At 38.2% G+C, this 144,179-nt stretch overlaps 1 protein-coding gene across 1 annotated transcript; it reads left to right on the top strand.

Moving 5' to 3' along the window:
• The first annotated feature begins 24,248 nt into the window (after nucleotides 1–24,248).
• Nucleotides 24,249–142,959, top strand: rars1 (arginyl-tRNA synthetase 1). Its single transcript, XM_042756205.1, is given in 23 exon segments — nucleotides 24,249–24,289; nucleotides 26,567–26,674; nucleotides 52,608–52,719; nucleotides 52,721–52,801; nucleotides 52,880–52,940; nucleotides 52,943–52,989; nucleotides 53,288–53,341; nucleotides 53,343–53,374; nucleotides 54,149–54,163; nucleotides 54,487–54,498; nucleotides 60,084–60,106; nucleotides 61,250–61,287; nucleotides 61,290–61,349; nucleotides 78,904–78,912; nucleotides 79,069–79,198; nucleotides 99,802–99,906; nucleotides 110,634–110,812; nucleotides 111,230–111,339; nucleotides 112,035–112,140; nucleotides 122,783–122,955; nucleotides 126,987–127,234; nucleotides 130,701–130,840; nucleotides 142,477–142,959. Coding segments are annotated over 23 exon segments (2,367 nt in total).
• The last annotated feature ends 1,220 nt before the right edge of the window (nucleotides 142,960–144,179 follow it).

The following is a 144,179-nucleotide window of genomic DNA, read 5'->3' as shown; positions in this document are numbered from 1 at the left end:
TTCCCGGTACGGTATACCTAATTAACTGCCGCCTAAAAATCCTTTAACGGGAATTTGGATATTAGAAAGTGTCTTAGTAGGTTATGTGTAAGCCATGGTTAAGAGATGGGTCTTTTAATCTAGATTTAAAACTGCACGACTGTGTCGGACTCCAGAAACAATGTTAGGTAGGTTATTCCCGAGTTTTGTTTGGGTGCTAAATAGGAGGAGAAGGAATCTGCCACCCCGCAGTTTTGCTTTGATATTCTAGGTATTATCACATGCAAGAGTTTTGAAGAACCGGAGTGGGAGTTTGGGAAGGAATATAATGTAACAAGAGCTCGTTCAAATTCTGAGGTGCTCTAAACCATTCCGGGCTTTATAACGAATAAGCAAGATTTTAAATCTATACGATTTTTGATAGGGAGCCAGCCCCCCTTGCGACAGTAACGGGCTAATGAGATCACACTTCCTGGTTATAATGAGAACTCTAGCTGCTGTGTAAATTGGATTGACTCGAGTTTGGGGGTTAAGTTTGCAGAAGAACCATGCCAATAGAGCTTAGAAGAGTCTAACCTTGGGGCTTTCAAGGAAAGGTATGATCATCTTTCTGCATTTGACCATCGAGTTCCTAACGTGAGTGACCGAGATTAGTTTTTGCATGGAATATGCAGCCCATCAAAGGTTATTAAGTCAACTTGCGTGCGGAAAGTGTCGCTATTAAATAGCACACCTGCTGTCCTAACTGCCGAGCGAAGAATTGACATTCTCAAACATCAAGGCTAAACTGCGTTCTAGGTCCCTTACAGCAGAGCTTGTGGCCCGAGTAACGCAACATTCTAATCGGTCATACACGTTTATTTTTATCGACCTATTCGTCTCAGTTTTTTTTGGTCGACTACCGGTTCCGTTTGTGTGGGCAACAGTGGTATGTTTCAGCCAGGGCCCACGATCGGAAATATAGAGATGTAGTATCATCCAGCATAACAAGCTAGTGTAAAGCACCTAACAGCGGTGTTTTCATGCTGAGCATATCAAAGGGTAAACCATGTTAATGCGATCGTGTTGCAAGAGTAAGACGGCCCTAGTTACATAGAGCTTGCCCCCCCCCGCGTTATCATACATGTAACGAACCACTGCTGACAATCGATTATGATAAACTCTTCCTTTGGCACGTGCTGACGCGAATTGACTGGGCTGCGTCGAGTAAAGATACGATTTAAACCATGCTAAATTGCACAATTCCATTAATGACAACACACGATTATGTTATGGATAGGAAAAGGAACGAAGCTAGTGATGGTCAATAGTAGTGGCGCCACGCAAGCATCTAAGATCCAATAGCACTAATAGAGAGAATACAAACCACAATCAGATGATTAAGGCGAAGGTAATTTGTCAACTACTACGGAGCCGCCCAGTCTTCAGTAAGTATGATACGTGTCTAAATCCTGACTGGAAATCCTCACAGATACCATTTTTCTCTAAGAAGGGAATATAATTTTAGAAGGGACACTACTTTATCGAGTATCTTGAAAGAAAAAGGGAGCATCGGAGATCGGATATACTTAACTAGTTCTTTGGGGTTGGGGGTAAGTTGTGGTTTTTTGATGAGAGTCTTCAATAAAAGACCAGTTTGAAGGATTTTTGGGACATACCCATAATAACAATGAGGAATGTAATGAATAGTCAGAAGAGGACTCTGATCTTCTGGAAGCACCTCTTTTAGGAGCATTCGATGGAATAGCGGTCTAACAGACATGTTAGTTGGTTTAGATGATTTAAAAAGTTTATACAATACTTCCAATGCCTATAGTACGAAGACATGAGTGGTTGGAAACGGTTAATCAGGGGATTCTATAGTGCACTGTCTGATGTGATAATTGTATATGAGGTCTGACTATGGTTACCAGTTGTATCTTCAATGTATATAGACTTTATGAAAGTAAAAGTAGTTCATTAACAAGTCATTACTGCTGTGATAGTTGAGGAAATGTCAACACTTGTTTGATGCTTTATTTTTCGCTTAATCTTAGGCCACTGGAGTGATTAAATTATGGGGCGTTTTTATGTTTGTTTTCTTCTTAAAAGGAGACGAAAAAAGTAAGGTTCAGAGTTAGCAGTTTTTAATGGCTTTTCGGTAAGATAGGTTTACGTTTCACTCCAAGCAAATACGAAATGGAATCATGAAATTTGAACATGAAATTGGAGTCACGATTGACAACACAAGCTAGGACTAAAATCCAAACCTAAATCCTGCTCAATCTAGAAGAACAAGGGAAAAGGACCAAACTACGGATTTTAAACCTTTGACCAGGCCCTGGCTGCTGGATTCTGGATTTTTGGGGCCGGTTGGATGCGTGACCCCTTTCAGGACATCATCCAGACAAGTTGCAGATGGTGACTGGCGGACCCACGGCTATCCCACCGCAACTAGATAGCGGCCTGAGGGAGGAGCCTGAGGGGCGGGACAGGGAAGCAACTGGTGGCGGGAGATGAAGCAGGGATTGATCTGAATGAGGTGATGTGGGGAGTTTGTGAACATTACGGTTTTATGGGAATGTGTGTGCTGCCCACACAAAACCAGTATCGCAATTCCCAGCACTGGAGAGGATCAAGTTACAGGGTAATGAACTCCGTGGTGGGTTCAGGTACGATAGACGGTTCTGGGCAGGCTGAGTAAGTCCAGGACAGACAGAGAGTTAAACTATTACTAGATAGTTCACTCTTGACACTCTGTGGTCATAAGGGGACAGACAGAAGATGATGGTATGGGAGAAGACAAGGGCATTATCCTTCATTACAAATCAAAAGTCCTCTGCTGGTCGCAACCTCAGCTCAACCCTAGCAGGCTGCCGGGGGAGGAGCTTTCTCACAGTGCCCTTGCTCACTACGGACACAATCCAACTGTGGCATGTCTAGCAGCTGTCTCACCCACCTAGGTCAACCGATTGGGGTCTGGTCCAGGGTGATGCCTCCACCCTTGTCGCTCTCCTCGACGATAGCTCGTTGATCAAGGCAAGCACGGGCGTCTCCATCTGGCGGTGGACTCAAACTATAGCTTCTAGTGAAGCTGGGTGGTAGTAGGATGGCTCTGGGTAAAAACAGCACAAAAAACACAAAAGGGAAAAACTCTCCCCCCTCTCCCCAAAAACAGGGAAAACACGCTGCAAACTTTCACATTTAAGGTCCAGTAGTTCTGTCCACTAGTACGTGTGATATAAAATCACAAAGAAGGAGACGAAAAACAGAGTAAAAACATCTTAATTAATTCACATAATGGCAATCCACAAAAGGAAGGCAGGAAACACAGGCACAAAGCAGCAACATTAATACTGGACCAAAGGGACTAAACCCTGAACAAACTAGGACTTAAGTACATTGCAAAATGACGATATACAAACAGGACCCACTTCTGAACATAAGGACATTAATCAACCACGCAGGGTTCACGGAAGCACCACGAGTGAGGAAGAAAACATAACAAAAAAGTTCCAATGGTGTTACAATAATATTTGGTGGCAAGATTCAAAAGATCATTGTGCTGATGGTATACGAACATGCTTATGTTGTGGCCCACGAGCAAATGTGAAGGCAGGGGACTTGAAACTGCTATGTTGAGGGAACAAACATCCCTTTCTCAGTTGCAAAGGCCTGATTATGTTGGAGGGAACGACATACTTTTCTTGTGGCCAATTGCATGACCAAAACTGCGTGACCCTAGACACCCGCGATTATCACCGACTGGCTAAATAATTGTTATTACATCCCCACAGTCTTGTAAATCTGTTAAACTGATCATGTCTGTTTATTTCACTATTTGTTTATTATTATTGTTATTATATAAACTGCAGGACAAAATGAAAGTGTAAGGTGCAAGTGACGGTGACAGATCCTTTTTCCTATTGTAGAGCCTGAATACTCTGGAATAATCTAACATAACATTTGTTGGGAGGCAGGGACACACTATGTCAGTTGAAATCTGGATTGAAAAAACCAACAGTTTTAACCTGACTCACACATAAAACACTAAACACATTTCTACTATTCATTATCCATTAACAGGATTGGTTAGGCTGCATTTAGTTAGGTCAACTGGAACCGGGAACACTTCCAATAACACCCAAAAGTATACTTCGTTACATTCGTTAGAAGAATGGGCATCTACGCTAATATTAGTCTGGTTCTTTTTTTATCCGATGGTTCACGTAGCCACCAGATCCAGGTCTGTATCAATATCAGATGGTCACGTGCAGTCACCCGAATCCAGTCCGTTCTATCAGCACAGATTGGTGGATCAGGACTAGAGCATGACCTCTACAGCCCATGAATGACAGCAGAGATCAAGGGAAACTAGATGAGCCCAGAACGAGAACAGATGAAGGCCACTACGTGAAAAGTTGCCCCAGTGACCTTGTCTCCTAGATGGCCATCGAGACAAGACCACAGGAACCAGATGAGTCCTCTGCACAATCTGAATTTGACTGCTAAATTCTGAAAACAGAGGTATTAACTATTGAACCTAAAAACTCTGCATGTAATAATCTAGACACACCTGCCCTAGGCTTGATGGCATGCTCTGTGAATTACTGTGTCATCAGTTAGGAACTCCTAAGTGTCATATTTGATAGCAATCTTTCACTTAGAAAGCCACATTTCTAGCCACTTTCGTAAAAACTGCCATTTTCCATCGTCAAAAATATATCTAAATTACAATCTACTGTATGCGTCTCAATGTCAAATGCAGAAAGTTTTAATCCATGCGTTAGGACCTCAAGGGTAGGATTATTGTAATGCTTTTATTGGGTGGTTGTTCTTCATGCTTAATAAACAAACTCCACCTCGGTCCAAAATGCAACAGCTAGCGTTCTTACTAGATATAGAACAGAAAGTCTGAAAATATTTAGCCCGCGTTCTGTTCAACCACTGCACTGGGTCTAACCTATTAAAACATTGTGTAGATTTTAAAATCTTGCTTATTTACTAATATGTGCCCTGGAAATGGTTTAGCCAATCAGTAATTTGAACACAGCTCTTACAGATAGTCCTATACGTTCCATTATAGTCCTCAACGTCCACTGAGTTCTCACAAACCCTGGCAGTTTACCTTGAATATCAAAATATCAACTGTGGGGTGGCAGATTATCTTTCCTATTTAGTGCCCAAAAATTGACATTAACTAGCTAACATTGTTCAGGCCGGGCAGACACACTCTGTCAGTTTAAATCTAGATTAAAGATCACGTCTCTTTAACCTGGCGTCCCCCAGAAATAATACTAACACATTCGTAATAATCAATTGGTTAAATAGGATTTTTAGGCTGCATTGAGTAGGTTCAACCGCGAACCGGGAAACATTTCCCATAACACCCGATGTCTTGCTGCATCGTTAGAAGAATGGCAATCTATGGCTAATTATTAGTCTATTTCTCTCTTATTCCGGGTCACTGTTAGACACCAGATCCAGTCTGCATTCAATCAGGATTTGGGTCACTGCCAGTCAACCTCAGAATCAAGTACGTATTCAGATCAGGATGGTGGAATCGGCACATAGAGCGGACCTCTACAGACCCAAAAGTCAGCCGAAGAACAGGACAACAAAGATGAGCCTCAGATACAATCCCCAGTAAAGACCTTGTCTCAGAAGGGCCACTGGGACAAGACCACAGGAAAACCAGTTGAGTCCTCTGCACAATGTGAAATTTGCTGTAGCCTGGGAAATTGAATTGCTGGTTTTATGCCTTAGTATCCTGTTCAAATGGTGTAAAGTCTGCCGCAGGTCATTGCATGCTTTTATTTCATTAAACAGCCCCATAGGAATCCTGGGAAGATTGCTTTTTAAACATAATTTCTCCCTACACACACATGTGTACAGTAGGTGGCCAACCAGAGTGTGCTTTCTGCACGACTGCGGTCTGCAAAGTGCATTTGCAGCTTTTGACAACTGAGTGAGCGCTTTAACCCCAAGCTATCAAAGAAAGGCTATCAAAGCACATTTTCACGAATAACCATCAGCTTTGCCCGCGCTGATGTGTTACATTTTGACGTCTTGCAGTCGGGGAAAATGAAAGAAAAATACTGTTAATGAAAACTAGTGTAAGATTCACAGATGCAAAATTTAGTACGGCTACTTACAGGCAGTTATGTGCGATTTCTTAGAATGAAATTCACGCATGGATAAATGTCAAGCCAAATGAGCTGTGCCTAGAATTTCTCTAAGCTTACCAATATTACACCATATTTTGGAGATTTGAAACATTTAATCTTTTAACATTGTTATATTATTCCTCAAAGAAATGGTGGTTTCCTTTTCATTGGAGCATTAAAAGTGGGTAGCTACTTTTAGTGAGTGCTAGGCGTACATACCATTATTTTAGTAAAACGTGAGGGCCCTGTTATAATTTCTAGTGGTGGCATAGATTAACATTTTTAATATAGATTAATTCTCACTGTAATCTTGGAATTAATGCTAGATTGAATTTAGGACAACAATGATATAGGCCTATGCACTTTTCATGGGAAGCAGAAAGGAAAACACAAGTTCATTATAGAAACCGTCTGATTGCTCTGTAATAAAGATTTAAATGCAAAAAGGCAGGAGCGTCGACGGTTTCTGTCAGTGGTGCTGTAATTTTTAAATATTTGCGATATACTCCAACAAGAACAAGTAGGCTAATTGTTGTTTTAATGGGTTTGTTGCTTGCTTGAGCAGTTTATTATACAAACCCTTAGAAGTCAGGATAGCATGGGGGAATGAATATGTTGTTTTTATTTATTAAGTTTAAAATAATGTCTATGATTATGAAAGAGAGTTACAGTTCTGTGATAAGAGACTTTTTATTAACATGGTTTGAAAATATAGAATGATGAACAAATGTTGTGTTGGTGGACTAAAACAGCCGCACAGATCAGTAGAGGGACTGCAAAACGCCGTCCTGTCGTGAAACGCACAATGAGCCAGTGCTGCTTCGTGCACCACATACGTAATGCACACGGACTGCATACGCACTGCAGAACGGAGGAAGGTAAACGAGGTGTGGAGTCTTGTCGAGTTTTTTTTGGGAAGCTTGTAAATTTCACAGTAGGCATACACACAGGTTCGTGGAAGGACTCGTTCTCGCCTACAGTGCAAAGTACGTTTTCTTGGTATACATCCGCGCTAACCGGTCACGGTGGAAAGTCATCGATAGCTTGCGTACGTATAGACCCCATAGTCCCAACACCCAACTTTGAGAACTCGGATCGTAACGGCGATATTTTTTTTTCGCACGATAAGAGTCTCACGTTAACGCAGCACGGTTAAACACCGCATAACGGCACCACCACTTAATAATTTCCCTCCTTATTATTTAAATAATTGAAAAAATGAAAAAGAATGGATGGATTGATAAAAACGGTCCTACGTGTTAAACATCAAAGGTCTCTCATTATAAATAAACAAAATGCCAACCCCAAAGGGGGAATGTAAAAACAAAAAAAAAAGAGGTTCATTTATTAATTGGACAACTTCAGTGATTTTAAAGGTGAGGCCACCTTTACTTGCTTTTGTACATTTTATATATTTAATATAAAACTCAAAAAAAAAAAAGATTGCAGCCGCACTTACATGCATGGGGTGTGTACTACTGTCAGAGTGGCAAGAATTACGCGCGGTGCGAAACACAACATATTCTTATTTCCATGCATATTTTATTTTCATTGACAAATCTTGTTTGGTTTTATTTTGTATAATTGTATCGTAAAAAAGCATGGACATGCTCTATCTAAAATAAAATAATTAATTGAAAAAAAATAACTGTGAACTGCAGAGATACACACATACTGTATTAACCATTTATTTAAAAAAAACCCACACCACAATCGGGATTGTATCTGAAATTCACGTCTCTGACCACTGGACCATGGATTAACTTAAGATAAACCCAAACTTCCACTTTTGCCTTGTGTGTGTTTCATATAGCATGATAATGATTGTGTGTTTATTATAGTGTTCTAATGTCGATCTTATTGGCCTAATACTATATGAAAATGGACTGGCAGTGGAGCATAGCTCCTTTTTGATGCTGCTTTTAATGAATAGCTCTATAAAACAATGACTTGTCACACTATGCTGGCCAGAAGGAACATGGAGCCGAGGGATATAATCGGTGAAAGGCGGCTCTTTATTAATCCAACACAGGGGTAAATCCAACACCGGAGAAACAGGAGGAAGACACACATACTTGAGTGGTAGACCCGACAAAACTGAACTGAAAGGACATGGGTTTTTAAAGGCAGGATAATAGGGGAAACAACGAACTGTGCGTATGGAATGACTAAATTACATGGGGGACATGGAACACCCTGGGCAAGAAAACTAGACACACACTGGAATCAAAATTAACAAACCACGGGAGACAGAAACTGGGTCACAGGCGGCAAAACATACACAGACAGTGTCATAATTCGACATTTCCACCCCCTCCTGGAAGGTTGCATCCCTGCACAGTAGGCACACAAACAGGAGGCATAGGTGCGAAGCTTGGGAGGAAGGCTCCGGTGGAGAACGGAACCCTGGCGAGGGGGCGGCAGACAGAGGACCAGGACAGGGAGGCGATGACGGAGGGAAGGAGCCAGGGAGCGAGGACAGGGGAGACTTGGAGCTGAGCTCTAGTAGGACCCCGGACACCTAACAGTGGCCCAAGGTGGAGCCGACAGTGGGAGGAGCCATGGAGGAGGAAGGCGCTGGACTCCAGGGGGCGGAGCAGGTTGGAGAAAGGTAGCCCGAGGCGGCGAGATGAGAGAAGCCGACGAGTCCATGGGGGGATGCCAAGGATCAGGGGTGGCCAGGGTTGAGCTGAGGGTCTGGGCGACCAAGGTAGAGGCGGAGATCCAGAGATCCAACAGCAGAGCCAGCAGCGGGACTGAGGACCAAGGTGGTGGAGCTGGTGGGAGGAAAGGAGACAAGCGGAGCTGGTGGGAACAAAGAGGACCTAGGCAACAGCCTAGTCCAGAGCGGAGTCCAGAGGACGATGGCCGGTCGATGCACGACAAGGTGTAGCAGGAGGGATGAGGGAGCCTGGTGGGAGCTGATGGATGCGATGGTTGATGTGGAGGCTGAGGGAGCTAGGAGCCGAGGTGGAGTCAGTGGGACTATGGGCCGAGTGTAAGTCCGGGCCTCAGAGGCTGGGAGGCGGCAGGGTGAGGGAGACTCAGACCACGGAGAGTGCTGGAGGATGGGCAGTCACGCGGGGCTCGAACCTTTTTGAAAACATAGATGGTGGGCTTGAGGGCGAGCAGAGGGGGCTTCCAGACAACAGCGAGTGGAGGAGGCCGGGAGCTGGTGGGTATTCTGGCGCGAAGGAGGGGGATCAAAAACACACAACGTGGGAAAGAAAAAAAAATTAGGAAAAAAACAGACAACAAAACAGAGGAGAGGACACACCAATTTACTGTATATCAGGTGTGTCTTCTGTTCACACTGCGCTGCCGGAAGGAAAACACGGAAGCCGAGGATAATCAAAAGAGTCTTTATTAATCCCAATACGGGGTAAAATCCATCATGGAAAACAGAGCGGAAGACCACACATACTTGACTGGTAGAACCAACAAAAACTGAACTGAAAGGGACATGGGTTTTTAAAGGCAGGATAATAAGGAAACCACAGGTGTTATGGAATGACCTAAATTAACGGGGCCATGGAACACCATGGGAAAGAAACTAGACACACCTGGAATCAAAATTAACAAAACACGGAGAAGACAGCAAACTGGGTTCACAGGGGCAAAACATACACATGACAGGTCCATAATCCTGACACTTTTATAGCACCGATTGGGTAATAGCCACCGTTTATTTTTCAAACTCACATAAAAATTATTAATGGAAACGCAAACAACATATTTTTGCTGTTATAATAAATTAAATTATTTCTCTCTGGTTCTCTCTGCAATATCTGATGTAATCAGCCTGGTTTTCAGTCTGTTTAAAGTGCGATAATATTAACGTTTTATGTTATATTAGCCCTTCATGGGATTCAGTCGTATATGTATTCTATTTACGCTTACTGTGAATATAAACCATCAGTGTTCAGAGCTTGCAATTTCAGCCCACGCTCAACATGTTCATGCAGACAGAGACAGGCAGAAAGATCTTGCATCTGGTTTATTTTCTCTATTTTACCAGAAGCACAACATTTTGTTGATATTCACGAGTTTACACAAAAAATAAGGGTACACCATTTACAGGTTTTTTTTTGGGGGTTCAAAGGAAAAAAGTCTTCTGATCTGTATGAGCAAAAATGATGGCATACTTCAAGTTGTTTCCAATGTTATGAAAGAACAACGAATGACAGGATCGCAACTGGGCCTCTTTGTATTAACTCCACTCTCTCTGCACAAACGCTTAGATATACGCCTAACAGTTGGCACTTTTAAAATGTTTAAAATTGGGCCACCTTACTGTAGTCTTTGGAAACAATGAAAATATATTGTCTGGTCAACAAATCACTTTTTTGTTCATTGAATGGGTGAATCAAAATCTTATTTGTTTCTGATTCTGTTCAATGCTGGACGGGTACCTTTTCCTGATTTTGTGTCTGCTTGGAAAGGTGTGTAACAATCTCACTATGAAATTTTAATAAGGTTGACCTAAGAGTATCCTGTCAGTTAAAAACCTTTGTTTTTAAGTGCATTTGATGTTATGGTCTGTTGTAAACAAACCATTTCCCTACACTTTTCATGGTGTATTAGATTAAAAATGCAAAAACGTTTTTTATTTTTTAAAAAGTGCTCTTTCTTCAACTCCAGGTATGCCCTCATAAAGCACAATCTAAATGGAAGATTTGTTCTCAAAACTCTGAAGTAAAACCTTATGGGACCTTTCCTTAGACTATTTATCCCAAGTAAAATTAAAGCAAACCATTTCCAAACATTGCTCAGAGATACTACCCTTGAACTGTACTTTTAACATTCTTGAGTCTATTGTAACGCTTATCTTTTAAAAGACTTTCTATTCTTCTTTTTCTGTTTTCCTTCTCATTGATATATCTTGTTAATTGTGTAGCTTGTCTAATCTTCATTTGTGGATGTCCATTTCCACCTGTTACTTCATAATTGTGTTATTCTTTTAATTGCAATAATAATAATAAAAAAAAAGAGTTGGAGCTCCCATAGACATAATAAAACCTATAATCTATGGGAGCTCCAATCCACTAGCAGAACAACATCCGCCATGTTGGCAGGGGCAAGTCTGCCTTGTGGTAATACGTCACCTCCACTAGCCGATGTGCGTCTTTACCATGTTGGTCAGGCCAACACTGCCTTAAAAACAAAATGGAGGTCAACTGAGGCAGTGCTGCGGGGTTTTTTTCTGTATAAAAAACATGATAATGTTTACATTTATCAAACCGATTCAGGGTTTGTGATCTACATGGAATTAAAAAATAACTCTGTTCTCCAGTTATTTAGTTAGGCTTGGATATTTAATTTTTCGTTAGAAATTGTAAAAGCTTACACTTGTCATGCTTGTTGATTTGGATTTTTTTTTTCTGGTAACAATTCTAATATAAATTTAGTATAACTGTATATATATATATAATCTAATGTACATTAAAGGGGTCATATGTGATGCGATTTTAAATTTTCCTTTCTCTTTGGAGTGTTACAAGCTCTTGATGAATATAAACTGTGAACTGTGAAGTTTGTCAAAAGACTAAAGTCTCAAAATCCAAAAGAGAGTTTTCTTTATAAAAAGTTAACACTCGTCCACGGGCCCCCTGAAATGGCTCGTTCAACATGACCCCCACCTCTCTAACATCAGTATGTGGGAAGATGTGCATAACACCGCCCAAATGGTCATGCAAAGAAAGAAGGCGTAACTTTTACTGCCTTGTAGTATTGTTGTTGCCGCGGCTGCAATGTCGTATAGGTGCTGCGTGTTTCATGGAAAGCAAAAACTACGTTGTTTGGCACACCAATATGTTAAGAGGCGTTTCCATCAACAGGCTTGAGGCATTCGGCCCAATCACAACGCGTGGAAACTGGCCAATCACCGCACCACCTGTTTTCCGGCCTGGTAAAAATTGACACATTTCAGAAGGGTGGGCATAGAGAGAAACAATAATGTACAGTATGTGGAGAGAATGTGTTTTTTTTTTAACCTTAAACAACATAAAAACATTCATTACACCAAATTACACAAACAATAAGTTCTTTTTAGCAGATCATGTGACCCCTTTAAATGAAATAAGTTTTTTCTTTGTGGAAACGGCTTCTCTGTCTTCAAACCCAACATTTTTAGCTTTTCTGTGTTGTAGGTTCAGAACACAAAATATATATCTTTATACTAATAAATTGACCATCATTATTAAAATTTAATAAAACAGTAGTAACTAACAAATCTAAAAAATTGACACCACTGATATGGTAGTACAAAAACTGTACTACAGTGATAATAAAATAAAAAGAATTAAAAGACAACAGTACACTAGAATATAAGTTATATAATAATAGCATTTAGAATAGGTTTTAGGAACAGGTTTCCCTTCGTGCTTTTCCTAAGAATAGAGTGTTCTTTTTAGTTGTGATGTCTAAAAAGTGCTATCTTGTGTCTTTGAACTGTATACTTACCTCCCCCTGGCCCATCCTATTTGGTTTAAAATTAATTTTTTCTATTCCTTTTTCCTTGTTCCTTTTTATTTTCCGTTTTCTGTTTTATGTTATTTTTTGATGATATCTATTGTATTTTCTTGTTCTTTTGAAGAAAAAAGAAAAGCCCAAAACCAGCCCAGTGGCGTTTGGAGGGGTGTCCCCCGGTAAAAATCGCGTTCGGGGGTAAAATATAAGTTTTTTGGCAAAGTTCCCTCGGTAAAATCGCATGGGTTAAATATCACGTTATTGGGTTGCTTCAATCCGTGGACAAGGAAAACAAACCCGAGGCACGGAAAAAACCGCCGGGACTGGGCAACACTGAGATGGATGTTGACGTACTGTTCCTTTTCGAGAGTGGAGCTTACCTGGGTTGTGTCCGATGAAATCTAAATGGTTTGTGGCCAAGAAGGGACACAGCTCCAAACCTGAAGCTAACAATACATTTAATTTACTACTTCATTAGTGTGTGTTATGTAACGTTCTGCCTGCACCTACCCCAACGCTGTCTAAAACCTACCCCTTACAATAATGAAAAAATGTTAACTGTTGGGTGTTACACTTTTACAAAAATTACCGCTGTAATTGCTGCTCACGACTGCCCAATAGAGCCATAACGTAATTCTCTAGTACCTGTAGCTCATATGGTCTTTTTGTGCAGCCTGACCAATCTCAGGTCATCAAACCAGAAGGAAACTCCCTGAAGTTAACAATTACAGCTCGTTATTGAGCAAAACTTTAGATCAAGTATTCTATTATTAGATATCGTGGGCGTATGGATGTACTCCCAAGTTAAACAATTTGGAAAACCTATTCAAAAGTAATTGATAAATGTTAAGAAAGGAGGTTAGTGTATTGTAGCAGAGGTTTTGTCAGGACTGGGACTGCTGGGGGGCCAACAAGACACTCCATTACAGAGAGTATGATTTTGTGCTTAATTAGATCATCATTGATTAAAGGTAGGCCAATTTTATGTTTCAGCTCAACGCTTGTGCTAACAAACAAAATGATGACCATTCAAAAAAAAGTCAAGAAGCCCTAAGTGTTTGCTGTGGAAGGCTGTTAGATCCTCGCCTGTCACCTGGCAGATAGAGATTGGAGTATAAATCTGCAAAAATAATCACTAAATGATATATCTGTATATACTGCAGAGAGGGTGGCTATTTTTGATAGCATTACAGCTGGGTTGAAGAAGGTTAAACCATCTGCTGTATAAATTTTGCTCAGATTCGTGTTCTTCTGTTCTTACTAGTTTAATAAGTGAGAGAAATTAGATTTCAAGACGAAGAGTAATTAATAGAAATTTTAACAAAATATGTATAGACTTTGGCCACTTGAGACTTCTAGCAGTATTGTTAAATGGGTGTCCGGCTCATGTTGGTTGTGGAGGGTAACGAGGATGTATCAAGATAGCCAAACAGGCCCTTCAACGTACTGTGATTGAGTTTAGAACATACCTTTTGGGTAAAGCTCTGAAAATGCAAAAGTAAAATTAACACAGCTATTAAAAAATATGTGGGGGTTTTTTCAGGCGAGGTTGGATAAAGAAAATAAAGGTTGCACCTCTGTATAATATGCACAAAAAAAACAAGGTGGTTTAGGTTGAATTAAGTTATGGCAACAGAAAGGAAGATACAGTAACTTTATCACTGAGAAGATGTTCATTCTGCCCTCAACAAATCACTTCAAATGATAGGGAAAAACAGGTTTCTGGGCAGTTGCATAATGGTGGAACTTCCAGAAAAGTTAGAGCATGTATAGGGGGCATATGAAATGGAAAGAAATTCAATTAAAAAACAAATTAATTTCTGTTGTCACAATAAATTCTCCTTCAAACTTGGCCGAATATACTTAACAGGTCCTTTCAAGGATTACGAAGCTCTGTTTGTTTTTACTATTTTGAAAGCAAAACAAAGTTATCTAAGAAAATTAGAAAGGTAGGATAGGTGGTATTACATTTGTTATTATTATGTTTCTCTTCTTATATCCTTGCCTCATACTCCCATCCCAGTAGGTGGAGAGGAATATGCACCAAGCTAGTTTGCCAACCACCATTAAACGTCGACAAGAACAGAAGAAGAAAGAAGAAGAAGAGAAAGAAGGAAAGAAAGAAGAAGAGGGAACGAAGACGAAGAAGAAAACCCATCTCAGTAAGCGGAAGATGACGGTGCGAAAGCCGGTTAAAACGCAGTTCTTACGTTGCCGGAGTGTAGAGTTTTTTGACGTTGTGGCTGTGTGGTACCTCACGTTTTTTTCTGGAAAAATGGGTGACCCCGTTGCCAACTATACTTCACGACTTCACGCAACAGGTCCAGCTTGTATTAATAAACGTTAAAATGTTTAGACGTTATGTTCTTATATTCATGCGTTTTTCGTGCTCTGATGTAGGAACCCTGAATCACGCAATGCAGTATGCTGCACTTCACGTGCTATCGGAATTCCCTCGTAAATACGAGTGAAATTTAGACGTGAACGCCTCTCAAGTCGTATTTACTACTGGGAAATTCGGGAATAATTGTGATATCAAGGGTTTTCGAGTTGGGCGGGCCATAAACTTAACCATGGTGGAGGGGACAACCATTGATGCTGTCAATGCTATTCTCAAAACTACATCACTTTGTCTTGTATAGCTAAAGTAGTGTATTTATAGGTTATATATGAACGATCATTTGAAGCATATTGTATATTTTATAAGAAGTGAAATAAGCATGTATTTGACCCTCCGAAATTCCAGAATTGTCAGCAAACTGCATATGTAACGCTGTGAATGTTTATATGATTGTCAACCAGTGGGATGTCCGACAACAAATCTTAAGGTTGGTTAATGCATGGTGATTGAAAATCCGCGCAAATGGCCTTTAAGCTATAACCTAAATAAACTACGAAAAGGAAACATTACGGACGGAATGGTCCTGAGAGCGGTGCACGAGCTCGCGGCGCCATCTGCAGGACAGTTAACACGTTCAAATGATTAAAAGTATGGGAAAGCCAAACGGGTCATAATTACCGCCTAGATGTAAACGCTTTTACATACAAAACGCCGGTTTTTTACGGCGTTTAAAACGGTATTAGCGCCGTCAAATACGCCGTCCTGATAGCAGAACGCCGTAAAAAAACCGCGCGTACGTAACCGTTAAAAAACCTTTTTTAATACGGCGTTTTTTGTGTTTGTAAAAAGCGCCGCTTTTTAACGCCGTCTGGCTTGCCACAGGATGAATGCACAAAAGCGCGCGTTATTTACGGAGTTATTCCTTAGGATAATGAGTCACGCTGCCTGCTGATTTCCACAGCCAGTAATATGAAAACTGTTCTCACCCAATCCATGACGAACAGAACCATACCAGGGACTAATTTACCACAGATCGTTTAAAGCGAAGAGTTCCGGTGAAACTGATAGGACATAGTAAGTAAATTTTATTGTATATTTTCATCTCTACACACATTGGAAACCTAGGCCTATTCACCACATCTTTATCCCTACTTTAATGTAAGTTTTAAATTATTTACCAATTATAAAGCCTAGTTTTATTTATCCATTTACTACCAAGACTTTTTATGTCTATACATAAGTGTTGGTTCAAAATATTCAATATAGCTTTGATAATGTAATTGCCAATACAAGAAATCATCCCATGATAACGGAAGTCCGAGAGGTGTGAGAAAGCTGTGCAGCTACAGAAGTTGGAGGCAAATGGTCCTTAGTCTTTTTGACACCCTATACAACCCCGCTAAAAAACCGCTGGTTCGAGCCCCGCTCAAAACTGATGTCTGGGGTAACCATGGAGGTTTATATTGCTGTTTAACAAACCAAATATACGGTGAAGTCATTTCTTCCACACATAATCTTTTTTTATTTTTTTTCAGCTCAAGTTTGATATGAAGGAGTTGTGTAGTTTAAAACGACATATGGTTCTCGGAATCACGATGATGTTACTTCCTGAAAACTACATTATTTCGTTATCAACAACATGTCATGAATTAAACAAATTTGATTTTCCCGGTATCGATTTACCTAATGTGATCAAGGCTAACGCGATTTGTCCGAGCTGCTTCCGCCCTCGCTGTCCTGACATCAAAGAGCAGTCTCCACGCTACTGAAATTATCAAGAATACACTGTTTTAAATGGACTATTTTTAACTGTCAACGTCATGTTTATTAGGATTAATCTCTCAATCTTTACTACAATTCACTCTGTTCTCGTATACAATAAACTGCATTCAGACCAAGAAGTGCTATGGACATTATCAAATCAAAACCTGTTATTCTTTTTGTTTTTTAACAATACCGAGCCTGGGCTAGGAATATATTCTTTATTTGAGTGACTCAGGTTGAATTTAACGACAATCCGAAATAACGAACACCAAAAAAAACACAATGGAGAAATGACAAGTTATGTGCTTTTATCTATTTTGTTACATCCTATGGAGTAATAATTTTCGTTTTTCTGTTCTGATAAAATCGGGGGACGAAAACGGAAAATTAAGCTACTAGTATTTTGCGTGTATTTTTTGTTTTGTGGATAAAAAATGAGCTTAAATGCGATTGTGTGCTTGCATCTGCGCGATCTTCTGATAACGCCACTATTTTCACTTCAGCCTGTCTTTTCGGAAACTTTCTGGCCCCATAAACCGCAAGAGTTCATCTTGACAAGGTACCGCTCTGCAAATTTGTCAGAACTTCCGATGCGTGTGCTTCTCCCTTATCTGTGTTGTGCTCTCGTAGTTGCGTTATCTCACTATTGTTTTGCACACATATACTTAAATCATCATATAAAGATCACCGACCTGCAGGCCACTTCGTGCGTCTGTGGTAGCTCGTGGCTTGCGTCTGAGCTTCTCTTAGGTCTGCCTTGTCCTCCATATCGCCGAACACTCACACATCAGCGCAGCCTATTCCTTACAAAGGCCTGGCATATACCCCAGTCCCAAAGATTCGATGCGACGCACGGCTCGATTCAGGTAAAGATAGCAAGGTATAGTCAATTATAATATAATAATCTAATAATATAATAAAAATGGGCCTAATGCCGACACGCATGTGATAGAAATAGTAAAGAATCGTCGACGCTTATTTGTTGTTATTCACACCCACAAAAAACAAAACCAAAAAAACTTGTGCATATAGTGTGGTTTTGCTTCGGGTGATCCTTGAAAAGGGTCCCAGCTCTCGGTCCTTTCTGATGCACATCCCCTCCTCTCTCTCCCACTGCGCTTGCTGTAGGTTTCTGTACTAAATACTCATAACATATCAACTTTGATATTTTTTACTGAACAACCTGAATGGGCTAAAACAAATCACATACCAAAATGTTTGCTTTACAGTTCAAATAACAGTGTGGTGTGGAAAAACAGAGTGCCCACCCTATTCATTTGAACACTGTTAGTTTAATGTTTTACAGATGAAAAGTTACAATATTATCACATGATTCACAAGGCAGTGTTTTCAGAGGCCCCAGTTTACCTGTTTTTTACAATCAAATTCCTAACTATTACAGTGTATGTGGTTAAAACAAGTCCAAATCAAATTAAGTACATTTTAGATTAAACCCAGTTAAAATCACCAACCTGATCACAAAAGGTCCAATGAGCCCCCAAACAAAAGTGACAGTGTAGTGTAGCAGATGAACAATTCCTTAGCAATGTGCTCAATAATAAGCTGGATCCTTGATGAATATTAAAAGGGGAAAGAAGAAATGTTTACTGAAACGTTCTTAAAACGCAGGGTTTGCATTTAATACCATTACTTAAACCAGTGGTTCTCAAACTTTTTATACCAACCACCTTTCAGAAAATATTTGCTCTCCAAGCAGCACCATAATTGACCAACATTAGAATTTTCAGCAGCGTATGTAGACCTAAACTGATTCAGCTTACAGGTCTGCAACAGTTTTACACCAGGCGGTTTTATTCTAATAAGAATTATTTATTGTTGTCAGCCACTTCAACATGGTAAATACACAAGTTGAACATTAACACTGTACTGGGCTTACATACGGGAAATGAAAAAGAAAAAAAAAATGATTAAATTAAAATGTGTTGTCCCCAAAAGTGAAATACAAATGTACTGTTACTTAAAATGTAAAACAACAACAACACCACCAAAAACCACACTTTACTCAAATAAAGATCAACATGAAAATGTAATTAACAGGTCACTAATGTTGAATTTTAGTGATTCCTCTTCGTCCCACTAGAGGGAGCCTGATTCCCCACTAGTGCTACTACTCGTACCACACTTTGCGAACCACACTGCTTTAAAAAACCATTTTTATTTTCTTGTACAAAGTTACTGACATTGGCCATTGATCTCAGAAACAATTCGAATCAGAGTCTCACGACTCAGATTTGCTGAAAATAAAACTTAAACAGGCAAATATACAATAATTTGGAACCCGGAATATACTAAAGAAACAATTGGCCGATTGGGTTAAAACTGTTCCAAAAACAGTACTGGCTTGTAGAAATCAGTGGGAGGGGTGGCTCATTATCCTATTAAGCAAAACGCCGTAAATGAGCTGCGCTCTGTTGCAAACCAAACGGCGTTTTTTTTACGCAGTCATAGGTGCAACATGAATGCAGTATAAAAAACGGCGTTTTATTACACACTTAACCCGCCGTCAAAGGCCGGTGTCAGTGACTTAGTTTCGCAGAAACGTTTTTTGATGGCGTTTGTTATCAACAACCGACGTATTTTTGCGGCGCAAATACTGTTTACAACTCTGTATTTGGACAGAATATTTATGTCCTTTTTGTTGTTGTTTAGAACGTACTGTATTTAGTTAAGTAATTTAACTTTTGTTGGCGATGGCAGCATCTAATTATTTTTCAGTTTTTTAAGTTTGTGCATCTAATCGAATTGTGTTTATTTTTATTTAAAATTTTAGTTTAATTTCATTTGAGCCTTTAAAAGTTTAGCTAACAATACATAGCAGCACTGACAGATGCACGTGCAATTGTATGAAGTCACCCACATGCACTTCTGCTCTTGCTGTTTAAAAAAAATGTTTTTTGTTTTATTATTATTTATTTGAGTGAAACAAACGGTGTTGATTTTACTAATTATTATTAGTATTATTTTTGTTGTTTCGTTTTGTTTTAGACAACGGAAAAAATGACATTAAGCTAGATGGGTTTTTTTTTTTTTTTTTTTTGTGGGGAAAAACAAATTAAGCGTAGAATAATTCTTTAATATTTCTTTCACTTGCGTGGGCGCGCAATTAGGCCCATTTTTAGTCCGCTTCTTATATATTATTGACTAGACATTGCTATCTTTACCTAGATCGAGCCGTGTGTCCGATAGAATCTTTGGGCCTGGGGTATATTCCATGCTATTTGTAAGGAATACGCGTGCTGGACGTGGGTGGTGGCGGCGAGGACAATGGCAGTATAAGAAGCATTAGGCGCTGCCGAACCCGAGAAGCGGCCGTGTGGTTGCTCTTTATATGAGATTGATAGTTGCCAAAGAAATATAGTCGCACCAGCCCAACAATATGAAGAAACGCATGAGTGGTGACTTAATTTTGCCAGAGCCGTACATCAGATGAACTCTTATTCTGCTTTAATGGACAGAACCGTAGTAAGCTTGGCGATTTACTCCTATCACCATGACGTTACAGTAAAATATTACAATACATTTAAAACCGTTGTTTCTTATCATTTCAGTAGCGTGCAGGATTGCTCCTTTTATGTCAGACCAACCTCGGCGGGACAGCAGCTCGGACAATCGCGTAGCTTGCTCACATCTTGTTAATCTACATAACGGGGAAAATCATATTGTTTTTAATGACATGTGTGTTGAGAACAGGAACATATGCATATTAATGAACTTAACATCTCGTTATTACGAGAACAACAAAAACAAACCAAAAAAATATGTCGTTTTAACTGCCCAACTCCTTTATTATCCCGCTGGGCCGAAAAAAAACACAAACATTTTATGTGTTGGAAAGCAGTGCCTCACCGTATATTTGTTTTGTTAAACAGCAAATAAACTCCCTGTATACCAGACTCAGTTTGGAAGCGGGGCTCGAAACTCGGGGGGTTTATAAATGTGTAAATCATTACGACATTCCATTAACGTAGGATTAAAGATGTGGATCCGGCCTATTGTTTCAATGTTTGTAGAGATTAAACTATACAAAACAAGTGACTTATAAATTCCTATCAGTTCACATGCACGGTCTGCCTCTTAAACCGCTCTGTGGTAACATTAGTCTGGTCTGGTTTCTGTTCGGCAATGATTGGAATGAGAAACAGTTCAATATTACTGGCTGTGGAAATCAGCAGGCGTGACTCAATTATTATACAATGAAAACGCCGTAAAATAACGCGCGCTTTTGTGCATTCCAGAAACGGCGTTTGTTACGGCGTCCTGTTGGCAAGCCCGACGGCGTTTTAAAAAGCGGCCGCTTTTTACAAACACTAAAACACCTTTTTTTTAACGAGTTTTTTATGGTTTACGCACATTTGTTATACTGCGTCTGCTGTCAGGACAGGCGTATTGAAGGTGCTAATTACCGTTTTTAAGAAAAAAACGCCGTAAAAAAACAGCGTTTTTGTATGTAAACGCGTTTTAATTCATAGGCGTAATTTGGACCCCTTTGGGCTTGCCATATCAAAGCGCCAAGAACCCTAGCCATAAATCGAACGCTGAAAACGTTTTAACTACTCACTCGACCTGGTGAACTTTTTATGAATTATATTGCTGTCCATAACAAATCACAAACGGTTGTGCTGTACAATTATATAATAGGCTGTAGTGTGACGCGCTTTGCATTTTGGGAACGCAACGTTTATAAAATCTGTTTGCTGTTTACCAAAGAAGTTTCAGTGTCACATAAATCCTTTAAGAATTCATTGCTAATATGCTGCTCCAGAAACATTTCTCGTCGTCCAAGTTTCAATTTAAAAATATTATAAAATGTAAATGTTATTCCTGCCCAATGCAAAGCATAATTTTTCTTCTTATTATCTCAGGTTTTCAGTGTCAACATGATCTTTTAGAACTCATTACAGTTATTTTGCCTCCTCACTAAACATTTCTTGATTTATCAAAGTTACAAACAGTTTTGCTGCTCAAATATTTTTGGGTGGAAATCTGATCCTACTCAATCATTTCTAATAAAATTTAAAAGACGAGAGAAATTACATTTTATTCATCATGCATACAAGTGACCCAAACAAGTGAGTTAAGACCTTTAAACCAAGATTTCTATTTAATAAATTGCATTAACAAATTTATATATTTGATAAATTAAAATAAATTGCTGTGTCATTAAACTTTATATTTATCAAAAAAATCCTAAAAAATACAAGTGCATCATTTCCACACAAAATTAATTTAAGCCGCAAAATTGTTTTCACCATTGATAATAATCAGAAAATGTTTCTTGAGAGTCAAAATACAATTGTAATGGATTTCTAAAAGAATATGTATGAAACACTGAAAAACTGGAGTGTAAAGGGCGGCGGGGGTCACACTGCACTCTTCTTTCCATTGACTCCCATTGCCAAGTGCTCCAACCACAACAAATCGTAGGTAGGGAGCCAATTGGCTCCTAATAAGAAAAAAACCTTAGGGAGACAAATAATTTTTTTAACGGTTCCACAGAAATAAACTGGGGTTTCATTTATTTTAACAACGTTATTATATTATTTTCATTTCAACATTTCATCATACTGCTCCAGTGTTTATGTATCATCTTTTCCTGGACTTTATCAGCATTTTAATCCATCTTGTAGATGACCTGGGGAATAAGGTTCACTTAAAGTGGGAAACTAACTGTCTTTTCCAGCTTGAAAAATCTACAGTCACAAAGATGTGTTCATTTCACAGAATCTGTACCCAGTATCATGGAGCATAAGCATCACTTGACCACTGAGGTTGCTTGGCTCCTCCTACATGAGACATTTCAGTAAGTTGTACTGTAGGATCTCTTATACTATAGTCCCTAACCTTTTGATGTTAAATTCATGTTCATTATGTCCTATAATAGTAAAGGAGAAAAGATAAAAGGGTTCACTTGCCCTTGAACTGAGGCGCTTAAAGCCGGACCGCGGTCTGCTTCCATTAAGAGCAGACCAAACCCAACTGTATTGTGTGAACTTTTGTTATGAATTCGGAATAATTTTAAAGCTGGGTACTATTTTATTAAAAAGTTACAAGCACACAGAGCTTTTTGCGGATACTGGCTGGCAGTTTGCACTTTCAAATAATGAAGCTCACCTGCATTTAAAATAACACAGGACCAAGATCTTGTTTAGAAGAAGCCATATTAGGAATTAATATAAATGAGAAATTGTTTAACGATATTGCCACTATCCACAAAGCTGACAGGCTTACCTGTTCTAGTTTGTTGTCAAGTTGTGCACGAAATAGACGCTGTATTTTCGGCACTTTCCCTTCTTTACGTCTCCGTAATTTTTCTCTCTCGCTGCCACAGTCGAGCTGCGTTTAATCAAGACTGTTGTGCGTTCAGCACTGATGTGCGGGAGAGATTAGGACTGTTTTGAAAACTATCCACTAAAAACTTTTAATGTGTCACATCGTCTCAGTTTAATATATAACAAAAGATTTGATCGCAAAACACTTCAGGGAAAAAAGTCCATTACATTCAAATTTTGAAGTTAGACGATTTAAATATATATACAGATAGCAATCACACTCGGGCTGATTCGGGCTGAAAATGCGTCTGTTTCAGTCTTCGGCATCGGTGAGAACGATAAGGGGCCAGAGCCGCGCCGACCGACCCTCTCACAAAACACTGCTGGATGGACAGACGGCTGCCTTTTCTATCTATGGGCCGATCTCGGCTGAACACACGCGGCAGTCCACACCTCGGTGTAGTTGTGTGTATTAACCTTCGTCCAGAGTTTTGTTTTATCACAGACCGGGGCCGCTGCTATCAGACAGCAAATCATCTTCTGCCTTAAAACCTTTTTTTACGGTTACTCCTGAGGAGCTTTCGGCGGTAGTCCGCCAATGGCACCTCAGCAAAAACGGCCGTCGCAAATTAATATTTATGATTGAAGATCGCAGTTTGGAGCCCTGCATTCTAATGCATGCGAATGCCTCTGACCGGAAATGCAAGCTCCATGCGACGCAGCATCCGAGTTTATATAATACATCTTTAAAGATTATAACAATCAAATAAAAAAAATTTGCATGTGGTCAGGGATTGCATGTGGTCATGGAAACAGAACAGGGGTGGTAGCATTTGTAAATGCAAACACTTTTATCATGTTTTTTTTTCAGTACGCTTTTATTCCAAAGCGACTTACATGAGGGACAATTGGGAAGCAATTACAAAAACAACAAAAGAGCAATGATATATAAGCTGCTCCTAACAAGTCCTCAGTTAGCCATAATGCATATACGTAGCAAGGGCTTTTACATAAAATATAATAAATAAAAAAAGAAAACTATATATAATAGAAAAAGAATAGAGCCAAGCTAGTGTTAGAGGTCTTTTTTTTTTTTATAATGTATGATAAATTAAAAGAAAATAGTATAGAAAATACAAAATAGATTTAGAAAGGTAGTTAGATTTTTTTTTTTTTTAAATAGAATTAAAATAGTGAGTGCAAAAGGTTAGAGGGTCAAATAAAGATGGAAGAGATGTGTTTTAAAGCCGATTCTTGAAGATGGCTAAGGACCTTCAGCTGCTTCGGATTGAGTTGGGCAGGTCATTCCCACAGGAGGGAACATTTAATTTAAAAAGTCCGTAAAAGTGACTTTGTTTAGTTTTTTTTTTTTTTTTTTTTTTTTCTTTGGGATGGCACAATCAAGCGACGTGTCAACTTGCAGAATGCAAAGCATTCTAGAGAGGGCACATAAGTCTGAAGTAATGAATTTAGGTAAAGGGGTGCAGGAGCCAGTGGTGGTTTTTGTATGCAAACATCAATGGCCTTGAATTTTATGATTATATATATATATATAATATATATATATATTATATATATAATATATATCTATATATATATAATATATATATATATATCTATATAATATATATATATATATATAATATATATATATGCGAGAGTACAATATAATAAACGCTTTCAAAAGACAGTACAAGCACATTTCGGAATCCATGTTTGTGATAACTGAGGGAAACCCTTGGTAGCCTGATGATATATACCAGGGATCCTCAAATCTGGCCCACGAGATCCACTTTCCTGCAGAGGTTAGCTCTAAAACCCCCTAATCAAACACACCTGAGCCCATAGCTAATCAATGCATTCAGGTTACATTAGAAAATCACCAGGGGTGTATTCCAGAAAGCAGGAGGGCGTGTAACTTACTGTGAACTAAACCCTGAACTCTCGGTTGATTAACCCCCCCATAACCTTGCTTACTCCGAAAGTATCTGTGGTTCCAAAAAAAACAGGCGTCTCGGGTTGAGTAAGTTCATTATCAAATGGGCTCATGAGTATGTTCCTGGTTAAGACTCAAGACATTCTCAACAGAGCGATGAATCGCACGAGTCACTATAGAAACGGACGCTAAGAAAAGGCGCCAAGCTGCTTTTTCTTCTTCTTCCTTTTGTTCATTAGTGGGTGTTTACATGCTTAGTGCATATCGCCACCTAAATGATGGCTGTGCAATCATTTTTATTTTTTCCCTTTTTCCTATTTCAATCCTTGAGAATGTGATTATATTGTTTGGTTTTATGCGAATTATATATTTCCTAGATCATATCACGATATGTATTTTGATGATTTAGAATTTAGACATTATAGAAAATGCCAGCCCCTCCTCCTGGTGTGCAGATAATCTAACATGTAAATAAATAAAATGAATAAATCGATATATGTTAAACATTACCTTGTCATAAGTGTTTTATACCTTTCATATTAGATATTAGATAACAGGTCTTTATATATTGCCAATACAAAAAAATAAATATATTAGAATAATATAATTATACTAAACTATTACCTATCTCTGTCTGTCTTCTGCCCCCCGACTGAAGGCTCGCCTGACAGTGAAATTAACCCTGCGAACATATACTTGCTCCGGAGCAGTGAGTTAAGTTCCATAGAGTACGTTTGCTAATGACTACTAACATACCCTGAAAGTTAACCTAACTAACTAAACTCCGTTTTTGGAACCGAAAGTTGAGGTTATGCTCGGTTGCTGTTTAGAGATCTTCTAAACTTTCATACCCACAAGTGAAAGTTATGTCACATAACCCTGCTTTCTGAGAATAATACCCCCAGGTAGGCGAGTTTGATCATGACGTTGGAGCTAAACTCTGCAGGTGCATTGCCCTCCAGGGTTCAAGATTTGAGGAACCCCCTGATGTATATATGTTCCCGCCCATATTCGCAGTGGAATGGCGTCCGAAAAAAATCAGCTTTGCCAATTACAGGGAATAACATTACATTTATATAATCTAAAAAAATTGACAAACTTTTCTTCGTATTGTGCTGATAATATTTCACAATACATGTTTTTTTTTTTTTAAAACTTTCTTTTGATCAACCCTAAATCCACCGCACCTTGACATGAGCAGAGATAGTTATTTCAACAATCAAATATTGTTGTCATGCTTATTAAATGCGCTGCTGATTTTATTTTTTGTACAGTACAGTATGTATTTTTACACTATCAGAAAATTATCTTTTCCTGTGCTAAAATATATTTTGATGTAATGAGTGCTCGCCAAATGGAGTCAGATTTTGTCCTTCTTTTTTGTCTCTAGCTGATCACATGCCTGCTTCTGTATAAATAAAAACCAATCATATAGCTTCATGGTGATGGTGATAATTATAGACAAACCCATTCATGCCATTGTTAGTTTGAACTTCTGAAGTATTTCCTTGTAACTAAGGTATGGCAGTGTCTGTGATGTTAAAAGGATGGTTTGTCCTTGGCCTACTTCAGTTTTTTGGTGGTTTTTAATTTACGGCATCCAGGAAGCGAGAAATTAAGTTGCTTCAAGATTGAAATCGAGAGGCCTGAGAGATCCACAGGAGCTGAACTTCACATCTTTCACAGCTGGGACGTTGCGGGAGGAGAATTCTCGTCTGAAATATCGTCTCAACATTCCTGAAAAGAGTGAGTGTTGATTTTGCTTTTTCTTAATGAGGTGATTGCCATCTTTGTAGTGTGGCCAGAGTTGACCTCTGCCAAAGACAGTCATATGTTAAGTCATAGCATAAACTACTATCCCCGCAAGGGCTCGACATTAAGCCGTTGACGTGTTGTGCTTGTCCCTTTGGACAAGTAAATTAGTCATAATTCATTTGTCAGAGTAAAAGACCGTAATTCTCTCGGGGCGGCAAAAAAAGAGCTTATTTTACTTTTTCTTTTTTTTTCTTTTTTTTTGGTGTAAATGTAATACATTCTGAAGCTATAGTCTCATCAGTGCCCTATCAGGTCTTACTTTAATCAACGCATATTGTGTGGTATTTGCTTCTTAAATTGTGATTTCTAGGACACTTTTTAACTTTATAAAGGGCAATTATTTTCCTAACCTTACTAATCGTATGTGTCATCAATTGACGTCAAATTCTTAAAAGTTTATTGATACATTCATTCATTAATTAATTATGGGACTCTGTATGCCGCATAGTTACCATTCAAATGACAAGTCAGACATCAACAAACTTCATCTTTCCACAAAGAAGACGAAACACCTGAAGCATCTGCACTCGAAAGTGACATTTAATGTATTTACTCTCCGACTTTAAAGCTTTAATGAAGATAAAAGGTTCCTTAACATGCATTTACACAGGAAAATTGCAAATGCATAAATAATATTATTTTATAGATTAGATGTTTTTTTTTTTTCCTTTACATAACATATGAAATGTTGGAAAAATGCAATGATACTTTTTAAATATGAAACCAAACCACCAGTAGGTGGCAGCAAAGTCGTTTAAAACAATACTGTCTTTTATGAATGGCTCACGTGAATCATTGACTCAAAATTCGCTCCAAAAAATGCTAAATCATTCAGTAGTGACATCACTGCTGTGTGTGTTGCTCAGATAATGCGCAACTGTTGTGCTGGTGGGCTTTGCTTAGAACTATTTTCCCGCTTGCAAAAAAGACGGTCGTCAGTAATGTGTCTAAAAAAGTTCGGTTAATCATAATACTATTAGTTTTGAGAACTACTGCTGTATAAAATCAATGTCACATTTGCCAATCGTGCTGGTGCTTGGTCGTGTGAATTTGACTTATCATAATCAAATGTTATAGAGTATTTTTTACAATTTTTTTTCTACTGCTGCAGTATTTTTGTTCATGTTTGTTTCTTTTTCTGTGTACTGGTGCGTCTTAGTTTTGATTTCTCCTGATTCAGATAGGTCCCACAAGCCTCAACTGACGCAGCCTTGATACGTCAATCATTAATCCATTATCAGGTCACCGTTTACACTGAAAGTCATTTAATCAATCATTCTCACCAAATTTTGGTGCTTCCCTAATTAGTGTTTTTGTTGCCAGGTTACCTTGTCCTGTTAGGCAAGTAAAATGTCTCTTTCCTTGCCCCTTCACACATATCCAAAAAAAAGGGCTTCGGGCCAATTTTCATGTTCATACGTCCGATGCGGGGGACTGTCCTCCCTCCTATTTGAAGACTTCTCCTTTCTTTTTAATATTTTAGACATCCTCAATTAGTGATGAAACAAAATTGCAACGCTGGTGGAAACAACACATCGAGGAAGCTGGGCTAACCGTGGTTGCAAGAGCGTTAGCACGACAGGCAACTTCTTGTCCAAGAAGTTGTTCTTGTCCGACCCACCTCGCTTGTCCACGGCTCTTGTTCTCTCCAGACTATTGTAATGCTCTCCCTGGCGGGCCTTCCTGCATGTACTAATCAAGCCCCTGCAACTACTCCAGAATGCAGCAGCAAGGGTTGTCTGCAATGAGTCAAAAACAGCTCACGTTACTTACTCCTCCGCTCCTCATCAGGTTACACTGGCTACCAGTATCCGCTTGCATCAAATTCAAATTCAAGGTACTGATGCTTGCCTACAAGACGGAGAGACCACTGGGCACCTGCACCAACATACCCTAAGCTCATTATTCAATCTTATGCGCCCTCCAGAAGTTTGCGCTCTGCAAGTGAACGATGCCCCTTGTGGTGCCATCCCAAAGAGGTTCAAAATCACTCTCACAGACCTTTTCCTGGACTGTGCCCAGCTGGTGGAATGACCTCCCGATCTCAATTCAAACAGCTGAGTCTTTACCCCCCACTCATTTCAAAAACATCTAAAGACTCCATCTTTTTCGGCCTGCACTTAACCACTAATACTAGTACTTTACCTTTTCTTATCTATCATATTCAAAAAAAAAAAAAAAAAAAAAACGGCTACGTGTTCTGTACTAGACTAACTGAGACTTGTCATAGGCACTTGTCTAACCATTGTTGTCTCTCTTTTTGATCTGATTGCTTCTATTGTTCTCATTTGTAAGTCACTTTGGACATAAAGCGTCTGCTAAATGATTAAAAATGTAAATTTTAATGTAATGCTGGCAGCGCACCTGAACAGTGTCTCACGTTCAAATACACGCAATAGGCTTAAGCTTGCCACAAAGCAGATTGGTGATGATTTGAGAAGGCTTAAATTGATCAAACATAGGTTCACTGTCTGCCACTGGCTGCTTAGTCATTACTTAAAAACACTTAATTTAGATTTTCTTTTTATTTCATTTATTTTGAGATGTTTTAAGTTTAAATTTCAGCTCAGTGAAGCACTACCACTTTTTCAGTAAGTTACCTTTCTTGTAGAATTGTGCTTCAATAAAGAACTTTGTTGACCATAGACTTCTTAGTTAACCTCATTTAGGCTACCGTTCAAATGATTCAAATGACAAGTCAATATTGTCCTATATGGACCGCGATTATATTATTTTTTTTAATTTTATTTTTATTTTTTTTGACAAAAAGGTGAAATGCGGTGTTAAATGCAGTGCGGTCAAAATTTTAGAAAATTTAGGCGCACCAGTGCAAAAACAGTAAGTCTAGAGCCCTGGCAAAGCTTTATTACTTTGTACCAGGATCCAACAATCTGCACTGAAAAATGCATGATAGAATCAGGTATTGACCGAGATTAGAGGATTTTCATTCATTATTAACTGTTGATATTGGATAGTAAATTGTTGTATGCTGATTTTTGTTTTGTGTTACTAACACATTTGTGTTATTTTTTTTGCAATCACTAATGCTCACATTAATAATTTACACACTGTTGAATGCCCATCTTCAGCAAACCTCAAAATAATATCCGTTTTTTGGGTCGTACTTACAAAATCTGTGATGCCTAAATTCACTGTAACATTTTTAAAAAATTATTGATTTTAGTACAATAAAAATTAAGTTAAAATGGGATTTTTTTTTCCTTCAAAACAGTGAATAATTGAAGAGTTTCAAAAAGCTCCGTGTGGTTACTGTAAATGTTTCTTGCTCACTTTTCTTATATATATTTGTAGTTTGAATAACTGTGGAAAATTAAATCATCATTCTGCCTAATGTTTTTTATTAAATTGTGATCACGTTAATTAGCCTACGTTTCCCATTGTGTTAAAAACATTACACGACATACTAACTGGTATCTTGCCAAATACAGGTTTTACGATGTCTTTGTTAACCGATTACACTAACATTAGGTTACTTTAAAGGGTCCCTATTATGGCTTCTTTTACCAGGCTTGAGTTTTGTTTGGGGGAGTACTAGAACATGCCTCTCATGCTTGCTGTTCGTGGATATTCGTGGATACAGTATTATAATATTAGGGCTGCACGATAAAATTGCATGCGATTTTAATGTGCATCTTGTCAGTAAAGCCGGTTCTGTAATCAGCGGTAAATCTCCATCACCTGTGCACTTTCACATGGGCAGCAATTTTAATTAACCACACAGAGCCGTTGTTTACTGACAAGCTGCACAAAACGAACGGCCCCGGTGTAGTTAATGCTGTTCCATGTGAAGTGGTGCAGGTGATTGAGATTTACCGGTGATTACAGAACCAGCTTTACTGACAAGATGCACAATTAAATATCGCATGTGATTTATCGGGGTGCAGCCCTATTATAAATACCTTTCTTTCTCCCCAGCCTGGCACAAACGGCTGGATTAGTTCCAGGTTTGATGAAGGCCCGCCTTCCGAAAAACGGTAATGTGTTGTGATTGGTTGGCTGTCCCCAATGTGTTGTGTGATTGGCGAGACAGCTTAGACAGTGTTTTAGTACTGCCCCGCCCATTTGCCCAAAGCAGTAATTTTAGGCTTCTCTGGTATAGATTAAGGATGTCGTAAATATTGCCATTATCAATTTGAGCCGGATTCAGACCCTGGAATTTTGAGCGACGAGGACTTGCACAGAACCTTTGCTCCATGCAAATCCCGATAATTGTGCAATTTGTTCTGTAATCTCTAACATTATAACATGAATTGCAGTGACACGCATGTTATACAGTTGAATTTATTTATAGCATAGGCCAGTGTAGGGATGCACAGAATATTCGGAAACCAAAATTATTCAGCCAAAAATATAAAAAAAAAATCTCTTTTGGTGTTTCGAATAAGCAAAAAGGCCGAATAATATCTACCGAACGAACAATGCCTAAACTAACGCGATCAAATAGAGGCCACCCACTAAACATGTCGGCAGTGTGAAAGTATTTAAAACTATCAGAGAAAGGGACGCAGAAATTATTACAAGCATGAGCCACCAACCAGCAAGAGACTAAGTGCTGCATCACGTCTCCGATGAGATAGAGAGGTGGCTAGGTTAACTGTACTGCATGATTGAAATCATGACAATTACCTCAACCAATTAGTACATAAACTGCAGATGTTATATTTTCTAATGCAAGCACGAATTGCATGTTATTTCTTAGCAGCGCTGCATGAGCTCGGGCACCAGGGTTCAAAGTCCAAATGCGCAAGGAAAAACTGCCGCTTAACTTGTTACTCGTCAAGTTGCTCAGTCACATTAATTTTTTTTTTTTAAGCATGTGATATGTGCGACAACATCTTCCCCCAAATTCGTAATGACAATCATTTATAAATCTGCTGTTGTCAACAAAAAAAGAAGCCACTGAGATCTTCCTGCGGGTTTCTGCCAAATAAAAGCAGAGAAAAAGCAACCACTCCATCAACATTCATAATGATAGTAGTGTGTTTTTTACTGTCGTTCTGTAAAAAAACTAAAAAAATAAGACACTAATATGATATAATAATAATTACTCTACAACAGCTCTAGTAATACATTTATTATAACATTCACACATAGTGTTAAAATTGGGATCTGTAATATTAGGTTTTAAAAGAATTATCTTCTGCTCAGCAAGGCAGTGACTTTTATTTGTACAGTAAAAAATACATGGCCTATATTACGTCCTCAAAAATGGCCCAAAATATTAGTGTTAACTAACTTGAACTAGTATTTTTTGTTTTATTAATTTTACGATAAATTGTGGCTTTGGTTGTTATAATGTCTGCTTAGAATGTTAATATTATATTATATATTATAATGCAATAAAATATTTTTAACATTGTTTGGTTTGTTAATTTTTTTTATTTGAAAATCAGGAGAAAACCATAAAAAGCACATTTTGTCAATTTAAATTAATGCAGTGGTGAAAAGAAGAAAAAAAAAAAAAGGGGGAAACTTTGACATGGGGGAAAAATTTTGAAAAACTGTGTGTGGGTATACTGTGCCTTTGGCCCAGGCTGTTTCATTTTGTTCGGCTTCAGCTCTTCGCCAAGAATTTTCATTTCAGTGCATCCGTAGGCCCAGTGTTTCCCACAGACTTACACGCTTATTGGTGGTCAGAGTTTGAGGTTTCCCCGGTAACGGCTGGACACAAGCAGCGCTCTGCTCACAAACGCTGTCTTGATTAGACACCCTGGTTATATTTGATTGCGGGTGTTTTTATATCACTATTCTTGAAGGAAACAACTGTACTTCAGGAGGGGTTCCACGCCGACTGGATTTCTGCTAGTCGATTTACTTATTTTAAAAAATACTCGCAGTTAACTCGACTACTCGTGTGTTCATGCTACTGTAAATGAATAGAACATTAAATAGTTTTTATCAATAAACGTTTATTAATCAACTAATTAATACCCTAATGCAACAATTACATAAGAATACGTTAACTGTTCAAAACTTTATAATTATGTGGCATTACATAGTTTAAATTTTCATGTAACCAGTATTTGTATCTGTAACAGTCACAAAATTATTATCTTGTTTTCAGATAAAACCATGTGTCAGTAGTTTACTTGATAAGACCGTTACGACTATCTTTTTTTCCCCATAGTTATCACTGAACAAATATGCTGCTTAAAAGTAAATTATTTTTCATGTCTAAAAAAAAAAATTAATCCTATAAGCAGAGACGTCATGACAAATCGTTTGAGTGATCATTTTAACACGACTGGATGAATTCAAGGCGCACATTTTCATTACCAGAATTCTACTAAGCGAGTCTAATTGTAGACTTACTAAACAAATGTGCGTGTGCCACGCAAACCAGCAAAAGCTAAAGAAGCAAACATAGAAAATGTATCTGCATCTAAGGTTGATTATTAGCCTACTTTTAAGAGAGAGAACGGTTGGGGTTTTTGGAGAGACTGAGGCGCGCAACGCGGCTGTTTGATGTGGTGAGACGCGCTGTTATGTCCATTCATTCATTATTCATGTTCGTAGCCCTAGGGTTTTAAATTATTTGCCTTTTAAATATATACCAAATAGAGACCATGTAGATGTATTTTGTATAGGTGATTTACTCTCTGCCAAGCTCTGATTTCTGGAGAGATGCACCGAGAGCAACAGCAATGCGGTGTTTTGATTTGACAGTTTTCTTCGTCGGGCATAAAGTTTATATTCATGTCACTTCCACACACGTCATTATTGCCTGACTTTAGAGGTCTGTGTATAATATTGCGCTGATTCCCTTGCTCAACTGTTAACTAGCAAAGCACCAGACTGTGTGCCAGCCTCAATCCTAATATTCAGGCGCGACATTATTCCTTGTCTGTTATTCGTGTTTGAAGCATTATCCTTGCCATTCCGAATAAGGTTGCTTCGGTCACCGTCCCCTAATTATCATGTAACCTAGAGAAAGTGCCTAGAAAGTAACATCTACCGCAATATTCCAGGGTTGTTTCCTGGGTCAAAATTGGTCTTCGGTGGTGGCTGACCGATCATGGTCCTCCACCCACAGCAAAAGAGTACCCTAGTACCCCACATGATCCACAAGCCCAATACTGACAATAAATGTTACATTTAAAATAAATACAAAGAAACCCAGTTTTGGTGATTTTTTTTGTTGTTAACTTAAAATCCCCACTGTCAGGCTAGATAGCCAAAAAAAAAACGATTGACAACCTTAATTTAGTACATGTTAACATCATCGAATACCAAAGTCATATTTGAAATGTCAAAGGTATCACAAATTTATCTATTTACAAATTATGAGCAATTAATCAGACACAGATATTACCTGTCACTCAAAAAAGATCAAACTCTCATCCTTTCTTGCCCTCTTTGCAAAAAAAGCTGTGATTTTTCCCATGACTGGCTTTCATAGTTTTGAAAGATAAAATCCTTTTTTGATAGAACCTGATAAATTATTTTTAGTATAATTCATATCAATGTTAAAAAGTAACATTACAAGGTGTAATAGTGTAATTTTTTTCCATCCTAAAATGTAATAAAATAAAGCCTCTAGCTAGCAACAGCTTGCTTTGTGCTTTGATCTAGTTTCATCTCACTCCAGTGTTAACTTTAAACTAAACTGATTTTTATAGGTAATTTACTACACATTGTCATATGGCCTATACACATTACTGTTGATTATTAAGGCTTAATTTTCTACTAAACACTCTTGCTAAATGGGTAAGCACACTTACTTTCTCATTTCAGAGGTGTATGTTCTTCTAAGAAGTAATGATTTTGTTATACACCGATTCAGACACTGACAGGGCAGAACTACTGCTTTAACGCATTCATTATAATGAATCGGCTCAAAAGGAGTCCATTAGGGTCCGCGAATCGGACTTTAGCGGACGTGAATCCTGTGCTGTTAGGACATCGCAAAAGATTTGTCAAGACCCACAACATGGCTTTGTCGAAAGTAGTAAGAGAAGATAAGGTAACTTTTTTTTCACTACAATTCACAACACCCAGCGGTAATTCAGCAAAAATTATTCGTCCGAATGCAGCAACGTGAAACAATGGTTTCGGCTCTTCCCGACCTTTAGGAATAATTTGATGTTTGATGCGAGGGAGAGAGTCAAAGACAGAAACTGAAGACGGAGAGTGCGCGCGCGGGGGAGGGGCGCTGTGCTCGTTCTCTCTGTCACGCCTCTGGCTGTACCTTCTTCCTCCACAAAACCCAACTACACATCAAATAAGGCTGGTGGCGGACAAAAAAAAAACTCGTTTTGGCGGCCGCCAAAAAAATGTTCAATGTAGGAAAAACCCTGAAATTATTGTAATCCCTACAACTTTGCGTTGTTAGGCAACTGTCTGCATGCATTGTGGTTAATGCACGAGCGAGTATCTATTGTTCCTCCGCACAGCGCCGACTACTGGGTTAAAGTAGTCGATCACTCGACTACCCGCCTAGTCCTGTGTAACCCCTAGTCGTCGAAAGGCGCAATGGCATCTGCGATAACATGAAACGCGATATTGGTGTCAGCTTGTCAGTAGATAAACATCACCCTCCTGTCTATTATAGACTGCGCGGGGGGCCATTTGCAAAGCAGTGTGATGGCGATTTAGAGGTAAGCACGGAACCAGATTTTACTGGGGACTAGATGCCATGATCATATCGTTAAATAATCCGCCCAGACCTAAGACATTACATGCATGATGAATGAAAAATTACATCCAATTGTTTCTGAAGACAGTTGGTTTTGTTTTTTTTTTTTCCTTCAGAAATGGTGATATAAAACAACCCGCACACTCAATGTAATGGGAAAACACTGTAGTCTCACAATTTAAATTGTAAATTCTGCAGCTTACATCATTGTCCAGTCTATGGACTGTCAGTAATTTATTATAAAATCGGTTTCATAATGGTAGGCATACCTATCTTACAATAATTACTCAGGTGCATATGAGAATCACTGTAATAAACCTTGAAGAACATTTTCCTCAATCGGCATCTTGTTTGAAATGCCTCATCAGCGTTCTAACACAACCTCGCCCCTCCCGCCCCCCACCATTCAATTTATGTAGGCGTGATTTATTTTATGAATTCGAATGGTCCTCTTTTGTGACATCACAAAACCCAGAAAACACCATGTATTCCTAAACGACCCTGTCGTTGTAGATTCGTTGAACAAGGGCATTTTTTTTGAAAACAAAATCTCTCCTTTGGCTTTGGGATTTATGAGATTTGTAACTTTGTAGCTATTTATTTAAGGCCAAACATACACACTAGAACAAACGGTCGTCTATAATGTGAATCGCAGGGCCACAAACGTACAACCTCCCACAAATAAGTGAAGTGTTGTGATAGAGTGGTGAATGTGGGGTGAATCTTGGAGAGGCACTCCATATCGCAACTAGAGGTAGGTTATAACGTAGAATGCCTCAGGTATGCATGCACTGGGGCTAAGCCTGCACACGTTTGCAGATCACACCTTGGATACAATTTTCCTTAGGCTACGCTAACAATGACTCAATGGCTTATCCAATACTTTGATGCAATCTCTGATATCATTTATTTTCGGCCACCATGACCCTTCTTCCTTGCATAGTTTAAAGTGGTCGACGATAGATGTGTAATCCATACATATACATACAGGGTTTCCCTCACATTGATTTATTTGTGGCGGACCACCACAATATCAAACCTGACCGGCTCCACAAAACTATTGTGTCCCAAAGGCATTTGAATTGCACTTCTTTGAAAAACAACAAAAAATAAAAAAACCGCATGCAGCACTTAGAAACGTTTCAAAATCAAAACTGATGCGGGTGTTATTTACTAGCACTGGGATTTATGAAGGAAACCTGACTGTATTTAGCAAAATTGTCGAGTTAACTTTCATTTCATTCATATGTGTGCAAGTTCTATGCTGACTACAAGGACAGCTGCTTAGGAGCTACAGCGCTTGCTCTGCAACCGGTGGGATCCAGAAAAGTGGATGACCTCCTTACTCTCCGCTCTTAAAGCGCCCCTGCTGGCAGAAAATGACTCTGTATTATATATGTCTATATAAAGGCGGGGGGTGCTGCCACAAATCCATTAACGTATATGTGGGAAACTACCTGTATGTGGCGGTGAAGTAGAGAGGAGAGCAGAGAGAGAGATTTCTCATATATCCCACTCTTTTTGACCACACCGGCTTCTTGTTCATTCTCTGAGAAACCGCTGCCTCATTTCATTTCCTATCGTCCATGTTTAAACGCTTCTCATAACTATATTAAATACGTTATAATTGGAACAGTTCATTGTTGGAGCTGGACTTGGAATGAGAGAGAGAGTGAGAGAGCAGAGCAGGGGATGCTAGGAACAGTATTAAGAAACCTTTGCTTTAGGACATTGATATATTGAACTTGTGAATCCATTACAATCGCATAATAACAGAATCGCGATTCAGATTGATAGATTTTTTTATATGCACCTCTAGTTTTTTCTTCCCCTTCTCTAAAGCCTGTGTTATACTTTTCTGCATGAGCAATCCGGGACGCGTACATGGGGTGAACAGCACGGACACGGACTACTTGTATTTATATGTACCGAAAGCGTATGGCTTTGATGGTCCGCTCCACACAAACATTGTGAACAAACATTTGCCCAGAATTATTGCACAATCTGGCTTTCTTTATAGTTGTTTTATCGATGGATTTGTCGAGTAGCAATGGACTTCTTCACACAGCCTGCGCATGCTGCACTCACTGGGTGCTGTTTGCAAGCCTACTGAAAGTATGCAGTGGTCACAAAAACTGGAAGGTACGCGGATGTCCACTACAGAGCCTTCACCGCACCCTCTCCGATGACAATTTATGTCACGCATACCATAGTTGGACACTAGCGGGACGTGGAAAGCATTAACACGGCTTAAAGCAGTGCAGCATGGTCCTCATGGCCTTGCTGCCAAACAGTAACTTGTGTAGTCCCTACCAGCCATTTTTGTAGTGGCATTGAATTGCGAGAGTTTTAAAAGACAATCTCAGTTTGCATGCGAACAATCTCGGCTTTCATAACTTTGCAAAATATTGTTTACTGCTCAAAAAACATAAAAACACTCACTAATTTTTTAAAAATGGTAAAACTGCAAATAACCAACCACTTTCAGAATGATGCCTGAGATGTGAAAGTCCTGTGCATTATAGGCGGGATGTTTTTCCCTCTAAAGAACATAGCTGCCCTACTCAAACCTTCTCCCTCCCTAACTCTTCAAAACACCATCCTTAAGCATGGGAGGGATTGTTTTATTAATGTGACTGTTTCCTTTTCACTTGTTCTCGCCTTTTGCCAAAAAGTGAGGAGTTAATCATACTTATCTTCTCTGTCGTTGGCATTAACGAATAGATACACAGATCACAGGAAAGCTCACCTTTTTTACATTTTGAGCAGTTTCCTTCTCCATTTCAATGTTTCATTTTGTTGTCGTTTGTGAGTTTTCAGGCCATAGCAGTAATTGGGTTCAAGAAAAAGCCATTTTTCAATGTTTACTCTTTTGACTTAGACTGAGGGGAGTAGGTTGAGATATGACCGTGAGATCCAAGCTCTTGACCTCTTTTAAAATGCTTCCAGGAGGAGAAGATTGGATAAAGTGCGGTGTTAACATTATCCTGTCCTACCTCTATGTGTACAGTAATTGACGTTAACACTTCTATTTAACCTCCGGATTAATCTGGTAACACCCCCCATTTCTCCCCAGGTCAGTAGGGATTACATGCCACTCCTATTCAGGCAACAAGAAGAAACTGGTGGGCCGAAACACCCCAACTTTTTTGCTCTTCAGCAAATGATTCCACTCTCACAACTTCATGGAAAGCTATATCTGCTGGATTGGCTGCAGTGCTTTCGTGTACTTGCCACGGGTGAGGATTTAGATACCTTAAGGATTTCGAAACTCTGGTAGCAATACAAGATCGATACCTGGAAACTTTGTTTCTTGAAAAAATATTTTACTACAGAAGTTACTGTCATCCAAAAAACAGAGTCTTAAAGTCACATACACGTTTCTGGTTCTCTACCTGAATCCATTTGACTTGCAAACGTTTCAGCAGTAAGTCTAGTGCAAGGTAGAGACACTGGCTTCAAAGGGGAGCTACCTCTAGCTGTCCCCATTACAAAAGAGCCTTGTGAGTTAAAGTGGTCATATGATTCTTTTTACAACAAAAAATTGTTTTCTCTTATGTATTTGGTGTACCAGAATATGTGTTGTCCCTGCTGATTAATGTTCAAAAAACACATTATTTTCAAATACTGTATCATTATTGTGGTTTCTCTATGCCCCGCCCCGCCCCTCTTCAAGCGCAGCGTTTTTCTACAAGGAAGTCCCTCCTTCCGACACCTCATAGTCTGCTCTGATGATTGGTCATCTGACCCAGTGCATTGTGATGACCGAACCACAGCAAGCACATCGTCTGAAATGTACGCAAGAGCATCTTTTAAATACATTTTCCTTTCCTTTCCTGTTGTCTTTAAATAAAAATAATATTAAACAAAAATTAATATAAAAATACTATTAAACAAAGTGGTACGCGACATTAAATAAAGGTGTAAATGTCGTGGAAATACTAAAACATCTTGTCACATCCACAATAAGTAAGTGTTAACAGTTAAACATTGCGTATAAATGCTGTAGTGAATTTTGCTTTCCGCCAACTTAGGGAGGCGAATAGTGTAGTGATGGGTACTCGCGGCCCAATGACGTTATGGATATTTTGATCACTTGTCACTTAAGGTGTTGGTTATAGTCATCCCACTAGAAGATTGGTGGGAATCTATAACTTGTAGAACCTCTTCTGTATCATCAACACAAGAAGACACAAGTGTAATAAAATTAGATTTATTAACAAAAGATAGACAAGGAGTACTCAACAACTACGAATGAATACTCAATAAATGAAATGGGAATAAAGGTGCATACGATGTATTAAAATGCAAGTGATTATTTTTGGAATGTCTTGCAAATGTCAGAGCTATGTAGATCCTGGAAAGATATAACTGTTGCTACTTCTGAGAGAAATAAGGTGCAGAACCCTAGGTATGCAACAAACAAATGAAAGATCTTGGGATAAACTGCAATAATCTATATATAATCTAATATAAATTTAGAAAATATCATATAATGATAATATCTAACAAGGTCCAAAGTAGGGGATGGGAATCCATGGGTATCTCACGATTCGATTAGATTAGGCATTCAGAGGCCCCAACTATTTGATTATGATGAACGATTGCAATCACACATGTTTGTCATAAACATCCGGTAGTACCATCTGTTAAGGGTGGGAATCTTCAGGCAGCTTAAAGATCGCATCCCCAATTCCGATGTATGGGAGTCCCGATCCGATTTCCAACACGATTCTTGAATCTACATTTGTTTTTCCCCATTAATTCTTCTGCTGTACTACTGTACAAATACATCTTTTAAACTTAACATCGTAAATAGGGATTGGCTCAATTTTGATTATTTCCATGAGCGATCGGTTGCGTTATAAATTAGACGAATCAATTAATCGATTAATTGGTTAACCATTATGCTTGCAAAATGCTCTTTGCATGCAGGCACGCACGTCACGCGGCATGACAGGATGTGCAAAAAACCCCAAACACCCACACAACGCTTTCTCACTTGAAGTAAAGGGGGGTTTAGTCTAAATAAATTGCCTAGTAGCAGAGGACTGTACCAATGGAACTAGTATGTGATGTTATGATCAGTTTCTTAAAATGAAGAGCGTTGGAGCTCGCCTATAAACGTTGGAGGATAATTTGAGTTTGTTGACGTGTCCCTTGCAGTGAGGAACGCTCTAAACGCGCCTCATTAAATCGGTTTTCGTGGTGCATTAGTAGGTTTTATGTGTGTAACCACCCCATTGCAATGTTTTTCCACTGACATTATGGTATTTAAAAATCAATTAATCCCAAACGTAACTGTGGCGCAAGTGTGGATTGTGCTGCACATTAAGTGAACTACATTGGCGCTGCTTGCAACAAAAACCCACTGTTTGCTCACATTAATTTGATCCTGCGGGATTCTTTACTAGAAAATGTCAGATTAAAAATTTTTGCTCTCCGTATGTCCGATTTGTTTTTAAAAATCATAAAAAAAAACAAAAAAAAAACCTTTTCCGCAAAAAAGTGTTCCCCTTTCATTTGTGCGCACACATAAAAAACATAAGGTTTGTGCCTAGAGCCCTTCGCTAGCGGGAAGGGGGGGGGGGGTGGGGGTTGGGGGGGGGACTGTTTTGTTCTTCTATCCAAGGCTCCATACCGCTGCCCACGACGAACTTCTGACCAGTCCACCATTACCATACCCAGCCCGCTCCCAGCAACGTATGTGTTACACGCCCGGCCCGCTCCCGCACATATGTATGGCCACTCCCGCAGCACACCGGCAAAACTCCTGAGAATTTATATCCCCCGCACCATCAATTAGAGATGCATTGATTTGGTGTTCTCCTCGTCACGTCCCGCGGAAAAAAAAAAACAAAACGTTATTTGTATTGATATATTAAAGAGTTCATGGGGTTGTTTGTTGTCGTTTAACTGGCCTGCCCCTGGTGCCCAATACCGATGAGTCTCTCTTCCAAGATGCGCCCACGAGACCACTAAAGGCCCGCTCTGAAGAGCAATGGATGCGGGGATACTAAAGATGAAACGTGCCAGCTTCTTGATAGCGCGGGGAAGCGCTCTTGTGTTGAACGTGTGGTTGCTTGTTGTAAACTGTAGTCGCACATAATTTAGGCGAGCTGTCAGCTAAGGTGATTTCCATGTGTGAATACCATGGTTGAGGGTTCTTTTCTACATCTATTGACATCTTTCCATCTTCTCCATCATGTAGCTAGGCAACCTCCCTATCCCGCGTTGTTTTTTTTTTTGAGCCTGGTTGATATTCCAAGACGTGCTTTTAGCCCGACAGCACTTGCATAAAATGGTTGTTTGGTCGGCCTGCGCCTCTTTTTGGCAACAACGAGCGTTCTTCTGTGTCGATGTTCTACTAGTTCTGCAGCATCCATTCTTCCTGTAACCGCCTGTTTCATTCACACATACTCCGTCTACGGTGGGGCAGCGTTTGCAGTCCGCAAACTGATCCGCGGACTGTTTAGTCACACAACACAACCATTTGTTCATTGTTTTTGATTTCATATCGTGTAAAAGCAACACACACACCACAAGCAATCCCACAGGTCTTAATGAACTTTGTTTTTCTTCCTCCATAAAAGTGAATATATATATTGTTTTCCTTGTTGTATCTAAAAGTGGCTCTTTTTCTTGTTTTAAACCCTATGAACCAAAAACCCATGTGTTGCGTGTGAAACAGCTTTTAATTAGTATTCATTTATTGTGAAATGACTGCGTTTCCGTGTAAATCCATGTTCACTTTTTTCCGCGAACAATGCCGCTTTCACAATTCAGCGCATGCCAGTCACAGCAAAAAATAGACTCTGTACATAACGTGTTCGCTGCACTGCTGCAGACGCACCGCTCCTTGAAACGCACTGACGGACCGCAACCTCGTGCAGTATGAACGCTTGGAATCCGTTAACATTGGTGCGTAAAAAAATACATAATGCATGCGCACTGCCGACGAGTATGTGTGGAGAGCAGAGCGTTATAACGTAACACCAGAGCACTACTGTGTTTACCGCTGTTGCTGCTTAGAAGTGCAACATTTTAAAGGGGTCTGTCTGAAAACAGTGTGCGGCGTCGCAGCATAACGTTCCGAGGCGTTGAGTGATTAAATACATCGGTATGGCGGTATATTACAAATGAACATCGTAATGAAAATATACACCGGTTTTCGGTTAATAAACCGGTATACGCCCAGCACTAGTAGCCTGAACTAACAGTTACCGTTCTGTCTGTCCGCGTCACGAGCATAAATATTTACGATTAGGGTGGCCATTTCCATAATTAAAAAGGAGGACACTTTGCGGCATTTAGTGAGGCAAGAATAATTGAATTGCATAGGACTCTGGTGTACTCGCCTTATACAATGTACTCGTAATACAGTTTTTGTCCATTATATCGATGGTATCAAAATACAGTGATTCTGAAAAAGCCTACTCTATTCATTGCCGGACAATTTGATGTAGACCTATGTGTAACAGAAGAGGCAAAAAAGTGTTTGTTCACAGTATTTGTATTTATTCAAGACATCGTCTGTTTCAAAAAAGTCTTGGCACACGTGCCTGAAAACATAAATTTCTGGACTTCTGGCAATAAAAAAAATAAAGCAATAAATAATCTGGCAGACTGGCACAGTGCCAGAAAACAACAGCGGACACAGTGTGCAAAATCCATGAAAAGCGTTCTCTACTGCTTTTTGCTTTGAAATTCGTGGCTTTTTTGTCCATTCCAGATTAAACGAGGTCTGAACGTTTCGGCCATGCTGTTAACGTGCGCATGATGAACCGTTTTTTTAGCCAGCATGTGGAGGCTTGTTTATGTTTTTAACCAATTATATATCACACATTTATTTGACACCGCATTTCAGCCAATCGTTTCTTGTGAACCATAGATCTTATGGCAGACGACTATGCTGCTTGCGTCCTAATAAAGATCTTGGAGAGGGGTTTTATAGGGCTGATTCAGCGCAAAATCCAAAAAGGAGGAACAAATGATGTGTGTCGAGCTTGAGTCTTACGGCCGGAGGCCGGACAGGGGCCTTAAAATCCGGACTTGTCCGGCCAAAATCTGGACGTATGCCACCCTATTTACGATTATGACGGTACCAACGAGCAGAAAACTCTTTACGATTATACTGTCACATACGAGCATAACATCTTTAACGATTATACTGTTCACATACGAGCATACATCTTTACGATTATACTGTCACATACGAGCATAAATCTTTACGATTATACTGTCACATACGAGCATAAATCTTTACGATTATTATTTAACTAATGACAATTAGTACATTTTTAAATACATAATTACTTATCAAAATATCTCCTCATGAAGCATAAACATAATTAACCAGAAAAAAAAAAACTTTACTGTGTACGTCCTGTTCGTCACTTGCCATTGGAAGCATCATTGAAAGCAGCCTACGTTTCTGCTTGAATCACTGCAGCTCATCTGGCAAAACCTACGGGGAGGGGGAGGGGATACACCGCTCTACAAGAAGTATTTTTATTGTGATTTGCAGTACCAGTTTAGGCCACAATCCTACATACGGCTCCTTTAAGTCAGATATATTTCGCATATTTAAAAAAAAATAAAAAAAAAAAATGAAAACAAAATTGTTATTTTTTTTATTTTGGGCCTATTACTTAGGCTACATAGGCTATAACATTTTTTCCTTAACGCATTCCATCTTGTCCCATCGACTTGAGAACCTGTGCCCTAGGTACTGTAGGTCGCATGCAGAAACTTGTGGAACGATGCTCGGCGTCACCGTTTAGTGACCATCAACTGAATTGCTCCGGGAAAACGTATTGTCTGTGTCGGTCACACAGCGCCTATTTAAATCCGCTGTTTGAATCCAGCAATTATTTATTTACAAAATATAAGCTCTGGTTATGACAAGTGTGGTATAAAAGTTTGTTTATTAGAGGAATAATAGGTAATGTTAGATCGCGAGCCTGCCTCTGGATGCCGTTCGAGCCCCATAGCCTTTATTTACGCGGCTTTCTTCTGGTTTGCCGGTTAGTCACGAATTTCCTTCCACAAATTCAATAACATTATAGGCATTGTTTATTTTCCTAAAATCTTCACAGTCTACCCTCTAATTTCGCAGGTTTTATTTTATTATTATTTCACTTTTAATAACTGGTTTTCGCATCTCTTGCTAGTCTGTGGTAAACATGGGGAAGCGGAAATGTGTTAAAAGGTTTTATTGTTTTTTTAATTAATTAAGAGAATTAATTCGAATTCGAAGTTTATTAAATTTGTTCCCTTATTTCATCTTAAATCATGGTTATTTAGGGAACAAAATAAATGAATGTGAAACATGGGACAGTTGCCAAAAAATTTAATAAGTCACAGGAATACGACATTAACAAGTTGTAGTAGATAATAAATGAATAGAAAAACTACCTGGCCTGTGTCCCCTCAAAAGTGTGCACGATATGAAACAGTTTTATTCTGATGATGAAATGACTTCTAGTATGTTAGTCTTCATTTCTATTGCTTTTTATGTTGAAGAACTTATGTTGTTTCTATTTTAATGTACTTTAAAGTTTAAATCACCATTAAAAGCTTAATGTGTACATGTGAAGAATGATGATGCTTTTAATAGATACCGTCACCGTCCACTACAGCCGCTTCGCACGTGGGTTACGCATGAGCCGCACGCAGCCCAACATTAAATCGGTTTAGATCCGACAGTCGAGCATGCCCTAATCGATTGCATCTCGTATCGACAATTAATCGATCATCGGATTAATCGTTGACATCCCTAATCGTAACAAAATTGGAGTTATATGCTTTTTTTTTAATAGTTGGAATCTCTGTATGTCTGTACTTTCCATCTTTAAAAAACAGGGCTGTGAATCTTCAACTGGTTCCACAAATTTCAATTCAATTACTTAGTCACCTCATCTCACAATGCGTCACATTCACGTTTTCATATAACTGACATGGCTACATTTCAGAATTTTATATCAAATTTATTTTGTGCAAAATTAACTTTTTTTTTTTTTTTTTTTTTATGATATAAGCACAGCAGCTACTTTTAAAACAATACTTATTTAAACTAAGTGTTCTTAAGTGTCCGAAAGTTTAACAGGAAATATTTGAGATTTTTCTTTTTGTCTCAGCATTATTGCCGTTTGATTATATTGATGAGATCATCGATGGTGGCAGCTTTAACAGGATGCATTCACACTAATGCACAGATCTATTTCGATATCAGATGTTTTATCCCTGCTCTAAAAACATAAATGACTGTGTGTGTACATCAATTTCGTATAAAAGTATTCGAAAATGCAAGTGCATTTAACCGCAGCCACGACTGAGCTTCAGGACAACAAACACAAAGCACACGTGAAAGTCTGTCAGTGCGCGAGCTTCATGCATCTAATAGTACTGTATTCCAAATGGCATAAATGAAAGCATATCTAAAGTAAAACACACAGCGGGTGGAAGCACAGACTGTCAAGCAAAGAGTGCGTGTCTCACAAGCGCAAATTCTGTGCAATGAAGCCCGCAGCTTCTCTAGCACGCACACGTGCCATATGCGGGGAAAAATAAACGAGCTCAGAATCGATTCTGAAATGTTCAGAATCAATTCAGAATCGTTGAAGAAAGAATCTCGATACATTTGGAAAATCTATTTTTTTTTTTTTTGTTTTCTCCCACCTCTAATGCCAAGGTCTCTGGAAGAGGTTTTGATAAGTTTTGATTCGGTTCTCTGTGGTCAAGTGAGCAGTCCGGTAGCGGTGACTTCATCCACTGGTTGTGCTGGTAACAATGCAGTGGGGAGAGGAGCAGGAATCCGTTTCGACAGCTTTGAACACGAAGCACTGGAGGATGCTGATCTCCTGGAGCACCAAAGGGTCCTAAAATCTGTAACATGCAGATGTGGCCCTGGAGTAGGTGCAGAAGGTCCTAAGCCTGGAACACGCAATCAAAGGTACCTTGGAGTGAAGGTTTGCTCGCCGGAGCTTAATCTTGTTGCAGATGTCTGTGTGTCTTCTGCCTCTCTGGGCTAGAGACTCAGAACTTGGTCGATCCGCTTTGTCTCTCTAGGCTGGATACTCAGGACATGCTGCATCTGTTGTTGTCTTGCTGGACGAAGACTCTAAATGAAGTCTGAAAGAAGATTATCAAGCTTTCCTCGCAGGCTGGAGGTTCAGAATGTGGTTGTATCTGTTGGTGCCTCAAAGCTGGAGACTAAGGACTTGGTATCTGTTATTGCCTCTTCCCTCGCGGGCCCAAGGCTCAGAATGTTGGTGATCTGTTGCAGACTTTTCCTTCACAGGACTTAGACACAGAACGGAGGTTGATCTGTTGCTTATGGAGTCAAAGTAATATCATATATATACGCAAAAAAATAAAGTTTTGCAAAAGAAAATAAAGTTTTGCAAACGAAAATTAAAGTATTGAGGAAAATAATTTTGCTTTTTGCAAAAAAAATAAAGAATTGCCAAAACATAAATGATACTGCGTGAAAGAAATGATTTTGCAATACATATTTTCCATGGTCATATCTATTATTTTATTTGCAACACTGATTTTATTTTGCGTGTCGGTCTAGTTTGAGCTTGCGCTGCAGTTTTTCCCGTGCGCTTCATTTTTCTGTGCATCTCGCTTTGTGGGCTGTTTTGGACGTGGGGGTGGAGTCAAGGGGCAGGAGCGTGTACAATATGCCTCCCTGGAAGTGGCGTCATCGGCCCGAGACGCAGCTCACTGACTCCAGGTACTGTCATTGATGAGCAGATGCATGCGAGTGGATAATCGCTTCCTTTTATTCACAAGCATTAAAACATGCATGGTTTTGTTTTATTAACTTTATTAACAAATGTATGTGTGTATTAGCAGCGTTTGCTCAAGTTAAAGAAGTTGTTTACCATGCACATCTGCTGTTTATTTCTCTCGATGTGCACTCTTTTACTGGCATAAAGTTGTGGCTTGACGTTGGACGTTTCGATAATCGCAAATCTAGGGACCGTCTCTAAAGTTACATGCGAAACTACTACTACACATCTCTTTCGTCAATAGCATGCAAGGGAGAATACCTACAGTCATGAAAACAACTGTTAACTGTTTATCCAGGTGTCAACTATAATGCACACCTTTTATATTTTTTGATAATTATTAAAATAAACTGTAACTCATATGTAAAATATTGCTACTTTTCATTACCAAATGGACGTAAAAACTAATTAAAGCTAATAAAGCTCAAATGAAAAAAAAAATAGCAATATTTTACATATGATTTACAGTTTATTTGAATAATTATGAAAATATGAACATATTTTTTGTGCATTATAGTTGACACAAAGATGAACACTTTACAGTATGTTTTAACAGAAGTTAGTCATTCTGTTCAAATGCTATTGAGCATTCTGGCAATTATTTTAAATTTTAGCCCATTCGGTAATGACAATGGACAATAGTTTGTACATTTGATTTACCAGTTGTTTTTTTTTATTTATAATGTTCAAAAAATATAAAAGGTGTCATTATAGTTGACACCTGGTATGCACATTTAACAGTTGTTTTCATGAACTGTTTAGTCATTCTCCTTGCATGCCTAATGACGTTAGAGAAGTTATAGTAGTTTCCGCAGATAAACTTTAAGACTGTCCCCTAGATTTGCGAATATCGAACGTCCCAACGTCAAGCCAACTTTTATGCCAGTCCCACACTTTTATATCATTAAAATGTGTATTGGTGTTCATTTGGTTCACTGCATGTGTATTTACAGTTGTTGTTTAAGATCCTAACCAGTGGGAGGACGCCAGCGCACATAAGCGGTCTTTGTTGGACATTTAGTGTTCAGAGTTACACCTGCTGGTTTTAAATGTAAAATTATGCAATTCACCTTCATAAACTATAACGTACATCATTAAAGAGGTCTACGACTCCTTTTTTATATCGAATCTGCGTACTTCTGTTTTCTTTTGTACCTAACTCCCTGGTCATAAATGAATAACATGACTGTCCATTGTAAGATGAAAAAAAAAATTAAGCTCGAATCTTTTTTGTTTAATTTTGCCACGAGTTAAATGCATAAAACAAACCCGAGTGACCATAGCAACCTGGAGATATCAGAGATAATCATGGATACTGATAATAATAAATATTTTTTATCCATTCCCAGCAGTCCGTTGATCGTGTCTTTTTAATGTAATATATGTGCATATAATGCTTTTATATTTTTTTATTTCATAATCTATATAATATATATATATATTATATATATATATATATCTATATTATATATATATATATATATATCTATAATATAATATATATATATATATATATATATATAGATATATATAATATATCCACGTGGTGATGCTTGCAGCACTGCTGGTGGTTGAGGAGAGACTCCCACCTGATTGTACAGCGAATTGTTGTGTACAACCATACTTTAAGAACGCGCAATAGAATAATCGCATCAAGTGTCGTTTATTCCTATTGGCTAACGGATATAAGAATCTGAAATAATCATTATAAGTAAATAGAGGGCTATATTTTTTAGATTTATTATGGTTTATATTTCCGTTTTGCTCTTTGTAATTTGTGTTAGTGCTAAACTAATTAAACGTTCTTTGTTAAATTAGTTTATTCATTTACAAATGGAAACGATCGAATTAATTCAAGTTAATAATTCTAAGTATTTCTTATTATAGGGTTTGCTGTGTAAATTTCATCCTCTAAAGTGCACTTCCAGAAAAAATCTGTATTGACCATGTCCGGGCTTTTAACAGTAATAATGCTATTATGTCCAAATCTCTTCAGGGCTGGTTTTTTTCCCAAAAGCATCGTTAAACTAGCAGGTACCTCTGAACTAATGCGAGTGTGGCAACCCACGGGTGCATGTAAAGGCTAATTGTTGCCAACCGATGCCACTCTGGAATCCCAACCAGAGAAATTAGTGCCTCTAGAAGGACACGCAAGTTCCGCCACCAATAAACCTCAGAGAACATGGGCAACAATACATAACAATTTACTTTCTTAAATCAGAGTCCCTTTAACAATCATTACAACTCTCGGCCTCAGCAAAGCACAGCGCATCCATACAGAGTTTAGCTCTTTTTAAAAAAAACGGGAATGTCACAGGAACACCAACTAACTAGGCTTACCATCAGGGTCCTGCTGTCAGAAATCATTCCTTTTACCAGTGCACGNTAGTGACGTTAACAATGACGCTGACCTCAAGCACAGGTCTACCGCCCTTTATATCCCCATAATAACAGCCAATTGGCTTACGACCCACATAATTATTAGGGAAAGTAATGGGCTTCCCCACCACATGAACAAAGAACGCTTCTGTGCGCTGGTGTCCTCCCGACCACCTGTTACGCGCTTTTAAAACAACACTGTTAATACCCATGCAGTTACCCAAAATGCCACCCTCAACACCTTTTTCATGCTACATAACCGTCTGCCCATCGAGAGAAATCAAACGCCAGGATAGGTCACCACATTCTTTAGAACCTTGAGCAAACGCGGCTAATACACCCATACCTTGGTTAATAAAGTTAATACAAGAGAAACCCATCGCAGTCTTAAACCCTAGTGAATAAAAGGAAGCGATCCACTCGCATGCATCCTGCTCATCATGACAGTACCTGGATCAGTGAGCTGCGTCTCGGGCCAATGACGTCACTTCCAGGGAGCATGCCCCTGCCCCTTGACTCCACCCCCACGTCAAAACAGCGCCACAAAGCGAGACGCGCAGAAAAATGAAGCGCACAGGAAAAACTGCAGCGCAAGCTCAAACTAGACCGACACGCAAAATAAAATCAGTGTTGCAAATAAAATAATAGATATGACCATGGAAAATATGTATTGCAAAATCATTTATGTTTTGCAATTCTTTAATTTTGTTTGCAAAAAGCAAAATTATTTTCCTCAATACTTTAATTTTCGTTTGCAAAACTTTATTTTCTTTGCGTGTGTGTATATATATATATATATATATATATATATATATATATATATATATATATATATTATATATATATATATATATATATGCAAAATATATATATGGTATTACTTTGACTCCATAGTTGCTGTCCCACCTTTCCAGGCCAGAGACTCAGAACAGCTGTTGATCTGTTAGTGTCTCCTGGATGTATCAGAGACTCAGAACCGAGGTTGATCTGCTATTGTCTCACCCATGCAGGCTGGAGACTCAGAACTTGCTCTGTTAGTGTCTCTCCCTGACAGGACTCAGACTCAGAATGGAGGTGTCTTTTTGGGAAGGTACATTTATCCTTTTCTGATGAGGAGGAGATTGCGCCTCTCCATTTCCAGGCTGTGATTGGCTGTTTCCATCAGAGTGGGGGGACATGGTGTGGCCCACCCTTCTTTCCTCCTGTGGAACTTATTTGCATAGTCCAAACACACATTCAGAAAAGTGTCACTAAAGTTTTACCGGTGATTTCTTACCAAACCATAAAACCTTTGGCAATATTACGAACACACAAAGTCCAAATATGATGGAAGAAGACCGAACTATCATGCATGCATTCATTTGTCCATTAACAGCTGAGTTTGTATAAGATGTTGCACTATGAATCACTGTCACTGAGAATACTATTTTTTCTGAATAAGTATAAGATGTGTGTGTTGTAGTTTGCATCAGTTTAAGGTTTGAGAACATAGTTATGAATGGATTTGGTTGGATCTCTGTGATCTCTCTTTGTTTCACCCACTGCTGCTGTGTTCAGATGTCCTAATGACTTTTGATAGAGGTCACAGGCCAAACCTTAGTAATCAGTCTGTTGGTGGGTGAAGGGCAGAAACTGCATTTTGAACAATGAGAAGTTCTGTCCTTCCCGGGCTTTTTACCAAAGGTCTTCTTCTTGCCCTCTAAGATGTGTCTGGCTGTTGTCCTGGCATATTTCTGATGGTGCTGGACAGTTTGCTTATGTTAGTCCACCAAGATCCAATCAAAATGTAGCAAACCTTTGTCTACTATTGTGGTCAGAGAGGGGCCCTGCCTTAAACTGGGCCCTGAAATGTGCTGTCCACTACAATGCAAACCTACGTTTCAGCATATTGCGATGCCATATGTGTGTTGAAAGTTATTTTATTTCATTTTTTTTTTTTTTTGCCAGGAAAACTAGCATATTGACTTTGGTAGGTTTTAAACGTGTGCGTTGGCATATTACAACGTTTCCTGATGTACTAAAAAGTCTCTCTGAAGGGGACATAATTGGTTGGGATACAGGGAGATGACTTCCTGGTCGTTTACTCAAGTGTGGGACAGGTCGACTGATGGAGTTGCCACCAAGTGAGACTGTACACAAGCTCACTGCTATGGTGGGAGACATCATTGTATCTGTTCAATTCAGCTTTCCACAGTGGTGAGGTCCCTGGATGACAGAGTTTGGGATGTCTTGACGCGAAATGCCAAGGGATCTTAACCGGTAAAACACTGGCAAGAGTTAAACAAGAAAAGCAATTTATAAAACTTTAGTGACGATGTAACACTGTCTTTTTAAAGTGACAATCCTTGTGTCAATTATTGCAACGTGCAGATTGGGCTATAGACAGACAAATAATGCTGTTGGCCCCAAACCATAATAGGGCATTTTTAGAGGGAAAAAAGAGGGGAAAGCGATCGTGAGTGATTCACTCCCCATGATTATTTGGCAGAAATAATGTCCCACACGAAGCGTTTTCACATTACTTTAAGAGTTATTTAATGAAGAAATATGGAATTGCACCTCACCTTCAGCATTATAACTATTTCAGCGGCACAAGATAGAGACCGAGATGGTGGTGCAGCATGTTGTGCCAAACCTCTGACTGTCATCAGCTTGAGATTGTTTTTTTTTAAGATCGGCCTATTTAGAGACTGCCGATCAATCATCCCAAAGCTTATTATCAGCCGACAGTGATCGGTTAGCTGATCAATTGAGCACCCCTCTTAGTTTTTAAAAAGAAAGAAAGAAAATTAAAACATTTTACCAAATAGAAATATATTAAAAACAAAAACAACAAAAAAACCCCCATCAAAGTCATAAGCGCATAAAGTACTGAAACTTAAATTAAAATGGAAGTATATTAAAAAAACTAATTTAAACTATTCAAGATTTTTTTTAATTATGCATACTATAAAGTATGTAGTATAAATAATGCAAAAATAACAATCGAAATTCAGTCTTTAAATCTGTGTTGTTTCCATTGTGTTTCCTCAGAGTTTACAGGAGGAGATGAGCCAAAACGACAATGAGATGTTGAACATCAACCAGCTGCTTGCAACAGGATCTTTGGGAGGCCATCAATACCGCCTCTACCCTGGCCTAGAGAACCCCGCCACTTTCACGGGTCACCCCCAACCAGCAGGCCAAGTTTGGTGATTACCAGTGTAATAGTGCCATGGCAATGGCTCAGGTCAGTTTCATTTCCGGTAAACTCTCCTTTTGTCCTTTTTTGTCACCCAAAACATGCTTGAATGTATTTGTTTTACAGGTGATGAAAGCCTAAGGATCGAAGATCAGTCCCAGGGAGATAGCAGAGAAGATTGTCCAAAACTTCCCAACAATGAATTAATTGAGAGAACAGAAATCGTGAGGGGCCAGGTTTGTTCAGAATATCATAAATACCAAGACCATTTTCTCCCTACTTGATAAATAATGAAGTTCATATTGGATTGTAGGGGTTTATCAACGCTCTGCCTCAAGAGGATGCTTTGTCTCTAAACTCCCTCTCAAGCCTGCTTTCTTGTGAAATTTCCCCGGAGTGAAGCCTCCATCTTTGAAGAAGAAAAAAGAAGGTAGGAGTTTCACTGTAGTGATAAATGCATAACGACATAGTGATATAAACTACAGTGCAAGTTTTATCCAGTGGTCTTTTATCCCTCATTTGTATTTTTTGTAGGTTGTTGTAGACTTCTCCTCACCTAACATTGCCAAAGAGATGCATGTGGGTCACCCAAGCGTCCACAATTATTGGAGACAGTATGTGGCTCAATTTCTGAGTTCCTGCTATGAAGTGCTATAGGTTGTGTGTGGCTAGTCATGGAGCTCAACTGTGTGGTTTCAAAATGAAAAAAGATAATCTTAATCTCTGTTGTGAAATATTTTTAATAAAAATATAAAATCAGTGTTGTTAAGCAAATACTGTCGACCGGGGATCTCCAACTGTGTGCTCCTGGAAGCTACTGGTCCTCAGACCTTCGTCGCAACCCCTGCGCAACACACCTGTCTGTAATTCTCAAGTAGCCCTGACCACCTTTCTTAGCTGGGTTCAGGTCTGTTTGCTTGAGTGGGGTTTTGGAGCTGTAGGACTGTAATCTCTTCAGGCGGTCAGTGCTGGAGACCCCTGCTATAGACTTTAAGGCCCTTTCTCCGTTCTTTGAAGACGCCGCTTCCCCCCGCCATTGATCTTTTTTTCATGTTTTCACTGGGATATTACAACCTTCTGAAAAGCACTTATTCTCATACCTCTGTAAGAGTATTGAATGTCTGGATCAAAACGGGTGAAGAAGAAACCAAAAAACAAATGATTGTTTATGTAAGCAGATGCATATGTAAAATAATGCCAATCATCACACGTTACATCAGTAATATAAATCAAAACGTTAACAGAATGAAATAACGATCCAGGAAGTGGAATGGACCTCATGCCAAACTTTGCATATGTTGATGAAAGCGATCTATTGCATTTGTTTTTTGGATCATTGTTCTGAATACTGATCCAGACACAGTCTTTTACAAATATGTGATTTTCTTTCCTCAGCTTTTTGTTCAAAATGTTTTGTGTTTTTTCATGAAATTTACCTGCATGCAAGTGTTTATTTAGGGGTGGGAATCTTAAGTCAACTCATGATCCATCTTGATATTCCGATTCTGAGAGTCACGATCCGATTCCAGAAACGATTCTTGATCTATGGGGGATGGTGGGGGGTTCATAGTAGTCAGTGGTGCCTGGGGCAGAAGTGGGAAGGGGGTTCAAGTTTTCGGGAGCGAGAACTGGAAATGGGTCCCTACAAGGATGGGGGAGGGACTGACTTAATATGGTGATGACTAGCCATTCAAAGCACTTCATGAGGATGGGAGTAAAGTAAGTCCAAACAGGAATGGTTATCAGTGAAGCAGTATGGAGACAGCTTCTTCAGGACTGGAATGATGGTGGGTAGCTTGAAACATCGGGAACAACAACCTGACTAAGTGAGATGTTGAAATGTCTGTGAACGACATCCAGTGAGTTCCACGGCACAGTCTCTCAGTAGTCACGCCTCAGGGATGTTGTCAGGACCCGGAGCTTTGCGTACATTGATCCTGCTGAAAGGATCTCCTCATGCTGTTTGGGGTCAGGTCATCACCTGGTCACCGGAAGGAGGTGGAGTCTTCTGTGCAGTGGTGCTGTTTTGGTTCCTCAAAACGAGCGAAGAAGGTGTTCAGCAAGTTCAGCAGAGAGATGTTGCTGTCACAGGTCCGGGGTGGGGGATTGTAGTCCGTAAGGTCTGTATCCCCTGCCACAGGCTCTGAATGTTTCTGCTGGTCACTGAAACGATGGGGCTATCCTCACTGGACGTACTGTCTCTTAGCTTGTCTGATGCCGCAGGATAGGTTGGCCCTAGCTGTCCTCAGGCCCACCACATCTCCCGCTCTGAAGGCAGCGTTCCCTCGTCTTCAGGAGTCTGTAGACCTCCCCTGTCATCCACGGCTTATGGTTGTCCCGGACAGTGATAGTCTTTGTGACTGTTACATCATACAATACTTGGTGATGTAGGCAGTGACAGTCTCTGAGTACACTTGAAGGTTTGTGGTGTTATTGTATGTGGCAGCCTGCTTAAGCATATTCCAGGTCAGTTGTGTCAAAACAGTCTTGAAGAGCCTCTGACGACCCCTTCGGTCACACTTGAATTTGTTTGTGAACTGGTTTTCAACTGCAACTTTAATGACGCGGTCTGTATGCAGGCATTAGCATGACAGTGATGTGGTCTGAAGCCACCCAAGGTGGTGGGGGAGGGCTTTGTAAGCTCCTCTCTGTGTGGTATAAACAACAAGTCTAAAATGTTTTTACCTCTGTTGGAAAGTTAATGTGTTGGTGTATGTTAGGAAACACTCTTTAAGTCTGCATGGTTGAAATCCCCAGCTATGATGAGAAAAGCATCAGGGTGGTCTGTCTGCTGCTCACTGATGTGCTGGTTACAGTTCATTTAGTGCATCGTTGCTGCTGCTGCTGTTGTTTGGAGAAATGTATACAGCAAAGACTAGTATGGCTTGTATATTCCCTCGTTAGATAGAATGACCAGCGCTAAATAATCATAAACTCCACCAGGGGTGAGCAGTGTTTGCAGACTACAACAGCACCGCGGCACCACGGGTCATTGATGTAAACACAAAAGGCCCGCCGCCACGGGTTTTACCTCCCTGCGACCAGACCTCTGTCTGCTCGATAGCACGTCAGCTGGTCAAGCTGAATAGCACCGTCTGGAATGCTGTGCTAAGCCGTGTTCCGTGAACACACAAAAACACAACAGTCTTTTACAGTCCTCTGAGTTGAGCGTAGTAATCGGATGTAGTCCAGTTTATTGTACAATAGAGCATACGTTAGCCAGTACGATGGTGGGGATAGATGCTTGTGTGGGTTAGCCTAGCTCAGATACCTCCGTGTCAAACCCCTCTTCTGCTTGTGGCACCTCCGCTCTGGGTGAGATGCAGTAGTTGGGGTCGGTGATGGTGTAGGCCTCTGGAGCAGACCGAATCCCACAGCTGTTCCAAAGACGTAAAAAAACACTGCGACTCACAAGACCAAAAAAACACGAAAACACCATTCTGATGGGACAGAGAGAAGCCGCTGCGTGTGGACGTGCCGCCATCTTGAGGTGGAAAAGGTCTTCATCTTAGTCCCGTGTTTAAACTGTCCTTGCTAGTTTTTTTTTTTAATCATATTTAGTCAACCTTATCCTATTTAGATTGTCTAGTTTTAGTCTGCTAAAAGTCTCAACATTTTAAATTTAGTTTTAGTCCAAGCAAACCTTAAGAATTTTAGTCTAGTTTTTGTCAATGAAAACTTGACACAGCAATAAGATTATTAATTAACCGTACAACAGTATTCATTTTGGCAAGCCATTTTTAATTTGGTCTTGGTCTTACTCAAATGAACATTTTAGTTATTATATTTAGTCAACCTTGTCCTGTTTTTGTTTAGTCAAGTTTAAGTCAATGAAATGTAAAAGCGTTTTAATGAAATCTTAGTCACATTTTCGTCATTTTGAAAAATTTACTTTTGCATTTCAGGTACTGCACTTTCAATTATAATCATAATGATTGTTGTCATTTGAGAAATTTACTTTTGCATTTCAGGTACTGCACTTTCTCCAGTAAGCACAAATCAATAGAATGTGGACACATACATGGTGTATTTTACCTCATCTAGTGTACCGATTTATTTTTAGGCTTTTTTATTATAAATTAATACTAAAGATTATGCAATCTCTCTCTGTCGACATTATGAAAAACAGCTAAAACAAGCAAAAAAATATTATTACTAGCAACTCCAATTTGCAATAAGCCTATTTCTCTATTAAAACAGCACGGTTGAGTAAGTGCATTTAATCATTGATCACAGTCGCAAACAATATAGTCGAGATCTCATGACAGAACCACAGACTGGTGTGAAAGACACTTTTATTTAGGTCGCTAAACCTGCAGCTTATATTGTTTTTCAGATCATCGGCGGCGGCGCTTCAGTGAGCTTGTGCGCATGGTTGCCAAATTGCTGAAAATAAGCAAAAAATTTATTATCTTGAACCGCAGATTTAACGATGGTGTGATAATGCTATTCATGCTAGCACAAAATCATCTTCAGTCCCTCTAATGCCTACAATAGGAGATAGTGTTTGCCTGGCTCAAGCAGCTACTTTTGGTAGGGGAATATAAACTCAAGCATTATTTCTTCCTCTCATTGAGTTATTCAAGTTATGTCTGATATGGAATACATTTTCTAGTTTTATCTTCAACCAGTTGTCTTATCTGAGAACAGCGTGTCCCTGATCATAATTGAAATACACAATCTTCACCAGCTGAGACGAGAGTATTCCACTAAGTGACAATCAGCCTGAATGCAGAGGCAGGGAAGTCGAACAGAGAAGAAACCAACTGATGAGAGTGAAGGCACACAAACCAAAGTTCCACTGATGGTTCAAGGACAGCTGATTGAGGAAGTGCTGCAGTTTATTAACCTTGCGATCATAGTGGTCTCTGATGGAGGGACATAGGCTGAATCAACAGCTGAATAAGAAGATCAAGACATAGAAACAGGCTTTCCAAGAGATCTGTAAGACAGTGGCATCAAATGGGAAGATGTGGATAATGCGGCCATGGATTGAATACTTGGATAGTCTTGTGTGGCCATTGCGCCAACACATGACCTGTTCTGATAATGTTTTAATCTCTGCAGAGAAAGAAGCTACTCTCTTTAAATATTAAGGCATGCCCCCTCTCCTAAACCATAGAGAGGTGAGAGTGAGAGAGTGCGAGAGTGCACTCCCTGAATGATTTTTATAGCTGAACTTTGTGCTGGGGGGTTCAAACCTCATTAAGGTTTGGCCTATGGATAGCTCCGAATCTGAACCCTTCAGAGCGAAGCCTGCTGCCAAATATAAAGTTCAGGACCTCTACAATAATCTTACTCAGAGTGGTCCTGGCTGAAGAAAAAAAAAAATTAAAAAAAACTATATATAAAAATGTTTTTTGTTGTTGTTGTTTAAAAGCAGAGGATCTGTTCTTTTTCTTTTGACATATTCATAGATGCAAACTCCTAGTATTTTCTTTACCCTTACTTCAAAAATCATGTCTAAAAAGGGTAATATTTGATGTATTTGAGGGTCTCATATGTGGGGAAGAGAGTAAAGAGAGATAGAGGGCAAAATTTTGCACTTTAGGTCAGCATAATCAGCCAATATTGTCTTAAATAGCCTGCATAGCACATCATCTTTTATGACATGGGATTGTGCCAAATATATTCAATCTTGAGTTCTGTAAAATTTTGAGTTTTTTTTTTTTTTTTTTTTTTTTTTGTGAAAAATTATTGGACACATAATCTAAGTAAAAATATGTTTTAAAAATGAATTAAAAAGTAATTACAAATGAGCGTGTAAAGCAGGGTTCCTCAATAAGCGGCCCGCAGGCCACATCCGGCCCACAAGAGAAAAAGGTTTAGACTGTGCTAATGTGCCATAAACACTTCAAACACATCATCAGGAAAGCGACATTAACTTTGTTCCATGTCCTACACCGGACATTTGGGCACGATGCAAACCAAAATACAATAAGAGCTTATTACAATCAGTAATGCCTGTCTACACTGGATGCGGTGCAGTGCGGCGTGAATAAATCCCTGACAGAAACACTGCTGACTCCTTCTAGTATGGCGTGCTAACAACACAGTTTTTCAAATGCATTTGACAATGCTTTGTCGCATTAACAGTGTAGATATACGATGTGACAGCAAAAACATGGCAAGAAAAGTAAAGAAAAGAAAAATGTAAAAGAAAAGTGGACCTCTGAAAACTAGAATGATTCAAATGTGAATTGACTGAAACGCGTTTTTGCTGAGTGATACCATCTTTATGGATGTTGGTTCAGCAGTGAGTTCACATGTTTTAAATGTGTTTGTTTTTGAGGCCCTAATTTATTTTTCAAGATCTGAGGTAAAAGTAAAATATTATATTGTTGCTTTGCAGTATGACTGTAAGCAGGATCCATTAATATTCAAAAATATATAATACCTAGATCAAAGCTCTACATTAGACACGCTTTTAGCACTGGAATAAAGCACATTACTCATTACCCTGAGGTTATCACTGTCAGTCTGTTTGTATGTATGTTCCTGCCGCACGAAGTCGCATAAAATGACAAGCCATTTATAAAATAGAGAGTTTCCGGGTCGCTTATTGTCCAATGTTCACTGTCTCGGGGTGGGTTAGAGCATAAAAACTACATGCGATACAAAGATACTTTTATCACCATCAGCGTCTGGGTTGGAAAACAACACAGTGTTACAGCAATTTACACACGGTGTTTGTTTTACTCCCTACCCACCGCCCCCCCCCCCAAAAAAAAAAATCTAACAGTTATAAAAATATTACTGCTGACAGAGTCTAATATCTGTGTGAATCTGCAAGTTTAGGGAAATGAGAGAGAAGTCTGTCCAGTCTGGAGCAGGAGGGACACTAGTTGATTTGCAATGGCAGACATGGAGATCCAGATTTTTTGTTCGTCCTTTCAGTTGTTATTTAACAATTTAAACAGGCCAGCCAAGTTGCTTCTGTATCTAAATGCAATACATGGTTCATAATTGTTTTGAATCAAACAGAATACTGCAGAGAAAAATGTTCTGAATATTTATCGGACCATCGTTGTTGTATTATTTTAACAAAAATCAACAATATAATAATTGTAATATATAATAATAATAATAATAATTAAGAATAGTAATAATAACTAATAATAATATATGTCCTGTGTGTGTGTAGCGGCAGTGGCCCTTGGCTTGGTATTGGCTGGCAGAATCAAACCCTCGGCGAAAAACTAATTTGAGGGAACCCTGGTGTAAAGCACCATATCTTTAAAAACGAAACTTACGTGTGGAGCATGGCCCCACTCCCAACAGGTGTTCTCATCTTTTTCTTCCTCCTGTACCTGTTTGCATCTCTGCAGAGATTCATACAACTAAATACTATGGGTAACATTAAGAATGATAAAAATGAAAAAATAATGCTGGCGGTAGCTGGCAACTAAAAAAAAAAAAAAAAACAAAACCCCAAAGGCAAAAAAAAAACCTGGCAGGGAAAGAGTTAACAAAGTAGTCATTACATTCCTAGTGAAGTACTTACATTATTCAACATCTTGAAATTATATCTACCAATCAGAGAAATAATTAGCATGGCAAACTTGATTCTCCGCAAAGAACAGTGGTTCAATGTTCAAGTGAAAAGGATGTTCTTTGTATATCGCATTTTCTTTAGGCCCAGCACGTAATCTGTCATGCTCAAGAGATGCTATAATTGGACCATGGCGCAAAGAATGCAATTGTACTATTTTTACTATCCCCGACAAACACTACATTCCTAGTGCTCACGCGCAGTGAAAAATCCCTTCAACAAAAGCAAAAAGAGGAAAAACTGGACAACACTGGCCGACAGACAAGACCGAGCAGGTTTAACTTCTGGTATGACAACAGGGTCTCAGGACTCTCAACTGTGTGTCAAAAAATGTGCATTTGTCACGAAATTCAAACAAGAAATACTTTTTTCTTCGGCTTAACTTTGTCGTGACGGATCACTGTATTGCCTCAGTTCAAACACCTGAACCGTCGTTCGTTTCATATTGCCGTAAAAGCACGAAATGGACATGAATAATAAAACACGAAAGTATTTATTTCAACCGTTGAACACACACAAAGCCTTTTTCAAGGTTTAAGTCCCACCGATGTTAATCCACTCATCCTGGTCTGAGTTGGATTGGAAACTGGATTGACCATGAATTTCTGGTGTGCAGAACAAGTACTTTAAGGAATTTACGGTTTGCGTTTACTGTGGCAGCACACCAGCAGCACTAGTTTAAGTAACCCTCCGCACATATTTATATTGAAAAAGTTTTCAATTCATCAGTCAGTCTTTTTTTATCCATTTTAACATGAATCTATGGAGAGAGACCGGTCAGTAGATGGTCGGGGCCAACGATGGCAGATAACAGCGGCGTCGACATAATTATCCGCATTCTGATTGGTCCGATCCACCTGTCAATCAAAGCTCTTTGTTAATGGACAACTGCTTCTCTTTCATTCTCTGTTGTCTCTATTCTGTGCAGTTTGAACCATGTGGAGGGAACTGGGGGAAACAGTTTGGGATGCTCATTGCTCCCTGTGCCATTACAAATTCCCAAATTTCTCCGTGTTTCCCCACCCAGTTGGTGACCTTCAGTCTGTAGTAACAACGCTGAGTACCTGACGGGCTATAACAACCTGCTGACTGTGCACCAGAAATGGGAGGATCTTGCTGCTCGAATCAGGTCAACTCCATGGTTTACCCTGCATTACGTTAATTATTACTGTTTCGTATTGTTTTGTCAGTTCTGCCATTCACCACCAGAGAATGATAAACTATAAATATAAACTAAAATGAGAACGTTATTAGCGTCCCACACAGCGAAAACAATATTGTATGTTTTTCCAAAGTGTAACATGCGTTCTGTCGCATTAAATTCTCAAGCTCGGTTATAGGCAGGGATGGATTTCTGATTGGGCATTAGTGTTTGTAACATTCATCAGCTGGAATGAAAATCGAAATCTTCGTTCGGTCTTTGGCTCTGTTCCATTTACCGTTATAGCTGTGGTGTGGACTCTTGCTATCTTTAAATACTTTAGAACGATTTTTAGAACTGCTATTTTACTTGTTTATCTTATAGTTTTTTGTCATTGGTGTGAACAGGCCTTCTACGAGGTGGTGATTTGAGTTTTCAGTCTTGAATTGTGACACATAATTGTCATCTCGAGTGTATGTCATTCATAGCTGGCATGCGAGATTTGCCATAGTAACTAACACTCCATCATTCAGGGAGAAGGCTTGAGTGGTAGTTAGGATTAATATTATTTTATTGTATCCCCTCCCCCCACATTTCCTACATGTAAAAAACAGTAAAGGATGCAGATTGAGGAGGGGTGAGGGGGATGAGCGCTGTATATCCATATAATATCTTTGATTAAAAAGAAAAAAAAAGGTCATTGCTAATGTTGTGTTTTGTACATTTGTATATTTTGTTAGGTTTAATAATTAAACATTCCCTTTACATGTATGTTTGTCACAGTTGTTTTTGTGAGATGAGCAGGAACGTGCATTCGGTCTCACTGCAAACTGTTCACATACTTGTCGGGATTGTTTTTTGCGTTGTCATTGGTGTGAAAATCATAAAAAAATAGTGTATTGAAAGTATTCTGCAGCTGAATGGACTGCACTCTATGATCTCTTCTGTGGCATGGGAAGTAAAAGATTTCAATAAACCACTTAAGAGTCCCATGTGAAATCACATTAACGGATTAGTTTCACTCCAAAAGAAAAATAGCTTGTGTTTTGAACTCACCCTCCAAGCAGGGGCGGGGACAGGTGAATGCGAAAAGGTGCCACTTTAGTGATCCTGCGGTGTTTGTAAGAAAAATATCCATATTTCAGAGTAATAAACAGTTTTTCACACCTTCCCTTATCGTCACCCAGAAGGCCTTTCGCACGGATAACCAGCACTTAGGCGCCAGGCACCTATGAGATTGTCTAGTCCCCTCGCGAGTTTGTTTAATGGAGCAGAGGACGCCAAGATTCTCCTTACTTTAGCAAAGGAAAACCAGTCTTCTTCTCTGTTTATATTGAAATCCTCCGACATTTTTTCTTTGCAAAATTCCTTGGTTTGTACTCTCTAATTCATGAAACAGGTGGTTTTTGTTGTTCTCTCCGCCTTCGTCACTTACTCAATGCTAATGCTGGATCTTCTTACGCCATCCGGCCAGAAACGTCTTTTCTGCATATTACAGATAATGAAAGTTGATGCGGAAAATGCGCTTATTCTGTTTGAAAATATGGATATTTTTTTTTCGCAAAAATGAATGATTCACTACAGGAGGCCTTAATGTTTTTTGAATAAATCAATACATTACTATTCCTTTGTGTTTTTAAAAGCACCGCAAAATAACCTTTTTTTTTTTTTTTTTTTTTTTTTAACTGAATCAACTGTTTTAGCTAAATTAGCATAGAACCATTCTCAGTGACATGCTATTACCTGCTAATCAGGCTAGAACATGCTTTTAACGGGTTTCGGCCACTCTCACAGCTGGTCTCAGAAGTTTTTTTAGCTGTTTTTTACTTGAATCAACTGTTTTCAATGGACAGTACGTTCATGCCATCACATTACTTACTTTAATCAGGCGAAACCAGAAACATAGTCACTTGGTAGTCATGTTGAAGAACATGTTAGTCACTTGCTAATCATTTTAACAGCGTCGGGCTATTTGCTAATCATGTTAACACACGCCTGCTAATCAGGCTGTAGAAACATGCCAAAATTTGATAATCGGCGCATATAACGTTAGAAACATGCTAATGACATGCTGGTAACTTTGTTAATCATGCTAATGGACATGCTAGTCACTTAAATGCCGATAGCAACTAGAGTACTCAACCCGCTATCGGGCCGATATTTGTCATTTTTTTAATATATAAGACTCGGCGTAACTTATGGTGGTGCATTGTGGGTATACCGGCGAAATTCATTTTATCTACCAGAACGGCAGCCCCTGCCGCATTGGTGTAATAGATAATAGCAGTAGCCACGATGAAGTCCCTCCAGAAAAAGTTTTGGAAGCGTGACAAAAAAAGTCCTGGCTATAACCATAGTCGGACAATTTCACTCTATAAATGAGGCCAAACAGGTGCTAGCTTACAAAAAATGCCGGTTATCAAGCGGAATCGATCCTATGAACAACAATTAAACGTGGAGAAAACAATCGTTCGCACTAAGGGTATGTATAACGTTAACCAAGCATCAGTGTTGCACCACACGCTTGTCAATTTTGCGAACTATGAAGCGTGTCTATCTTGTCTACACGTCGGGAGTATTACTCACGCCTCATAACTGCAATAATCACACTGTTTTCGTCCGGTAGTTCCTGTAATCCGGTATAAATATTGGAAGAACGTTCACCAAAACAGACGCTTAACTTCCTATTTTGTTAAATTCGTTCCAGTTGGGTACGTCTGGCCTCTCAGAGAGGCCTGATTGGTTATGGATTTTATTAATATTAGTTATTTTTTATTTGTTGACTTAATGTTACTCACTTCTGCACTTGGTTCCTTATTGTTTACTATCCCTGTGCTCTGTACACATTTGTGTGCGTTACGGTCCCGCCGTTCCTGGGTCAAGGCGAATGACATAAATAAATTCGTCACACCTGACTTCTTGTTCTATTTGTTTTTTTGTTTTTGTTTTTTTGTTGAGACAAGTTGTTCAAATTGGTAACTACAGTCAGCCAAAAATATCAAAAGCAAATTAAGTTCAGGACTGGGTCCCCAAGAAAATTTTTTAAAAAATAATCAGACACTAACTGACTTCCTTACTGGCCAAAAACTATAGAGAAAACGGAAATGTGAGAGAGAGAAGAGACACCACCAGACACAACATGAATCTCATCATAACTATGTGAACATCAATTTCATGTTGCACACTATACTTGTTACTGTGAATTATCTAAACAACTGTCCAATAAGATATTCACCAGAACTTCTAACAAACAATATGAACGCAGTCCTTTTCAATTCAACCAATTACCCTCTCGCACATGAAACCCCAAGGTTCGCTATCTTCCAGGTGTCCTTCCACGTCCGTTTGCATCCAACTGACAGCAGCCCTCGTATGAATACGGGCTATTTTTTTCACACTTCAGCACCATCAGTGTCAACGCTGTCCCCTGATGTCAAACCCACGTATTCGCCAGCACCAAGTCTCCAGGAGCAGGATGATTAAGAATACCACAGTCCTCTGTCACCTGATTTGTTTACTCATGTGACCACCCCACCCTTTTGAAATGAAAGATATTGCTCCCTGTGGTGTAATGCCGATAAGGTTTGCCCTGTCGATCATGAGTACCGATTACCGCAGTTCACAATACAGCAATACTGAAACCGTTTTCCAAAAAATAACCAAAATCATGACCAACGTTACCTACTTGCCATACTATACGCCTACTATAGATCAAATCCGGCGAAACACGGAAGTAAAGCAGCGCCGCCATTACTGCGTGCCTTGCTGCTAAGGAAGTAGCAGAAGTAGCGTTAGTCCCCGGTAGGCGGCTGTAACGCAGATTATAGCTGTACGAAAAGTTTATTTTTATTTAGTTTTTTTTTTGTTAGTAAGTATGCTGTCCAGTGATGCCGAGAGAAGAGTGTGTTGTGTGGTTGGCTGTTTTAACAACAGCACCAAACTACAGGCATGGAATAACCCCGTTTGTATGAAATCCACGAACCTTTGTTGCACATTGACTGCCCATGTTTCACGGCCCATACGGATTAACACAGAGAGTTCTTTTCTATTAGCTAGAGATGATTAGTTCAGGTGCCGCTAGGATCTGCGCGTCACGTTTACAAGCACCAAAACGGTAGTTCTTGTTGAATTCATAATAAAAATTGACAGCAATCTGAGAGCTGAGATTGTCGGTCTCCGTGTCCTCTTTGCTTGTTCGCGTATTTTCCTGTCTGCGTGAGACAATGGGATGTGTGGTGCGAGAGCGGTGAAAAGCGTCAATTGGCGTGTGTCTCACATTTTTGATTGCATTTGGTATCGTAGTTTGAAGAGTACAAAAAAAATCTGTGGGGTCTTTAACGCAATTACAAATCGGCAATGTCGGGTCGACAAAAAGGGGAAAAAATAATTAATTGGGTCAGTCCTAAATTGACAGGGTCGATCAGTTTATGGCCAAACAAGAATATTTTTAAGGATGGCCTAATAGTTATTGGAAACTTGTGAGCTTGTGAACATATTAACAACACAGCTAGTAATGACAGCGTTCGGGTTTTTATTGTTGTCATCAATTAATACACTTCTTAATTACAATACATTACATATTTATAAATTATTACAATTATGTTGTCAATAAATTACCTTTATCAGGTAAGTTTTGGCCACTGCCCGACATCATCTACCCAATTTTCCCTTTCACCAGACCATTTCTTTTAATGAGCAGGATCCGCTTTCCATTGAAATGTCATTAGAGGGCACCGGCAAGTGTAACACACCGTCACACTTCGCAGGCACGCAGTAGTAATGGCGGCAGGCAAGATGGCGGCGCCCATAGAGTTTGCGGCTGGATTTGTGTATACAGTACATCTACTTCCGTACCGCGATTCCCACAATGCATTGCGACGTGACGTAACGATCCCGACCTCTATCGGCATCGGCCGATATCCGTGTTTAGTAGCGCCGATTTAAATTCAGGCACGTCGGCGGGCAGCCCCGTGTTATTGGTGCGGTGGAGGGAAAGTGCTGCTGCCGCCATCCCGCATGTGAAGGGACCCCAAGCCAAAACTTTTGGCAAGATTCAACAACAGTCCTGGAAGATAAAGGTAGTCAGAGAATTTCACTCTGTAAATGAGGTGGAGTAGGTGGCAGTTCTCACAAACACTGCAGCGTGATTGAGGGCTACGTTACTCCGCCCCGCTCACAGACAGCACCGTGCCAAAGCGTGCTCGGAGACAGCTGTCCTGGAGCAGCACAGAACGGTGAATGACATTTGATCAGAAGCATGGCTTGATGCAGACAATAGCCAGGTTTCCATCCAATTCATTTGCATTTAGGGATGTCAATATTTGATAATTTCCATGATCGATCGTCGTTTAAATTAACAATCAATGAATAAGCTTAATGCTGCAAAATGCGTCTGCAGCTGTATTAGTATTATGTGCAAAAGCCACTCGGAAAAAAGCTCTACTCACCCGAATTAAAGGGGTTTTAGTCTGAAATAAATGCTAGTAGCAGGACTGTAAAATGAATATGTGATTTATGATCATTTGATAAAATGAAATTATTTATTTGGGAGAGCGCTCTGTACAGTTTGAGATCATTTTACTTTGTTGACTGTTTTTCCGTCAAGGAGACCGCTGAAGTGGCCCCCTCTTTAAAGGGTTTTCATGGTGCTCGTTGTTGTATTTTAAAAACGCAATTGCAATGTTTTCAAATGACACTATAGTATTAAAAATAAAATTATCCCAAACGGTAGCTAACTGTGGGCGCTTGTGGCTGTGCTGCGCAGTCAGTGAACCGCTTTTTTCCACATTAAACATTTTATGCGAGTATTAATGACCAGTACTCTTATTTGATCCTGTTCTGCAAAATGTTTAGATTTTGAATTTTTGCATTCCGGTAGGCCTATCTGTTTTAAAAAAGTCCTGCATTTACAGTGCATTAGATCGTGACAGTGTCAATGGGTGTGTGCGTGCAGAAGATGAGTATGAGCAGCGCGCGCGGTTTGGCTCGATGTATTTGGAGGTTTATTGCTCACGTCTCGTTCTGCACATATCCAAACGTTTCCATATTCGCAATGTATCTGAATGTTAAACTATAATATTTTTTTAATTTTTTTAATGTAAACTAGAACGGAAAAAGATCATCTAGCCTCTTCACATGAGCAAAAATGTCCTTGGCATAACAGCAGAGTGGACCGGTATAAGGTCTATTTAAACTGACCAGTGTAACCTTTTATATGTTTGGTTGACAGTACTTAATCTTAATAATGAACAGACTGCGATGTAAGTTTGTAGTTAGAATGCACTTTAGATGTTCTGTGTCCATTTATACCAAACACAATGTTGCTGGTTTGCTAGTGTGTTTGCAGCACTAATATTATTTAATTTTTTATATATATTATTTTTTAATATATTTACAGTTTAATTGATTTTTATTTATAAATTTTATTTATTTTATTTAAATGTATATTTAGTTTACATTTATTTTCCAACAAACTTGAAAAATTCTTGCTTGATAAATGCTCTAAAAACTTTTATGTAAATGATTGACTTATATATATATATATTATATATCTATTATATAGAGATATATATATATATTATATATATATATATATATATATATAACCTGTTTTATATATATTAATACTTGTTGTCAGTTTATTGATTTGTTTTGGTTAACTTTAGGATAATTTTTTTTTTTTGTAATACCGTGCAGTGCACAAAATTAAGATTCGAGAGATGGTTCAAGTCAGTGCCTCAAAAAATGATGATAAGGTTAGGAAATGTTGTGCATCCACTTATTATTAGTGTGACATTTTAGCATGCAAATGAGGGGGAAACCTTCAAGGTATCGGGCCCTAAAAAATCGGCAGCACATAATCGGCCATACGCTGACCCTGACCTCTAAAACATCGGCATCGGCTATAGAAAAACCCATATCGGTCGATCTCTAATAGCAACATGTTAGTCACCTGCTAATCATGCTAGCAACATACAAGTCAACTTGTTAAGCATGATAGCAGCATGTTAGAAACATGCTAATGACATGCTAGTCACTTGCTATTTATTTCTAGCAACATTTTAAATGACAAAGCTTGTAACTTTAATCATGTTAACTACATGCTAGTAACATGCTAATGATGGTAGCAACAGGCTATTCCATTTGCTAATCATACTAACAACATGCTAGTCATTTGCTATTTCATGTTAGCAAATGTTTAACGACATGCTAGTAACTTTGTTAATCATGCTAATGAACATGGTTAGTCACTTGCTAATCATGCTAGTTCACTTGATAGTCATGCTAACAACATCTAGTCGTCACTTGCTAATCATTTTATAAACATTGATAGCGACAGGCTATTTACTTGTTAATCATTGCTAGACCATTCTAGTAACTTGTTAATAATGCTAGCAACAGTGCGAACTACATGCTAGTCACTTGGTACGTCATGCTAGTTACTTTGCTAATGAATGCCAACAACATTCTAGAGACATGTTAATGCAAGCTGGAAACACGCTAGTAACTTCTAGTAACTTGCTTCGTTCATGTTAGCGACATACTAGTCACTTTGCTAATCATGCTAACAACATGCTAAGTTGACTTTCTTATTAATTTTATTCTATCTGTCTATTTATCTATTTTTTCTGGATAGATTGTTTTGCTTTCAAAACTTTAAAACTACTTCAAACTAGTTAAAAACTGAACAACCCATCAACATTTTTTTTTTTTTAAAACCTACTTCAATACATTCTGGCGAGGCTTTTTCAAGCCAACGTAAAGTTTGCCTACAAACTTTACTATCTAGTCTTAAAACGCCATGCCTACACGTCTAAATACACACAAAAAATTGTCCAAGCCGGTGCGTGGTGATTATTGCCATTTACGTCTTAAGCGAAACGTTTAACAGTTGTGAGACAATACGCATGTAACACTATATGTTGGTCCATCCAGTATATTGTGATTTTTATGGCTGAAACACAACACTGCTCCAAAAAAGTTGGGTAAAGAGGGCATCGTTTAACAACTCAACCTTCCTTTTAATTAAAATGTTTACATTGTTTTGGGAATTGACTATAGTAATTGTTAAAGGGTTCATATGATGTTGCTAAAAAAAAGAAAAGAAAAAAAAAAAAAGAAGAAAAAAAAAAAAAAAAAAAAAAAAAAAAAAAAAAAAAAAAAAAAAAAAAAAAAAAAAAAAAAAAGAACATGATTTTGTGTTTTTGTTGTAAGGTGTTTTATGCGTTTTTGAATATTTTTTTTTCCAACAATACTGTACATTATTGTTTTTCTCCTCTATGCCCCGCCTTTCGTTCGAAACTCATAGTTTTTTACATAGCTAATCTTTCTGAAAACGCGATGTGTTCGAAATGATTGGCCAGATATCCAGTGCATTGTGATTGGCTGAATGCCTCAAGCGTGTGATGGAAATGTTACGCCCCTTGTCATACTGTGATGCGTGTCCCGGTCAGAACACCGGCGAGACAAGACAAAAGCAAATAAAAGCCATTACAAATTAGCCATTTGTTGCATCCTGTGGGTACATTATTCGTGGATGTAATAATGACTTATAACTGTGTTTTTTTTTACGACGCGTTCGCTTGCATCGTGCCATTGCCACGCCACAATAAACATAAAATACACCATGTCTGTGCATTTGAGATCGGAGAAACCGACAAACACAACCCTACTCTAACACCAGTGGGTTCTCAATCCAGTTCTTTCTCACCCCCCCCCACCCAGCTCTGCATATTTCATAAAAACTTCTCTCTTTGTTTAACAACACCTGATTCAGATAACCCAGCTCATTAGAAGTGAGCTCTGTGTCATGAACTGTGTTCATATGGATTATGGTACTGACACAGTGTTCATCGCGTCCCTACTTCCCTGAGCAGGGGAAATCTGTTGAAGTTTACTTCACTTTGGGAACATTCATTCACAGATTTGCACTCGCGCAATGTCTTCACACCACGGACAAATGGTTGACCCTCAATATACCTCTGTAGATACATACAATTTTAAATTCACAGTCTCACTCAACTTCAATGCCTCTGAATGGAACATACTTTTTGCTTCAAACTGGAATCATGGCGGAATAAGCCTGTGATGTCCACTTGTGCAGGGTACTTTGCGTTCGAATAGAACAAACGTCTGAAGTGATAAGAGAAGAACATAACAAAATGTGCAAGAGCATGGGGGCGCAAGGACTGGGATTGAAACCACTGCTCAAAACTTGCGGTGTGAATCATCAGTGGCAAATCCTTTACATATGTAAACGTACTTACGACTCTGAATCAGGAACATCCGGCATTTGTAGCCTTCTCTTCCCAGGATCCTTAAAACAGTCCTTCATAAAATGTGCTTGGGGTTGAACTGTTCTGGACCAGTGTTTGTAAATTCCAACTTAACCACTGGATTGTCTTGTTCCCTCTTTTGGAAGACCAAAGTATTTTCGTCTCCACAACCATGGCCGCCGGCGGCAACAGCGAGAAAAAATGTTACACTTTCTTACCTTTCTTTGCAGTGAACATTTGGGTTGGTGGTTATGCAAATCTTCCCACATTGGTGACGTAGACATGTTGGGGGCGTGTTTAGAGCCGAGCCATTTTGTGGGGTGTGGTTGACTCTTGAACTTGTTATAAAGAATATATCTTTGGGTTGAGAACTTTAGTCCTTTTGGCAACTTTACCAGATGCCCTTTGTGGTCTTTGGGACTGAGAACTCTCGAAATCCATTTTTAACAGAAACAATTTGAAATGTGGACCAGTCATCTGAGTACAGCACACATTTTCACATGAAATTTTTTAACTATCTGAGCTTCTGGCTCAGAGAACCCGGCAGCATCGGCTGCATAGACAATTGATGTATAGCTTTACTCCCTAGAGTAACAGATTATTCAAGTTTTGTTTCTTCTTCTTGAAGCAGCAGCAGTACTGTGGTAAATGACATGTGGTTTTCTGAAGTACTTTCCAGAGCCCATAGTGGCTATATTTAATCACAGGTGGCAAGTCATGACGTTTGTCCTTATGCAATAGCTCATCTGAGGCCTCAAAGGTCAAGCACATTTAACTGAGGTTTCCTGCCTTGCTCTACATGTACTGTGATTTCTCTCTGATTCCCCGAATCTTTATCACAATATTCTGAATGATCACTTGTTTGAGAAAGACCTAAATTCTTTGCAATTTTTTTGCATTGCGAAATGTGATTTTTTGATGTTGGTTTGACCTCTCAGTAAATTTGGCACAAAGTGGTGAGCCATGATCCAGCTTTTTTGCTTGCAAAGACTGAGATGCCCTTTTATACCCAACATGATACCTTGACCAATTAACAATTCAAGCTGCTTACTGCGAACTGTTTTAAAAACAGCTTTACGTGGATATACTAATAACCTTTTCCACTTTTATTGTCTCTGTTCCAACTTTTTTTGGAATGTGTTGCAGCCGTCAAAATCAACATTTGTTCATTCATACACACAGGGTTTCCATGCTTCTTGGAAAGTACTTGATTTTCAGACGTGGATTCAAGGCCTGGAAAGTACTTGAAAACTAACATAGGTCCTTGAAAAGTGCTTAAATTTGAAATCAGTTTTGTTTATGCTGATATTTTTTAAAGTTGTTCCGATATGTGCTTCTGTCAAAACACAGAACAAACCACGGGGGGGTTATCTGTTGATATCTGACACGATCGGCCGCAGCAGCGCAAAGTTGATTCTGTGGCTTTGCTTGATCTTATTTATTTATTTTTATTTATATATATATATATATATATAGATATATATATATAAATATAGATATATAATATCTATATTATAATATATATATACTATATATCTATATATAATATATATATATTATGTTATGTATGTATATTAGTATATATATGTTATATATATGTTTTATTATATATATCTAGTATATATATATATATATATATATATGTGTGTATATATGTGTATATATATGTGATATATGTGTATATATGTATATATATGGTACTTATATATGTAATATATCATGTAGATATATATATGTATAGATATGTATTATATATATAGGTATTATATGTATATATATGTATAAGTATATATATATATATATATAGAGGTATATGGTATTATATGTATATGTTCTATATATAGTGGTATATATATATGTATAGGTATCTATATATGGATATATATGTATATGTATATATATATGTATATAATATGTATATGTATATATATGTATATATATGTATAATGTATATATAATGTATATATATGTAGTATGTATATATATATGTAGCTATATGTATATGTTTAGATATATAGGTTATATATATGTATATGTATATATATATGTATATATATGTATCATGTATATATATAGTGTATATGTATGGTATAGTGTCTAGATATATATATTGTATGTATATGTATAATGATATATATGTATGTTATATATATATATAATATTAGATATGTATTGTGTTATATTCTTTGTATATATCTATATATGTAATGTATGTATATATGTATGTGTGTTGATTTAAGTAGCAAATGAGAATAGCTAAAATCAATGCATATATTTTGAGACAAAGGCCTTCTTTATGATTTTTGATTATGATAATTAAAGCAACGCTTTTTAAATGAAAGAATCTGTAAAAGTGTTTTGGTATTTGGGGGTGTAAAAAGCGCCCCCCGCTGTAGCGTGATTTAACATGATAATTAATAGACTGCTGACTTTTTTTGTCCATTTGTTGACATGATATGGTTACGATTCAGCTGCTAAAATAACATATTATGTTGGGTGTCCTTCCTTGGAGATAATCACCATGTTTAGAATGAAACCATCATATTTAAAAACAAGATATTAATAATGTTTAAGCGCCGCGCGCTTTCACATGGATGTTTATATATCTATAGCGCGTGGGGCGTAGTGATGGCGGGGTCGGTTTGGGGCGGGTAAAGAAATTGTAACTTTATTTGCGGGGCATGTTGGGGGCGGTTCATTAAAAACAAAACACAACAACAAAAATATATTGTAGTGTTGGGCGATATGGTAATTTTTCAAATCAGATCGCGGATACACGATATTATCGTGCATGGGTGGAGCAAAGAGAGGAGACTCTTTGTTGTCATAGCATAACTATTTGGGTTTTTTAAACCGCGCAGGTGGCCGAAAAAGAGAGCCGGAATCACCAATAATAAAAAAAAATGCTTTCAAACATACTGATAAACTAACGTTAAATGTATTTAAAACGGCTAGTTCATATGTAGTCGGACGCAACTGTCATATCGCGCGTCCTGTGACAAATTTGCCGCATCTGTGCACGGAAGTTATCAGTCTAAATGTTCTGCAAAGTCAGTCAACGGTGAAAATCAATAGTAGATTTCATCTGAAGTCCAACAGTTTAACACTAATATTGGACATAAACAAACACGTTAAATATAAAGTAGGCTATTCAAAACAGGTAAGTTCATATATTTGAAGGTAGTGTTGAATTGAACTGATGCATCAGTCATACAACGCTCCGGACCGCGCGCCTCATGACGAGCTCGACACACCGCCACAGAAACAAGAATGAGATGCATTCTAACATAACTGTGGCATTAAACTCAGTTAGTGAGGGCTCGTTTAAAATATATAGGCCGTTCAGATTACTTTTAAAGTGCAATGAAAAACCTTATATCTGCAGACGATGTACGACGTCTGTTTGTGGATAGAGACTTCACCGGCTACATGCGCTAATCCTTGCGCGTGTGTGTGTGTGAGTGAGTGTGAGAAAATGCGGTGCTGAAGTGAAATAGCTGGGCAGTTTGATAGCTGAATCATAATAGGGCTGCCTCATAACCTGCGGGTCGGGTTGGGGCGGGTAAGGAAATTTTTACTTTATTTGCGGGGATGGGTTGGGGCGGGCCAAATAATTTCATAAAAGCGGGACCCGCGGGTTGGAAAAAACTCCGACCCGCGCATCAGTATTGGGCATGGTCGCATAGAGTTAGTGAAGGGAGACGTAAAAGACTGGACATTGCGTTGGTTTCATATTCAATTCAATTCAAGTTTATTTGTATAGCGCTTTTTTACGATACAAATCATTACAAAGCAACTTTACAGAAAATTAAGTTTCTACAATATTTAGTAGTAGCTTATCAGTGATGACTGTCAGTTCATGTGCATATGGCAGAAATGTTCAGAAAAAATCAATAAAAGACGTAAACAAACAGACGATTAACACTATTAACAGCAATTATGCAATCAAACTTATAGCAAAATGTGTGGTAGTTCTGTATGTTGTCTCTGGTTAGCATCATCTGAGGTCCTCTGAGGGGTTGGCATCATCTCTTCTCAGGTGTTCTGGATCCAGACTGAAGCTTGTGTAAATCCTAGTTACCACGGGATGTAAATCCCGTGGCAAAGCAGAGAAACAAATAGAGACATAATTAGCGTAGCTGCTGTTCCAGCCAAGTAAAATTAATTAGATTAACCCAAGCTAAAGAATAATAATGCACATTTGATCAGATATAACTGCAGTCCAAAATTATGAGATGCATTATTTGAATGCTTGGCCAAAGAGGTGTGTTTTTAATCTAGATTTAAACAGAAGAAGTGTGTCTGAAGTGTGTCATATGGATTACTTTATTACTTAATATTTGTTGTCGATAAGACTTGCTTAGTTTAAAAGTAGACATGTCAAGATTTCTATAGAAATATCTCTCATATCTTTTCGTAGAGTATTTAAGTTTCAGTTCATTTTAATAACGTATTTCTAAATGAAGATCACGCAGACAAAGGCTGCAGACAGCGCACTCTGTTTGTTTTTCTTTATTTTATAAATGCACCAAAGTTTTCTTATTATGTGTGTATACAAATAAAAAGTAGACCCTTTACAGATTCTATTGATGTATTGCTCTTACCTGTACGATCAAAACTGAAAGTGTAATTTAAGTTATTTTCGGCGATATGCCACAAAACGCCTATATGCACTGAACAAAAAATTATTTATATTTTTCAAAATTTGCAGAAAATAGTACAAACTCTGCTAAATTTAATGTTTTGAACAAGTATTAACTTAAACATTATTAAAAAAAAACAAACAAACAAAAAAAAACATTATTTTAGCTTAAGGTATTGTATCTATGGTCCTCTGTGGGCCTTTTACCCCGTGCTGGGGCGCCTCTTCTCCCGTGTTGGGTAAAAGGCCCCTCTTGCCACCTCATACATTTATAGGATTTTTAAACAAAACAAATAACTTGAATTGTTTATTTTCACACAAAATCAGTTTCTCTGTTAATAGTCAATACAAACATATTTTTGTATTTATTATTTTGTATGTATTATTTTGAAATATACATATTTTAGGCGCAGTGAATAGCACAGTTTTTCTTAAGGTGTTGCCTTTAGCCCCGTTTGTACCCTACCTCCCCCGTTCCTGCAATGTGTGTCCTGCTCCCGTATATGGCATATAATTTTCGCACATCAGTGAGCCGCTATCAATATGAGGGGTATTTAAATAGGCAAATCTCGCGTAGCGGGGGTTTTACCCTAACCGGAGATTTGCGTCCCGCGGGAACCCAATCCCAAAGTCTAGCGCATTAACCTATGGAGAAGCAGTGCCAATTAGGCTATCAGTCTCAATGCCGGGAAAGTGCAAATTCAATGGGATTTAAAGAGATTTACAAAATAATTTTAATAAATGTTATCACAACATTTAGCAGTTTTTTATTAATTAAAAAATTGAGACATTCTTAATTTAAAAACTCTTAAATTTAGTACAAGAACTACAGCAAAAACCAGTGTAATGCATTTTTTATCAACATTTCAGAAACTGCATTTGAATATTAGCAGTATTGAATTTAATGGATTTCAAGTCCTTTAAACACGACTCTAAAACGGTTTAAATTTATAAAACCTACACATTCAAAACATCATTACTCTGACATTTCTTTATGTAAATATTAAGTGTAAGTGAAATGGTAAGTACAGTAAGGACTTTCATGATGTTATGTGCTGGGGGTGTGATTTTCAAAGGTGCTTGATTTAATAAAATGGTACTTTAAAAAGTCCTTGAAAGTCCTTGAATCTGTTGTTCATGAAAGAGTGGGAACCCGGTTTACAAAATACATTTACGTTGGCCAGTGAAAACTTTGGAAATCTTTTCTTTGTACTTTTGTCAATTAAATAAAAGTTAAAGAGAATGAAACATCACAGATTCTTGATTTTATTGCATTTTACAAAACAACTTCCCAACTTCTCTGGAATTGGAGCTATAGAACAACATACCTGCCAACATACATGGCTTACAATAACTATACAAGCCAGGGTTTGCATTTGTTCTATCAAGTTATTGTATTAGAAAGTTTCTCAATAAATTCTGACCATGCCTTAATTGTTCTTGGTTTAGCTCTGTTAATCCTTGCTGTTGAACATGCTAACTGCACAATATTGTTAGTTCTTTGAGCCACATGAATGTGGGTTCATGCCACATTTTTAAAATTACTTTATTGGCTGCAGTTTGTGTGGTGTGAAATACTTTACGCTGGCAAGTGTTCAAATTAAGATCAGAATCATCATTTAACAAACAAATATTGGGATGTTTAGGAATAACGATCACATAATTCTGTAAGAATTAGAAAAACCTTATCCCAAAATTTACTAAAAAGTGGACAGTCAAAGAACATGGGCATATAGGTCCCCACAATATTTGAATTACACAATGTACAAAAAAGAGTATAAAAGCGCTTCATTCTGTTTAATATATACAGTGTTGCATAGGCCTTGTGAATCAGTTTAAAGGATATAAGTTGATGGGGAGGATTCTTGGACATCGTTAGGAATACTTTCCCATATCCAGTCCCAGTTAGGCTAATGGGGGCCAGTTCCTTTTCCCTTATTGTAGTGATGAGAAGTGCACTGGAGCCATGATCATGCAGGAAAGAGTTACTTAAAATTGTACTACCATTTCACAATATTCCTATTTTTAATGCATTTTTCTTTAAATAAATACATCCATGGAAAGCGTAAGAGACTTAAAAATAAATAAAAATCTTACTGACCTCAGACTTTTGAAAAGTAGCATTTACAGTATTTATATTTGTATATTGTTTAATGATTTTTATTAAAACATTTTTTGTTGAATTATAATGATTTAGTTTCCCCTGTGCAAAAAAGAAAAAATAATAATAATAATAATAATACCATTGGTTTTAAATAAAATTTAAATTTTTAAATAGTTACCTAACCCTTTATCATCAGTATATTCTGGAATTTAAGACTGGGTCTTGATGCTTGCATTCTGATTTTACTTCCTGTTGTTGTTGTTTTTTCTGCAGGTCTGTTTATTTGTATAATGCTTTTCAAGATACAAATCGTTGCAAAGCAGCTTTAATGCAAAATGAAACATTTTACATTATATTTAGGACTAGCTTATCAGTGGTGACTTTCAAGTTGATGCCCATATCATGCAGTTAGTTAATGACATGTAATCAGACAGACAGTGAACACCATTAACAGCAATGATTATATGTTACAATCAACTTATAGCAAGGTTTGGTAGTTTTGTATGTTGTTTCAGGGTTGGCATAATCTGAGGTCCTCCAGGGTGGTGACATCATCTCTTCTCATGTGTTTGGTCATCTGAGAACTTCGTAATTCAATATTGTGTGACGCATTTCCAACTGAAATGAAATATGTGACCCTGGACCACAAAACCAAAAACAAAATAAAAAATCTAACAAACATATATACACAAACCAAAAGAAAAATAAATAAATAAGTTTTCCATTTATGTATGGTCTGTTAGGATAGGACAATATTTGGCTAGGAGAGAACTATTTGAAAATCTGGAATCTGAGGGTGCAAAAAAATCTAAATATTGAGAAAATCGCCTTTAAACTTGTCCAAGTGAAGTTCTTAGAATGCATATTACTAATAAAAAAAAAAGTTTTTATATATTTACGGTAGGAAATTTATAAAATATATTAATGGAACATGGTCTTTACTTAATATCCTAATGTGGTTTTGCATAAAAGAAAAATCGACAATTTTGACCTATAAAATGTATTGTTGACTATTGCTACAAATATACCTGTGGTACTTATGACTGGTTTTGTGGTCCAGGGTCACATATTAAATAGAAGGCAGGTTTTTGTTTTAGCTCACCTCTCCACGATCACTTGTAGCAAACTAGTTGGAGGGAAGTGGTTAAGGATACTCTGCCTTATGTCCCTGTGTGTTCAAATTGACGTCATCAAGAAGGAAGAAGGAATGCCATTCCAGAACAGAAGCAAATTTTCATTTTGATTTAAGATTGCTAAAAAATCTTTTTTTAGTGGATTAACTGTTTACCTCAAGACTAACAATGTGTGCTAGCAAAGTCAATAGTGTGAATTTTGATTTCATTTGGAATACGTGGAATAACTTGCATTGCTTTAACTTAGATCAGTGGTTGTATTGTTTGCACATCTCTAAAAAATGTATCATTGAATGTAAGTAGTTTTTTAAGGTCCCTTGTAATATACAGTCTCTTTGTGGAACGCTTTGACAGAGCTTGACACTTTGACACAACAAAACTCCATAGAGCTTTGTTGTGCATTCTGTGGCACTGATTTATTATTTTTTTTAAAGTTGTTAAACTACTGTATACTTTCATCTCCATCAGGAGTCGAAGAAAAGGTTTGATGAGGATGAGGAGTTTAAGAGGAGGGCCTACCAGTGTGTGGTTAAACTTCAGAGCAAAGAGCCAGACTTCATCAAAGCCTGGAACCTCATCTGTGATGTTTCCCGCAATGGTATGTGTGAGAAATTTATCACTAAGAATGTCATTCTCACTCAGACTGCACATACAAACCTCGACAGACAGTATGTTCCCTTTAGAGGGTAAGGATAATATAAATTCATTTCTGAAGAAAGCAGAAAACCATATTTTTTTTCTCTTTTGAAAGAAATTAATACTTTTACTCAGCAAGGATGCATTACATTGTTCGAAATTGACAGTAAAGATGTTTATAATGTTACAAAATATTCCCATTTCAAATAAATAAATGATGCCTGTCCAAATTCAAAAGGTCAATATTTTTTTTGATAATTATTGACCTAGAGAGTGTAGTGAATTGTACTGCAGTGGTTATATTGAGGTTGTGCGAAAAACCTAGGACTAGTTCGTAAAAGTAGGTTTTTAACATAATTGAGAATGGGGTGCTCCAATTGATCAGCTACCAATCACAATCAGCCGATAATCACTTTGGGATGATTGATTGGCGATCTCTAAAAAGGCTGATCTCATAAAACCGATCTCAATCTGATGACTCGCCTGCTGTCAGAGGTTTGGCTCGACATGCAGCAGCGCCGTCTCAGTCTCTGTCCAGCACGAGTGAAATAATTATAATGCTGAAGGTGAGGTACAATTTTCTAATTTCAAATTTCTTCATTAAATAACTTATAAAGTAATTTGAACAAGTTTCTGTGAGACATAATTTCACAAACAGCATTGAGTTCACAAAAAGCAAATAACTTCAAATCACATCACGTCTGCCTTTTTAAGTGAACTGCAAGCTGCACAGTTGACGCAGGAATTGTCACTTGCATTATCAAAGCAGTGGCACATCGTCACTAAAGTTTATAAAATGCATTTTTTCTTTTTAATTCTTGCCAGTGTTTTAAACCAGGGGTTTTCAACCTTGTAGGACATAAACCCCACCCACCCACCCCCAAGTTTGTCTAATGTCACTTGCGCTCCCCAACACCCAACAACCCCCATCCAACCCCGCCCCACACCCCCGTAATCACACCAAATTACTTTATTATCATTCACATAATAGCAAATATCCATTAAAGCTATTAAAGCTGTGAATGATTTTTCTTTTGCTCTTTTTGGTTAACATTATTTACATAAGAAATGCACAGATCTGTTATACTGATGTACATTTGATATTTTCTTTACTGTTTACGTTCACTAAAAACAACCGACTGTGCTTACAAGGATACTTGTCAAGACAGCCATTGGTATTCACCTGCTGTTTGAGAAGGCTATCTGTTTGTGCACTTGTACGCAGTGCGTATAGAAACGCTTTATCACAGCGCCAGTACCGCATTGAGATGTCTTGGGCTTAAATGGCTTAAAATTACTTTGTTTAAACTGACAAGACTTAAAACACGTGAGAATGAAAAAAACTTTGAGGAAGCAGCACTGTTCTGATCGTTAAGAAGTTTTGGGGTGCTAAGGTGACAGATGGGGGGCTGAAACCCACCTAAAAAGGCTTTAGAACTGCCCCTGGTATAGCATGTGTAATTATACTGAAACATAAATATATAACCAGTTTACCTGATTCAAAGTGATGGCTGAACGTGTTTGAGATGACGACATGCCAATCCGTGGTTGGCTAATTGTAAATCATCTTACACTGTCAATAAGCATGACTGATACTCGAGCCAACTGCTCTAACTGTCCACTAGAGGATGACACGGGAGTGGATTTTCACTCCTGTCCCGTCCCACTCCCATAGAAAGAAATCTTGTCCCGTCCCACTCCCAGACCAAAGTTTAAAAAATAATCCCATCCCATCCCGCTCCTGGTAAATTGACTCCCACTCCCATCCCGCTCCTGTTTAAACTGACTCCCGCTCCTGTACCGCTCCCATATATTTTTTTCTTCAATTAGTGTTTAGTTAATACATAGAATTTGATTTAATCTGCTCTCCATCCTGTTTTAGACCAGCTGCTGAGCCCCTGTTTCTAGATTTTCTCCAGAAAATGGAAGACAGCAAATAAAAGAAAAACAGTACATAGTTCACACCATGTCTACAATAGCTTAATAAACCCAAACAGCACATAAAGCTGCATTTTACTCATTTATTGTTGAGTAAACAATACATTTATAGTTTTTTTTAGTAACATGTTAACGATTTTCATCAATTATGCTCTTGCATAATGAGTCCATCTTAGTTATATGTTGCTGTGTAGGAACAAAAGTGCATCTACATTTTCTGGATTGAGGGTAGAACGCCTCTCCTCTATCAGTCTTCCTGCAACACTGAAGCTACGCTCAGAAGGAGTACTTGTTGCGGGGATAGCTAGCAGCCTCTTGGCAAGTGGTACGAGCCCACCCTGACATCTCCCGCCAGAAGTCAAGAAGACACTGGAAACGTGTCAACTTAGTGTCACTCATGTATTGCAGCACCAACTGGCGAACATGTGACTCCATATCACCACTGTCCTCCTTCCTCTCTTCCTCTTCTACACAACTTGCAAAGAAGTTATGCACCTCCATAGCTCCTTGCTCTGGGGGTGGATCTTCAGGAAAAAAATACAGATTCTTATAGAACATTGTCATTTACAATCTAGTTCTTTGTAGTCTAACATACTCAATTGTCTAACACACCTATATTAAACATTACCTATAAGGTAATCCTCACACCTGTCCTGTATGTGTGTGTCACTCTAAATAAATGAAAATAAATTTTGTCTGTTGATGCTAGTGTTATTCACCCTCTTTCTCCACAAGGCCTCTCACTCTCTCCTCTGTCCCTGCCGTTTCTGTGAGTGCTGTCAGGGTGCTGATGACCCCCTCATACTCCTGACCGTTGAGAGTTTTCCTTAAGAAACTCCTCAGGCTAGGAGAGAGAGCTGTGGCTACCTTATGGTACAGGTGGACTTTGAATTTCATCACCACTGCCTGGGCTAACTTCCCTTTCAGCTAGGGGAGGAGGAGCATGACGATACATGCAACATCATTGCACTGTGCTTATGCTTGCTACTTGAATGACCACCAACTAAATGAAAATCAGAAATGTATTGTATTACCTCTTTTACAATCACACTGTCTCCATCCTGGATCGACAAACCCCTCAGTAGAGTAGCCTTGGTCGGGAGGACAAGGTGAAGGGTAGGTGTCTGATCAGTGGAGAGATGCCTGGTAGCCTCATCAAAAGGTTTCAGGAGTTGGATGATGTCTTCAAGAAGTTCGCAGTCTATGTTGTTGAGGTAACGGAGCTCGTTTCGGCGAAGCAGGATGTCATGCAGCCTCCCAGATCTCAGAGCATCATTAACAGATTGGAGCATTGCTAGTCTGGTATTCCACCTCGTCTCCACAGATTGCTTCAGTGACTGGTCCAGTGCTTTTTGCAACCTAAAATATAAAGAGATTGCACAAGAAAAATGGATGTTACGGTGACATAAATTCCAATTCATTGGCCTCTCTTTTGGGAAAACAACATTTATTTAAGAAAAAGAGATTTATTTAAAATTGAGTAAAAAAAAAAACAAAGACCTGTGCAGGTATAAATTACAGTAGCTTCTTTTTATTTATTTCACTTTAATTTCTTTCAAATTATATAAGCAGCTTTGCCAGGAAGACATAAAATTGTATGCTATTTTACCCTGCTCTTTTGAAGTGTGTGACAAGGGTCTTTGTGTCCTTAAACAGCTTGATGATGTTGCTGTGCACTGGGTTGTCCTCGTCCAAGTGGTCAAATACATGTTTTAAGATTAAGTTGATATTATGGCCAGCACAGGAGAGTTGGACATAATCCTTGAATGCTGCAACCACATTTGAGCCATTATCCGTTACAAAAGCGGTGTTGTTGCTCAGGATGCCAAATTCCTGTGTGAGGTTAAAAAAAAAAAAGATTAAAAAAAGACTAACACAAAAGCTTTGCAAAAAGAAGCCCAGATATAAGAGCATCAAAACAGAATGACTAACGGTCCTGTAACTGAACAGAGAACTTTTCAATAAATGTTTATAACTATATTAGGACAAAACATACAGTGTTTACACATATGCTTAATGCATATCAGCACAGGAGGACACTAAGATATGAAAATATGAAAACTATTTTTAAAAGTTTGAAATTTTTATGAAACGTTTTCCTTAATCTATCAAAAAAGTAAAACTGCCTCCGACACAGAGCAGCAAATGCAGCTGCCTGCAACAAACTGATGTGCAGTACAGTAAGGGACAGTGACACACATGGCTACTGTTGTATTTATTGATATATTTCTCTTATTGTATAATTTTTCTTGTAAACATGTTTTTTGTTGTTGTTACTGTTGCACTCTGTTCTCATACTTTTCCCAATTTTATCATTAATTAGCAATATTAATTACATATGCCTTGTGGATAAAAGATGATCTGATTTGAGAGACAGACAGACACACGGAGAGAGATACCTGAAAGATTCTCTCCACAGTCCTTCTGATGTGGTCACTGGATTTAACACCTTCCATCTCTCTTGTGGCCAGAATCCGGTTTACCATCTTCCAGTCAAGGATGTAATGCACTGTAACAGTGATGTAGTGTGTGTTGGTCCTTTCCTCTGTCCAAAGGTCTGTGGTTACAGCATGGTCTCTAGTCTGCATGAAAGGAAGAATTATATTTTTAATGGGCCACAAAATATCTTACATGTAAAAAAGATTACCAGTTTAGAATATGGAGATATGGCGTTTAAAAATTGTAAGGAAAATCTGGTGTATAAGGTTTAGAATCTATAGATCACAGACTACTGCGTGAGAGGTACAATTTATGTATAAAAATAGTGCAGAGTGACATACCTGACGGAGCTCCTCCATGACCAGCAGTTTTATTTTCTCATACTCCCCTTCTACGTGACGGGAAACTGTGCGTGCACATGGCAGTATGTCTTCCACCTGCACGTTACTTCCATATTTGGCTCCAATGTCGAGCAGCTCCTGTGCTACGTTGGTAAAGCCTTTCCCCTCTACCACAGCAAAGGGTCTGAGATCTTGGCTGCACATGCGAGCAAATTTGTCAGTCAGACGAGACTTGACACCTGACGGCAATTTTCGCTTGATGAACGAAGCGATGCTTGGCTGATTCTTTCCCGAATTTGCCTTGCAAATGTGCCTCTTCAGACCGCTCATCCCTGAATCACTTGCGTACTTGACTAAGACTAAACATGTCTTACAAGCAGCGTACATCGTGCTATCACCGTCACATTCTACTCTCATAAACTTAATTAATATTTCAGACTTTATGACCAGTTCTGTGAACTTAATAGACATGTCATTACTTCTGACTTTGCGCTGTAAATAATTTTTTGCCACATCGACTTCTCCGCGGCTGTTAGCTCCCTCCATCACTGCTCTTTGAATTCCAGCGGGAAGCCGTGACAAAAAGCACTGATGGCTTCTGGGACGGCTGGGTCGTGTAGTTATTTTTTAATTGCGTTACATTGTAGGCGTACTAAACGGAAACTACAAAATGGTGCATTTACTTTTTTTTTTTTTTTTTGTCTTTGCTATTGGTTGATTCCCGCTCCCGTCTGCTCCCGTTAACCATTTATCCTGTACCGTCCAAATCCCGTGATTAATAGCAAAGATGACTCCCATCCTGCAAAAAAATGTCAGCCTCTACTGTCCACTAGCAGAGGGAGTCAGATTGCCCCCTAGCGGATGGCTAAAGATTTGCTAACTCATATTCATAAATCCTCATGGGAACGTTTCTGAATTAACTGATGCTCGCGCCTCCTGTGACAAGTGCTGGCGCCCCCTGGGGTTGACAACCCCTGGTTTAAACAATTCATCGCTCGCGCGCTTTCCTGGAGACCATGCACTCATGCACACTTGCAGCACACACACATAATGCCAGGTACACATTACTTTGTTTGCAGTGCGTATGTGGTGCATATTTATTTTGCGCTCATATAAACAGATTTAGGTGTTCACACTGCACACACGGTTGCGGTCTGGCAGTGCGTTTAGGAGTGGTGCTTCAGCAGCAGTGCAGAGATTGTTTCCGCACTGAGTCTATTTTTTTGCTGTGCTGCACACGCTGAATTAAAGTAACAGCACATTGTTTGCGGTAAATATGAACATGCATTGACACAAAAATTTAGTAATTACACCATTAATGCATATAATTATAGTCTACTGTGTTTCACAGCCAACACATAGGCTATGGTTTTTTGGCTAGGTTTAAAGTTCTTAAAGTTCTTAATTAAAGTTTTTTATGTACCACAGGATTGCTTGTAATAAAGATTTAAATGCAAAAGAAAAGGTAGTAGAGCTGACGGTTTCGGTCAATGATAAGTTTTAATTTAGAATGTCTGTGATAATGTAAGAAAAGTAATTTAAATGTTTTGCTTTAGAAAATATAATAGGCAGGAATATAAAACCTAATAGGCCAATGAAAACAGATGGGTATTTAAAAGAGACTTAAAAATGGTCATACTAGGGGCCATTCAGATCTCCACTGGCAAGTCATTACAGAGGTGAGGACCAATTACAGAGAAGGCACGGTCACCTCTACGCTTAAGTCTGGAATGTGGAACTGAAAGAAGGTTCTGGTCACCAGATCTTAGACTTTTCGAGGGGATGTACTGATGCAGCAGTTCAGATAGGTAGCCGGGTGCTTGATTGTATAAAGATTTAAAAACAAATAATAAGATTTTAAAATGTATTCTTAATTGAACAGACAACCAATGAAGGGCCTTTAAAAATGGAGTGGCGTGATCCCTTTTTTTTTCTTTTTTAAAAGAAATCTAGTGGCAGCATTTTGGACCAGCTGAAGATGGGCAGTTTGAGCTTTAGAAATGCCACAGTATAATGAGTTACAGTAATCGAGACGAGATGCATTAAAAGCATGCACCGCCATCTCCAGAGTCTTATCTGTGAGGAAATGTTTTATTTTTGCAAGTATACGGAGCTGATGAAAACTGGACCCAATCACCATGGAAATTTGTTTATTGAATTTTAATGAGTCATCTAAAATAACACCCAGATTCCATACTTGTGAAGACCTAAAATCTGATAGGGATCCCAGGTCAAAATGAAATGCTTTCATATTTTCTGAAGGGCCAAAAACAATTACTTCAGTTTTCTCCTCATTTAAGGATAACATTTTTTGAGATAACCAGGATTTAACCTCATCTAGATGGGATAAAAGAGCATTCATGTCCAGTGGATAATTTTTCCTGAAAGGTAAATAGATTTGAGTATCATCTGCATAAAAGTGAAACCTCACTCCATGTTTTCTAAAAATAGATCCCAGAGGTAGCATATATATAATGAAAACATGGAGGGGGCCAAAATAGAGCCTTGCGGAAGACCACAGGGGAAAGAAGCAGTGGAAGATAAAAATTCTCCTAGCCTAACCACATATTTCCTGTCAGATAAAAATGACTGGAACCACTTTAGAACAGTGCCAGAGAGACCTACCCAAGATTTCAGTCTATTGATTAATACAGAATAGTTAATAGTGTTGAAAGCAGCTGATAAATCTAAGAGAATGAGGACCACAGTGTCACACATATCAGTGGCTAAAAAGATGTTGTTTAACACTCATTAAAGAGCAGATTCAGTACTGTGGGCAGCCTTAAAACCAGATTGAAAGTGCTGAAACAGATTATTTACAGCAAGGAAAGATTGAAGTTGGAAAAACACAATCTTTTCCAAAGCCTTGGAGATAAATGATAAAACAGAGATAGGGCAATATTTTTTTTTTTTTTTTAACTGACAGATCAAGTGAAGGCTTCTTGAGGAGAGGTGTGACAGTAGCCACTTTCAGATGAGCAGGAACCACCCCAGTTGAAAGACATTTATTTAAAAAGGACACTAGACCCGGTCCAACTGAATCAACAATTTGCTTTAAAAACCTAGAATGGATAACATCATATGAAAAAAAGGATGATTTCAACTTGGCAGTAGTGTCAGTGAGTGACTGAAGGGAGACAGGTTCAAAGACGTCCCAAGATGCAGACAACTGCAGGGGAGAGGCAGCTCAAAAGGGGGAATATTAGTTACCAGTCCTACTTTTTCCTTAAAAAAAACCTTGAGAAGCTTTCACAAAGAGGAACAGAGGCAACAGACATAGTATTGACCGAGGGATTAACAACAGAATTGATAACAGAAAACAAGACTTTAGGTCTTGACTGATTATGTAGTATTAAATTTGAAAAATAGGATGCCTTAGCAGCTTTGGTGGCTCTCGGATAAGCCAATAAACTGTCTTTAATCAACTGTAGTGAGATGTGTAGATTGTCCCTTTTCGTCCGCATCAAGGTCTGGTAACGGGGAGTCCAGGAATAGATTAGAACAGTACTTAGTAAAGCACTGACTAAAATTTTCACTGAACTGAGGAGAATAAACCCGGGACACAGATGACGCTTTAGTAGAGACACGAAGAGATATGGAAAATAAAATAGGCCTGTGGTCATAGAGCATATAATCAGAAACTGTAATATCAGAAATATTGATTCTGTATGAAAGAACAAGATCCAGAGTATGACCGTGGATATGAGTGGGATCTTTAACCCACTGTATCAGGTTAAAAGCATCAATTGTATTAAGGAATTCCCTTGACGGAGTGTTTGACTGACAGCAAAAATGAATGTTAAAATCGTCACCAATAAAAAAAGATCTAATTTAATAACAATGTTACCAATAAAATCAGTGAATTGCTGTAGATCCCCCCTAAACAGACAGGACCATTCCAGTCAAGATGGAGAAGCTGGGCTTCGAAGCTTGTGTAAATATCCACAGGGACAGTGCGACATTGCACACGATGAGAGTTTTTAACGATACGATACAATATATGTTATCGTCCCCTTAGGGGAAATTTTTCTTGGGCTTAGTGTATGCTGCATATACACACATAAATAAACAAAGCACATAAATCACACATAAAACATACTAAGCATACTAAACAGGGGGGCAAAGCATGCAGACAGTATCAAAAGTCACAGTGCACAATGGAACTACCACAATCACACAACTTCCTGACCCATAAAACCAGTAATAAATAACAATACCAGCAATAAATAAGAATAAAATAATGTAAAACACTACACAGAGTTAAATGATGACTACTAGCCAGAACCAAGTCACTGGCCATTGTCCTACCCCTAACCATTCAAAATTTTAATTGAAGCAGGCACAAAATAATTTTTTAAACCGACTGAATCAACATTTGGGCACTGTATACCTTCTACCTGAAGTCAGAAGCACGTACTCAGGGTGTAAGACGTGAGAAGGATCTGCCAGTATCTTATGAGCCCCTCTGTGCACAGACTGCTCGTAATGTTTGGAGAGATGGATAGTCTTTGAGGTCCACGATTTTCATGGCCATCTGGACAGTCTGAGAAAGTCAGTTTTTTTTTTTTTTTTTTTTTTTTTTTTTTTTTAATTGTACAGAGAGAATGCCATATCAAGCTTGGAGCCCGTGCCTAATTAGACTCTCCAGAACAGCCTGGTAAAACACAGACATGTTTTTTTTTATTGACATGATAAAGATGGAGTCTCCTCAAAAAGTACAATCTTTGTTGAAGTTTGCCACATAACTCAACATGAATCTGCCATGTAAACATGTTGTCAATATGGATGCCTAGGTATTTGTAGGAACACACCTGTTTGATTTGAGTGTTGTAAATAACATGACTGTGTTCACCGACTGCTCTGGGGTCAAAAACAATCTCCTCTGTTTTTTGACATTTAAAATCAATGAATTGGCATCACACCACTTTTCAAAATTATTATTTTTTTTTTTATCTCAGAATGATAAGATGATGAATCACTCTCTTAATACAGTAGACTTAAGATCGCTGTATCATCTGAGAATTTGAAGATATAGTTCCCCATGTGTGAGCTTACACAATCATTAGTGTAGAGTATAAAAAGCACAGGCGAGCTCACACAACCATGAGGAGCACCTGTGTGCGTAATTTTTGGATCTGATAGGGTGTTATTGATCTTCACAACCTGAGTACGGCTGGCTAGGAAATAGTAATACCATTTGAGCAGGAAAGGGTTAACATTCATCTGACTCATAGTGATATGTTCACAACCTGATTGGTCAGGTTGAATGACATACACTACCACAAGAAAAACAAATTTTCATGCAATTCACAAACACTTTTATCCATTTCACAAACAATTATAATTAATCAGATGATTTTTAAAGGATGTACATTTTTCCATAGAGGCCTATTATTAGCAATTGACCTATCGGTAAGCCCCGCCCACCTTAGTTACTGTTGCAAACTTGGACAAACAATCGGATTTATTAACTGTCTTACAATGACAGCTGTCAGTGTGAAAACCTTGTCCCTATATCTTTTTGATACATTTTGGACATAGAAGGGCGACCATTCAAGTGGGACTTAAATATGCCATAGAGGTATATATAAAAGATTTTAAAATAAATATTGTGGGAATTAATTTGGAAGCGAGGGTTTACAGATCACAATACAAGTGGGAGGAGCCTCATGATACGTTCGTCACGATCACTGTTAACAACATCCCGGATCAACACTGTTCATGTATCGCAGGGTACGATTAAATTAAATTAATTTACATTTAACCAGTTTAATATGAAGAGACAATGAAATGTAGACCTTCGTTAATGTGTTTTTGCCCTACACTGTACAAGACACGAGAACAGTCCGCTATTTAGGTTTGTATAGAGTCACTAACTTTAATGTTAGCTAGTTTTAGCCAGAGATACCTTGCTAAAGCACAAGATGACATTAATGTTCTGCTTGAGCAGGTTTAAAATTGTAACTTAATGAGAGTATGACAACCAGAAAACAAATGTTTTTTTCCTCATTGGGATTGGGGGTGAATGCTTTGGCACATTTTGCTGCATTTTGTTTGGGTTTAGGAAATAAATACATAAATAATTCCATTGCCTATCCTCTCAGGATACCTGGAATCACTGGTACAAGTACCCCAGGCACATCTTTTTTCCATTTTTGAAGCATAAACCCCATAATTATAGTGCAAGCTTCGGATCTTCCATTGTTTCTCTATGGCGCTGATACCTACAGATGTCCGAGTTCCACTCCCCGTGCAATTGATACTCGACTGCCATTGGCTCATCTGCGTTCGAGGGGAGGGGCTTACCAATAGGTCAGTTGTCAGTCCTCTGCATCAATCTCCTGGTATGGCTGCTAATTCAAAGTAAAAATTTTATAGGGCTAATTGATTGAGGAAACCCTTTTGCTGTTGTAATGCGCAGCTGAGAACCGTTGTACTAATGTAGCAAACAAGGGAGCATGGCGTTCTTTAGGTTAGTTTAGTATCTAAACATCAGCAGTTGTTTGTTTGTTTACAGGCTCAAAATTGCCAGAAAGAAAGATCTTTTATTAGAGACCCGTCTGTCTATTGTTGTCCTTAGAAAGGAAGGCCATTCAATGAGAGAAATTGTGAGGAAACTTAAAATTTCTTAAAATTTCTTAGCACGAACTGGCTCTAACAAGGACAGAAAAAGGAGTGGGAGGCCCCAATGCACAACTGTGCAAGAAGACAAATATCTGAGAGTATGTAGTTTAAGACAAAGATGCCTCACAGGTCCTCAACTGGCAGCTGCACTAAATAGTACCCATCAAACACCAGTGTCAGCATCAACAGTGAAGATGCAACTTCAGGATGCTGGACTTCATGGCAGAATTGGTGTGTTTGACTTAAAGTGGCGCTGTGCAGACCGATCGGTGAATGACATTAAAGTACCCATTCCCCAGTTGGTCTGCTCAAATACATTTTTGCTCATACAAAAAGGAATCCATGCATTTGTGGATCAGGTGGCGCATGTATTTATTGACTACTTGTTCAAATCGGTCTTGTTCAGTTCATTTGGATTTTGAGACTTAATTTTCACAGTTTACAGCATTTCACAACCCTCCAAAAAAAAACTACCAACGAACAAGGCCCAGCGTAATTCATTAATGTGTACACGATTTGAAAAATTTGCAAATGTGCGTCACTAAACTGAAACAAATGCTTTTCAACCGGTGTCTGCAGAGTTAAGAATTACATTAATGTGCAGCATTTTGTTCAAAAAGAGACATATTTGTGAATACAAGTGTTATAGTTTGTATTAAAGTATTAAAATTTGTGCATTTAGTGATTAAAATGTGCATTTGCCGCTCCAGTGGATGATTTAAGCACGTCGACGTTGCGTGATTAGTGATGAGCACAGAGAGAGAACAAAACAAAACGCCGTTCACGAATTAGAAGCACAAAATGAGGATTTATTAAGGAAAATGTCAGAGAATTTCGATATAAGCCAAGAGGAGACTGGTTTTCCTTTGCTAAAGTAAGGAAACGTTGTTTCCTTTTCTCCTACATTTCCCAGAGGCGCACGTGCGACCCATACGTGCTACGTCATCCGCTGGAACGGCTTCTGGTTTTTACATCCTCTAGAATCAATAAAAAACATTTTAAAAAGCACACAAACTTTAAATTACCAATAATTTTACAAAAAAAACCACTAGATAAGACCCTTATTCATCATCTGGTATCATTTATAGCCATTTGAAACTGCACTGAAACTGTAATTTTGACCGTTTGGAGTCCATTGAAGTACATTATATGGGGGTGAGTAAATTATCAGGAAATTTTCATTTGAAAGTGAACTAATCCTTTAATTCACATCTCTTGAGTCGATTCTATTCAATTCATTTGAATTTTGAGACTTTCGTTCCGCCCTTTTAGCCTTGCCCGATCCACACACACACAAAGCTTGCAATCCACACGCAGCTGAGCCTAAGAAAATCAGCGACCACTAGATGACACTAGCCCCAGTGACATGTGCACATTGCATTGTGTACGGTTTTATGAATGTTACATTGTGTTGGTTTCTTTTTGGTTTGGCTATTCTCCTCTGCCTGTAGAAATATTATAATGATGTTTTATTTATTTATGTTTGTTTTATAACTTAATTTGCCTTAAAACAGAATAGTTTATATTAATTTTGCCAAACAAGAACCTTTTGACAGTACCTTGTTTTTTTTTCCTCTTTTTTCTGTAATTCAAATGGCACATTGTCAGTTATTCTTTCCTTTGTAGTATTATTATTATTTTTTTTTTTTTTTTATTATTATATTATATTATTATTTTTTTTTTTTTTTTTTTTTTTTTTTTTATTAAAGGGCTATTATAGTTGCTAATTTAAGCCATTAGTAATCTCATGTTTATATTAGATTAATTAAACTATTAAATTAACTTAAGCTACTATACTAAACCAATGAGCATTTTATAGGCTATAGTCTATTCCACGCTTAAGTGGACGCATAAAGCTTGCTGGCTAAAGGAATGACAATGAATGTCTAGGGAAAAATAGCCTAGAACGTATTTTATTTGCTTATTACTAAACTTTTTTTTTTTTTTTTTTTGAGTCAGTGTCGCAAAGATGAAGTTTACAATGCTGATTCGCCATCTCCGCAGTACGAGAGAAATGCACCTTTCATGTGACTAAAGGCTGATTTATACTTCTGCGTTGAAACTACACCGTAGGATGTGCGTAGTACGTGCAGGCAACAGCGTAGCCTGATGTGCACCTCTCCAAAATCAAATCTACGCAGACCCCAAGTGCTCCGATTGGTCTGCTACCCCTCCCTCCATATGTATTTGAGTTTCGTGTGTGTTTTTTTGCACTTTAATGTATTTTAATGTTGCACCTTTTTATTTAAAATGAAACAAAATAAAGAACACGTGTCTTATCATTTATAAAACATAGCATTACATCACTATGTTGTCCACGACAAACAGTTGTTCTGCCATGGTATGTTATAAGTCCTTGTGAAGATTGAAAGAATGCTATCTTCTGCTGTTCCGTTGTCTCTTTTTTTGTAGTTTTAAATAAATTATCTGTTCTTTGATATTTATTTGCCACAGTCACAGCTATAATGCTTCTCCAACATACCGCTTCTTCTTCGGCTTTTGTCGTGGTACTGCAGGTTAAACAACAAAATGCCCATGGAAACTGCAGACTAGTGGTTTGCATGTGTACTGCATGTCGACGCAGAAGTATAAATTAAAACCAACACACAACCTACGGCATAGAGGCTACGGCGTATGTCCAACGCAGAAGTATAAATCAGCCTTTACAGTTGCATAGCCTATATAATAAGAGAGTGTTTGTTTTCCATTTGAATCAGTTTTTTTTAAAGTAGACATTTCAAGCTTTCTATAGACAGGCTATATATTTCTTATGTCTTTGAGGTAAGGCCTGAGTTTCTCTTAATTTTTGTTCCTCACTCCAATTTGACCGAGACTTTCTTTATTTTACAAAAGCACAAAGTTTTGCTGATATTGTAAGTGTACACAAATAAAAGTAGACCCTTTACAGTTTCGAATGATCTGTATGACCAAAAATGATGGCGTATGGTTCCGCTGTTCAATCGTATTGGCGCCTCACACGATGATAATAATAATGATAATTACAATTCTTTACATTTATATAGCGCTTTTCTGCTTTTTCTAAGCACTCAAAGCACTCTACATTTGTGAGGGGGTATCTCCTCATCCACCACCTGTGTGCAAAATCCCCCGGATGATGCGATGGCAGCCAAAGTGTGCCAGAACGCCCACCACACATGATGAAGCCAATCAGTAGATATGGGGATTGTTAGGAGGCCATGATGATTGAAGTTTATGCATGTGGCCAAATATTAAAATTTAATGGATTTAAACATTGTATAATCACGCTGTAAAGTGAAACGTCACCAGGCTGTTGGCACCCTCTGCAGGTGTTTGTTTTAATACATAATGTACTTAAGTTGGTTATGTTCATATAAACAAACAAATTCAACATTATATGTGAAAACAAAATGGGAAAGGGAAAGTAACATGGAAATAACTGATGAGGAGTGGAATGGTTGCTGCATATCACAGTGGATATGCACAAACTCACATTCTTGGAGGGAATTTGGTTGGAAATGTTTGATCAGGTTTTTCATTATGCCAAAACAGAAAATTTCTGGCTCCGGGGAGGAGACTAAGTGCTGTAGGCAGTGTGGAAGTGAAGATGCCAGCCATTGGCATATATTCTGGGATTGTCCAGTAATAAAACAATATTGGATAGAGATACACAAAGATATCGAAAATATTCTCAACATGAAAATACCCTTTAACTTTACCAACTTTATTTTGGGTAACACAGACTTCTTACCTGATTATGCAAAGTATCTATTCAGAATTTTAATTATTGCCTGTAAGAAAACAACTATCACCAGGACACTGGCTCCTCCCTGATCCCCCACTCTGGAAAAAAAATGGATAGAATGTGTTAATGAAATCTACCAGATGGAAAGACTAACATTTTCACTCCGCTTGCAGATGAATAGATTTGTAGTCTTATGGTCAAAATGGGTATCCTATGTTAATCAAACACAACATGCAGAAACGTTGTCCTGAAAGTTGCAAAGACAATGGTAATCAAGGGTTGATTTTATTGTACTGTATTTTATGTATCGTTTATTAACAAAATAATTGTGTTATCTTTTGTTTTATATGTATTAGAGATTTGTATTATAGTAATGCACCCTTTGTTTGTGTTCTAATATGTTCTCATTATATTTACAAAAATGAGAATGTTGGGAATGGAGAACCTTGATCTAGATCACAGACTGGAACTGTGACCATGAGGTTATGTAAATCTGGCTATTGTATTGTTCCCAGTGTTTCAAAAATAAAGAATAAAAATAAAAAAAAAGCTGGTTATGTTCATATTATGTATAGGCATATTACATTATGTATTTTAACAGTGTTGTTAAAATACAGTGGGTACGGAAAGTATTCAGACCCCCTTAAATTTTTCACTCTGTTATATTGCAGCCATTTGCTAAAATCATTTAAGTTCATTTTTTTCCTCATTAATGTACACACAGTACCCCATATTGACAGAAAAACACAGAATTGTTGACATTTTTGCACATTTATTAAAAAAGAAAAACTGAAATATCACATGGTCCTAAGTATTCAGACCCTTTGCTCAGTATTTATGAGGAGCACAGTCTTTTTGGGAAAGATGCAACAAGTTTTTCACACCTGGATTTGGGGATCCTCTGCCATTCCTCCTTGCAGATCCTCTCCAGTTCTGTCAGGTTGGATGGTAAACATTGGTGGACAACCATTTTCAGGTCTCCAGAGATGCTCAATTGGGTTTAAGTCAGGGCTCTGGCTGGGCTATTCAAGAACAGTCACGGAGTTGTTGTGAAGCCACTCCTTCATTATTTTAGCTGTGTGCTTAAGGTCATGGTCTTGTTGGAAGGTGAACCTTCGGCCCAGTCTGAGGTCCTGAGCACTCTGGAGAAGGTTTTCGTCCAGGATATCCCTGTACTTGGCCACATTCATCTTTCCCTCGAATGCAACCAGTCGTCCTGTCCCCGCAGCTGAAAAACACCCCCACAGCATGATGCTGCCACCACCATGCTTCACTGTTGGGACTGTATTGGACAGGTGATGAGCAGTGCCCTGGTTTTCTCCACACATACCGCTTAGAATTAAGGCCAAAAAGTACTACCTTGGTCTCATCAGACCAGAGAATCTTATTTCTCTGTTTTTTAGCAAACTCCATGCGGGCTTTCATGTGTCTTGCACTGAGGAGAGGCTTCCGTCGGGCCACTCTGCCATAAAGCCCAGACTTTTGGAGGGCTGCAGTGATGGTTGACTTTCTACAACTTTCTCCCATCTCCCGACTGCATCTCTGGAGCTCAGCCACAGTGATCTTTGGGTTCTTCTTTACCTCTCTCACCAAGGCTCTTCTCCCCCTATAGCTCAGTTTGGCCGGACAGCCAGCTCTAGGAAGGGTTCTGGTCATCCCAAAGGTCTTCCATTTAAGGATTATGGAGGCCACTGTGCTCCTAGGAACCTTAAGTGCAGCAGAAATTTTTTCGTAACCATGGCCAGATCTGTGCCTTTCCACAATTCTGTCTCTGAGCTCTTCAGGCAGTTCCTTTGACCTCATGATTCTCAATTGCTCTGACATGCACTATGAGCTGTAAGGTCTTATGTAGACAGGTGTGTGGCTTTCCTAATCAAGTCCAATCAGTATAATCAAAAACACCTGGAAATGAAGGTGTTAGAACCATCTCAAGGATGATCAGAAGAAAATGGACAGCACCTGAGTTAAATGAGTATCACAGAAAAGGGTCTGAATACTTAGGACCATGTGACATTTCAGTTTTTCTTTTTTAATAAATCTGCAAAAATGTCAACAATTGTGTTTTTCTGTCAATATGGGGTGCTGTGTGTACATTGAGGAAAAAAAAATAACTTAAATGATTTTAGCAAATGGCTGCAGTATATAACAGTGAAAAATTTAAGGGGATATTAATACAACAAACACCCACCATATATATAAAGCTTTAAATTGCTTAAATTTCTATGAATTAAAATAGCCTAACTTAAAAATGTTATCATGACTTTTCATCATATAATTTTTTAGAGAGTGATAACGAGCTGTCTTCATTTTCCATTTCGGAAACCAAGCACCCACTCGCATATCTCTTACAACTGATGTTTTTTTGTTTTTGGTTTCTTTGTTTGAGGAAGGTGCCACTGTCAGGGGAATCAAAAAATAATTACATTATCATTAGGGTTGCCAATTAACTTAAGAAATGGAAAATAAGGGCTAATTGTGATTCTTTCTCTTTTATTATTTAAGAAAATAAGGGACAGAATAAGGTACGATCCAAATATTTGTAATGTACAATAATGTAGGCCTATATCTGACTGCAGTTTAAAAGTTTTCAGAAATAATCATATTTGTTTTGCTTCAGTTTTATGTGCAATATTAAATAAATAAATAAATAAATAAATAATTAACATCATACAAAAAATGCCATCGGCCTGAGTAAATTTTACCATTATAGGATTGTGACTTTACAAGGGTAGTAATTTAGGAGGTGAAAATACTGTGAAATTACAAATGGCATGTAATTTTAAAGCATAACTAAAGGTCAATGAAATGTTAATCAATAAAGCATTTTTTTTAAACAATGGCACTTAAAATTTTGAACTAAAATATTATTTCAACCATATAGCCTGTGAATAAATAAAATGCATACTTTTTAATGAAAGAACACCTAGAGAGTGTACGTTGCTTCTGGTGTTTGTATTTGTACTTCAACATAACAAGGTCCAAGTTTAAGAAAAGCCTACATTGTTTTTTTTTTTTTTTTTTTTTTTTTTCTATTTAACAGCATTATCTTACAATGAAATACGTCTTCCTTCAGGTAGACTGAATGTTTTCCTGACTTGCTAAATGTTGGGCTCATGATCAATAACACTGCGTGAAAAGAGGAATTTCCGGGATAAATCTGACATGGGAAATTTCAGTGAAACTTAAGGTGTACGACCCGTGTATGAAAATTTCCCAGGCAAGTGTGCTGAGTCGCGTACACGACCATACACTTGAGATGCACAGAGATTTCCGGATTCAGGATATTTCTGATTGCACACACTAGATGTGTTCAGAGATTTGCAGTACACCAGCCCTCATAAAAATTAACCATGCTTTTATTATAGTAAAAGTGTATACTATTGCCATTTGTATAACTGCAGTTTTACTACAAATAGGCTAAAAATTAATATTTCTGCTTTTAACTTCTGAATGGTTTGACCAAAAATCACAAATCTGGTCTCTTTAGATTGGGTGGAGCATGCCAAGTCGAACCATATCCATTTTTCCCATGTCGGCCATTTTGAATTTTGTCATAAAATTTTATAATTGACGAAACATTGGCATCTTTGACACTATGCCCTGACGGTACTCAAAAAGTTTGGGTTCAGCGCTACCTTGTGGTCAAAGTTATAATGAAATTTCTAAAAATGCTAATAACTTTTTCAGTCTCATATCTATCATATCGGTTCCTTGGATCATGCTGAGAACATTGATACCAATTTGCCATAATTGACTGAACTTCCTGTCTGCCATTTTGATTTGTTAAAACCTACTTTTTCAAACTCCTCTTAGACCGTCTGTCCGATTTTCACCCAAATTTGATTTCGGATCATCTTCAGACCATGTTGCCAAAAAATTATGGATTTTGTGTCGTTATATGAAATGGTTCTCGTTTAGTGCCTCACTGATTTTGCTTGAAAGATGCCAAACTGCATCTGAGGGCTGTATCTCTGCAAAGCTTTGACATATTTACATCAAACTTTATATATGCCATTGTCACCTCAAATTGACCACGGCACAGCAATTTGGTAAAAGCACCACCTATTGGTCAGGAGTAATAAACCATTCATTAACCATTAATAATTCAATTTCCAAAATGCTAATAACTTTTGATTGCCATTAGCGTATTGTAATGGAAACTGGTCTCAAAATATTCATTGACTCATGCCGACAACATAGATACCAACTATGCCATAGTAAGCCGATCTTCCTGTCCGCCATTTTGATTTGTTAAAATATTACTGTTTTAACTCCTCCTTGACCTTTGGTCCGATTTTCACCAAAATAGAGTCAGATCATCTTCAGACTGTACTGAGAAAATGTTATGTATTTCATGTCGATAGACAAAGCCATTTTTGTACAGTGCTGCTTCAAATTTTAGGCATGGTGCCAAAAGGACATTAAGGCTATATCTTTGCAAAGCTTTGACATAATGACAACAAACTTTGTGTGTACCATTGTCACCTCACACAGAACACACCAAAATGATTTAATTACAGCGCCCCCCTGCATTACACAAAGCAGTGCAGCGCCTGACTTTGAAACTTGCACCGCTCGTGTTAATTTAACAAATTCATAGCCTTTTGAATTTCGTCACATTAAGCTGAACCGCAATTCTGGTCCGTACCCAAATTTAAAACCTCTTGAAATCATAAATAAGACTTTCTTGTACAATTTAAGACTTATGACTTTTTAAGGACCCGCTGGAACTCTGAAGAAGAAACATAGTTATTTCAACAAAAAAACAAAAACAGAAAAAACACCAAATTTGAAAGGAAACCCTCGGAATTCTCCGAATGTCAATTTACGGTTATTCACTGTAAATTATATGTTCTTTTTCCCCACTTCAAAAAACTGTATACTACCGTCAAATTAAATGTCCAATACAGTTTTTAACCGTATATAGTGGGGGAACTTACCGTTAACCATTTAACAGGTTTTTTCTGTAGCATTTTTACAGTCTTGTACCCTTAAATTCAGTTATTTTTTACAGTGTACTGATACTTCTTTGCAGGTGCGATTATTGAAGGAGTGCTTAACTCAAAAGTTATAATTGTTTCCTTTTCATTACAAACAAATAAAGGTGAAATACAGGGATCATGCGTGGGGGGGGGGGGGGGGGGGGGGGGGGGGGGGGGGGGGGGGGGGGGGGGGGGGGGGGGGGGGGTTTTTTTCCAAGTTCTGAAGCTTCTGTTAAAGCAGTGAAGTGATGCCATGCACCACTGTTTGGCGTGTCTGTTCCTTGTGACACCAGCTCTAGACAGCATCTACTTTTATCCCTTAATCAGGCCCTTCAGTCTCCCCCAAAATCAGTCCCCACTAAGGCTTGTCTAATGAATGGTCAATTAGTGTTTATTTTTTTTCTGATGATGCCATCCAATCAGGCATTGTTAATTCAGGAGAGTGCCACATTTGATTTTCCTGTGGTGTGACTGTTGTAATTAAACCGTCTTTGTCCCTTCCACTTTGCTGATGTAGAGTTTCAAAAGGTCTACAACTGCCTGGATATCCGCATAGAAGAGAGGGGAGAGTCCTACTACCAGGACATGATGACAGCTGTGATAAAAGAGTTTGAGGAAAAAGGTACAGCTTGAGGGCTCTTTGACTTCTAATGTTTGTTGTTTTACTGTCTAATAGTAAAAGTCTATGTATATTGATGTATAATGTTTAAAAATATACATTTTAAAGTAGATTTTTTTTTTTTTTTTTTTTTTTTTTTTCAACAGCGTTTCAAATATTAATGAGTTGCTTTATTTCCTGTCTTTTTGTATGTTTAATTGAAACAGGTTTGGGTGGGACGTATAGAAAAGTTAACAGTTTATTTAGGGAACTTTTAAGGGATGACTCTGTCATATAGATGGCCTCTAACCTAACACACATGCATCTGATTTTTTTTTATTTATTTATTTATTTATTTATTTTACTTTTGGGGTGGTCCCACCCCAAACTCACACTATTGGTCAAGTTACTGGGCCACACTTTCGTATTGTAATTCTGTTATGTGGCTGCTGTAGGTGCAGAAATGACATGCTTCACTTTTAATATTTATTTATTGTATATTATTAATTGATTTATTTTTTCATTTTTATTTTATTGCATTGCATGTTTATTTTGATTTATTTTTAATCACTAAATATTTATATATTTTAATTAATTCTGAAGAAATAATTGACAGTTTACGTGGTTGGATTTATTTCTCTAAACAGCTTGTGGAAGGTGTCAGTTATTCTTGCAAACAAGATTTACATGGGCATCACATGAGTTAAAGATCGACTATAAAGTTGTACAGGCAAGGTTGATGGGTGATTTTATTGCTCTAGTGTCACATACTACTGGCTTTACTTCCAAAACAGTTTTTAATTTTTTACACCAGTTAATATACTTGTGTGCTAAATAAAAGTTTTAATTTCTATATATACTCACTCCCAGCTTTTGAATGGTATAGTGTATTTTGTTACACTTGGAGTAAGACTGGAGGAATGATGCTGATAATTTAGCTTTGATCACAGGAATAAATTAAATTTTAAAATACATTCAAATTGAAAGCAGTTATTTAAAATAGTAAAAACATTTCACAATTTTAGCAAATGCAACTTTCTGTATTTTGGATCAAATAAATGCAGGCTTAGTCAGCAGAAGAGAATTCTTTACAAAATCATTAAAAATCTTACTGTTCAAATGTTTTGACTGCTATTGTGTCATGTTGCAATAAATAAATGAACATCACATACCTGGCACATACCTCATATTACTTTTATATCTTATTGCACACAGTCACATCACTGGAGAAAACAATAAAACTATATAGGCTACATAAAAAGGAATATATAGGCCTATATACAAATATTTCACTTAAATCATTAACAAATTAACAAAACGAAATAAAAAAATTGTGCTGAGTTTCGGATAATTGTAATGATGAGTTGCAATGTGAACGATAAGTTCACAGAAAAAAAACGAGATGGCAGAAAGCAGTTTTTTTATTTTACAAAAGATTTACAGTTTTGAATGATGCTTTGCTTCTATCTGTATGATAAACCAGCACTGGTATGACCATAAATTACGGAGTAAGTACAGTTGGAAAAACAAGGCAGTGATCGCGTCAGTGCCTCACACAAATTTATGCTAATTTGACATCGCAGCCTATCCATTATCAAAATAAAAATACAGTTAAAGAAACAGAAAAAGTTACACTGCTGAATTTAAATAGTCCATAGTACAGTATGTGCCATTTAGTGTGACCAGCGCCTCTCTGCTGATATAGCCTATATGTAAAGTATGATGTTTTACATCGATAATGCGAGTGAAGAACAAGGCCTATAGTTTACATAATAAATAGTAGGTTAACATCCAGATACTTTGCGAATATGGAAACATTTGGATTTGTCCAGAATGAGAGAAGTAGGATTCAGTTTAGTTTTTAAATTAATTTGTTTTGGCTTGACGCTTATATTAAGCCTAAATACAACTTTATTGTTGTATTTGTTGTGGAAAGAAGGGAACTAAAATAGCCTAATTGTTTGTAATTTAGGTTTTTTTTTTACCATTATTTTAGCCTACATTATTTCTGAATGTAATAAAATGCAATGTACAGCCTACAAATTTAGTCTGTTCTTTTTCCTTTCAATTTTTAAATCTTTGCTGAAACATTTTTAAATATCTTGAAAACAATTATTCAATGTTTTTATTGCATTGACAGTTTTTTCTTTTGTTTAATACATTAGAACTTTGGTAAATCTATAAAAGATGATGCTTTATTGGCTATGACTAAGAGAGATCATTCAAGACTCTCCTTGCACAAGTTAAAGAAATTAAAAAAAAAAAAAAAATAATAATAATAAAATAAAACTGTATAGCCACTAGATGTCTGCATAGCCTTTTATATAAATATTTATAAGGGCTGTAATATCTAGATGCTGAAACAAGACACAATTTTAATAGTTTCAAATAGTTTTTACTATAGTTTTTATTTGTTTTAATTTTAAAGTTATAATTAAATAAAAGTACTTTATTGCTTTTGACTATATTTACAGTAGGTGGCCAACCAGAACGTGCTTTCTACCGCCATGGGCGGCACGCCACTGCGTCTGCAAAACGCATTTGCAGCGCTTGACCGCTGAGTGACGATTTAACCACAAGTTATCAAGCTATCGCTTCAAAGTGCATTTTCACAAATAGCTGTCAGCTTTGCCTTGCCGATGTTACATTTGATGGCTGCAGTTGGCGAAAAATGAAAAAAAAACACTGTAGGTCTAGATAAAATTTCATATTCACCGATGCAAATTTAGTACTTAAGTTATGTGCATTTCTCATTTAGAACAGATTTAAGCAGGATAAATGGCAAGTGTATGAGCCTGTGCTTATATTTATGCTAAGTATTACACCATATTTCAGATTTGAAACATTTAACAGGTATGCAACATTATTTATATAATATAAATAATGTGTTATATTACCTTAAAGAAATGGTGGTTTACTTTGGAGCATTCTGGATGATCGGAGCATTAAAAACGGTAGCCTTTCAGGCTAGGCTACATACATGGATTCTAAATGTCAATATTCTTCCATTACTTAATATTTGTCACAAATACAATTTTAATTTATATATTAAAATTCCTTAATTTAAACAGCATGCATTTTTTGTCGCACATACTTTGATTCGTTACCTGTCCTTTATTTTGACAAAGAACTACGTGGGGAAAAGATATATGTTCACTAATTAAGAAATTGTTGCATATTTTATGAATTATTTCCTTTATTTTAGTACAACGTTAGGGACTTTATAATTTCGCTCCCATTATTTAGGCCTAACTAAAACAAGAAACGGATAAATTAAACTTGGCACGATTTAGCTAAATCACTGAAACTGAAAAGAAGGGACGGATTAATTAAACGTCCTCTGTTTAAGCTCAAGTTCTCTCATTATAAGTATGCTGATGACTGGTAGCCTACTGTGTAGGTCTATATACTTCTGTGATCTGTTTCAGGCTTTCCGTATCATAACATTTTAGAAATGAATTTATTCTAATAACATTTTAGAAATTGCATTCTCAACGAGAACATCGCGGACATCCAGCCCAGTCAGAAATGCACAGGCAGACTGAAGGACAAATTGTCAAAACTAATTTAAATGTCATATAATGTTCATTGTCACTATTATCTTATTTAAAAATGTCATGTCACTATCTGCTCTGAGAGTGCAAGATTTGGTTGTTTGGTGTGCATGCTGCAGAGTGAGACCCTCAAGAGATGTGTTGAGTGGTTACATCATTTATTCTTATTTGTCTTTTTTTTCTTCATTACAAATCTTGTTTTTATTTTGTCTCATTGCATGTACAAATAATTCACTTTATGCATATGCAAAATGTGAAACTGCAATCTTCTTCACAGTCTATAGCATTTATATTTGTACAATTTGACCTAACCTTGTTCGTATCTTTATTATTATGCGTAAGCGATTTAATTAAAAAAAGAATATGAGAGTAATTAAAACAATGTTTTATGACTGCGACAAGAACACTAATGATCAACAAATAGGAGTGGCAGATCATTTTAAAATGTCTAATAGCCTTCAATTTACAGGTTATAACTGCACCTGTCTCGGATGTAGACTTGTGAAGATTTATTTTAATGCATATCCCATACTGTAGCGTTAACCTAAAATAAATGTGCTCAATTACTATTCATATTTAAGTGTTTCTGCGGAAAGTATTAATGCGCATGCATGACAGGGAGGCGCCCACTTGATCACTTTTTTTTTTTTTTTCTGATAATGAAATAATGGAAAACTGGGGTGCCGTCACATACATAAGAAAAATGTTTACTTTTAAAGGAACCAATTTCAAAACGAAAGGAAATACTCTGATTATATAATGTGAATGAAGGTTGATTTTCTCTCTGAAGGCGCGTCCAGTAGGCTACTAGAAATCTGTAAAAGTTTAAGCATTTATACGCATTTGCATAAATTCTGCTTTCAGAACGGTTCGTAACGGAGAGATGTCACATCCTTAACATTCCTTTTTCCTCTGAAACACAAAAATTAAAATTGAAATAAAATGTATATTTTATGTTTTGTTAATGGTCAACCCTTCTCCATTCTGCAGATAAAGTTGCTTCTGGTTTGTCCATTTTAAATCACAGAAAGTCTACAAAATATATTGTCTCCCAAAAACTTTTTTTTTTCCACCATAACACGTGTATTTCCCAAATCCAAAATAGCCTATAAAACATGTTTTTCATAGACTAATACTTTTCTGATGTCTGGACTCTACTTGGGACTTAGAAAAACATAAAGAAATGGTTCAGAATATTGGTAATGAATACATTCTTTGAGAATTTATATTTCAGGTTTTGACTGCAAATGTCATGTCCTTATTGCTGGAATTGCCCAGTAATGAAACTAAAAATCATTAGGCCTACATGATGTCGCGGGACAGTTTCTTATTACTGCACTATATTTTTACTTTTGTATTGCCAAAACGACTGCAGCGTTGCTGTGTACAATTAAAACAGTGCAAAACTGAAAATAGTACAAAGCAGCAAATAAATTAAGAACAAAAGTTTTTGTCTCTCTGCCAGAAGCGCATCTTTTTCGGTCAGTTTATTTCTCTCTCTCTCAGAGGCACCTCATCTTTCCTGAGAAAAAACAAAACAAAACCGTATTATATTGTACAGTTTGTAATGCCATTGCAAAAATTGCAAAAGCCAAACCGAGGCATTTGTCCTAAAGCAGACACTTTGCTTAAACCTGCTCAGCAAGTTTGAATGCTCATCAGACACTTACTATATGAAAGGGCAAGATAACTACACCCAAACTCCAACCTCCTCCAGCAGGACAGAATTCATTCACACTACTGGTTGCACAGTGTAAAATGGACATGCTCTATCTAAAAGAAAAAAAATGGTCTAACATAAAACGGCGAACTGCAGAATACACACATCTGTATTAATCATTTTATATATTATTTTATTAAAAAAAAATAATAATAAATAAAAAATGCAATTCTGAACCCATGTATTTGAAATCACTGAATAGCTTCTACCACTGGACAGATTAACTTAAGTAACATTGTTTGTGCATGCAAGACAAACGCACTCTTCATTCATCTCACTTAGCAATAGGGTTGGGAATCGTTAGAGATTTTCCAGTTCCGCCTAACGGTTCTGGTTCCAATAAAGAAAAATGCACAATACTCAACTACTTAATGCTCAATACTGTTTATTACTTACTGTCAACTTAATTTAAAGTTTGGCAATGTCAAAATTCAACACATATTACAGTATACAAATTCTCAGGTTCTAATTCCGGTTCCATTTAAATTAACTATTATATGTTTTTACTATTTTACCTTCATTGAATGTAGTGTTGCTTTAAGGTGGTAATTAATGTTGAGTAATGCTAGTCCATCAGTCCGCATGGGCTTGAAAGTTGATGTTTTTTACACCATCAATAACATTTTGCTTTTCAAGCAGGAATAAGCTGGTTGGCCAAATAGTCCCTTGAGGGCTAAGACACTTGTTCATTTCCTTAAATTAATGAAATATAAACTGTTATACTTATAACCATGTATACACACACTCCATAAAGCCCATATTTTACAAATAATAATGCAGTCAGGAGATGGTGTGATGCTATGAGTGGTTTCCACATTTTTAAACATTTAAAATGCATGAAAATAAATATTTTCTATCACTTTGTTTATCACTCTTGACATTACCTGTACACTAAATAATCTAACCCTCATACATACATAACAATAGCAGTCTATTTATTTAGTGGTCCAAGTTGAAGTCAGTATGTATATTAATGACAATATGGGACAAATATAATGTAATTTAGTGGCGGCAGGTGCTGCGCGCTGCTGGTAAATGTACAGTCAGACAAAACGACGTGCACAGTTATCAAAGGCGCGAGCCTGTGCGCGCGTAAAGTCGTGGGAAACGTGTTCGGCAGTTAAAGACACGATGTGGCACATCTGTGGAGTCAAGTCACCTTTATTTATATAATGCTTTATACAAAACAGATTGTGTCAAAGCAACTGAACAACATTAATTAGGAAAACAGTTTCAATAATGCAAAATTACAGTAAAAACAGTTCATCATTGAATTCAGTGACGTCATCATTCAGCTCAGTTCAGTTTAAATAGTATCTGTTCAATCATTTGCAATCAAGTCAACAATATTGCTGTAAATGAAGTGTCCCCAACTGTGCAAGCCATGGGCGACAGTTGCAAGGAACCAAAACTCCATCGGTAACAGAATGGAGAAAAAACCTTGGGAGAAACCAGGCTCAGTCGGGGGGCCAGTTCTCCTCTGGCCAGACGAAACCGGCAGTTCAATCCCAGGCTGCAGCAAAGTCAGATTGTGCAGAAGAATCATCTGTTTCCTGTGGTCTTGTCCCGGTGGTCGGTGGGGCTCATCTAGTTGTCCTGCTCTCCGCTGTCTTTCAGGATACATACTGGATTCGGGTGACTGCAATGACCATCTGATCTGGATACAGACCGGATCTGGTGGCTACGGTGACCTCGGAATAAGAGAGAAACAGATTAATATTAGTGTAGATGCCATTCTTCTAATGATGTAGCAAGTACATCGGGTGTTATGGGAAGTGTTCTCGGTTCCGGTTTACCTAATTAATGCAGCCTAAAATCCTTTAATGGATTTGGATATTAGAAGCATATTAGTGTGTTGTGTAAACCAGGTTAAAGAGATGGGTCTTTAATCTAGATTTAAACTGCAAGAGTGTCTGCCTCCCGAACAATGTTAGGTAGGTTATTCCAGAGTTTAGGCCCTAAATAGGAAAAGGATCTGCCACCCGCAGTTGATCTTGATATTCTAGGTATTATCAAATTGCCAGAGTTTTGCGGACGTGGAGGACTATAATGTAACAAGAGCTCGTTCAAATACTGAGGTGCTAAACCATTCAGGGCTTTATAAGTAATAAGCAAGATTTTAAAATCTAATACAATGTTTGATAGGGAGCCAGTGCAGTGTTGACAGAAAACGGGCTAATATGATCATACTTCGTGGTTCTAGTAAAAACTCTAGCTGCTGCATTTTGGACTAGCTGGAGTTTGTTTATTAAGCGTGCAGAACAACCACCCAATAAAGCATTACAATAATCTAACCTTGAGGTCATAAACGCATGGATTAACATTTCTGCATTTGACATTGAGAGCATAGGCTGTAATTTAGATGTATTTTTGAGATGGAAAATGCAGTTTTACAAATGCTAGAAACGTGACTTTCTAAGGAAAGATTGCTATCAAATAGCACACCTAGGTTCCTAACTGATGACGAAGAATTGACAGATTCTGAGTTTGACAGATTGGAGTGCGCGTCATTGGAAATAATGTGCTCAGTAATTAGAGAGGCAGGGTGGCGTTTCTGTTATTTGGTTTGTGACATCCTTTAGGGCAGGGATAGGCAGCTCCGGTCCTGGAGGGCCACTATCCTGCAGAGTTTAGCTTCAGCCCTCATAAAAACTCTCCTTGCCTGTATCTATCTAGTAATCCCGAAAACACTAATTGCCTTGTTCAGGTGTGTTTAATTAGGGTTGGAGCTAAACTCTGCAGGACAGTGGCCCTCCAGGACCGAAGTTGGCTATCCCTGCTTTAGTGGAAACGCTGAATTGCCAGAACACTGGTGAAAGGCTGCTTACAGCGCTTGGTCACGTGTCGCACAAGAACCGGTTATGGAACCAAAACTTAGAAATTGCTCATGGTTCTGGTTCTTTTCCAGTTTTCGGGTCCCAACCCTACTTAGCAGCAATAAAAAATGTTTCACCATGCAGATAATTTTTGTTTATTATAGTGTTCAAATGCTGATCTTATAAAGGCTTAATATTTTTTTTTATAATGAACTGGACTGCCAGTGAGCACACTGCTTTTTGCTGCTGCTTTTGAGGAATAGCACAGATGATAATAGCACCATTTATTTTTCAACCTCACATTAAAATTATTAATTGAACAAAAACACATTTTTTCTGTAATAATATACAACTTTTTAAAAGTTGTTTCTAATGTGACCCTTCGACTGCGGTGCACTGTCAAATATTGTACAATCCTGATAGTAAATTTCGAACCACTCTCTATCTATTCCATCATGAGTACTTCAACAGTCAAGTACAATCGGAAAAGAGTGATTGAGCAATCGCCAATAAAGAAAAAATTAAAAGATTCCACCATCACCAAAGTATACTGTACATACATTTTCAATGGAGGGTCAGAAAGCTCTCAGACTAAATCTAAAATATCTTAAACTGTGTTCCGAAGATGAACGGAGGACTTACAGGTTTGGAACGACATGAGGGTGAGTCATTAATGACGACATTTTCTTTTTTCGGTGAACTAACCCTTTAACTGCCAAGGAAAGGAGAATAATGGTGGAAATGGACACTTAAAGGGGTCATATGATGCTTTTTTTAAAGATCATTATCTTGTGTATTTGGTGTAACTGAATATGTTGACATGCTTTAATGTTCAAAAAACACATTACTTTTCAAATAATGTACATTATTGTAGGTCCTCTATGCCCCACCTTGTTCAAACGCCTTGTTTTCTACAAAGTCCCTTCTTCTGACAAGCGCAATCTGCTCTGATTCGCCAACTGACCCAGTGCATTGTGATTGGCCGAACACCGCAAGCACTCGTCGGAAATGTAACGCCCCTTTCCATAATGACGAGCTTCATCTTTCAAAATAAATGTAAAGACAGTTAATAATGTCCTTAGTTTACCATCAATTCAAGCCCAAAAGGGGAACAGAGTTGTGTGACATGTGTTTGCAGTATACAAGCCATGGACAGTTAAGACTCTGTGATGTGACCCAGTCTCTCTCTCTCTCTCTCTCTCTCTCTCTCTCTCTCTCTCTCTCTCTCTCTCTCTCACAAACACACACACACACACACACAACACGCAAAACTCCGCATTTGAACAGTCAATAGCAAATACTTAAACTAATAACAAAACATACTTACAGTAGCTGATTCAGAAGTGCCAGATTGTCATAGCAAAGTCAGAATTACCTCCTCTCCTAAGTTCACGAAATGATCGTCCATAAAATTAGTTGCTGTTCTGTTGCAAGTAATCTTAAAGCTTCCTAAATGCATCGACTTTCAGAAGGTCAAATAAAGTGCTTTTGCTTTCACCTAGAAACACACAGCATCTCCCTGACATGGCTGCATCAAAACTAACTGCGGTTACTGAAACCACACCGCCTTTCTTTGTGTGAACATTTTGGCGGCATTTCTACGTCACTGGCAGAGTCTTAACTTTTATAAAGAATGTTTCTTTGGTTTTGAGACTTTCAAAGGCCGGGACACACCAAGCCGACTGCAAAGAACTAGCAGTGACGAAAGCCAATCGGACCAAAAAGCTGCGCTGAAACACACCGCACAGACTACAGCCCGATGGCAAACTAACACGTGCTTAGTTTGTGTTTTTCATGCCACAGTTTTAGCCTATTAATCTTGATTTCTCACAACTTATTTATTTTTATTTTTATGGTGTGAGTCACAGTAAATTGTGACGCGAATAGAGTGTCATGAACATGCAGCCTTGTACAGATTGGACCAATGACCAAGGTCAGGATTTTTCATTCAGAAACTTAGAAAGAAATAAAACAAACTAAAAAAAACAATGAACAATTTTTTCTTTTATTAATTTCAAAATTACTATTCAATAAACATAACATGCATTAAGAACCTTTATGTAAATTTATATATATATATTTTTTTTTTTTTACATTTTTGATGCAATTAGGCTGCAGCCTACGACTATCACACATTAGATAATTTTTAAAAAGATTTTCTGATTAAGGATGTTTTAATGTTATATTATAATGTTATTGTTTTATTTCCTTATCTGATCTTAGTTTACAAAACAAAATATAAATTTTAGTCAGTTTGCAAACTGTCTCTTTGCGCCACCTGGTGGTAGTTTTGTGAACAACTTCAACGCTACTGACTTGCAGTTAACACTGTTGCCCTGTGGTGGCAGTACACATGGCGGTAATAGGCATTTTGGTTGGCCACCTACTGTACATGTAACTTGAAGTAATCCAAAAGTAATCAGATTACATTACTTTTATATTATTACTTGGATTAAGTTACTGAATTTTTTTTTTTTTTTTTTTTTTTTTTTGTAACTGTAATTGAATACATTTTAAAAGTAACCCTCTCATTGCTGTTAAAAGCATTGCACATATCTAAATGCTCATATCCATTGGGGGGCAGTGTTGGTTTAAGTTTTTTAATCCCTTGCTCAACCATCCTCTTTCATATTCCTTGCCAATCCCATTCTCTCTCAACAGGGCTGGTGCAGTTGGACGAGGGCAGGAAGATAGTGTTTGCTCCAGGCCAGTCTATTCCCCTGACAATTGTCAAATCGGATGGAGGCTACACTTACGATACCTCCGATCTAGCTGCCATCAAAAACAGGATTTTTGATGAGAAAGCTGACATCATCATCTATGTGACTGACAGTGGCCAGGTGTGTTGGTGAAATCTTGAACACACCCCAGAACACAAACTTTCCCACAGTTACCTGATATGTATGAGGACACATACAGCAGGGGTCAAGGGCACTGAGCAAGATAGAAACACCCCCCAGATGTTTATAAATATTTTAAATAGATTCCTCACCTCAAATATTAATGTGGTCTAGGTCTGGAACGCGGTCTGTTAACGACTCTGTCAACACAGTTTACAATTCTGATCAGTTTACACAAGAAGAAAGACATATTCAATTTTCCATGGCTAAAATTTAATTAAGGATTTATGATAAAGATCTTGATTCAAACTGCAGCAATTTTTTGTTTATTCTGAGAATTGTGTGTTGATGATCAGATAACTAAATGGTTTCTGTCTGTGTGTGTTTTTTTTTATTATTGTTTGTGATGTATGACAGGCAGTGCACTTCCAAGTGGTCTTTGCTGCTGCTCAGCTAATAGGCTGGTATGACCCTAAGGTCATACGGGTAGAACATGCAGGTTTTGGTGTGGTGCTCGGGGAGGACAAGTAAGTGTATTGATCAATATGGAAATCACCTTTGTCTTATTTCCACCAGGGTGACCCATAGGGATGGAACAGCTAGTAATAAAATAAAATGATCAACATGTTTTGATTGATTGAGGCGAGATGCACAGTGTGTAACATAAACAGAAGCAAATTCATTTTGAATAAATAATTATTTTCTGTTGATCAGATTAGATATTTAAAATCCTCTGTGCAACGCAAATAATGTTTTTTTTTTTTTTTTTTTTTACACAAACAATAACTGGAAAACTTCAGGGTTACTGAAAAATAATTACATTCATATGTTCAGAGAGTTATTTTAAATCATAACACAATACTGTTCAAAGTTTTAGGGTTAAGAATTATATTTGATTAAATATACTGTAAAAAAAAAAAAAACAGTAATATTGTGGAACATTATTGTAATTTAACATGTTAATATATTTTAAAATATAATTTATTCCTCTGTTGGCAAAGCTGAATTTTCAGCCACTATCACTTCAGTCTTTAGTGTCACATTATCCTTCAGAAATCATTGTAATATAATTGGTGCTTAGAAACCTTTCTTATCAATGTTGAAAATAGTTGTGCTGTGCTGATTTTTGTGGAAAAAAATACAAAAATACTAGTTTTTGCTGTGATGAAAATACTGTAATAAATAATAATTTATATGTATTTATATTAAATCTCCTTTCCAGGAAAAAGTTTAAGACTCGTTCAGGGGACACGGTTCGTCTAATGGACCTTCTTGAGGAGGGTCTGAAAAGATCCATGGACAAACTGAAGGAGAAGGGGAGAGATAAGGTGAGCCCCTCAAACTTTGACAAAATTAACGCCTTTTTATGGCACCATGAAAGCCTCCGTCCAACTCCCTTGGTGTGCCTGAGTACTCAGTAGATCTCAAATGCAACCAGGGGCCAGCTGTACAAATTACTGAATATATTAATCACAACTCCTTTGCTCTCAGAAATGAAGAACCTCCTAATGCCTAATGCACTTGATTAATAGCTAACAAATAGCGCTGAGAGCTTCTGACAGTAAAGGAGTTTGAAAAATACAATTGTTGTTTCAGACACAAGTATGCAAAGCAAAAGTATTTAGAGATTTAGATGCCCTCAAATAGCCTTTTCTTTGGCACACATATTTTATTATTTATAGATTTTATTATTTGATTATTAAGCGTCAAATAATAGATTTTATGAGTTTATTCTTGACCAAGTATAGAAATATTTAATTTCCCTAAAGTGAATCAGACTTTTGCCAAGTGCCTTATTTGTAAAAATTATGGAAAATAACATATGCTGCATTAAAGTAGGCAGTAAAGATAAAAGGCATGTAATCTCTCCTCCCATGTGCAAATGCAATTTAACGGCCAGCCAAACTCCATCCATAAAGTACAGATGAGTCAGGATTCATCTTAAAGGGATACTCCACCCTAAAATGAAAATTTTGTCATTAATCACTTACACCTATGTCGTTCCAAGCCCGTAAAAGCTTCGTTCGTCTTCAGAACACAATTTAAGATATTTTGGATGAAAACCTGGAGGCTAGTGACTGTCCGATAAGACTGCAAAGTAAAATACACAGTCAAGGTCCAGAAAAGTATGAAAAGCATCATCAGAATAGTCCATCTGCCATCAGTGGTTCAAACGTAACGTTATGAAATGACAACAATACTTTTTGTACATGAATAAAACAAAAATAACTTTATTCAACAATTTGTCTCCTCTGTGTCACTCCGCATAAGCGTAGTGCCATTTTGGCAAATCTGAGCTGTACGCTGGCAGCGTACGCTCTTCTGTGTCAGCCGTGCCACAAGGATACTCAGAATTTAAGTTATTTTAACTTAAAGGGTAACGTCATCGGATACCACATGCACATTTACAAGCAGTTGTAACTGAAATGTGTTGGCAGTGTGTGTACACAACAACCCATCATAAAGATCCACCCAGTCTTTTTTATTTATTTATTTATTTATTTATTTATTTATTTTATTTCATTAAATTATTTCCCCTTTCTCAAATCGAGCCGACCTCAGATTCCTGTCTGTGTGACATCAAACAGAAAGGCCCACTCCACGATTGTTTGATCGACAGATTATCAGTCCACCATTGTTTCAACGCCGGAGCAAATGCAGACAAGAATGTCTCCTAAGCATTTGAGGTGTTGAATGTAATAATGAACATATCAGTCATCATTTACTCCCGACATCTGAGCCGCTGAAGACGCAGTGCATTACATTTGCTTTTGAAAGGAATGCACCCCCGATCTACCTAAATGCGCCTATCTTTGCACGAACCATTCGTGATCCAGCTTCACGTCCAGAAGAAGTGAGTGTTAGGTTTTTTAATGAATCTTTACAAATCGCCTTTCCTAATAACATGCTACTTAGCAAGTTTCACGATAAATGCGACTAAAGTTTACCATCTCTCAGAGAGAGGCACGGAAGAGAGGGGTGGGGCTAGCAGAGCTCATTTGCATTTAAAGCAGCATGCAAGAAAACAGCTTGCTCTGAAAATAGCTGTTTTTGACAGGGTAAAAACACTTGTTTTACACTACCATTGAGAAATTTTAACCAAACTGAATGTTCATTAAGACCCTAAAGAATCATATCAACTTGTGGAAAATGGGCATCCGATTACCCCTTTAAAAATGAGTGATGTCAATTGATTAAAAAAATTAACTAATCATATTTTTTTCCCCCTGAAATCGTGATTAATCACAATTAATCCCACCTAACTTTAAAGTTTTTAAATATACTTTTACATTGCAATACTTTCACATTAAATTGTCAAATTAATGTACAAACAACATAAAGACAGTATATTTTTAATATTTGTTTAATGGCATCTTTTTTATGACTGAAGGTCAGTATCACTGATACAATACTATAAAATAGTATTGTACAATATAAAATATAAATTTTATTTATAAAATTTAACCATATTTAACCATTCAACATTCAAGTATAATTGAGATCTATCAATTTTAACATTTTATTAGACTTTAAAGAGCAGGTCATATGGTATTTTAAAGTGTCCCAATATTGTATTGGAGTCCCCTACATCAGGTTTAAATTAAATGCATCTAAGGTCAGAGAACATTGTAATTTTCTCAGAATATACATTTAATATTAGAGTCATTTGCCAATGATTAGGAAATGATTTGTTTCAAGCAAGTTCGGAGCAAGCCCCTCCCTTCCTCAAGCCTACTCTGCTCTGATTGGTCAGCTGGCCAAACCTGTTGTGATTGGCACAGAGATGAGTCCTTGAGCCAGTTAGCCAGCGCTACCATTGGCAAAGCACCTTTACATAAAACAATAATATAGTCAATCCGTTCTTATAATGACATAAAATACAAAAAAAAAAAATATGCAAGCGATTCGTGCCCACAGCTAAAGTTTAGCTGCTAAACTGTGAACACTAGGTGGATACGTTAGCCGAGTGCTAACGTGACTAACTGATAAAACAATACAGTTTGTAAACCAAAATATGTCTACTGTAATTTTTGAAGAACGACAGACAAAAGACGCTTGGTCTTAACTTTTAATCAGAACGCAGAACAGTTGTATTACAGGAGCACCAGCCGAAATCACTCATCTCTCCTGCATTAACCCTGTAACTGCCAGTGTAGCACAATAAACAGCAATTTCACAATTTTTATAAAGTCTGTGTGCTACACTACATTCTTTATTATTAAACAAAGTAATTAGAACAACGTCAGTCTACAATACATCGACATATTCTTAGGTTCCACTGCGAATTTTTAGAACTACTTCAGTACGACAGTAATATCGTGCTTTACCTGGAAACCTAAAAAGCTGCACTAGGTATACATCACATATTGGCACAAAAAAAAATTATATTTTGAGCACTCAATTGAAAATGTACACCTAACGTATCAATCGTACTACTTACAGGTCGTGGTTCAGAGAGCTTGTTAGTCCAAATTAAGAAGATTAGAAGCCAACGAAGATAAAAGCCCAGATTACATTTACATTTACATTTACATTTAATCATTTAGCAGACGCTTTTATCCAAAGCGACTTACAAATGAGAACAGTAGAAACAATCAGATCAACAAGAAAACAACAACGGTATACAAGTGCTATGACAAGCCTCAGTTAGTCTAGTACAGAACACGTAGCCAGGGTTTTTTTTTTTTTTTTTTTTTTTGGAATATGATAGAAAAGAAAAAGGAAAAAAGTAAGTACTAGTATTAGTTGGTTAAGTGCAGGCGAAAAAGATGAGTCTTTAGATGTTTTTTGTGAAAATGAGTAAAGACTCAGCTGTTCGAATTGAGATCGGGAGGTCATTCCACCAGCTGGGAGCAGTCCAGGAAAAAGTCAGTGAGAGTGATTTTGAACCTCTTTGGGATGGCAACACAAGGCGTCATTCACTTGCAGAGCGCAAACTTCTGGAGGGTGCATAAGATTGAACTAGTGAGTTTGGGTAAGTTGGCGCCGTGCCAGTGGTCGTTTTGTAGGCAAGTATCAGTACCTTGAATTTGATGCGAGCAGCTACTGGTAGCCAGTGTAACCTGATGAGGAGAGGAGGAAGAGTAACATGGGCTGTATTCGGCTCATTGAAGACAACCCTCGCTGCTGCATTCTGGATCAGTTGTAGAGGCTTGATAGTACATGCAGGTAGGCCCGCCAGGAGAGCATTGCAACAGTCCAGTCTGGAGAGAACAAGAGCTTGGACAAGAAGTTGGGTGGATTGCTCTGACAGAAAGGGTCTAATCTTCCTAATGTTGAATAAGGCAAATCTACAGGACCGGGTTGTTGTAGCAATATGTTCTGTGAAGCTTAAATGATGATCCATCACAACTCCTAGGTTTCTGGCTGTCCTGGAAGGAGTTATGGTTGACAAACCCAGCTGTATAGAGAAGTTGTGATGAAACGATGGGTTAGCTGGAACCACCAGCAGTTCAGTCTTAGTAAGGTTGAGCTGAAGGTGATGGTCATTCATCCAGCTAGAAATGTCACTCAGACAGGCTGAAAATGCGAGCAACTACCGCTCGGGTCATCTGGTTGGAATGAGAAGTAGAGTTGAGTGTCATCAGCGTAGCAGTGATAGGAAAAAAAGCCATGCTTCTGAATGACAGATCCTAATGACGTCATGTAGATGGAGAAGAGAAGCGGTCCAAGTACTGAGCCTTGAGGAACCCCAGTAGCAAGTTGTTGTGGTTTAGAAACTTCACCCCTCCAAGACACCATGAAGGATCTATCAGACAGGTAGGAGTTAAGCCACTGGAGTGCGGTTCCAGAGATGCCCATCTTTCTGAGGGTGGATAGGAGAATCTGGTGATTAACAGTGTCAAAAGCAGCAGACAGGTCCCAGCAAAATGAGTACTGAGGATTTTGAAGCTGCTCTTGCCAGTCGCAGGGCTTCAGTAACCGAGAGCAGGGCAGTCTCAGTTGAGTGGCCACTTTTGAAGCCAGATTGGATTGCTGTCCAGGAGGTTTGTTCTGTACAAGAAACATAGAGAGCTGGTTGAACACAGCTCGTTCGAGTGTCTTTGCAATGAATGGAAGAAGGGGATACCGGTCTGTAGTTTTCTAGAGGTGCTGGATTTAGAGATGGCTTTCTTCAGCAGTGGGCTTACCCGAGCCTGCTTAAACGCTGAGGGAAATGTTCCAGAGTGAAGAGAGGAGTTGATAATGTGAGTAAGTGGTAAGGTATGACTGAAGAAGAAATCGCTTGAAGGAGGTGAGTGGGGATCGGATCCAGTGGGCAAGTAGTAGGATGACTGGACAGGATAAGTTTGGAAACGTCCGTCTCTGAGAGTGGAGAGAAGGAGAAGAACGAGTGAGCATTAGTCGTTGTGAAGTTATCCTCAGTCTGCGGTGTGGAGAATTGGTCACTGATGGTTCTTGTCTTATTTGTGAAGAAAACTGCAAAGTCATCAGCTGTAAGAGTCGATTGAGGAGGAGGTGGAGGCAGATTAAGAAGAGAAGAGAAGGTTTTGAAAAGTGTCCGAGCGTCACAACAGTTGTTAATCTTGTCGTGGTAATATGATGTTTTAGCAGTGAAGACGTTTGCAGAGAAGGAAGAGAGGAGAGACTGATACACACTGAGGTCGGTAGAGTTTCTTGATTTAAGCCATTTCCTCTCTGCAGCCCTGAGTTTAGAGCGATGTTCACGGAGTACATCGGACAGCCAGGGGGCAGATGGGGTGGTGCGTGCTGGTCTAGACGACAGTGGGCAAAAGTTGTCCAAGCAAGAGGTCAGAGTGGAACAAAAAAGTGTCCGTAGCACTGTTCGTGTCCAGAGCTGAAAACTGCGAGAGTGAAGGAAGTGAGGATGCAACCACAGAGGATAGGCGAGATGGAGAGAGTGAGCGTAGGTTCCGTCGAAAGGTGACCCGCGTTGGAGCGTGTGCCACTTCAGGAGTAAGTGCTAGATTAGCAGTAATGAGGAAGTGGTCTGAGGTGTGCAGTGGAGCAACTAAAGTGTTGTCCACTGAGCAACAGCGCGTGTAGATGAGGTCCAGTTGGTTGCCCGATTTGTGAGTTGCTGTAGTAGAGACTCGCTTGAGATCAAATGAGGCGAGCAGAGTGTTGAAGTCAGCAGCCTGGGGTTTATCTAGGTGGATGTTGAAGTCACCAAGCAGTACCAGAGGAGTACCATCTTCAGGATAGTTTGATAGCAGCACGTCCAACTCCTCCAAGAAGTTTCCCAATTGACCTGGGGGACGATAAATGACCACAAAGTGGATTTTAACAGGGTGGGTTACAGTAACAGCATGTGATTCAAATGAACCGTGACCTGTAGGTTGTGGTTGAAGATCAAATTTCCAATCTTTCGATATAAGGAGACCAGTACCTCCACCCCTCCCAGTCGTACGAGGGGTGTGGGAACAAGTGAAATGAGTGGAGAGGGCTGCGGGAGTGGCAGTGTCCTCAGGTTTGATCCAGGTCTCAGTCAGTGCCATGAGGCTGAGACCAGAATGAATGGCAATAGAAGAAATGAAGTCTGCTTTGTTAACAGCGGACTGGCAGTTCCAGAGACCAACTGGAATAGAGAGTGTTGGAGTAGAGGTCAGAGGGTCAGGCAGGCCTTCCTTTGACATACATAGCGTGCTCTCCGAGTGTTAGTAGTGATAGTAGAGATCTGAAGGCACATAGTGACTACAAGTGACCTAAATAAGTATTTGAGGACGAGCTGTACAAAAATTGAAGGGGAGAAAAGCAATACTCAAGTGCCCTGTCGGTGTCCTTGCTCGGTGGAGTCGCGCAGTGTCAGATTAGAGATTAGGACAGATAAGTGAAGCAGTTCTTGATAAAATGACAAGCAAACAACAAAAGGCTCGAATTGTATTTCTGTGGTATCCTTGAACACCGCGTCTTCTCAAAATGATGTAAACGCACTAATAGCAAAAGTGTTTGTGGGCAGATCAGACTCTGTTCGAATTACGCGGGCAGGCGGGGATTATGCAAATGTGTTACCCAGTGACGTACACCGGTAACAGGCAAAAGAGTCGAAAATATAACGACTCGTTACGGCGATTCAGAACCGACTCTCTCTTTTGGGAGACAATATCTTTATTTATCATGCACTTTTTTGATTAACAACTTTGCAAATTGTTTTCATTTAAGGATAGCTACGTTATAAACTGCAAAAGAGAGATTTTTCAAAAACCCATATGACCTGCTCTTTAAAAAAAAAAAAAAAAAACTTCTAATTTAAGTGAACTTAAAACAATCTTTACATAAACCGATTATAATACATGTCATATTTACCTGTGCCCTTCAGCCGAAATTGAAGTCATCAAACAGTAAATTCTAAATTAAATATAGATTAATCCTTAAAGCTATAAAAGTTATTTCTTTTTATCTTTTTCCTTTTGATTAACAGACACCGGGTTATTAGGATGTTTTGGCTGGTATTTCTTTAAGAGCTGCCACTGCTGAACATGACGCGGATCTGACATGCATTGTATTTTCAATCAACTTTCTTTACCTTTTCTGACCCACTTCAGGTCTTAAAGTCTTTACCAATGAACTGACGAGTTGAATCGGGTGTGTTAAATGAGGGAGATAGTGCTGGGATGCTCCAGGACAATTCTGAAAACCATTTCAGAGACATGTTCTTATAATGTAGCGATTCAGTATCAATTAATAAAAGTCGCTTGGCAGTGCTGACAAGTTTATGATCTTCTGAATGTTACTTTTTGCACAGCGTGATCTCAGATCTGTGTGCCAGCGGCGCGCGCGCGAATTAAAGCAGTGCATTAACGGTGATTAAACTGAACGATTTTAATGCATTGGACTTGTCTCACACACACACACATACAATGGTGTTTAGTACAGTCACACTGTATATCTGTTATTCAGTAAACTTTTGAATAACAGATATACAGTGTGAGAACTGAAGAAGTGGAGCGTGCGCAAGAGAAAGTACTTCTATCAGTGTGATTCCGCCTATCCCGCTTTCACTAACTTTAAGTTAATCAACAACGAATTGTGACTGCTGGGAAAAACGGAACATCTGGTCACCTTATCCCTACCCCTTCGGGTGCTGAGGCCATTGTTTCAGATCACTAGTTCACGTTTTGGTAGCCATCCACTGCAGCTGCCATACTGAGACTAGATATGCAAACATCCCTTATCCGATTGCAGTCTAATGACAGGGACGCACATTTTGAAGGACAAGTCAGTAGCCTATAGGATTTATTTTGAATGTCCGGTAGACCTCAAATAACATTATAGTCCCATCTCATCTTGTTAACAAAGACGCGGCAATTTTGTCATAGTTTTTAATCACCAGTTTTAGCTCGTCAACGTCTTGTCTTAGTTGAAAAATGTTCGTTAACAATTATTTTTCAGCGTTGTCTTCGTTGACGAAATTAACATTGTTATGAGCACAGTACCTTTTCCGCGCTTGTTAGACTCTAGGCACTGAGGTGAATTAAATAATTTTTTAACACGTTAAACAGAAAAAAATTATCGCCATGCACTAATTTTGACATCACTATTAAAAATACATGTAAATAGTAAGAAATAAAATAAGAACAAAGAAATAAATGATAATAGCACAAACAAAAACAATAACAAGATACAAATTTAATTAACAGTACTTTAATTTTTTCAGGTAGGTCTAACTATAATATTTAGGTACAGAGTTATTACAGAAACTGAATAATCTATTCAACTGTAAAATAACACTGTATAGTCTGCACTGTATAAATAAACAGTAATGACATACAGCAGCAGGTTTTATTTAGGCTGCTATCTCTTTAAGACAGGTGGGCAGACTTTTTAGACCAGAGAGCCACATCAAGTTTTGCAAACCAATTGAAGGGCTGCATGCCAAATCCTTGATGATAGAACTTTTATTTACAGTGAAGGTATTTATGGAACATATATTATCTGACAGAAACATTTGTCACATTAACACAGCCAGTCTGTGTCTTGTAATTCGAGGAAGTCATCAGTTTTGCCAATTGTATTGAGGAACGTTGCTGTCTCACCTTTTAGTGAAAGTGAAGTAACACAGCCAACTATGGTGACCCATACTCAGAATTTGTGCTCTGCATTTAACCTATCCAAAGTGTGCACACACAGCAGTGAACACACACACACCGTGAACACACACCTGGAGCAGTGGGCAGCCATTTATGCTGTATAGTTTTTGACCGTATAAAGTTGACAAGTTTCACAACCACTTTGACAACATTTTCTAGCTTCAAGGCTTCCTGGTGTACAATGCAGTGAAGAAATATCAGTTCAGGGTTTTGTCTTTTACATTGTCTTGTAACATTTTTAACAGTCCAGTGTTTTTACCGGTTAGATTCGGCGATCCATCTATTGTGATGCTTGTCAGCAGACGGACACACTATCATACAAATCCACACCCCTGGTTGTTCCCATCATTGATTCCATCCCAAGGAGTTATTTTATTACTCTGACAAAAATCTAAATTTGAGCAGTGTCTATGATTACTATCAGTACTTTCATCAAGTGCAATAGAAAAAAGACTGAAGCCATCTACAATTACTTCCATGTGCCTGGTAATTGTTCTCTGCGATAAGCTAATTTTCTCAAACTGACTTTAAGAACCAGGATAAAGTATGTCAGCAGTCTCCACCCTACAGTCTTTCAGAAATTCCCCATCTGAAAAAGGCTTGCTGTGCTTTGCAATTTTATGTGCAACTACATAACTAGCTTTCATTACAGATTCTTGAATAGAGCATTGTTTCATAAATGTATTTTGCTGGGCTTTTAAGTTTGTGGCAAGTTTTAAAGCCTTGCTTGCCTTTTCTGCAGGTGGCAGGTTGACAGCATAATTCAAATGCTTGCTTGAAAATTTATGACTAAGGTTGTAGTCTTTAAAAACTGCAATACTTTATTTGGCATATTAGGCCATGTCTACACATACACGGGTATTTTTATAAAGAGAGTTTTCCATTCTTCCGCTTAAAAAAAAAAAATCTCTGTCCACATGAAAACGCAAACGCATGCTATGAACAGACCTGCCAACCTGTATGCATTTTGCATATCGGCTACTCATTTTGACCTCAAAGTACGCTGGTACGATTTGTCACTTTAAACAACGCAAAAATCTAGTGACGCCTCTGTCCACGCACAGTATTCAAAACAAGCAACAGAAAAAGATTTCAACCAATCAGAGTTTTTTTTTCTTTTTTTTTTTGCATTTAAATAATTTCTGCGTTTTATTTATCTCCTAGTAGCCTATAGTTTATAGTTTCAGTTCAAAGCAGGTCACGCTCTCCCTGACAGATGCAGATGCTCTGACAGAAAGGCTGCGTGTGAGGCTGACAGAGACGCGCTGTTTAATGTGTTTGAGATGTGTTGTTTTCCTTTATGCATAACTTACATTTCACAGGTAAATTCTCTATCTGTAAATGTTGGAAAAGCCATGGAAAATTTCCCTTTTTCTGTCAGAAGTGCATGAGCTTTTGCTTTGCGATTCTCCGCTAAACTCCACAGACTTCATTAAGAATGAGTGCCACAGGCAGGGCTCAATGAAATAGGAGTGCAATAACTCTGACTAAAATAAAAATTTTGCTGAAATATTTGTAGTTAGACAATAAATGTGACATAAGTCGTGGCCTAGTGGTTAGAGAGTTTGACTCCACAACCTAAGGTTGTGGGTTCGAGTCTCGGGCCAGCAACACCACGCTGAGGTGCCCTTGATCAAGGCACCGAACCCCCAACTGCTCCCTGGGCGCCGCAGCATAAATGTGGCTAAGGTTCAGAGTTCAGTGGTGCATGGCTAACCGTCCAAAGCACTTCATGAGAATAGGAGTAAGTGCAACTGGAGGGTAGTCATTGAAGCAGGATGGAAACGGCTTCTTCGGAACTTCCATGCAAGTAGTAATTTTTTGCTCCTTGAGTAATCAGGACATACTTGGTAACTTATTTTTGTAAGGGTGGCAAAATGTCTTGCCTGTTCTAACTTTTTGAAACTGTATGTTGCAGGTTCTGACCCCAGAGGACCTGGTGAAGGCTCAGCGTGCTGTAGCTTTTGGATGCATTAAATATGCAGACCTTTCACACAACCGCATCAATGACTATGTTTTTTCCTTCGACAAGATGCTGGATGACAGGGGAAACACTGCGGCCTATCTTCTCTATGCCTTTACACGCATCAGGTATACCCTCAAGGCTATAGATATCTTCATCCACATCAAATGAGCCCTGCTATATATTGATCTGTGTCACTGATGTAAATTTTTTGTCCTGTCTATTTTATTCCAAAATATAAAAGATTTTAGTTCATAATAAGATTTTAGTTTAAACCAAAATATCAAAACCAAAACAGAGAAAAAAACAAATATAAAAAATACATACCTCCTCCATTATTTCTTATTATGGACACTTATGTAGGGCTGGTTATTGACACAAATTTAACAATTTGATTACATTATGATCCACAAACTCTGATTTGATTCAAATTTGTTGATTTGATTCATTTGGATATGTATCCGGTTCAGTACACATCAGTGTTTCTTGAGGAAAATTAAATAATTCTCTATGGCTGCACCGTGGGTGGAAACGTGTAGATTAAGGGGTGGTGATATTATATTAAGATCCCCTTTTCGTCATGGGGGAGCGAAATCTGACGTGCCTAGTTTTTCACAAGCTTGCAGAGAAAAGCTTAGGAAAAAAATAATTACTGGGTTACCGGCACCGGATTATAGCGCTTAAACACGGAAAAAGTCAGTTTTCATATGTCACATTTAATAATAATCAACAATTGTATAGGCCTACATGTTGCATAGAAACATTTAAATTTGACATAAGCAATTTTTTGTTTTTTATATTTAATGAACAAATAATGTTTCTGCTCCAATTTGTTGTTGAAATATAAACATTTAAACAGTGTCTGTCATAACTTTAATGACATATTTATTCAAACATATATTAAATAACCGACACTGAATGGTAATTTTATGTCCTATAATATCTGTATTACAGTATTGACCTATCCTCACCTGTATGTATATGGGACTCAGGATTTTTGTGTTTGTGTGCGAATGAATGCATGCATCTATTTTGCAGTCATTGTGTGTTTTTCTGGCTGAAATGTGTACGTTTGTGACAGATAAACTTCTGTTGTCATCTTAGTGGATGCTCAGCACAAGTGCCCTTTTATTTTTACTCTATGACCTTGTGTTTGCTGCACTCAAGACTAGAGGTCAACCGATATATCGGTCGGCCGATATATCGGGCCGATATTTGTCATTTTTTAATATATCGGCATCGGCCGATATCCGTGTTTAGTAGCGCCGATTTAAATTCAGGCACGTCGGCGGGCAGCCCCGTGTTATTGGTGCGGTGGAAAGTGCTGCTGCCGCATGTGTAGGACCCCAAGCCAAAACTTTAGGAAGATTCAACAACAGTCCTGGGAGATAAAGGTAGTCAGAGAATTTCACTCTGTAAATGAGGTGGAGTAGGTGGCAGCTCTCACAAACACTGCAGCGTGATTGAGGGCTACGTTACTCCGCCCCGCTCACAGACAGCACCGTGCTCGGAGAGACAGCTGTCCTGGAGCAGTCCAGAACGTGAATGACATTTGTTCGGAAGCATGGTTTGATGCAGACAATAGCCAGGTTTCCATCCAACTCATTTGCATTTATGGATGTCAATATTTGATCATTTCCATGATCGATCGTCGTTTAAATTAACAATCAATGAATAAGCTTAATGCTGCAAAATGCGTCTGCAGCAGTAGGCCTGGGACGGTATTGAATTTTTCTTACCGCGGTTGAAAAGCAATAAATTCCCGCGGTATTGCGGGTTTTTTTTAACATTTAGAACATGAACATTTAGAACAGAAATGGAATGATGTCTGAAATAAAAATTCTGCAAAACGAAATAATAGGCGAGGTTACCCTAGCCTTCATATTTTTTGGGGGGCGATATCAGATCTGATCGCAATTCACAACAGAGATCTGAAGATAGAGCATCATAAAGCATCATAAAGACAAACAAACACATTTTTTATTTATCGTATTGATCAGTAATAGATATTAATTTGCATGTTTATTTTCCATATTTTTACCTTCAGATTAGGCTACAGTCGTCGTCATCAAACAATCACTTAAACTATAACGACTTTTGCGCACACAGAGGCTAAGCAATTGAGCATAAGGAACACGTTTATTTAACATTTATTATTTCACATTTAGAATAAGAACATTTAGAACAGAAATTATGTCTGAAAAAAAAGTGCTGGCAAAACGAAAGGCGCTATGGTTTACATCCCAGCCTTCATATTTTTTGCTAGAAAAACTAACAATATTGTGGTTGTTTTTTACTTATAAATAAGATAAATATAAATAATATTTATAAATAAGATAAATATAAATAATATTTATAAGTTAAAAAAACAATGACGGTATTGTGAGCAGCGGCACTTTGTTAAATTAAATAGCATTCGTTAAATTGTAGCCTTGAACCACACTGAGACCAAAGCGCACACGAGATATAGGCTAAGTTAATATAAATATGTAAAAATATATAATATAAATAATATTTATATATATTATAGATTTTTAAATATTTATATTAATTTAGCCTATATGTCTACATATTTATATATTATACATATAAATGCCATGTTTCGATGGAATAGTAGTTTAAATGCGCAATTGTCGGCTGCGCAACCACGTGAGAGAATTGTGTTTAAGCAGAATAAGCACGTGCGATTAAAAACTGAGGTCCTGCTTTTTTTGGCTTTCTCATGAGTCATCCGCCTGTATTTTATGCTTTAGTAAAATGAAATGAAATTCAATATATAGGCTACAAGACATTACACAGGTACTCTAGGCCTAATAGTAAATACAAATGGAATGCTATTAGCCTATTAGAGGTGCATAGATAAATTTTTTAATCTAGATTAATCTCACTGTAATCTTGGAATTAATCTAGATTATAATGGCTCATTTGACTTCTGCCGAAGGCATACAGATGTGCAGGTTAAAGGTTTTTTTTTTTTTTTTTTGTGCGGTGATGACGGTTACAGGTTTAGACCATAGACTGTAAAAATCCCTCCGGTTTCATGCCTTTCCTGCTTTTGAAAAGCTTTGTCCTATCTTTAATGTGCTGTTCAAAATAATTGGTAACAGAAAATCATATTTGGAAGAGGTAAAAGTGGAAATCAGTCTTAGTGACAGGAGCACAGCCAAAAAAAATGGCAGTGGCAGCAGTTGGTGGTGATTTCACAACTTGGTTCTTCAAAATACATTGAATTGAATCTGATCATCTATTGCTCTGGCAGAATGGACTTTTAGAAACGAATGGACTTTTTTTTTTTTTTTTTTTTATTTTATATTTTATCATGTTTTTCTTTCCTTTGTCCACTTAAAATTTTTGTTTTGCCATTTCCATTAGTCTTATCATGTGTTGAGCTCAATAATAGACCATTAAAGGAATGGCTTGCTTTAAAATTAGAATTATGATGTCATCATTGTTCTTCTAAACCCATTCATTTCTTTGAAAACAAAAGAAAATCTGAAGAAAGTTCTATCTGCTTTTTCTCATACTGTAGAAACATACAGTGACTGGTGGCTGTCAAGATTCATAACAAAAACGTATAATAAAAAATTATTCATAAAACTTAGGAGCTGTTTTCCATGTTTTTATGAAGCCATTTCTAAACAACCAATTAAATTAAATTATTCACTGAAAACCCTATTCCACCTTGCCTCTGAAATTGCATTTGCATATGGCAGTATAATTATCATTGATGACTAAGTAAAAAAACAAAAAAACAATTGCTTACGGAAATAAAAACTAGCATAACTACGAAAAAATTAAACTAATATACAGTTTGATGGCATCAAGTCTAATTAAATAAAAAAGTGTTAAGCAACGATATATAGTAAGCACATTAACTTTAGAAGCTCTAAAATATTAAAACTGAGAAAAGACACTGAAACTAAAAAAAAAAAAAGACTAAAACAATGAATGTCCAAAAACTAAATTAAAATGATAAAATGCAAATAACAGAAAAAAAAAGAAAAAAAATTAATTGTTTAATACTAAAGTTTCATATTCAAGGTTTGCTCTCACTAATCTCAATTTGATTTTCAACCGAACAATGTGTCTAGTTTCACCATGCGGAAATGAGATTCATAATATGTACAATAACACCCATTCTTCTTCCATTTCTCTCCAGGTCTATAGCTAGACTGGCTAACATCCAGGAGGCCACTTTGCGCACAGCAGTCGAGACCACAGAGGTCCTACTGGACCATGAGAAAGAGTGGAAACTGGGTAAATGCATCCTGCGCTTCCCTGAGATTCTGCAAAAGATCACAGATGACCTGTTGCTTCACACATTGTGTGACTACCTCTACGAGCTGGCCACTACCTTCACAGAGTTCTACGACAGCTGCTACTGTGTGGAGAAGGATCGGCAGACAGGTGGGTCCCTCTAATGAAGAAAGAAAAACATGCTCAGTACCCAAAATTTTAATGGTTAATGGATAAATAACAGACCTGCCCACCTGTACGCATTTTGAAAAATTAAAGATAACAAAAAACTCCAAGTAGGGCTCGCTGCAGCCTGTGGTGGACATCCAACCCCGCCCACATCCAAGAGTGATGTCGGAAGTCACACCCATATCAAATAAGTCACCTTGTAATTCCCCATCACCGTATGGGAAACCCGGAAGTACGTGGTAACAATTTAGGGCAATTTTGGTGATCTTAATAAAATAATGTTGTTCTTCGTTTTACTTCAGGGCTTGTTCATCAAATTGATAGGAAATGTGTCCAGGTTCTCCACATACTTAAAGATGAATAAAAAAAGACATCCATTGCTTCATTGGGTATTTTTCTATTTATTATTTAAAAACATTTTTTTTTTTTTTTACAAAAATATACACTACCTGTTAAAAGTTTTCGAACAGTAAGATTTGTATTGTTTTTTTAAAGAATTCTCTTCTGGTCACCAAGCCGACATTTATTTGATCCAAAGTACAGCAAAAGCAGTAATATTGTGAAATATTTTAACTATTAAACCCTTGTATGGTGTTTGGATCTGTGGGACCTGTTTTCACTTTTTATCAAAAGAAAAATTATACTATTAATTATTTTTTTTTTTAACTCAGACTCATTGGCCTTGGCTCATTTTCTGTGAAGAAAATTTATCAGAACAAATTTTCAGTGACCACTCACTATAACACCCCCCCCCCCCCCCCCCCCCAAAACAGAATTAAAAACCCAAAACTGCAGCGTGTCCACCAGACCCACGAACATAGGCTGAGTAACAAAAATATGAACATCACACAAGGGTTAAATTAACCAATTTCTATTTGAATACATTTTAAAATGTAAATCATTCCTGCGATCAAAGCTGAATTTCAGCATCATTACTCCAGTCTTCAGTGTCACATGATCCTTCAGAAATCATTCTAATATGCTGCTCAAGAAACATGTATTATTATTATTATTATTATTATTATTATTATTACTATCATCAATATTTAAAACAGTTGAGAACAGTTTTTTCTTTTTTTTTTACAAGATTATTTGACGAATAGAAGAAAGTTGAATAGAAAGATCCAAAGATCAGCATTTATCTTAAAAAGCTTTTGTAACATTATACACTATACCATTCAAAAGTCAGTATTTTTGGGGGGGGCGGGAGGGGGTTTGGGGGGGTTACAGAAATTAGTAATTTTATTTAACAAGGATGCTTTAAATTGATCAAATGAAAAAGACAAAATATTTTAAAGGATTTCTAATTCAGATAAATGCTGTTCTTGGGAAGTCATGGCCTAGTGGTTAGAGAGTTACACTCCTAACCCTAAGGTTGTGGGTTCTCTATTGCCGGTCTCTGGCCGGCAATACCACGACTGAGGTGCCCTTGAGCAAGGCACGGAACCCCCAACTGCTCCCCGGGCGCCGCAGCATAAATGGCTGCCCACTGCTCCGGGTGTGTGTTCACGGTGTGTGTGTGTTCACTGCTGTGTGTGTGCACTTTGGATGGGTTAAATGCAGAGCACCAATTCTGAATATGGGTCACTGTACTTGGCTGTATGTCACTTCTTTTGAACTTTCGTTCATCAAAGAAATTTATTTTGAGCAGCAAATCAGAATGTTAGAATGATTTCTGAATGATCATGTGATTGGAGTAATGATGCTAAAAAATCACCTTTGAAATCACAGGATAAATTACATTTTAAAATACATTCAAATAGAAAAATTTAAATAGTACAAATATTTCAAAAATGTACTGTTTTTGCTGTATTTTGGATCTAATAAATGCAGGCTTGGTGAGCAGAAAAGACTTACAAAAAAAAAAAAAAAACATTACAAATCTTTGATGACTGGTAGTGTATGTTTAACAAAGGGGATGTTCGGACTATCATAAAGTCTGAGCAGTTGAATGATCAGATAAACTTCATATGCAGTACACACATACATACATACATACATACATAGGCTACACAGAAATATTCCTTGCTCTGATAGATTATTCACAGAACATGGCATGGGCCTTTAGGGCTTGTTCAAGACAATTTGATATGAATATGTCCAGCTCCTCCACATACTCAAAGATGAATAAAAAGACATCTCTTGCTCCATCAGATTCTCCACCCTGGTAGTCTTTGATGTCATTCTGTCCATCTGGAGAAAGACAGGCACTTTCACCTCCCCATAAAATAACTCACGGTGACTCTGTACCAAGCTGGACCAATGTCCCTGGCAAATTTCCACTTTATGTCCTCTTGGTGCTCCTGTATAAAATAGAGAATACATATGTGTTGGGGGGTATGTGTCCACTAAAAAGTATTTACCTCATCATTTACCTCATCATTCTACATGCAAGAATATTTATGATTTTAAACCACAAAAATCAATCAGTATCTAGAGAAATCATCCCCTTGGAATTATAAGGTTCTATTTGACATTTTTGTTATTCACATATTCTTATTCTGACAACTTGTTTACATTGTGATAGATTTTTTTTAATGTTGTGTACATTTTAAAACAAAAAGGTTCTATGATTACAGTCGAATGGAATACAAAAACTTTGACGCTCAATATCTCAAAACTTTCTGCAATGTAGATAAAACCTTATAATTCCAAGGGGACAAAATGCTCTCACCATACCTACATGCACCACTGAGTGGCATATGTGTTCCCCCATGTTAATTGTAACGAGTCATTTTCTTTTAAGTACATTTGTGTGAGAGGGATGAAGTGTGTGTATGTGTGTGTATGTGAGTTGGTGAGATGAGTATGTGAGTGTGTGTATATATATATATATATATATATATATATATATATATATATATATATATATATATATATATGAAACACTGATTCTTATGTTCTTACGACATGCTGAACGAAAGTGCAATTTTTTTAATACCCCCCACACATAACACTCATCTCAACCGCACACACATATATATGTATATGTTGCTAGCTAAGTAATAACGTGCCTATGTGAAGTTCAAAATGCATACTAAGTGTGCCGAACTGTTGTTTATGCACATGCAAATGCACACAAATGACGAACACATTCTTAAAGTTGTCAACGTTTTAAGTCTTGGTAAAGACCAAATATCTTTTTTTTTTTTTCACTTACCGACATGGCAAACAACTTAGTTTTTAGTGGCTGACAAAGAATACGATTTAACTTCTTAAAATGAATGAGACTGTGATGTATTCGGACATGGGCGTGGCTTCCGACGTCACACTTGGATGTGGGCGGGGCTGGATGTCCACCGCAGTCTGCAGCGAGACGCTTCTCAAAAATTCACTTAAATAAATGACCTTTAATGGCTAAGACATGGCAGAATTTTCTTGATTTGATTGAAATTATCCAGCTTCTTTGCAAATGGACTGCTTAACTAATGCTCTGCATCCTTCTCAGGGGAAGTGGTCAAAATCAACATGTGCCGGATGCTTCTCTGTGAAGCCACCGCAGCAGTGATGGCCAAAGGTTTTGACATTCTGGGTATCAATCCAGTTGAGAGGATTCCAACTAAAAAAAACCCCCTTCCTCTGAAAAAAGCAATTCCTATTTACCAAACAAAAGGCATTCACATACAAAACAAAATCAGTCCAAAAGAATAAAAGCTTTGACTTGCAGGTCATTTTTCCTCATGTAAATGTTAGTACCATCTGAGTCCTGAAAACAACCAAAAGGTCTCTCCATCCCTTCTATATAACAAGTCTGAATCTTATTCTAGTCAGTCCAAAAGAATTAGTTCACTTAATTTTGGTTTACATAAAGCTTTTACAAAAACTTTACTAATTTAGGTTATGGACTTCCACAATATGCATAAAATATTGTTCTCCTTTTAAATGTAATGCAATAAAGGAATTTTCTTAATGGGATTCTATTCACTGGTTTATTTATATACTTTCCATTCTTGCTAGCGGCTTTAGGAGCATTATTCATTTTGAGAGAAAAATTATTTAATTTAGGAGTTCAGTGTTTGTTTTGCTTTTGCCATCAGGATTAAATTAATTGGGGTTGATAAATGCAGTGTCTACGTCTGATAATCTGTCTGAAGATCAAGTGGAATGATTTAAATCACTCATGGGGACAGTGGTTATTTACTCAGTGGATGCCCTACAAATTGAGATTTTCTTAGTAATTTCAAGTCTGAGATCACATGTAAAGATACAAACATTTAATTATTTGTTTGAATCAAGGTTAATCCATTAGTTTTCTTTTAACCTATTTTAAGGTACTTTATATATTTAGTAAGCCTACTTTTCAACCCAAAACACAATACTGTTGTTTGCGATCAAGTGCAATTCAGGGCAGTTCACTTTGGAAGCATAAGTGATTGTGAATCAGTTTCACATGCTTTGGTTCAATTGAAAGTGACAATAGGTGCACTCGAGAGGCAACAGCAAGACATCCTTCAAAAAGGGAATGGTTTTAGCAGGTGTAGGCCACAGGCGACTGTTCTCTCCTTATCCTTCCTGACTGATTTGTCTCCTGGTTTTGTTTTGTTTGGTTCCTTGTCACACTTTGTAGCATGAGGCAGTATCTGAAATCCAATTATGTTACACAGGTAGTCCTCCATTGCAAGGAGGTTTGGTGTGTTTCTCAGCACAGTTTGAGTTTTTAGAGCATGGAGGGGATATTGGGAGATGGGCCGTTATATGAGGAGAGCTTGACCAGTCCGTAGAAGGGGAACAGCCCAGCAGCAGAACTGGTATCTGCTTCTTTGTGCAAGGAGGTACAGGAGGAGCATTGGCAGGAGCCTACAAACTGACCTTCAGCAGGCTACTGGTGTGCATGTTTATGACCAAACTGTAAGAAACTGACTCCATGAGGGTGGCATGAGGACCCCACATCCTGTAGAGCAGGGTTCCTCAAAAGGCCTGCCACATCCGGCCCACAAGAGAAAAATGTTTGGCCCGCGCTAATTTTAAATAAAGTGGCATGAAAATTCAAATGCAGCATCAGAAAGCGACATTAACTTAACATCGTGTCTACACCGGACGCGTGCGGCGAGGTGCGATGCAACAAAATACAACAGAACTTCTTATAATCAGTTACATGTCTACACTGGATGCGCGGCGCGACAAATCCCCGACAGAAAACTGCTGACTCGTTCTATTTATGACATGCTGACACAAGGTTCAAATGATTTGCAATGCTTTGTCGTTTCCAGTGTACATATACAATGTGACAGCAAAAACACGGCAAGTGTGAAGTAAGGAAAAGTGGACACTGAAAATACATGATTCAAATGTGAATGGACTGAACAGTTTTGAGTGAGTGTGGGATACCATCTTTATGGATGTTGGTGCACAGTTTTAAGTTTGCTTTAGCCTAATTTCTTTTCAAGATCTGTAAATACCTATTCTTGCTTTCACTATGGCTATAAAGATCACGCAAAATAATATTCAAACTCACATTAGATACTTTTAACACTGAATAAAGAACATAATCATTACCTGAGATTATCACTGTCATATTCTGTATGTTGTTCCTGCCGCGACGTCGCAGAAAATAAAAAAAAACATTTCTAAAATAGAATTCCGTGTCACTTATTGTCACGTGTCGCTGTTGCGGGTGGTAAGAACAAAAACTACATGGAAAAGATACTTTTTATCTCAACACACAGTGCAGTTTGATCCCCCAAAAGATCCAAGTATAAAAATATTAATGCTGACAGATCTAATAATTGAATCTGCAATTAGGGAAATTGGAGAGAAGAGATCCAGTCTGGAGTTGAGCAAGAACTTGAATTTGCAAGAAGAATTTGATTTGCATGGCAGACATGGAGATCCAGATTTTTTGTTTGTTCATTTGTTTTTAATATTCAACAGGCACAGTTCTTCTGTATCTAAATGCAAAAATGTTCATAATTGTTTGAATAAAACAGACTACTGGGTGGAATATTTAACGTGTGACCATCTTTTGATTATTTTAACAAAAGCAACAATAATATAATAATTGTAAATATATATATATATATATATATATATATATATATATATATATATATATATATATATATACACACACACACACATATATAATATAGGTCAGTGGCCCTTGGCTTGGTATCGTTGTCAGAATTCGGCCCCCGGCAAAGACTAATTGAGGAACCCTGCTGTAGAGGGACCTGTGCTCACAGCCCAACGCTGTGCAACTGGATTGGCATTTGGCAGAGAACACTATAATTGTCAGGTGCACCATTGGTACCCCTTTTTTTCATGTGACAGATGTTAAAGAGTTTGGAGATCGCTTGTGGATTGTTAAGCTATCAACAACATCATCCAGTATGATTTTGTCGGTGCGTCAGTTGATGGTCTGGGGAGCAATATCCTTTGAGGGTCATACAGACCTCCACATGCTAGCCAGCAGTACCCTCACTGCTGTTTGGTACCAGGATGAGATCTTCAGAGCCATTGTCATACCTTACACTGGTGCCCTGGGTTGCTCTTGGTGCATGACAATTCCTGGCCTTATATCGGGTGTGCCTCACACATCCTGAAAAGTGAAGCTGTGGGCCATGTAAATGAATAGGACTTGAGTAAAAAAAAAAAAAAAAAAAAAAAAATTACACTTACAATACAGTTTTCTGAAAGATGGTTTTTGACACTTAAGGTAGTTATAACGCTGATATATGTTCAAATGTTAGTTTTTGTGATAAGTTTTATTTTAGCTAATGATTTGATGCTATAAAAACGGGCCGTGTCGTTATGGTTGATTGGGTCTGTGGGAGTTTGGGAAGGAGTTTAGGCTTGTTTGAGATCCGCCTTGCCTCGCCAGAAATGTAGGCGAGAGTAGGCGGCTGCAGTAAGGGGAGGGGTCAAAAAAGACCTTTGAAGTCGGACACTTCCTGAATCTCGCTGTTTTGTCGCCTGCAAACGTAAGCAATGGAGGAGATCGTGATGGCGTTCGCAGACGAAGTGAATGTAATCGAAATACCAAAGGAGGAAATTTAGAAGAATGTTTGCAAACAAGCAGGTTTCTGCCAACATTTCACGTCCATATTATTTTTCCATACTATGCAAGTCAAAGCCATTTTGTAGCAAACATTCTTCAGAATTTCTTCCCTTGTTTTAAGCCAGACCCTGACACTTCTCAGATGAAACCACACAAAGATGAGGCATAATGGCTAAACAGTCCATTTAGTATGTGTGCATGTATATTTTTAATGGATTGATTTATTAATTCACACAAACATACAATAGAATAAAGTGAAAATTACAAGGAAGAATTCTAATTAATTGAGAAAAATAAATAAAAGCATGTCCTAATTCTTAACTTCACTAGGCGTGTTTTGTTTTTTTTTTAGTTTGCATGTAAATATAAATAAATAAATGGGTAATCTAATTCTTAGAATAAAGAGAAAATGTATCAGTTGACATTCTCAGCCAATGAGCATGAAGCTGTGTCGTCAGTCAGTCGTTTCCCATCATGCTTTTGATCAGCGCAGTCGGTCGAGTGCAACTGCGCTCGACTGCTCAATCCGGCACAGCCGCCCCGTCGTCGCGAGAGTTTTTTGGCATACGTCAGCATGACATCAGAGGAAGGCGGACGTAACTCGGACCCTTTTCTAACCGGCATGCATCTCGCGGTGATCACCGGTGATCGGTTCTGCCAGAGAATGTCTAATATGGCGAGAAGTTTCACTCTCACTACACTTCCGGCTTCTGAACTGGTTGCAGTTCCACTCTGATTCCATATGAGGGCGCTCACAGGATGAGTCCAGAATGAATGAAGGTCAATGGCGGTATACCCCTCAAAAACCACTTTTCTCAGGATATAATTTTTTGTCTAGTAATTTGAATGTTGTATTCAAAAGGAGATGCAAAGAAATTACACATTGCTGGGTGTTAGATTTTTTTAGAGTCACTTATTTGCTTTAAAAAGTATTTTAAAATGTCAATGACGTCATACGTTATACGTTCATTAGCATAATGCTAGCGTGTTATGGGCAACAACAACTCAACCTGTAAGAAATCGAAAGGACATAAGTAATCGTTCATTCAACTTTCGACCTATAACCCATGTTGAACTTGCAAAACCTACAATCAGATCTGAGATTTCTCAACGGCAATGGGGTGAAAAACACAAATTTAGCCGTCTAGCCCCAAAAACTCCCATTCATTTTTCACTCATGGCGATCGCCCCCAGTGGAACTCTGGTGGAACTGCAACCAAAATTTGGTACAATAGGACTTAATAGGGAGTGGGAAGGCTCTCCGGAGATGGGCTCTGGTTCTGCGCAGATTTTGCTCATCTCTAACAAGCCTTTTGACTCGGGCTCCAAATGACATAATTTACTCAATATACTGAGATGCTATGGCTTCCCTTTTTTCTATAGTGTAAGGAAGTGGAAACATGTCGTCCATCTTTTTTTACAGTCTATGCCTTATATGGCCAGAGTGTGTAAGCAGTTTCTGGATGATGAAGGCATTGAGGATATTGACTGTCCCTCATGTTCCCCAAACCTGAATTAAATTCACACCATCTCATCAGGAGCATTCTCAGACATTGTCTGGAGTGCATATGAACATGTAGGTGCCATACACACTACTGACTTATATTAAGTGGATCCACCTGTAATTAAAAATTTGTACTTTGATTTTTGGTGTGATTTTTGAATTCAGCCCTTAGTTGATAATTTTGGCGTCCACTGACCATTATAACATTATTTTATTCTCATGAATTACATAATGTATACAATTAAAGATTTTCAACATGAATAATTTGTTTGAGATCCAATGTGTGATTTGAGTGTTCCCTAAATGTTTTGAGCAGTGCAAGTCTGCAAGAAGCATTTTAAGGGGCAGTCATGACCCAATGGTTAGAGAGTCAGACTTTAACCCGAAGGTTATCTTGGGTCCAGCAAGAATTGTCAGTATCAACTGCTCGCAGGGTGCTGCAGCAATATGAGTAGCCCACTACTCTGGGTGTGTGTTCACAGTGTGTTCACTACTGTGTTTGTGTACTTGGATGGGTTAAAGGCTGAGCACAATTTCTGAGTACGGATCACCATACTTGGCCACATGTCACTTCACTTTCACTTTGTCACAACACACGGAACACGCATGAGTGGTTTCTGCAAGGTCTCGATGAATTTAACAACACTGGAAAAGCAGATAATATTAGTTGTAAGTTTATGGACATATTTCATCTTCTCTTGTCTAAACATGTACCAGCGTCATGTATGTGCACATTTAGTCGCGTGATCATGAATGTGATGACACAGTTTGGCAGAATCGTGTAGTGTGTACATTCGTTGGATTATAATGTTAAACATCATTTGAAACTGTCCTTAAGTCTGTGGTCTCCACCAGTTTTAAAATCAATTTGAGAATCATAGGGTTGCCCTTGACTAAGGATTTTTCTGGTCAACTAGTAGTCGGTCATTTTAAGCATTAGTCAACTAATCACACATTTATTAATAAACCATTTAAATCATTATAATGTGCCTTTAATTGCCTACATAGCCTAATTAGTCGACTATTAGTGGGCAACCCTAGAAAAAATTATGTCCCAAGCCTAATGCTCCTCATTTTTCAATTAGACCAATAACTCCCAAAAGAAGTTAGCTATTTTAAAATATAGCAAAATTCCCCCAACTCTTTTTCTTCACTCCCATTTTAATATTCATTACTTTGTATATTAGGCCTGTGTTTTATTAGTTGTCTCCCTCTCCTTTCTCACCCTCTACACATACTTTTATACAGCTTTACATGCTCATTTATTTTTCAAATCTGATGGGTGAACGAACAGTGCTGCTAAAACACGGGGTCACCTATCAAGTGTTCACTCTACATTGCAAGTATCGCTGTGGGAATTCTCCCCTTCTCCAATTTCATTAAACCTTATAGGATAATGCCAGTTCAATAATCTGGCCAATTGTTGATACTTATGCAAATCGCATAAAATTACTGACAATCATCTGCGTATTGATGATAATAACTATATAGCGTCACGTTATCGTCCAGGCAGAACTATTGTTCCAGCCACCAAAGACAGATTCACAAATAACCTGCCTGATTTATCTCAACTGCTCTGTGTACCCATAAATACACATGAACTAGACAAAATGACTGGCAACATGGGCACTATCTTCTCTAATACATTAGAAGCTGTTGCCCCCATCAAATTGAAAAAGGTTAGAGAAAAACGTACTGTGCCATGGTACAACAGTAATACCCACTCTCTCAAGAAAGAAACTCGTAGTCTTGAGTGCAAATGGAGAAAACTAACTTGGAAGGTTTTAGAATTACGTGGAAAAACAGTGTTTAGCTATAGACAGGCTCTTAAAACTGCCAGGGCAGAGCATATCCACAAACTCATCATTTGGTCAAATAACCAAAACAATCCAAGATTTTTATTTAGCACAGTGGCTAGATTAACAAATAACCAGACTCCACCCGATCTAAATATTCCCTCACAGTTAAATAGTAATGACTTCATGAATTTCTTCACTGATAAAATAGATCAGAACATCAGAAATACAATAACAAATGTAGATTCTACAGCGTCTAATACTTTAGTTTTATCCATCGCACCCAAAGATAAACTGCAGTGCTTTACAACTAAAGGACAGGAAGAGCTGAATAAACTTATCACTGCATCTAAACCAAAAACATTTTTATTAGATCCTGTACCCACTAAATTACTGAAAGAGTTGTTACCTGTAGCAGAAAAAACGCTTCTCAATATTATTAACTCGTCGTTATCTGGAGGTCACGTCCCAAATCCATTCAAACTGGCGGTTATTAAGCCTCTTATTAAGAAACCACAACTAGATCCTTAGTTTTAGTTTTACTTGATCATAGTGCTACGTTCGACACCATAGATCACGACATACTCATAGATACTGTAGATTACAAAACTACACAGGTATCCAAGGGCAGGCTTTAAAATGGTGTAGATCCTACCTGTCCGATCGCTACCATTTTGTTTATTTAAATGGGGAGTCATCTCATTTATCACCAGTAAAATATGGATTGCCACAAGGATCTGTCCTAGGTCCTCTGCTATTTTCAATATACATGTTGCCCCTTGGTAATATCATTAGAAAATACGGGATTAGTTTCCACTGTTATGCTGATGATACTCAACTATATATCTCAACAAGACCAGGTGAAACTTCTTAATGATCTAAGCTAACAGAGTGTGTTAAAAATTTAAAAGATTAGATGACCAATCCTATTAAATTCGGATAAGAGAGCGATATTACTTATTGGACCAAAAAACATTACACAGAATCTCGTAGATTACAATTTGCAATTAGACGGATGTACTGTTACTTCCTCTACAGTCGTGGCCAAAAGTTTTGAGAATTACATAAATATTGGAAATAGGAAAAGTTGCTGCTTAAGTTTTTATAATAGCAATTTGCATATACTCCAGAATGTTATGAAGAGTGATCAGATGAATTGCATAGTCCTTCTTTGCCATGAAAATTAACTTAATCCCAAAAAAAAACCTTTCCACTGCATTTCATTGCTGTCATTAAAGGACCTGCTGAGATCATTTCAGTAATCATCTTGTTAAACTCAGGTGAGAATGTTGACGAGCACAAGGCTGGAGATCATTATGTCAGGCTGATTGGGTTTGAATGGCAGACTTGACATGTTAAAAGGAGGGTGAAGGCTTGAAATCATTGTTCTTCCATTGTTAACCATGGTGACCTGCAAAGAAACGCGTGCAGCCATCATTGCATTGCATAAAAATGGCTTCACAGGCAAGGATATTGTGGCTACTAAGATTGCACCTAAATCAACAATTTATAGGTTCATCAAGAACTTCAAGGAAAGAGGTTCAATTCTTGTAAAGAAGGCTTCAGGGCCTCCAAGAAAGTCCAGCAAGCGCCAGCATCGTCTCCTAAAGAGGATTCAGCTGCGGGATCGGAGTGCCACCAGTGCAGAGCTTGCTCAGGAATGGCAGCAGGCAGGTGTGAGCGCATCTGCACGCACAGTGAGGCCAAGGCTTTTGGAAGATGGCCTGGTGTCAAGAAGGGCAGCAAAGAAGCCACTTCTCTCCCAAAAAAAAACATCAGGGACAGATTGATCTTTCGCAGAAAGTATAGTGAATGGACTGCTGAGGACTGGGGCAAAGTCATATTCTCCGATAAAGCCCCTTTCCGATTGTTTGGGGCCTCTGGAAAAAGGCTTGTCCGGAGAAGAAAAGGTGAGCGCTACCATCAGTCCTGTGTCATGCCAACAGTAAAGCATCCTAACACCATTCATGTGTGGGGTTGCTTCTCATCCAAGGGAGTGGGCTCACTCACAATTCTGTCCAAAAACACAGCCATGAATAAAGAATGGTACCAAAACACCCTCCAACAGCAACTTCTTCCAACAATCCAACAACAGTTTGGTGAAGAACAATGCATTTTCCAGCACGATGGAGCACTGTGCCATAAGGCAAAAGTGATAACTAAGTGGCTCGGGGACCAGAATGTTGAAATTTTGGGTCCATTGCCTGGAAACTCCCCAGATCTTAATCCCATTAAGAACTTGTGGTCAATCTTTCATATTAATGTAATAACTTTTACTTATGGCAAAATATATATGTGTGTTTCCTAAAAAGATTCAAAAACTGCGCCCTTTTTTGTAGTCAGTCCCTTGACGTCAGCCCGTCCAATCACAGCTAAGCTGAGCTCACTCAAAGAGTTACGAAAAACAACAGGTATGCATTTCAGGCGTCTTTATGTAAGGGATAATGTACATCCAGCCAGTTGTTGGGGCAGCTGTGGCCTAATGGTTAGAGAATTGGACTTGTAACCAGAAGGTCACAGGTTCTAGTCTTGGTGCTGGCAGGAGTTGTAGGTTGGTGGGGAGTGAATGAACAGCGCTCTCTTCCACCCTCAATAACAATGGCAGAAGTGCCCTTGAGCAAGGCACTGAACCCCCAGTTGCTCCCCGGGTGCTGGATATAGCTGCCCACTGCTATGCTGTGTTCACTTCTCACTGCTGTGTGTGTGCACTTGGATGGGTTAAATGCAGAGCACCAATTCCGAGTATGGGTTATCAGGGTGATCAGGACTTGTATCAGTCAAACCACTTATTACACAACATTTCACCACAAAAATAATTAAGGCAATAAAAGAATTAAGACGAAAATGTTTTAAAACCTTACCAGTTTGTTAGTTATCTTATAATCCATTACAGCGTATAAAACAATCGTAGCAAAATGGTAGCAGCTGCATTTGTATGAAACAAGAGCAACAACATTCTCATTTACTCACCCAATCTCAAGGAAAACCAACAACATGTTTCCCAGGTACTCCAACGTCTCTGCGAGCACCACCTCTACCTCAAGCAGGAAAAGTGTGAGTTCCATCTAACCACTGTAAGGGAAACAGGTCAATTTAGCTCAAAGGGAATCATTTAATATTTTAAAGGGAATTTGAACAGAATCACTGTTTCACGGCTGAGCAATGAAACGGCCAGCGATTCACTGAACGAGCCGTTTAACATCAAATCTGTGCTGGATATTAATATCCAAAGTATAGTGAAAACACTATTAATTAGCACAGTAAACAAGATCAGCAGTTTAAGACATTAACTTGTGAGCACAAAACACAAGATACTTCTCTTTTCAATATAAATAAGGCTTTATTAGATAAATCTAAGACATATAAACTAATCTAACACATAAGCACACGCACTCACACATTCACACAAGTTGCAGGAAGATAGAAAGTTAGGAAAAGAATGAGTTTAAAAGAATGAAAATGTGAAATCCCAAGTTTACAGCAATACGTGAAATTGCATAGACATGAACAACCATCAATCACTTAAATAAACCCTCGGATTGAGTTCATCAATTAGGTAAAATTATATTAGATAACACCAGTACAGATCAGAGTCTGGAGGTACGTTACTTGTGATGCCTGTGTAACGGGGTTCCCTTTGTTGTCGCTGAAATGGGGGTTTCCCGAAGTTGCTGATTGGCTGGAAGTTCAGTAGTCGTTGAAGTGACGTCTTGGGAAGCCCGTGGTTGGGCAATGGCTGAAAGGACTTGGAGAGACACTGTCTGAAGTTTCAGACGGGCACTCGAGGTCAGACTCGGAGACACGGCGTTACAAAACTTAACTCAGAACACGAAACTCTCAAACGGAAAAGAAAAGAAAATAAAGTAAAAGAACAGAAGTAAAGTTTGATGAGACTAGGTGGTGTTTCTTCTCATCGTGGCTAAGTAGCAGCAGGCGTGCAGGCCGAAGCATGCTGGAACGGCGCTCGAAGAACGCTAAAAGTGATGACAAAGCATGACTAAAAGCAGCAGCTAAAAAGCAGGCTAAAAGCCGGCATGACTGATAGCAAAAGCTAAACGAAAGCTCAAAGCTAAAAGCAAAATTTGATGGTGTCATGAGTATTTAAACTGGCATTTTGGCCACACCTCAAATGTTGTCTTGACCAATTAGATATTGTCTTTTCTCGGGGTGTTGCATTGTTTGTCCTACACATTCATAAATCATATGTTATCTTATCAAGCACATGGTCCGAATTTTCCCGCTCTTGCAGGGTATAATTTGGACATGATTCCTATAACAAGAATATGATACATTTGACAAATAACTGATGGTCAGAAACGTTTCAAGCAAGAAGATTCGAACACACACATACTAAACATGAATATGATCCCTTAAGCTATTCAAGAGTTATTTAAAAAGACATACACAATAAGTGATTAGAAATATTATAATCAAATGTGTGGGTTCATGTATGATATGGAGTTAAACAATGGACTGATATCCATTTAGAAGTCTTTTTTGAGTTCATTTTGGTGCATATATGCATTGGAAGGCATTCTCTGTGCCATTCTGGGAAGTAAGGATATGTCCTGTGAAGACCAGAGGGGTTAACAGGTCTCCTTAGGAATTTCAGTCTGGTTTTGCTAGGTGGGGGGAAGTCAATCCAACGATCTTGTTTACTCTCATGGCTTTACATGTGAGGGTCAGACTGTCCATCTCTTCGATTACTTGCCCCAAATTAGACAATCTCTTCTTCGAATTGAAATTGTCAATAATTGTTCTAATGGTGTTAATGTTGAAAGCTGTTCTGTGAAAGAGTTGGTTATCAGACTGTGGTGCTGGGAGTTGATTTACAACATCCTGCCTTTCTGTGGAATTCGGCTCATGTTTCAACCAGGCTCCCGATCGAATCTTTAATTTGTCTGGTTCACGCTACACCACCATTCAGTTCCTGGGCTACATTATCACACCAGAGGGTGTCCAAATGGACCAGAGCCAGGTGGAAGCAGTGAGGAAATGGCCACAACCCACCACGGTCAAAGAGCTGCAGAGATTCCTGGGATTTGCAAACTTCTATTGGTGCTTCATAGCCCATTATAGTCAACTGTTTGCTCCACTTACCTCGTTCCTTCATCAGAAACCAAAGACCCTCTCCTGGACGGCTGAACCCACACAGGCATCTCTGCAGCTCAAATCCTCTTTCTGCACTGCTCCAGCCCTAAACCATCCAGATCTGAACCATCAGTTTGTAGTGGAAGTGGATGCTTCCACTCTAGGAGTAGGTGCAGTATTATCCCAATGGGAGTGGGATGCAATATTATCCCACTCTGTGTCTCACCCTTCTGGACTCCATCCACACTTCTCCAGGATCGGGTCACCCAGGCAGTCAACGAACCCTCTTGCTCCTCCGGAACAGATATTGGTGGCCTAGCATGGCTCAGGATGTCACCTGCTACGACAAGGGTTGTTTGGTCTGCACCATCACATCCACTCCACGCTGTTTACCTGCAGAAAAACTGGTTCCCTTACCTGTTCCACGCCTACCCTGGTCCCACATTGGAATCGATTTCACCATTGATCTTCCAGCCTCAAATGGATTCACTACCATATTTGTTGTGGTGGATAGATTCTCCAAAACCTGTAAATTAATCCCCTTATGCAGATTACCCACTGCTTTGGAGGCAGCCAAAGCTCTCTTCCAGCATGTCTTTCGACACTTTGGTCTCCCTGAAGATATAATTTCAGATAGAGGGCTGCAGTTTATATCCAGGTTCTGGCGTGGTTTCTTCCATCTACTGGGAGTGTCTTGTCAGCCTTTCCTCAGGCTATCATCCCTTCAGGTTCCGAGAGGGTATGGGACTCAGCTCATGTCCATCTCCAGCGGGCAGTACAGAGACACAAATACTTTGCTGATGCCCTTCGCACACCCACACCTATTTATCAACCAAGTAACCGAGTTTGGCTCTCCACTTGGGATATTCATCTCCAGCTGCCCAGCGGGAAGCTAAGTCCCTGTTATGTCAGTCCTTTCCCTATCATGACACAAATTAATGAGGTCACTTATGAGCTCCAACTCCCAGACACCTACTGCACCTCACCCACCTTCCATGTGTCTTTGCTGAAATCTTTCTCTAATCCACTTCTCCCTCCATCTGCAGAGCATGAGATACCTCCTCCTCCCAAGGTCGACCCCAATGATACCATCTACAGAATCCAAGAAATCCTAGACTCCCAACGGTGGGGCGGCCGGCTCCAGTATCTTGTAGTTTGGGTGGGGTACGGTCCCAAGGAGAGATCATGGATGGACAATGATGATATTCTCGATCCATCACACCTCTCCAACTTCCACCAGTCGCACCCAGATCGTCCCGCTTCTAGGGAGATGCCAGTGGGGGAAGGGGTACTGTCACCAGCAACATCAGCCACACCAGCCACCTGCACCTGTTCACAATCACCAGAGTACTAATTGCAAACACGATGTCACTTACCTGAGCATTATATCTTTTCACTTACCTCAGTAGCTCACTGACTGGTCTCAAGGTTGCATACCTTACTTAACCCCTTTGTGGTCAAAGATTGGCGACGGCCCCAGATTATTGTTGTTTCACTTTAACAGCACGTTAAACATCACACTCTCTTACTTGATCTGGA

The sequence above is a fragment of the Cyprinus carpio genome, unplaced genomic scaffold (assembly GCF_018340385.1).
Source record: "Cyprinus carpio isolate SPL01 unplaced genomic scaffold, ASM1834038v1 S000006811, whole genome shotgun sequence".
Taxonomy (NCBI): domain Eukaryota; kingdom Metazoa; phylum Chordata; class Actinopteri; order Cypriniformes; family Cyprinidae; genus Cyprinus; species Cyprinus carpio.
This window is presented reverse-complemented; position numbering and strand designations above follow the sequence as displayed.